Source organism: Chelon labrosus, assembly GCF_963514085.1.
Source record: "Chelon labrosus genome assembly, chromosome: 16".
Classification (NCBI taxonomy): Eukaryota; Metazoa; Chordata; class Actinopteri; order Mugiliformes; family Mugilidae; genus Chelon; species Chelon labrosus.
Window position 1 is genome coordinate 4,019,398 of NC_140349.1, and position 105,063 is coordinate 4,124,460.

The 105,063-nt window shown below is 41.4% G+C and overlaps 4 protein-coding genes across 10 annotated transcripts; 2 read left to right on the forward strand and 2 right to left on the reverse strand.

The window, feature by feature from the left end:
• The first annotated feature begins 2,213 nt into the window (after positions 1-2,213).
• On the forward strand, positions 2,214-21,353 carry rxrba (retinoid x receptor, beta a). 4 transcript variants are annotated; one of them, XM_084563060.1, is made up of 13 exons: positions 2,214-2,278; positions 3,088-3,236; positions 4,466-4,701; positions 4,933-5,086; positions 5,268-5,447; positions 7,429-7,449; positions 9,963-10,123; positions 10,230-10,359; positions 10,880-11,012; positions 12,918-12,953; positions 14,762-14,853; positions 15,010-15,115; positions 15,431-21,353. In XM_084563060.1, exons 2-13 carry the CDS (start codon positions 3,221-3,223, stop codon positions 15,576-15,578), a joined length of 1,413 nt encoding a protein of 470 aa, XP_084419186.1. In that variant the 5' UTR covers positions 2,214-2,278; positions 3,088-3,220; the 3' UTR covers positions 15,579-21,353. The 4 variants fall into 4 exon arrangements, with proteins under 4 accessions (XP_084419186.1, XP_084419188.1, XP_084419187.1 ...); XM_084563062.1 differs by lacking the exon at positions 12,918-12,953; XM_084563061.1 differs by lacking the exon at positions 7,429-7,449.
• A 12,775-nt stretch (positions 21,354-34,128) lies between these two features.
• Positions 34,129-75,981, forward strand: col11a2 (collagen, type XI, alpha 2). Of its 4 annotated transcripts, XM_084563047.1 has the most exons (65): positions 34,129-34,827; positions 45,937-46,098; positions 47,583-47,793; positions 48,331-48,493; positions 48,644-48,766; positions 52,850-54,001; positions 55,358-55,477; positions 56,902-57,117; positions 58,004-58,057; positions 58,437-58,478; positions 58,740-58,802; positions 58,916-58,990; positions 59,106-59,192; positions 59,501-59,557; positions 59,737-59,790; positions 59,930-59,983; positions 60,139-60,192; positions 60,362-60,415; positions 60,559-60,612; positions 60,737-60,781; positions 61,195-61,248; positions 61,876-61,920; positions 62,038-62,091; positions 62,183-62,227; positions 63,011-63,064; positions 63,176-63,220; positions 63,445-63,498; positions 63,673-63,717; positions 63,820-63,873; positions 64,024-64,131; positions 64,628-64,681; positions 64,786-64,839; positions 65,022-65,066; positions 65,339-65,392; positions 65,656-65,700; positions 65,841-65,894; positions 66,092-66,145; positions 66,632-66,685; positions 66,790-66,987; positions 67,151-67,204; positions 67,465-67,572; positions 67,680-67,787; positions 67,877-67,930; positions 68,068-68,121; positions 68,428-68,535; positions 68,669-68,722; positions 68,830-68,883; positions 69,084-69,137; positions 69,226-69,279; positions 69,392-69,499; positions 69,630-69,683; positions 69,820-69,873; positions 69,971-70,024; positions 70,255-70,308; positions 70,490-70,597; positions 70,736-70,789; positions 70,996-71,157; positions 71,252-71,305; positions 71,394-71,429; positions 71,518-71,571; positions 71,680-71,959; positions 72,050-72,159; positions 72,366-72,434; positions 72,617-72,853; positions 73,089-75,981. In XM_084563047.1, exons 1-65 carry the CDS (start codon positions 34,710-34,712, stop codon positions 73,233-73,235), a joined length of 6,465 nt encoding a protein of 2,154 aa, XP_084419173.1. In that variant the 5' UTR covers positions 34,129-34,709; the 3' UTR covers positions 73,236-75,981. The 4 variants fall into 4 exon arrangements, with proteins under 4 accessions (XP_084419173.1, XP_084419174.1, XP_084419175.1 ...); XM_084563048.1 differs by lacking the exon at positions 55,358-55,477; XM_084563049.1 differs by lacking the exon at positions 52,850-54,001 and having other exon boundaries at positions 34,133-34,827.
• A 1,470-nt stretch (positions 75,982-77,451) lies between these two features.
• Positions 77,452-80,670, reverse strand: hsd17b8 (hydroxysteroid (17-beta) dehydrogenase 8). The gene is made up of 9 exons (XM_084563119.1): positions 80,567-80,670; positions 79,637-79,839; positions 79,418-79,534; positions 79,056-79,151; positions 78,629-78,714; positions 78,446-78,530; positions 77,918-77,960; positions 77,708-77,782; positions 77,452-77,593 (listed from the first exon to the last, which is right to left on the reverse strand). Exons 1-9 carry the CDS (start codon positions 80,610-80,612, stop codon positions 77,574-77,576), a joined length of 771 nt encoding a protein of 256 aa, XP_084419245.1. The 5' UTR covers positions 80,613-80,670; the 3' UTR covers positions 77,452-77,573.
• Positions 80,671-82,869: 2,199 nt separating this feature from the next.
• brd2a (bromodomain containing 2a) lies at positions 82,870-92,830 on the reverse strand. Its single transcript, XM_084563051.1, has 12 exons — positions 90,701-92,830; positions 87,865-88,168; positions 87,612-87,749; positions 87,359-87,509; positions 87,046-87,245; positions 86,425-86,946; positions 86,188-86,316; positions 85,902-86,093; positions 85,538-85,800; positions 85,106-85,425; positions 84,864-84,992; positions 82,870-84,724 (listed from the first exon to the last, which is right to left on the reverse strand). The coding sequence occupies exons 1-12, from the start codon at positions 90,730-90,732 to the stop codon at positions 84,597-84,599; spliced, it is 2,508 nt and encodes an 835-aa protein (XP_084419177.1). The 5' UTR covers positions 90,733-92,830; the 3' UTR covers positions 82,870-84,596.
• Between the last annotated feature and the right edge of the window lie 12,233 nt (positions 92,831-105,063).

Sequence of the window (105,063 nt, forward strand, 5' to 3'; positions counted from 1 at the left end):
GAATTTTTCATCTTTCTCTCTAGCCCTTTCAGAACAACAAGAGATTGTGAACTACTGGTACAGAAACAAACCTTTTTTGATACAACCCTGATGTAATTTACAAATAAAATTAAACAGATTATGAAAAATGACATTTTTAGAGAACAAGTAAACAACAGCTGCAAAACCTCTGAGAGATATACGGTTAAATTATATATTGTTATGTATTTATTTTTCTTAAAACAGCTAAACTTTCATACTAAACTTAAACTTTCACATATCAAATCAGCTCCATTGTCATGTATATATATGTTGCTCTCTGCATTTAACTCATCCACTTTGGGTCAGTGTGCAGCCATGTGAGGTGCACATGGAGAAGTCAGGGGACATTTAGGTGTTGCTCAAGGCACTTCTCCATTGACACAGAAGGCATCAAACCAATGACTTCACGGTCCCAAAGCTGCTTCCCCACCCACTACACCACAGCTCCCATCCCTGTCATGAAAATACAGTATAACAAAAGACATTAATTCTTGTATTTGTCACCTGTATCACCCCCAGGGATGCTAAACTAAACTGCTGGCACATGATGGACACAAAGTCTTGTCTGTCCTTTTACAGCAGTTAATGAATGCTGAACTCTTGCAAAACAGGGCTCATTCAGGTTCGTTCTGTAGATATAAGTGTTGAAAGTACCTTTGAAATTAATCATAGTTTAATAACATAGTGTGATTATTCCTGTTACAAAATGTATAGTAATTAAGAGTGTGTTCTGCTTAATATATCTTACTAACCACAGAATATTCCAGGCCGTGCAGGAATAGAAGAATGTCAGGAACAGATAAAGGAAGGGGATGCAGCAGGTCGAGATGACCCAATGCTAGATTAACCGGACGTCCATATCGGGGAGAATAGTGTGTTCTTTGTTAAGGTTGTTGTGTGCAGGCGCTCACTCGAGGAGATGGAGCGAAAATGGAGTCAGATGTTACGGGCGTGAGTGGCAGGTGAAGAGGAGAGACGGAGTCGGATTACGAGCCAACCAGAAGACGACACACCCAAGTTCGCCTGCATCCTACAAAACTTTTTGTAATAGTATATTAAAACTGGGTCAAGGTAGTCAGACTTCATGAACTGACATGACTTTGTTGTTTGTCAGGGACAGGAAGATTGGACCCAGAGCTCTGTAAGCTTATTTCTTTGTGTTGCTTTTAATAAAATACTCAAACTGAGAAACAGAAGCGTGCAGTGTCGTCCATTAAACGAACGCGCGGAGAAGAGGAACGAGGTCAAAAAGGGATCGTACACGGTCTTCTCCAACAATTCTTATGTTTTCAACCTTTATCCTCATCGGTGATGCAGATATTATGTTTTAAACTCACTGATTAACTGTGGTTTTAGAAGAAACAAAAATTCAGTAGCATTAATTATAGCTGTAATAATTTAGATGGAAAACAAAAACACTCATAGGACACTTGATAACAAGATTTTTTGCTTTCAACACAGCTTCTAGGCATGAAATAGTGGACACAAAATAATAGATGAAATTACTGATAAAGAAATATTTTGTGATGACCATGTTTACAGAAAAAAACATTTGCTTGATGTTACCACAAAGAAACATGATGTAACTTTATATAAAACACCAAAAGGACAACAGATACACACTGATTTTTATTAAAACCAGAACGTTGCTTTACAACCTTGCAAAGACTGCGTGATATTTGTTTTGTTTTGGATTGTGTGGCAAACTGGGAACCCTCTGCCACGCCGTTATCTCAACATTGCAGTGATGAATGATCCCTTGTGTCTTCAGTCTGCTCTGCACATGACTGCTCCTCAGGCAATAACAGAAACTATTTGCGTAGTTAATTGATTTGAGGAGATCACATCCACGGAGGTGTCGGCACTGATTTGTTTCCCAGGCGCGGCAGGGACCACCAGCGCTCCAGTGTCCGCCAGTAACCTCTTCAGCCCGCTGGCATACAGAGCTGAACTTGTCTTGACCTCTTGACCTCCTGCACTGGATGTGTCTCCCTGGCTCGGTGACATGTGAGGCACATCATGATCACACGCAGCCCCCTTCTCCAGCCTCAAGAAGGCAGGCTGCACCGCTGTGCACTGATTGAGGGCTAATGTTCAACTGTAACAGAAGCACTAAGCCAAATCCTCCACCATCATCATGTTTTCATCCTTGCAGGGGGAGGGAGGGTTGACTACGAGGCAAAGTGGGGGGAGAGACAGACACACACGGGGCCTAGTCGCCACATCTTTTCATGCGAAGAAGCTGCGCCGCTAAACCGTCAGTAATTTGCATCTATTTTCATGAAACTGTATATTTACAACATTTAGCTAGCGCGTTAAGTGAAGACAGAGGTCTAGAGGGATGCGATAGACTTTTATGTTTGGACTAATCCAGCTGTCCGACGATACATTCGGGCTAACTAGCTTGCTAGCTAAGTTATGTGGCTAAACGTAGTTAGCTTTAGCGCTTAGCTTGTTTTGCCAGCTTAAACTATGCATAGCGTGATTTCTACAACAGGTAACATTAAACCCGTGGTAACGTGTTGCGTTGAGCTATGTGTTAGCTGTTTGTGTTAGCTTTACGACAAGCACGGGCGTTTTAAATGAGCTAGCAGCGCTAGCTAGGTCAGTTTACGAGCTGTGTGATGATGGCTAACGTTAGCTAGCTCGGAGAAGCCGTGGCTTGTTGCCACTTATCTGGGGCTCCATCTATTATATATTGGTGTTTTATTTTCCTGCGCTGACACACGGTAATATTGTCGGTGTTTTGAAGCAGTGTCACATCCGTCTGTTGGATATCAGCGTGTCTTCGTTGTGTCTTGTACCGGGACAAGACATTTCTTGGCATCAGCTGAGCAGCTGGTTGCTTTGCAAGGTCCTGCTCCAACGTTATGTAAAAATACCAAAGGGACACCAGACACGCACTGATTTTTATTTAAATCAGACCGTTGCTTTAAACCTCGCAGAGACTGCGTGTTGTTTGTTTTTGTTTTTGATTGTGTGTCAGACTGTGAGCCCTCTGCCACGCCGTTATCTTACACGGTTCTCTCTCCCTCTCCCTCTTTCTCTCTTGTGTTGGAATTTCAGACCCGTTTTTGGTTTCCCAAAACAGCTCAGGCCCGGGCCTCAGTCCGCGGTCTAGAGTTTGGTAGCAGGCTGTCACAGACGGAAGCATTTCGGCTTATAGCTGCCAGCCTGCCCCTGTGTCCCAGCCACCATCATGGGAGACAGCAGAGGTGAGCAAAGAAAAAATATATATATATCTCTGCAGCACCACAACAAGACAATCTGAAAAATAATGTTAATTATTGCTAAAGTTTTATAAATTAAACTCATTAGATTGAGTACTATGTATGTATTATGTATGGGCTATGATGCAACACAAACCTAAGACTTGGTTGAATATTAAATCTTTTAAAAACAAACGTGTTTACATCTGTCACAGCTGCATTAAATAAGTCAGTCAGGGTCGGTTGTTTAAATTGCAAACTGCACCATTTCTCAAAAGAAAAGTGGGTGTACATGTCATTTAGATTAGTAGGGAATTAAATTTACCAGTTGCCTGAATAATGTGTCTTTTCAGCTTTACAGTCTTGTGATGTTTAGGATGCAACTGATGTAACAACAAATACAAATCCAAGTTTTTCAGTGCCATGTTTAAACATCTGGATGATACTAATGTGTTACTGTGCTCTAAAAAAGCAGCTGACTCTTTGCTCCTGATGTTTATCCTTTATCCGAAAAAGTAGTAGTGAAGGTAGTAGAGAGCTCTGTATCAGAGCTTTGTGCCTTTATTACCAGACCAGGAAAATAATGACAATAACTGTGTCCGTGTTGGGGTGATGCTTAACTTTATTGACTTTATTATAAGGGAAGAAAGTCCTTACATTAAAAATAGTTTCCTCACTATTACTACTTGTTAATATACCACAGACACAGAATATATGGAATAAACAGTTTCACTACAGGGTTTAATAACTGATTTATCAGTCTCAACAGATTATGGCAGATTATTTCTGGAAAGATAACATCATTAGACATCGAACTCCCACACTGAAACTCTTGTGTCAAACGCACTGTCTGACAACTGTTAACAATTTTACATAAACAGCCTTAAAAGCAAAAAAAAAAAAAACAGCATGAGTAAAAGTTTATTCCTGCAGTTCAGTGCAAAACCACCCACAGCCTCCATAAAATCAAGGCTTTGACCAGTTTACTGAAGCCGACAGCTACTTTTGCTCTCTTAGCTAACTAGGGGTGTCCTTCTTGGGGTAATAAACATTTTCCACCCATTAGTTTTGTGATTCCTGCGGTTTAATGTACAAAACAACTCCACATGTTCTCATAAGCTTTTAATTCTTCAGATTAGTTAGTTGTACACCTGCACGCACAGCTCACTGATGAATTCACCCAGAAACCTTCATCGCACAGTTTGGACATCCTTCCTCTGGTTTTCTCTTCTCAGATTCTCGGAGCCCGGACAGTTCGTCTGTCTCCTCCCCACCGTCGGGCCAACGGTCGCCTCCGCTGGTTCCCTCAGCTGCCGCTTCCATGACCTCCCTGCCTCCCATCACCTCTGCCGGGGTCAACAGCCCCATCAGTAGCATCGGTTCGCCGTTTTCTGTTATCAGCTCTTCACTGGGATCCCCCTGCCTACCTGGCACACCTTCAGTTGGTTATGGCCCAATTAGCAGCCCCCAGGTAAGGCAGGGCTTACCTTGTTGTGTTTTCTCCCCACTTGTCTTTCTGTTTGTGCTGTTATTTACTAGTTTATCAGAGAGAGATATCAGAGGAGATGTCAGAGGACAATAAACACTTGCAAAAATGTTTATTGTGAGGTCTTGGTGATGTTTGAATTCTTACAGAAGTAGAAACTGTAACAGTTGAATACTTTTGACATTGCGCTCACTGTTCATTTCGATTTCATTTCAGATCAACTCTACAGTGTCCATGTCAGGGCTCCATGCAGTGAGTAGCTCAGATGATGTGAAACCTCCCCTGGGCTTGAAACAGCTGTCAGCCCACAGCCCAGGACCGATGCTTTCCCAGAAACGCCTTTGTTCCATCTGCGGAGATAGATCCTCTGGTAAGTGCACATCTTAAATACAGCAGATTTCTCTGTGTAGACTTTTAGTTAGGGTACTGTTTTACTATTCAAGAGTTTGTCAGAGGCCCCAAGACACTTAAATTTTAACCGTGGGAAAAATTAGAATCTATTTAGTGTGACTTATTTGGCCCTTTTCTTGCTACCTCCTCCCACCTCCCAGGTAAGCACTATGGCGTCTACAGCTGTGAGGGCTGCAAAGGCTTCTTCAAGCGAACAGTGCGCAAAGACCTGACCTACACTTGTCGGGACAATAAAGACTGTATGGTGGACAAGAGACAGAGGAACCGCTGCCAGTACTGCCGCTACCAGAAGTGCCTGGCCATGGGCATGAAGAGAGAAGGTGAGCACGAAGGAAACAAACCCTGTAGATCACTTGTTCCTCAGCTGATGCTTAAGCTATGTATGAGACCTTCATACGAACCTTTTCATATTTACAGTTTTAAGCTTAAATGCAAAAGCGGTGCGTTTTCTCCCACAAGGTAAATTATATGAAGATGAATATTTAGCTTTAAAATCCATTTCAGAAGTCCCCTGCCTTTTGACAAATTATGTACTTCTTTGGCACAAAATTAGACGACGCAACTTGTGTGATATGTGCAATCACTGGTCTGGAGTCGCTCCGTTGGGAGTTGATTGAGCCCTGGCAAAGATCTGCCGGGCCAGTCAATCATTTGTTTAGCTTTTATGTCTTTATGTCAACAGACGAGCAACAGCGACGTAGTCATTCATGTCATCTGAGCGCAGTTGAGTTAAATTTATGTGCAACAAAATGTCCCTGATTGGTTGCAGGACTATCCAGTTGCATGCAGACGTTTTGTTTCTCTTTATCTGTTGAAACACGCCCCATAGTGACGTCCCAATTGCATGTTACCAGACTCTTATTCTGATAAGAAGGCTAACTCTGCATTATCCTAAAGTCCATTGCACGCCATCCTTTTAGCTAATAAACAATTAGCTAAAGGGTAAATCCCTGTCCTTTTGATTTATACTAAATTCTTTTATTTCCCTCTACTCAAATAACTTGTTATTTTAAATAGGCACAATGGGCGTGGTCACAGTTTTTGTCTAGTCATAAGAAGTATCGCATATATTGTTTTTATCAGGTGTTTGTCTCCAGGTGACCGTCAATCAGTTTAAAATCCATCCCATGATTTGGACCAGCAACAAAATTCAAAGCAGCAACAATATTGGCTCTACAGTTGGCCCTACCATGGAACTGCTTGACCGTAACGCATAAAAATGAGCCCGTCAGAAGCTTTGCTAACTGCTGCTGATCTGCTTCCTGCACTGTGAAGGTGTACACTGTGATCCAGAATCATGCTGGATCCGTTTTAAGCAAATTCATCTGAGATTACGTGCTTGCTGCTTTTAGAGCCGAGCAGAGTAAGAGCCAACTGCACCGAGTGTTTGTCATGTCATACTGTTAGATTAAGGCTGAATTCCACAGCATGTTACTAGGCAAAATGTATTAAGTTAATTTATTAAGTTAACGCAGATGAAAGGAACGTTCGGCACAGCTGCTCTCTTTGGCAGATCCTTTCTGCATAATCTGCTGAGCCTCAACCAATAAATCCTGAGCCCTGAAGCTTTTAGCTCGACCCATCACTTTAAATGATACATTATGCCTTATTATAATTAGTATTAAATATGTCGGCATGCAAATTATAGTATTTAATGTTGATATTTTTCTTATTGTTGTTCATTTTTTAACAAAGAGAGCTTCGGTAAAGCCCCTTTCAGACATACACCCCTTTATCTTAATCAGGTGGCAATTTAACATGTCATACTTAAGACTAAGAACTTTTTTTTTTTTTTTTTACTTTCTACACTACTAATATAAAATAATGCATTTACACTGAGATAGGCGTACACAAAAATCTAATAAATTTACAGCGATCTAATCCCAGGCGTCATTCAGAAGCCGCAGGTTTAGGAATTGTTTTGATCTTTATGCAAAAACGTCTGAGCTCTGACAACGTAGTGGGACCCCTCCATTCTTACTTCCTGCACTATCTCGTCTTGGATGTTACATGCCGAAAGCTTTTCCATAAGCCCTGGCGTGTGTAAATAAAGCCGTTAAGTCACCCGTGTCTGAATGATACAAAGCTATTACCTTAAGAGCTTGACAGAGTCACGCTTTTGACACAGTCCATGTCTGAAAAGGGCTTAAACATGTGTAGAATAGAGGATAGAAAGAACGAGTAGAGAGCGGTAGAGAGGGAGATGGGGGTGGGTAAGCCTTGTAAACACTAACCCCTTTCCCCCTCTCTTCCTCTTTTTGTTTCCTCTCGTTCTCTCTCTCCCCTTCCCTCCTTCTGTAGTGGCCAAGATGAACGACAGATGTAAGGAGAAGAGGGAGGGAGGGGTGTGTGTCTGTGTCTGTATGAGTGAGCAAGAAGCAGAGAGCTATTATATTGCCTATCAATTAGAAGGAGCTAGTTTATAAAATATTTTTTCCATAGTTTCTTGCCAGCACTCAGAGGTGGGCCAGTGCCAGCCTTGAATTACTCGCCCGCGTGTTTTTAACCTTTATGGATACAGGGAAAGTTTGCTGAGCTTGCAGACTTCTTTTAATCATCACCCTGCTTTATTTAAAAGTTAGTTATTGTTTACTCCCTTCTGGTTGCTACCCAGTAAGGTCGTGGTTGCTGCCGTCAGCCGCAGAGCAGTTCCACATCTGTTCAGAAGCATTCATTTTCAAGTTTGAGGATACTGTGATGCTTGTAGCAGAGGGAGGATAGAGGCTCAGTCAAGTTCCCTCACAGGTTTTTCAAGCCAGTCTTGTCATCCAAACTCTGACAGCTGTCTGCTATAAACCCACTTAAAACAATTTATTTTTCTCTGTGAAACACTCAATGACCAATTGAGATTGTTCGTTTAGGATTAAAAACACTTGCTTTGACTCATATTAAATGCTCATATTACAATTAATCTGTGCTCCTTAAATGGTCATTAATTAATTCACCATGAATCACATACAAAATGCCTATTATCCTTTGATAGAAGCTTTGTTTAAACTGTTCATATTTACCATGTCATGGCCCAGTCCATGAGAAATTGGTATTTGAACATTACATTCAATTTCCTACATTGCTGATTTGTTGTCCTGCTGTTGCAGTAATTGCCAAATTCCACTTCAAGAAACTGTTTCTGGAGTCAGGTTTATGAGACTAGGGATGTCCCAATCAGTACTGGGAGATCAATATATTCAAGCATTTTTAAAACCGATCGTATTGGGTTTCGACCAAGCCCAATCTGTTGTAGCTGCCATAAACAGAAGCCACCGAATCCCTGTAGCGTCAAAACCCTCCTTCTTCTGTTGTAATGGAGGTTGACTAACGTCAGAGCTGCCGAGAACCAGTAAAATCATGTGACTAAACGGGTCTGCTGTGTGGAAGTACTTTACTCTGGAAAAATGAAGTCAGTCAGACAGAAAATAATTGCCCAATGTGGATGTTTTTCGTGAGGCGGCAGTAGGAGATTGTCATTCAATGTGACCAGCTTGAATCACCACCTACAGAGAAATTACAAAACAGAATACGCTGAAACGGCAACAAACACTGAATGTGTCAAGCATAAAAGAATATTACACAGAGGGTTACAGAACCCATTTCTGTTGTAGAGAACACAGGTTTTCGCCGTCTGTTGGAGCTTCTATAAGATAGGTGCGAGCTAACCTCTCAACACTTAACTTTGATATCTATAGTTAATGTACACGGTGCCCATGTGATCAAGGAGAATACCAGTAAGATAAAGGCCTTTATGAATCTTCAGGGAAAGAAATCTTGTTTATTTAAGATCAGATTGGAATTCGAATCGGCCGAAACTGAAGGTCAAATGATCGGTATCGGATCGGGGGGCAAAAACACTTGATCGGGACATCCCTAGTTGGGACTGTTTATGCTAAATTAACACCTAGGATGACTGTGAAAAGGCATTCTTATAATTCATGCTCCAATATTAAGTCACTCATCCCAAAGTCAGTGGTAGACTTTAAAAAGTAAAGACAGAACTTTTGACTGCAAATGATTTTAAACTAATTTTTTTTTTTATATATATATATATCTTTTTGAGTTCATTATTATTGTGATGCTGTGTACTAGTGGATGAGATGCTCCCTCCATATCTTGTTATATACTAAAACTTCTCAAAAACCCCCAAAATAGGTAGACGATCATAGTGTGGCTGTATGGAGTTGTAGTCGTTGGATTTGCACGAATGTCTTCTGCAGATTTCTTGAGCTTCATGAATACGAGAGACTCTGTTACTGCAAATTACTCTTAAATGTTAAACTACTATCTAAACCCTCTATCAGAATACCAACGTTGTGCTTTATTACAATTTCTTTCCAAATGTCCCTGTAAATAGTAAATAATGGCCCTGAAAGACGTATGAAAGGCAGTATGAGAGACTTTATTATCATGACCTGCATGTGTCTCTCTTCTTTCCTGCTGTGTTTTTTTTTCTTGTGCGTTTTATCACATTGATTTGGTCCTGCTCTCTCATCTTTCCCTCTTCTTTTTGCTTCTTTCTCTTTGTATACCACCCCCACCCTACACTAATCCTTCTACTTCATTATTCCTCTTCATTCTTTTTTCATCTTCAACTCTACTTCTCTCACGTTTTTTCCTGATGTCCTCTGGCACATCCTTCCTATTTATCCGTCTGCATACCCACACTTGTTGCTACCTTGTCCACTCCTTTGCTCCTGCACATTGACATCCATTCACCAACCCCACCCACCCACATTATTATTATTTTTATTTCAACTCTTTCTCTCTTCCACCTCTTTCTTGTCCTTTATTGTTTTCTCCTGTGTTCTTCTTCCCCCCCTTTAATCCCCCCCGTCCTGCAGCTGTCCAAGAGGAGCGGCAGAGGAACAAGGAGCGAGAGGGCGAGGTGGAGTCGACAAGTGCGGTGAACGAGGAGATGCCAGTAGAGAAGATTTTGGAAGCGGAGATGGCTGTAGAGCAGAAGACAGAGCTCCATGCAGATGGAAGTTCAGGCGGCAGCTCTGTGAGTAGCACGGATGGTGGAAATGACCACAGGCTGTGTTCCTTTGAGGTGCCTTGTATTAGTATAAATAATATGGTAAATGAATGCTCTGCTGTGCCTGTTTCAGCCCAACGATCCTGTCACCAACATCTGTCAGGCAGCAGACAAGCAGCTCTTCACCCTGGTGGAGTGGGCCAAGAGGATCCCTCACTTCTCTGAGCTGCCCCTGGACGATCAGGTCATCTTGCTTCGTGCAGGTAAGTTAGGATGAAGGTTTAGTGGTGATTCTACTGAAAGGTTCAGTTTAATTCTTAGTGCTGTCACGCATTTGTTTTTAGAATTGCTAAAAAGGAAAATAAGTGTTCACACTACGTCAGATTTCAGAAAAATCTTCAATTCTGTATATTAGTGTAACCCCATACTATTCCACAAATAGTTCAATTATGTATGTCAGGTAGGCTGCACAAAGTAGTAGAAACTCTTAGACATTGAATCTTGGACAAACACTGTTATTATAATGATTTTTTTTACACCACCGACAAATTTATTTTTAAATTAGCACAAGAAACGTAACCAACCATAGTTCAGGTAGATTATTAAAATGTATGTTTTCAAATGCTCTGTGTCTAGAAACTACAAATGATCAATAAATGTAGTTCACGTGCTTACCTTAAGCCTGCAGGTAGATTTTAATAAGGGTAAACAACCCAGAAATAATGTCAGCATTTGTTTGATGAGAAGTTAATTATCTAACTTTGAATAAAAACCTTTCGACAGGCTGGAATGAACTCCTGATTGCATCGTTCTCCCATCGCTCCATCTCGGTAAAGGACGGGATTCTACTGGCCACCGGCCTGCATGTCCACAGGAACAGTGCCCACAGTGCAGGTGTTGGAGCCATCTTTGACAGGTAATACAAAGAAGCAAGTACACACAAGCAGTACAACTCTGATAGAGACACAATATTTTACCCAGCATTTTGAAGTTTGGGTGCGGGGTGAGGTTTTATAGGACATGAAACCATAAAATGTTCACTGGGATTTAGCTGCACAGGATCTGCTTCTTCACAGTAGTGAGATCACCTGCTGGTGAAAGAAGCACTTTCTTAAAATCAATTGACCATCATATATTTTTTTTTAGTCTCTGATGGTTTCACACTCACTGTGTTATTTTTTTATAATCCAAACACACAGATGATTCACTCTTAGATGAATTAGTGACTGGGGTTAAACATCTAGTTTCCAGTGTCTTCACCTTTGGTTGGCTGCAGCTGCTGTGTTCTGCATTGGCTGTAATTGGCTGAGAAACTACTTGCTTCTGTAGTGCTGCCTTTAGGATAATGGCGCATGCCAGGGAGGCTGGTGACTAATCCTTATCCATAGGCATGCATGCACACCCACACACAGTGCCATAGCACCCACTGCAGCCTTTGATAATGTGGTAATAATAGCTGGCGAATGGACGATACTAACATGTTCATATATAAAATAGGAATGTCCCTTAAAATATAAATACATAAAGCTGCGTCAGTGTATTAGATGACATTGGATTATTCTGCCGTGCGTTGTGGAGACTGTGTAGGTACAGTAGGCGTGGCCTCGCTAGCTAAACGTTGGAGAGTAAAGATTTGTTTTGGGTTATTGTTAGGAGTCAACTCTTTTCTCTTATTTTGTTAAACTTTGACACTTCTTGTGCTGTGATAAATACCTCACCAGCAGCTTTTAATACATTTTACATGCTTGTAGTGCCTGTTAAATTATAGCCTTAATTAAAAAACATTCTGCGGATCTTAAACAGTTTCATCTAAAACCCCAACTACGTCAAAACGTGTTAATTCACTGTTAATTACACAGTAATTACATTGCTGTAAAGGGTCTGTCTACCACTCTAATGAGATTTAAAGCAAGCTAACAACTCAGTGGCAGTTTCCTTTGATGATTTTCTCATAGCAGTGCTATCTCCTAGCAGGAGGCTTCTGTTTACAGCTTGGCATCAGTATCTGTTTAAAAACTATATTTTATCGAGAAGTACGTAAATAATAAAATATCAGAATGGCTTTTCTTTGTAACACATTGCTTGGTGTAGACTTCTTACTTGATAGACACTGAAGTGCAAAACACAAAAGCCACGAACAAAACAACTGAACAAAGCAAAAAAAAAAAAAAAAACACTTTACAAACAGGAACTGTATGTATTTACTATTTTGACATTAGAAGTTGAGGGTGTTTATTGTCATTTACATACCTGAGCGTAGTCTGATAACACTGCAGGAATTACCCTTGAGTGACATCAAATCAAGCACACGACAAAGATAGTACGTACATGAATTGTTCGATTTGTTGTTTGTTGTGCTTTGCACTTTGTGGCCACAGTTCACTGGGATAGCTACTTCTCCAAATGTATTAACGCCTCAGTGAGAACACCTGTTAAAAGATGAGAGGTCTCAGTGTTTTACGTATGAGCAGTTTCACGTGTACTAATGGTTTCCTGCTCTCATGTATTTGGCTCATAAGATTAATCATAACCTCCTTTTCTGCTTCTTTTAATTCATGTAAATGCAGTTTACGTAAGATTAAAGTTTATGATCGTACAGTGACAGTAACGGTGTTTATGTGGAGGAGCAAGATAAAGCAGACTTTAAGCCCATACATTTAAAAAAATAACTAAATAAAACTTTGCGATGGGTTCTCCACAGATTTTGACCATGTGAAATCATAATGTAAGCATGGACTGATCTGTACAGCTGAAGGGATACTGTAATAACAATGTAACTGTGTAATGACATTGTAATAACACATTGTGATTGAATACACAGGGCGCACAATGCTGAGGTTGGGGCCATATTTGACAGGTAAATACGCCACTACACAAACACCCTTTCTTGAACCCCTCCTCTTTGAGTCGACACTAAAACGAGCACAGCAACAAAACAAAGGTTTGGTGCTTTTAGGCTTTTTCTGCAGCTTCGCAAACAGCTGGCCACGTTGTAAGTCAGAGGGACACTCACTGAGAATCGTTTGACTCAGTCACCCAGTGAACTATAGGGTGGTGGTTTGGCTCATCATTTTGTTTGCTGAACCTTTTGCTCATTGGTAATGAACTTTCTTACCAAGTCAAATGCTCATTGAGAGACTTCACTCTGTTCTGTTCAAAACAAACAGTGTGGACTATCTGTGTGAAGCTAGCGTGCTCAGGGCATTAATGGTCAGACCCAGATGGATGGTAAAGTACTGTATACTTAAATGCTCAATTAGTTTTTAGGTCTCACCAGTAACACGCCTTCAGTGATCGGACATTTTACAGCATTAACAACGTTCGCTCTGGGTGTGAACCAAGAATCGCTCTTTTCCTCAACAAATTTCTCGACTAAATATGAATAAAATAGTTCTCCACTGCGCCGGTGTTGGCAGTGCACTGTGTTGTGGGGCTTGGGCGGTGTCTGTTAAAATCCACATCATTAAAAACAGATGTCTATTTCTGATCACGGATGATGGAATAGCAAATAAGCAGTCCCTAATGGTCATCACTTCATCCCCCCAGTTTCTGGCCCGTGCTCCTCTATTCTTCTAAAGTCATGTCCTTGGCACAGGCACACGTAATGGCTCACGCTAAAATATCTTCATGTATCGTTGCGCAACCACGTCTTAATAAACCGGGACACTTTTGCAACTTCTTTTATTCAGAATGTATTAAAATGCTGGTAAGTTGGGTGAGGTCGTACTCGGTACTTAATATTTTGTTGTTAATTGCATGTGTTGTTCTTGAATGCCTGAACACCTATTTTGGTTTCTCATGTTTTCAGGGTTTGTAAAGCCTTTTTAAGAATGAATGGATGGAATACAAATTCACAGATAGTCCCTCGTTCTAGTTGCTTCTTTAGTCATGTATTAGCACTTTAGATTTCAAGTAAAACAATGAGTTAGAAAAGGATCCTTTTGACCTAATCTGTCACCTAAACTACAATGAACCAGTATAGATTCCCTGAATTATTTTAAATAAAACCTTAAGTCTAATAATTTGTGTGTCATTATTATTTTTGGTGAGCGACAACAAATAGTAGCGTACGTTGGACCTTGGCAAAGAGGACATTCCCATCTCCAGCTCCATTTTTGCGTCTCATGTTCCTAGTAGGACTGTGAACAATAACAGAACACAGACGTCTTGGTCCAGATATTCTTTATCTGTTATCAGGATATCAGTTGGCTCCACCAGAAGCTCCAAAACATTAGCCAAGTCATCATATGATAGACCAAGGTTTCCCAGATTGGGGCTTGAAATGTGAACATCAACATTTGGCAGCTCAAATCTTTACAGAAACAGCCACAACCAGAACCAACTGTGGTCAGTTGTAACCGTGTTTCTTCTTTCTGCAGAACCAGCAGTTCAGCCATGCCATTAGTAGTTGGGAGATAAAGTAATTATATTAAAGGATTAACGATAAACAACAGTGTTGGATTAAGGAGTATGATCTCTCTGTTGTTCTTACTGTCTCCCCCCCGCCCCCTCCCTTTCTTCCTCTTATTTTTTACTGATTTCCTTCTCTTCTTCTTTATCTCTTTCCCTGCTTCTCTCTTCCGTGAACTGCCGTTTTTCTACTGTCTTTAAACGGGACTTTCCTCTGCATATCTTTTCTCCTTTCCTCCCCTCTCCTCTCTTTAGGGTTTTGACAGAGCTTGTAAGCAAGATGAGAGACATGCAAATGGACAAGACAGAACTGGGCTGCCTCCGAGCAATCATCCTCTTCAACCCAGGTATGCAGACGGTTTAAAATGGTGTCAGGATCTCGTTAAAGTGGGCGATTTAACGTCTGGAAACCTGATGAAATTTAAAATGTGTTTCATTCCCGTGTAGACATAATAAAAATGTTCTCTCTCTCTCTTTTTTTTTTTTTTTTATTTTGTCTGAAGATGCCAAGGGTTTGTCCAACCCCAGTGAGGTGGAGCTCCTGAGAGAGAGGGTGTACGCATCTCTGGAGGCTTACTGCAAACAGAAGTACCCTGATCAGCAGGGCAGGTACGCTGTAAAGCCAGCATAGAGGCGAGCCAGACGGGATGCAGTTATTAGCAGCTACACTGCTGCTCAGACATGAGTTACATAATATGAGGTTTAGGAATGACTTTTATTACGTACCCAAACCCACGAGAGTCTACAATCTGTCGTAATTATTTCTGCTGAGGCCAAATTTAATTCCTGCATTTGCCATAATTCCCCTGGGCAGAAATTTAAACAATTTAAAATCGTTGTTCTTTTTCAGTTTCATACAGATTAATAGAGCTTTGGGACATTATTAACGCTACTCCGCTTCCCCTCCTTCCCTCCATCATCCAGGTTTGCGAAGCTCCTCCTCCGGCTCCCAGCACTGCGCTCCATTGGCCTGAAGTGCCTGGAGCACCTGTTCTTCTTTAAACTCATCGGTGACACGCCCATAGACACCTTCCTGATGGAGATGCTGGAGGCGCCGCACCAGCTCACCTAGAGTTAGCCAGGTTCGGTCCGGTCAGGATCCGATGCACACCAGGATTACCAACACGACCGCCCCCTGTGTCGGCTCGTTTGCTCTTCTTACTCGGCCTCACTTAACTGCAGCACCTGCTGGTTTTAATGTACCGGCTGTCACAAAGACACACACACACATAAACACAAACTCCTTGTCACCCTGGTTGATTATCTTCACACACACACACACACACACATGCAGATTCTTGAAACTGCATACACATAACCAATACAGATATATACAAATGATATGGCTCTGAATGAACAGTATGCTAAAACACACACACACACACACACACATTTCCCCATCTTTTCCCATACTCTGTTTAACCATAGGGGTTATGACTCAAGGATTATACCCCCCTCCCTTTCTATCACATATACAGTATGTCTTAATCTTAAGTTAGCCTTCCGTTTTCACATCTTCATCTCGCAGTGGGTTTTTGCTTCTGCATAACTGGTTTACTTCCCCTGTATCTGCTCGGGTAATTACCGTTACTGCTAACTGCACCTCCATATATTGTATCCACCACTAGTTGGATAGTTACTCATGTATGATTTTAGCTTAAAGTCAGGTGCATAGCATTTCAATCAACTGTCCACCGTTAAGACAAATTCACTTCTTATTGTGGGGAGGTGTCCTGTAATGGGACAGGCTAACACGCCCTCCCGGTGACTTCATCCAATCTCGTAAACATTGAAATATTTTATGCTTTTTTGAATTTTCATGCTGAAACTTGTTTTGAGTTTCGATTTTGAAGTACTGTACTCATGAAATGAGAGCTTTTTCCAAGGCATTGAAATCCAGGAAAAGGGGGCTGGGAGCACTTTGTTGAACAGACAAGCTTAGTCCCTCCCACCCTGATGCGCACAGCGGGCTTTGTAAGACAAGAAGAATGACTTGAATTTTTTTTTTTTTTTAATGTTTTGATTTTATCCTTTTCTCTACTTTGGCAGATGGTTGGCATTTTAAACAGCTTGAGGCTCACCGGAAGTATGGCTTCATGCAAGGAAAAACAAAAATAGTATTTGTTTCCCCAAATCCTCCCTTCTCTGGTGGTCATTTATGCACTTTTGTGAGTTGTAACTGTGTAAATGTTCTTGTTTCCTACAAATGACCATCTGTTCTCAAACACCTAAGATTAACTTGAAGGTACTATGTGTAGGGTTTCTCTCATTATTGCAGCATCGTTGACAAATCACATGTAAAGACTTGAAATAGAACTTGTAGCTCAAATCATTGGTCACTTCCTGTACAGATAATCTATCCCACACTAACCAACAGTCCACTGGCTGTAAAAGAGGAGAATAATTTCCTGCGCTCTCTGAACCGTTCTGCAGATAATTGGTCAGCGTGCATCTGACCAATGTGGTGTACTGTGCCTGAGTAAATAGAAAGACTGTTCAGTGTCCTCTTATGTATTAAATATGTTTGAGAGACATTACTGTCAGCACTCTGTCCTCTCTGTAAGACTTCTGTGCAGCCTGCAGGTGACAAGATAAAATGAAGTGTCTAAAATGCGACGTTTAATTTCACCACTGAAGTGAATTAATGCTGTATAATGGAAATCCTACACGTACTACCTGCAGCTTTGGAAGCTTTTATTCAGTATGTATTGGCTCATACTTATGTACAGTAGATGTAAATAATAAACAGAGGAGTCATGCTGAAACAAAGATCTGTTTACACTTGAAAAAGTGGATTATGTGACTCCAGCAAACAAATTTTACAGCAGCTCTTTTTTTCTTTTTTTTTTGCTGTTAAATCAACATTGGACTTGTCTCCCATGTAAATGACAAACACCATGAAACTGTTTTTGAGCCCAGGGCCAAACCACACCTCATTGCTGCTTTTGCACCAACGTCTGCCAATGTTTCCTGTTGTTCTTGGTGATTGATTGGCTGGATTCTGTCGACAATGGCACTTGACGTTAACTGTGATTGAAATTTGTGAGCGACTGAATCCGAGCATTGCAGTGAAAAGTCAAATGCAGCTACCGCAAAAGATCACGAGACATTAACTATGAATTTAAAACGTCTGCACGCTCAGTGGTGAGCAGTACCGGGGTACACGTAAAGATTTACCACGAACTTCTGTTAGTATTTAAAAGTGTTGACTCTCTGAGGTTTGTTTAGCCTTCTTGTTAGTCACCACATTCGATAGAAATTAGAAACACATTTGCAGTATCATTCGACAGGGAAGAGGTGCAGCTGTCCTCTACCAGGTGCTAAATAACTAATACGGTCTTTTAATTTAAGACTTGCACATTCTCATCAATGCAAACACAGTATGCAAGTACGCAGACAAATCAGACGGCCATTCTCCACTCTCGCTTAAAGTGTAGGTTTTCCTTTTTTCTTTTCTGTTATTTTATGATCCCCTACCATCCCTGCAGACTCCCAACTACGGAAAACGAATACCAGCTAAGTGCTTGTACATTTTGGCTGTGGCTGATGAGACTTTTTATTCTACCAGACACGGCCAGAGTCTTTTGTATTTTAGAAAGCAGATGGGCTGCTGTGGTGAAAGCAGCGGCTGGATTTTCGGTCCGTTAGCTGCTTTGACCAGATTGAGCGTTGAGCTTCCTGCCCTGCGGATAGTCCAAATACTTCTTCTCAGAGAGGATCCTTGGCCTACCCCATGTGATGCGGCCGTAGAGGCTGGCAGTTGACCTGTGAGACAGGTATTTTGTTTAACGTGTAAGTTGGTCTAACCTTAGCGTTTTGGTGTGTTTCATTTTTTTCCCCTCTATCCTTGCATACATGTGGTCAAGCCTTTCATTTCCTACATGTCGAGGAACGTCAGCCCCTTATGCACCATTGCTGAATTATTTTGTTGTTTGTCGGCAAAGATTGCTTACTTGGTGGTCGGTAGTAAGCTTACGATTTAGGTGAGAAGCACCAACATCTGCCAGAAATCTTGTACTGTATATGTTAGAGCATAGTCTCAGTGCTTCAGTGGGTTGAGTTGTTTGAGATGAGCTTTTAGAGTTTTCAGGTTTGAGTGAGAATGAATGCGGCCACTGGGCTTGGAGATCCATGATCGTAATTTAAAGTTGAGCTATCCTAAGACAGTTGGGTCGTGGAATGACAAAGAGTTTGTAAGTGTAACCCAAAATGAGCTTGTTTCCCAGGGTCCTTCAGACAGTAAACTGACTTTAGGAACGTGCGCTTGTGTGAATAATCTCTTCTTCTGGTTGGTTGATATCTCAAAAAAGAAACTTTCTCTGCAGGATTTTTAGTTTCGGGGCTTCCTCTGTTTGAATGTGTAAACCTGCTGCTACTGCACCATGTTTATCAGAGGGGATGGGAATGATTACACAGTCAGTCAAAAGCTGGAGCGTCCACTAGTTGACATTAAATCCCGGTCAAACACACGTCTGACTGATCGGATACTAATCTTTGATGATGATTCTTCGGAAAGTCAAAATATGCAACTCGTGTATATTCACATTGTGGTAACGTTGGCAAACAGTTGTTATGCAATATATGCATTGTTAATCTGGCAAATGTTAGCTTAGCCTGTTACATAAGTTAATAATGATTGGCAGAGATCCTGTAGCATTCCCATCCCTCCACATAGCGGCTTATTTAACGTTTGCATTTCTTTACGTTCTGGTATGAGCTGACGGTTTTAGTTAAAGGTAGACAAATACAGCTTTTAATGAGTCAGTGCAGGTTCTGAATACTAAACCACTTCATCTGAATCAGGCTGGATGTTGTAGCCAAAGCTGGTGGTTGTGTATTTCTTTTTTTATTTTATTTTTTTTTTTGCATTTGTTATACAGTATGTGGCCACATGTTTTTATGCACGTTAATGGAACCTGTCTGCAGCTGCGCGTTTGGACTGGCAGACTGTCTGGCTTTGGCTGTGACTTGCTGGGCACTGTTAAATAAAATGGTTGAGTAAAATAGTAAAAAAAGAAAAAAAAAAAAAGTTGCAGGAAAAGGAGCCAGGCTGGAGGGGTGATTATCTGACTTGTCGATCTGATGTTTTATTCCGTGCTTCCTTTGCTTTCGCCCTGTTTCCATTTACTTAACTCTAAACCTAACGTAGCTTAGTCGCTCGTTGAAAATAAGCCTATGATTCTTGGACAGTTTGAAAAAGGATGTGAAGCTTTTCATGGGACAAGCGTTGGAGAGCTGTGGAGAAGGGATTCAGTGCTGTGTGTCCCCCTTCGCTTACTTTACTTGACGGCAGAGCTGCGACGATCTATGGTCACCGCGGGAGACCGCTGAATCGCACCGCACCGCCCACAAATGTTTTTTTGTTTTATTTTGTTTTGTTGCAACTGTGTGCACTCGAGGCAGACGCATGCTGTGACCTTCTGACTGTGTAACAGTATCGTCGTCGCCATCTTTGTTACATTTTGAAATTGCGCGCCTTTTGAAAATAAAGACATTGATTAAATATTTTAAAAGGATGGCAGGCTGTGACTGAAGATAGATCACCGTACATAGATCACCCGCCAGAGTTTTTCGGGCCCTCTGCAGCCGAGGCCCATCCCGTTATGTTCACTGAGGTGCAGTGTGTGCTATGCAGCCTTGAAACCGCCACCGTCACTGGTTTATTTATCACTGCCAAGCTGTTTGCCGCCTTTCTCAATGCAGGGCCACTCAGTGCTTGTGTGTCATGTATGTTGTGGTTACTGTGCAGCGCCGCACTAAAGAGTGTGCGCTAACCTTGGCCTGTGTGATGCATACTAAAGAGGGGCCCTAATAGGAATGAAATGACAGCTCGTGTGGAGAGGGGAGGACCGGTGTGTGTGTGTGTGTGTGCGTGTGTGTGTGCGTGTGTGTGTGTGCGTGCGTGGACTCCTCTGGGTGCTCAAGCTGTGCATTGGTGCTTTCTAAAGGGTCCCACAGCCTGAGAACATCCACTTTGGTTTCTGAGACACAGGCAAATGCGTATATAAGAAGTGAAATTCAAACGAGGAATGATTTGCGAGGCCTAGCCTAGTCCTGAACCTGCTCTTCTTCAGTTGGGTTTGGTCGGATGCTCTGTGCGACCAGTTGTTAACTGTGTCAGAAAGCTGGTGTGGCTGGAGGTGGACGCTACAGAACAGCCTCGAAGAATCTGCTTCAGATTATAAGGGAGTAACTGTGGTTGTGTCCGTGGCGACACAGAGCAGAGGCCTCTGGAATTTACAGGTCTGGTTTGCGAGGGACACCTCTGAGCAGGGACGTCCTTACTTCGAATGAACTTGGCAGGAGGGGTCAACCAGATTTTGAGCGCTCTCCTGAAGGAGGAGGTGGTCGTTGGTGTTTAAGGTCAGAGACGTTGAGAGGGGCAGGGACTTGAAGAACCTAGATCAGGTGTTCGGTTGTTGATCGAGAGAAAAAATACACAGATAATCCTATTTTCCAGTAGATCTAGAATCTTCCTTAATTGTTTACTCTTCACTTTGAGAACTTTCACACACTGTTTCTTTGTCTTGTTTCCTGTCTCCCTCTTCTCCAGCTACGATATCTGTCTTTTGTTTATTACGAAGTATTGAACAAATACAAGAACTGTAAAATCACAATGGAACCTGTCAAACTCTTTGTTTTTAATTTTTCTCTCTTTCTCTCGTGTCTGTTCTTTGTCCTGTTCTTTGTACATGTGGAGCTGATTGACTTATTGTGTGCTTTGGGGATTGAAAGAAGAAGAAGAAGAATATAAAAAAAAAAAAATCTGAATACGTTTTTCAGTCATTAATTCTGAATCTTGTTTCTGTTTGTTGTATCATGTCTGAGTAAAGGTTTTAATACTGTACATGAAGTGTTTTTCGTTTATTTAATGACATTCTCTTATTAACAAAGTTCCTCCTGACCATTTTAAATATTCCCAGATGAAAGGGTAAATATCTAATGACTTAGAATAGCAGCAATATATTGCACTATAACGCTTCCGTAATCATCCCTGCTCGGCTCCCACTGTGTCCTGGAGAAATCATGTCCTCCTCAGTCCAGCAGGACCCCAGGGCCCCTGGTGACCGCTGGCTCTGCACTCCTGTCTCTCAACCTCTAGAGGGAGCACTGACCTTTTTGTCCCGTCAAAAAGTTTAACGGTCCGCTGTGCTCCTCCTCCTCCTCCTCCTCCTCGCTCCTCTTCCCTGGGTGGTGTAATTGCTCCGTAGTGCTTCCCCACCTACTTAACACACGCTGGCCAATAAGGAAGCAGCAGCAGCACCATTAAGATCTGAACAATATATTTTTTAGATAAACTTCTCCTCACACTGGTGGCTGTATTTCCTGCATATTTTAATGTCAAGAAAGAAAGGAATGTGTTTGTGTATCTTCCTTCTCCTCTTCGTCTCCTCTCTCATACAGTTTGTCCAGAGTGTCTCATCTTCCTCCTGAGTTACAGAAGATGCTCCCTCTGCTATCTAAAGTCCCGTGCACTCAGATTTATTTAGAAGTCATTATAAAGGTCTGTCACTGAATGTATCTAAAGTATTTGAACTGTTTAAATGGAATTGGATGCATGTTTCATAGAAAGTAATGCTGAATTATGCAAGTTTCTCTTCTATAATAGCATTTATTTAACCATTTAGTTTTTCGTTATCCTGTATTTAATGCTTTTCCTATGTTGGTACACATAGGAATGCAAAGCAGTAGTTTCCATAACATCTTTTTGTGAGGTTGTCCTGTGTTACAGATCCTCCAGAGTCCTTTCAGAGTCCCCGTGCTTTTCTGAGATGAGTCAAATCAACTTATGTCTTCCATACTCCCACGCAGGCTAGTGGTAAATAATATATAAATAACGAGTTGGGTTACCCTGACAACTTAGGAGGAGGCTAAGCATCACCACTTTCCATGTTCCAGATGCCAGAGCCCAGATGTGTGCCACTGTGTGAGGCGGCGGCTCCTGCAGTACCAGCAGCGGCCGGCAGAGGGCGCAGGTACAATGACTTCTCTGTTTGGGACATTAAAGCCAAGTCAGCAGCGTCATATTTAGAGACACCATTACCTCTCAGCTTGGAGGAGTACACAAGTTGCCCGTTTTAATTGAGGAAAATAGTTGCTAATGTGATAAATTAAATATCTGCCTGCACGAGAAGGATATGTTGTCACCTTTTATTATAGCGTAGCCCCTTTTGTTTGAAACACCTTGTTGTACGTTTGAACTATATTAGTCAGGCTTCTTAACCTTTCCCAGGCTCTTTAGTGTCTTACTGCTTCACAGTTTCCCTATTTTCTCCCGTCAATTTGTATCTCCACATCTTTCCTGCCCTCCTCTCTCCCCAGTCTCCTTCTGGCTCTAATTCTTCACCTCTTTCCCTCCCTCCCTGTTTCCCACCGACCTCCCTCCCCTCCCCTCAACCGTGCGAGGCTGAGCTTCGCAGAAAGACACCTTTATACCCGGGGTCAAATTCCTCTTAATTTCTGCTTCACAAAATGTCAATTTTCACCCGGTGAATGTTATTGCTGCGCGCTGAATAAACGGGGCCGTGTTTGAAGTCACTCGCCAGCAGTGATTTGGTGGATCCTGTGTGGCACAAATACCCCACACACAGCATTTAAGCACACAAACACACGCGTGCACACACACACATGAGGAAGACAGAGCTTCTTTGAGGCTGTGTACTCCACAGTGTAAACAGCGAGGCAGCATGTCAGGTGTGTTTGCTGTTATTTTCTGTTCTCTGGTAGACCTACACAGTAAAATAAACACTAGAATCCCTTTCTAAACTTGGGAGGGATGCAGTTTTTACACATTATCTGCAGCCTGCTTAAACCATAACACCTATTCTTGCCAGTTAAGTTAAAGTTGAAGGTACTAACTGAAGTTTAGCTGATAACTCAACTAAGGAAGATATTTCCATGTTTGCTTCTATGTCAGATCACTGTATTTTCTGTGGTACTTGTACATTTAGCCGTATTTTTGTCCGTCCTATGTTCAGTCACGCCTCTAGTTTGTGTTTTTCGTGCACATAAAAATCTAAATGTACATTTTGGCTACGTTTTACAGCCTTTCTCATCGGTAAGGTCCAGACTGTCGCGATGGAAAGAAACCCTGAAACAACCGGTGACAACGTTTAGCAAAGTTAAATTACTGGTCAGCCGCTGTCCACATGTTCTTTAAGCTGTAATGACATGCTAGGCTTCGGGTATACACAGACCAAATCTGAGCCAGGGTACACTTAGAAGACTGAGAGTGCCTCCTGAACAGAGCTAAATCTGGGTGAAACTGAGAATGGGTCCCACACAGAGTATATAATTCTACATCTGAGGACGGCCGGTACATGATGGATAAAAATATGTCCGACTGAGAGACACGCTGAAAGACAGAACGGTGTCATTTTGGTGCCAACTTGGGATGTAATCTGGAATGAGTTACAAAACATGATATGAAGCTTGGGACTAAAGAAATTAGTGGTAAATTCTGCATTTTACAGACATGATTGAGGCTAAATCATGAGCCAGGATCAGTTTTAATGCTTAAAGCTCATTTTTATTGTCTTTCAGGTTGTATTTAACCATTTATCAGCTATAGCTGGTTTCAAAATATTAAAAAACTAATTTAGGAAAAGGTTCATAGTTTGTGCATGAGCAGAGTTCACACACAGAAGGTGTGAAACATTTGTAATGGAAAGATCGCAGAGCTCCACCTCTTTAATTTGACTGTCATGACCAGAGAGACTGTCCGTCTGTGTGTGGGAGGGTTAATGAGCTCTGTGTGTTTTGCCAGGAGTGAACGTGAGAGGAGAGCGACCAAATGTGTCGGCGAGGGGGAAACTAGCGGACGGGCAGGAAGAGGGGGGCATTGATAGGAAGACAGAAAAAGGAAAAGGGAGGGTGGTATTTTCACAATTACTTACGCCGCCGCCTTGGCATGCGCGTGTTTTGTTCGTACAGTAATGGCCCGGATGGGACTGAACTGAACACAGAGATGAAAAGCTCTTTGATGGCTGTTCAGAAGACGGGCCGACCGGAATGAGCTCATGACCACAACAGCTCAGATTGTTTTTATTGCTGGTTTTCCCTGACCTCATTAACTGGCTGCTGTGTCTGTGTACAAATACTCAGCGTCTATATGTTCAGTCTCTTTGTTTTTGGAAATAATTCATTTGTTTTTCTTTTTTTTTGATCTTTTGTGCCTCCGTCCTGTTTCGCCACCACGCACGGTTCTCATCCCCTCCTTCTTTTGAATCATCCTGTTCCTTTGGAATCTGTTCAGCATAGTCTGCACCATTTTATTTATTTATTAATGCCTTAAGTTATCCATTCATTCATTCATCTTCTGTACCCGCTTATTCCTGTTAAGGGTCGCGGGGGTCTGCTGGAGCCTATCCCAGCTGTCATCGGGCGAGAGGCGGGGTCCACCCTGGACAGGTCGCCAGTCTATCACAGGGCTAACACAGAGAAACAGACAACCATTCACACTCTCATGCACACCGATGGCCAATTTAGAATCACCAGTTAACCTAATGAGCATGTCTTTGGATGGACACAGAAATGTCCAGTCGGCCCATGGATCCGAACCCGGGACCTGTGCCGCCCCTTAAGTTATCCAGTTAAACTCAATTTGTTTGTCATTGAACAGCTCCAGCTGGTTAAGGGCCTTGCTCAGAGACTTTAGGCCTCATAGTACACCTGTTATTAACATGTGCCTTGGTGGATCCAGTCATTTCACTTCAGTTGACTAGTAGGTCTTTCAGTATCGTCCAGGACACAGTTACATTCACACTGCAAGAAGAATGCAGCCATATTTGCCCCAAGTGACCTCTGAATGTGGTCTAAATGATCCAGTCTCTTGGGTGCATTCACACCTGTGCTGTGTAACCAAGAAGCACCTTAATGCCAGATGTGAACGGGGCCTCGGGTGAATTTGTAATGGAATTGATCTGTAAACTTTCAAGCCACATGCTCATTGCTACCATCCGTAGGCCACCAATACTTAAATTAGACAAATTGAAGACTTTAGTCGATCTGTCCCGTCTGAGATTCACTAAAAATAAACGTACATCTGTAATCGCTCCAATATCATTCATTGGGTAGGCAACCTTGGAGATTGGATGTTTATTTATTGATGTCAAGAGGTTAGATACAGAGGTTGACTTTTATTTTAAGGAACAAGAAAATAACTCCTGTATCCTCTATCTTGTATTTTGTTCTGTCAGTCAGATTTCTCTCTACCACCTGTCTTCTGCCGTCCTCTGTTCTCCTTTTTCTCTACAGCCATATCCCTTCCTGGGGAATGCTTCATCTTCATTCCCTCAGTCACATCTTTCTCCCTCGCCATCGTTCTCATATCCCAGGTTTGTCTGTGCTCCACTACTGTACCCAGAGAGAGAGAGCGAGAGAGAGAGGGAGAGGGCCCTGGTCTCGGCAGCTTCCTGTCTCACAAAAGACCCTTCTGTTTCCCCCCTCTGTGTTTCCTCCGCTGCCACCCCACCCCCTTCCTCAACACCCCTATGGTACATTCCCTCCCTCTCCCCTGGTGCATTCCTTATTGACCTCGGGCCGGCTGAGGAGTCCCTCTGTCAGCGGGCTCTGAGAGCGTGGAACTGAGCCTTCACTGGGGCAGTTGTTAGGTCTCTCTGCTCAGGTGGGGTCAGCCCAGAGAGAAGACCTTTAAAGATGGGTGCTCATGGTGACACCGGGCAAAGTTTATGTTCTATGGTAGTTAATAAAATACAAACTAAACTACATAAAGTACCGTATGCAAGTTGCAGTCACTTGGAGCAATTTGTAGATATTGTAGCAGCTGTGTTGTTGCGTTGACATCATTGTGCATTCAACTAAATAGATTATATATCAATGTGGCAATACCTCAGAGGCTTTTCAAGCAATTGAGCAATTTGTTAATTCAGTCAAAGCTTTGATGTTGCATCACGCTGACTACTAACGTCGTCGTCTCAGTCCTGGAGGAGTCCAGTTCAGCAGCTGGTGTGAAAAAAGGCCTTCAAGCCTCCAGCTGCTGCTCTGGCTCCTCCATAGTTCACTGTAATGGTCAGTGGGGCCAGGTAGAGCAAGGTGTCGCTCTAATGCTAAGTTGACCCGCCTGACCTTCACCTCCACCTCCACCTCACAGTGTCCAGCTGACTAGCCTAGGTTACCTCGCTGCCTTCTGTCCCTTCATCGTTCAACCGGACGAATACTTTTAATTCTTGACATTCTTGCTGCTTCTCCTCTTTCATCCTTCCAGATGAAGAAACCCTGCAGGACAAGCTTGTTTTTCATTCATCTCTTTCATCCAGTCACTGAGGAGCTCTTTCTTGACCCGCGTGCTTGTAGAGAAGGAAGCAATCCTCACCAAGTTGTGTCTCTTATCAAGTTCCTCCAGATCCACTTGTGTCGTTATTTCTTCATGGTTTTCACTTTCTGCTCAGTGTTGCTTCCTTTGTTTGGAGTTTTCTTTCTGCGTTTTCTTTAGAGCTCTAAAGTCAGATAAAGTAGAGTCTTTGTGTCCGTTAGGATTAACCTTCTCAGTGTTTTTCAGACGTTCCCTTCATCCTAATGTATGCTGATACACCTGCACCGATATATGAGGATGGAAGAGGTCATTAAAAACCTGCAGGAGCTCAGGTGTGCCGTTCATCCCAAGTGTCTAATCAACCCAAACTAAGGAAGGACACTTCGATCTCGACACCTTTATATGTACGTAGCTGCACAATGATGCAACTGTTTAGACATATTTGCCCAACTATAGACTGAGAAGGCAACACTGTATAACACAGTGCAGAAAATGAGAAGTTTGGATCATTCAGATCAGCCTAAATTTATGATCAGGCTTTGAATATTTGTTGTATCTTGTAAGTTACATGATTCCAGGCATCTGCTGACCTAATGGTTAATACGGCCCCTTTATTTTAATTACAAGATTCTCCTTTTGGAAATAGCGCAGAGAGAGAGAGAGAGAGAGAGAGAGCTGCCCACAGGCACTTGCTGGATCCATCTTCTGCCAAAGCTCCTTCTCCTGATGGATAATGTCCACATAACTGTCCACTGTCTGATTCCTGGACATCCCTGTCATAGCCTCCTTTCTCTACGCTTTCTTTTCTGTCTCAGTCTGTTGTTAAATCTGTTAAAATGCAGATGAAAAGGGAGTGTCATTTAAGAAAAAAACACTATATAGGGATAAAGAGGGTGTTTTTTTTATTTTTAAATCAAAGTAATCTTTGCACAGTAATTCTAAGGTTCTCTTGTAAACTTTACTGTGGGGCAGCTGCTGAGGTGACTTCATTTATGGGAAAACCTGTGTCTTTGTGTGAATGTCACCACGGTTCCACCCTGCATTTTAGTCAGTAGGTCAGTAAGAGATGCATCCATCCTTCCATCCCTCCATCCATCCTTCCATCCACCTCTTCCCTCCACACCTTAGCTTTATTCTGGAATCTCCATGTGTAAATACCTTTTGATCCCTCCTCCCGTCCCCCTTGCTCTCTCCCTCCCCTTACCCTTGTCCGCTCTCCCCTTCTTTATCAATGGCCCTTATTCATTGCCTCTCACCCTCCGCATGCCTGTGTGCCCCCTCCACCACCACCACCAGCTTTCTGCCCTCCCATCCTCCCGTCTCCCTCGCTCTCTATTCATTCCTGTGATTTTTTCCTGCCTGTACCTTTCCACGGCCCTAGCGTCCCCTCCCTATCTCCCTCCACCATCTTTGGCTCTCTTTTCATTTCAGGGATTTCGGCGTTCAGATGCAGATCTAGATGTGGTTTTTTAAGAAGCTTTGGCAATATTCATTGGCATCTGTGAGAAGTAAAAACAAATTGCCTTTGCTTTGAGGTATTTCAGTGTTAGATATCTGTCGTTTATTCTGCTGCCTCTCTACAGAAGTTGAATGTGAATTTATCTTCCTGTTAAAACAATGCTCCGTATATGAAACCTTCTAAAATAATTTAAACTGCAGCTCACAGTGGCTGGTATATTTCACTAGTCCTTCCAATTACCTTTTATTACTGCAGCCATTATACACCATCTGGGCAAATTACCTTCTAACAGTGAGTAATTGTGCTAAATTGAGCAAATCTTGGAGCTCACCTATAGCTATATTTAACGTCTTAGGCGAAGGAACCAAAGATGCCTTCAAACTCTCTCTCAAAAAAAAGAATTGGTACGTGTTGAAAGCCAATAATGAAATAGACGTACAGAAGAGAGACGAGGACACACACATTGAGTTTTTTTACTTCAGTTTATCAGATCTCATCAAGTGACTTGTGTGTAATTTAGCTAAATCTACGGTGAGCTCATATATAAACTCTTCTGTCTTTCTCTTCCACACACACATACCCTCTTATAGCTCAGTTGGCACGCAGACTTCAGACCTCATGAACACTCGCCCCACACAGGGGGAAAAAAAAAAAAAACACCCACTTGTGTGCACCCTTGCTGTACCTCCTCCTCCTCCCTCGCTCTGCCCCGTCGTCACCCCTTGTCTTCCCTCCTCCTCCTCCCCTCGTGCCTATTTCGAGGTATGTGGTTAGCTGGGTGTGTTTGGTGGCCAGATTTAAAATCACTGACCCATTCTGTGTCTAGATTCCCCCTTTTTTTTTAATTTTTGTTTTTACCTGGTTCAGCACACCTCCTGCCGCTTCACCAGGCCAAGAAGAGAGTATTCATTCAGCCCAGATGCACACGCTATTTGACTCGTATCTCTCCCGCTCTGCGTTTCCTCCCAGGCGATCCCCTGCTCTGATCTATTTCGGTGTGTTGTGGCAAGCAGGGTGTGTGTGCGTTTGTGGCCCTGCCCAGTAAAGTACAGACTTTTCAAGGAAGTCAGCAATATAATATGGCTGCTTTATTGTAATTACAAGGTTCTCCTTTTGGAAATAGCACAGAGAGAGAAAGAGAGAGAGCTGCCCACAGGCACTTGGTGAATCCATCTCCTAAAGCTTATGCCATCTCTGCAGACACTCGGGTCTCATCCATCCTTGAAGTCTCCCTCCCTTCTATTGACCCAGATGTTGCCGCAGCATGCGGTTCTATCAGCTGTGCTCTAGTCGCCCTTTGCCTCTGCTTTGCAGCCAGTTAAATTTCCAGCGCCGTCTTATTGGGCGAATTGTGAGAAATTAGTCCAGTGGGTGGCCACATCTGACGGAGCCTACCCTCAGGGAACCCTTGTGGTCGCTGGGCTCTTATAATCCTTAAATTGCTGCCCAAGAAATATATAATATGAGGCTTTATTAATTCAGATTCGGCTGACATTGAAGCTTGATTTTATAATTGGAGGTTTCGCGTTGACCTGCTTCACAGACACAGCCTCCTCTGGACTAGACAAGTGGAAGCACCTGCCTTTTAATGTCAGCTTATTTAGCAGCCTCACCTATTGCTGAAGTGGTCACTGGGATTTGCCATAAGTCTGTTTCAAGGTGGTGAAGTCATGCTGCCCTTGTGCTTTGGAAGTTGTGGTGCTTCCACATGGATGCTTGGCAGATTGCATGGATCATACTGCAGCCAGGGTTGAGTTTGTAAAGGGCTCTGACTCTCTGGATGAAACATGTTGATATAAAAATAGAAGATTGTGGAGGCAACAGAAAAATAATCTTTACATGTTAGCATGTTCAAGTGGCAAAAGGCTGTCTAGCAAAACAACACACTTACTTTTATTTTACCCAACACGCAGGACTTTAACAAGAGTAGGCAACGTACAATATGATGCCACCCAAGAGCTACTTGTGGACTGAACGTCTGGGGTTACTACTTGGCAATTTCATCGTGCAGAACTCTGTGGTTTTGATAAACTGTGTTTGAAAATAGACACTTGTACTTTTTTTTTTGCAGAAAATAAGAAATAGAGTTAATTTAATAATAACGTTGCTGTTTGTCTTTTTGTCCCTGATGTTGACTGTGCTTTCTGTGTCTCCCCCCAGTTTGCTCCTCAGATCCAAAGCTCCTGACTGAATCCACGTCAAGTTACGTCACCTACAGGGACGCACAGCACAGGCACCTGTTAAAGCTCCTGCTGTGAAGCTGCATTTATTCAGAGGTACATGCAACCTTTGATTTGGAAGAGAGATGAGTGGATGAGAAAAATAAAGATTAAAGCCATGCCCATATACTCTACCCATGCAAATTTATTAATATTAAGCTTTCACAGTAATCAGATAATAACATAACAGCGTATCTTTTAAACTGTACTCATTATGGCCGCGTTTTACTACATTTCATTCATTCATTCATTTATTTATTTAAACTCAAAGAAGACTGGATCTGCGTTTAATGCTTCAATAACATTATGAAACCCTTTTCATTCTTGTATGAGACTACAGTGGACGGGCGGTGGCACCATAACTGAAACACATTATTGGTTCTTGACTCTAAAAAGCAGACAAGACCACCGCCTACGAACATGTCCTCGTATGACAAGAGTTTTAAACTTGAATGCTTGAGGTGGAGTGAATAGAGACTCTACAAACACTTACAAGTGAGGCACAAACACATACCGCCGATGTCTCCCGCGGTGTCTCTTTTTATGGCCTGTGGCATCTACTTTCAGAAGCCAGAACCAAACAGCCTATCCTCAAAAAAACACCCGATCCACTGTGTTCAGGAAGCTAAAATAAAATCCCAGAGCTGCCACAATGAGGGAGTGTTTTCCTGGACTAGTGCGGAAACAGTTCAGTAAAGATACCCTGTGTACAAATGGAAAATAATCCCCAGGCATTCAGGTAGATTATAAATTATCTGTGTATGTTTTTTTTCTTGCATTAAATGCACCAGTATTTAGGTTGCAGCTCCACATTCTTGTCTTTTCAGCCTTCCACATGTCCCTTGACCTTTTGTTTTTTTTGCTCCGACACAGAAATCTTTCATGGTTTTCCTTCTATATGTGAGACCGTGACATTCTATATTTTACTTTTGGTTTTAACATAGTAATGTATAGGTATAAAACCCGCCTAGCCAGTTTCTTTATGATTTCTGATGGATAATTGATGGACGCAGCCGCCCTGGTTGATGTTTCGGAGCGATCAAACAGCGTCCGCTCCTTCTCATTTCATATACATCAAAGCTCACTCCTGTAGTTTTTTAGGAGGCGGCCGTACATATTTTTTTTTCTTTTGCTTTTGGCAGCCTTATATGCAAAATCCTAGACAGTACATTACAGCTGGAACATGGCCATTGTACTTGAAGCGAGTCCTTTTTCTGTTCTGGTGGAGTCAGTCGTACGAGCAGGTTATAAATAGGTTGGGAACAAGTTGAGCTTTTAAATATAGATAAAGTGTTAAATGAGTAAAAGTAAAACTAAATGTTTCTCAATTTTTTTACAAACTTTTGATGAAGGATCACCAGCGTCCATCTATAGGAGTGTATCTTACTACCTAAACGGATTTAAGTCACTTTTAGTTTTAGAGTAACGGATACTTCCCTGCGAGTTTCTGTCCTGCCAGACGTTTACTATCACACTCATGGTGCAACTACAGCGGTGATACTACCCTGACACAGATGTTTAGTTTTTGATGTGTACTTAAAGCATGTTCATGTTTAGTCTACCGTCACAGTCTACCTTTTATCTACTCTGCAAGCGACCTCCTGTTCTCCCTCTATTCTCCCTCAAACATAATGGCAGTGATCAGTTTTGACCATGGCCTTGATGCTGTGTTTAAAATGTATTTTATATATAAAACTGCAGATTTGGAGAAGATAAATCACCTTGTGATTATAGGTGAGCCACATAAGAATTCTATTGGGCATAAAAGTCTGTATCTGCAGATAAGAACACTGACTTAACACAGTTTTGTTTTACATTTCAGTTTATTCAAAATAAGATGACTTTAGGACATGTCTTATGTGAGACATAGAGGACTTTATCTGAACATGTGGTTATTTTATTGTTTGTTTCTTTGTTAAAGTGTGTGTTGTTTTTTTATTTTTTGCCATCGGAACTAAGAGATAATACCCTTTGTACCCAGATGTACACAAAGATGTATTTTCTTTTGCTACTAAAACCTTAGAGAGAATTGTAATAAGAGGGAATAATCTTGGAAGTACCACAGAATCCAAGCACACCCCTTTTTTTCCCCCTCAGAGTCTCACACTTAGATGGGGGGAGAAATGAAAGGCAGTGAGAAAGAGTGAGTGGTATAGAGCGTCGAGGATAATTACGGTTGATTACTGCTTTCCCGATGTGAAGTCTGCATTCAAAGAAAGTGACTAAAGAAGCAGAAACATTTACGAGGCAGACAGTTGGCTACGTCGCTTTGAGATAGACACAGAAGATGCAGTTTACGACAGGTACGGATATGAAAGCGACTTTGAAATTATGAGAGGAATGTCTCTTAGAGATTACTACTGAGATGGTTTAAAGTTAATGTTTCAGTGGCTTCATGTCTGCTGCTTGATAAGTATAAGCAAAATACTTGCACATGCACATATAGTTCATATATACAGGAAGCAATATGATAAACTAAACTTATTTAATTAATACTGCAGTGTACAGTACAGTGGATTCATTTTTATTATGCCCCTAATATTGAGTTAGTGCTGAATCCACTCTGGTAATTTTAGAGATAGTACATTGTGGTTTTGTTGAAGTAGAACTCATTATCTTATTAGGCGGAACCATTTTCAGTGCTGGTTTGTTATGATTATTAATTAAGATCAGATATATATCTATAAATATTAGAGTTGGAAAAATCTAATCTTAATTTCTTATTGCCCCACCTAAACCAGGTAAGTGGTCTCTTTTCCTGAGATCAGACCTGGGCTGGGATCTTGCTGAACATTAGATGGTTTACCTTAGTGGCTCTGAGCCAAACACAAGGCCATCGCCATGTGATACCATCCCCTGTGACTTGTTGGGGCAACAGGTGAAGGTGGTGTCTTGGCATGCAGATTCCTGGTTGGAGAGGAAAGGGCAGTCTGAGCTACTGTTGTGCTGTCAGTCGACTGGAAAGAACAATGTAGAGCATCAGTGGACCCTGGATTCCTCAAGTTTCTGTAATTCAGCTAAAGGTTGAAACGTTACTGCAGTATATGTTCTTTAACTCTGTTTATCTCATTAGGAGTTTGCCCTGTTCTCTGTGGCTCAATTGTCATGTGTCAATCTAAACTTTAATCCAGAATATCTGATCCTTCACCACTTGGTTTTGTCAGATTTTTATTTATTTTATTTTTTTACTTCTAAATGTCTAAAATCCGCAGATCATTGTCATGTATGTTCTTTCTAGGAACCTTTGATCTCTCTCTACACCTGACAAGATGCTGCAAAACAAGGCCACGTGGAACTGACCAATCAGAGCGACGAGAGCGCTCCAAGGATTGGTTGACAGGGGCGTGGTTAGCGGCGCGGACAGAGCTCTGATTGGCTGGATCGACGCTCACTCAACTCTGCTGCTCAGCGCGTATCTTGGTCCCGTTTTATCCACATTTTACCTGATCAGTTCTTCATGGTTTATAAAACCAACTATGACATGTCACAGATATGGACTTAGAGCTTATAACATTAGAAGAAAAATGCTTTTGTGGCTCGTCTCAGTAAAGGGGTGTTGAAAGAGACAGAAAAGATTTTCACAGACTATTGTAGGTCCAACAACGCAACATTAAACTCAGTGGAAAAGGAGAGTCCACTGAAATATTTGTGTAGACCTATCACTGAAAACGTTTGGTTTACACTCACAGACACTTCTCCATGCGCGTAGATTCACGTGCGACCAGCGCGCAATTACGCACGCCCTCTCCTCCTTCGCAATTCTCTCTCTCTCTTTCTCTCTCTCTCTCTACCTCTCTCTTACTCCTTCTCTCTCTCTCTCCCACACACACACACCGTCACACACACTCTCACTCTTCGTGGGAGAAAGTAAAGAAGGGGAGAGGGAAAGAGAGAGAAGGGAGGGAGAGCGTGATTCCAGGTCTCTCTCTGCTGCTCTCTCCACTTTGGGTACTCGTACCCACTCTGACTCAATGGGGCTTTAGCACGAAGGGGTTAAACGCTAAAATAAAAGATATTTATTCACCCCAAACCCCTTTTAGTGTTTAGGTTTTGTGCATTAACATCGACATCAGTAACTCAAGGAAAGTCACCGGGAGAGAGGTGCACACGTCTCCAGAGGCGTGCCTTTTTGTCTGTTGCCCCACAGAAGGCTCAGCCGGGTTCCTGTCGTCGGCTGACTTTCTGTGAGAGGATAACATCCCCACATCCTACATCTGCAGCTGAACCAGGCCGACAAACTACTGCAACACTATGGATACTGCCAATTGTCCTTTCCGGAAGAAAAGGAGACCATGGCGCATGGACTTCTCATCCTTCGCCTTGGTAACCGTGGCGCTTGCCATGTGCCAAACGACTGTGGTTCGGGCAGGTAAGAACGTTTCTGTTATAATGATCTTTTTTTATTGTGCTTTTTAAACTAGAAATGTGTCTTTATTTCGCTATTTCTGGAGTTTTTCTGTCTCAAAGGTCTTATCGGATTTATACGCACTAAAAATGCGCCTCATCCATTATCGGACACTTGCGCACCTGACACCCTTCTTTAAGTTTTCCCAGAAATAAAGTGGCGAACAATGCTCCAACAATCTTAAACCTTGAACAAATTCTATAGATCTAGTTGGTAGCTTGTTAGTTGTATAGTAACGTGAATGTTTCGACTTTCTGCTTTTTACACGGCCACATGCATCCCTCGGTGACTTACGGTTTCTCTCTGATCCGTAAAGGCTTTGAGTGAGTGACCCAGGCTAGCGACCGTTTGGTAAAATTTTAATTGGAAGATGTGAAAAGCGATGGAGAAATGTGAGTCTTTGCTAATGGACACAAGAAAAACAAATCCAATGAAAAATAAGAAAATAATGACAGAAATACTATGAACTATCTATTTTTAAAAACCTGGAAACTTAATGCTCGCCTCCTCAACAAACGATGTCCGATAATGGACTCTACAACTACCACTAACCAGTGGTCATGGAGAAAATGCTTCACATGGCATTTTAATCGACTTTTGCCACAGGGCAGTATAGTTGTAGGTTTTTACTTTTTCAATAAAAGCTGACGTTTATTAACTTTCTCTGGGTGGACATAAAGCCTGACAGGTGTCTCACAAAAAGTGACTGTCTGAACGCGTAGCTCAAACTTTTTCGTGAAACCAGTTGATATCTTTCGGCTCTGGTGTTACCGTTTCTACTACAAATATTACTTTTTAATGAGTTTTATTAGTTTTAAGAGTATGTTGTTCATTTAAGGCTCTTTTGAACCCCTCTTATCCGGAGGGGGCCATGGGGTAGGACGGTGCAAAGACCTGCAGTTTCCTTCCAGCTTTGAGGACGTCTGTCACCCAAACGTCCCGTTAATGAATGAGCTCTGCAGGAGTATTTTTTTCTGTATTGCATCTGAATGTTGGTTTGCGTTTCTACTGGGTCACTGAATCAGGCTGCTCGTTGGGACCTTGTGGGGCTGGCAGGGTGTTTACCAGCTCAGCCTGTGCACCAGTCCATCCATCACTGCCTCTGGCTGTCCAGAAGGAGGGGGGACTTCTGAGGGATTTCAATGAGCCAATGTAAAGTTGATTTTGCGTTTTTCTCGGTGTACAACAACAGATGTTTGTGATAATTATACCGTACACTCTTATAACCATCTGGGCAATCTTTTTGACTGATAGTTGTCAGGCCTGTTTAGTTTTAAGGTTTGAAGCCGCGGGCTGCTTTTCTCCACAGTTTTATTCCCCCTCGTCTCACTCTCAGTTACAGACTAGCTGGCCGTGAAGGAATTATCTGTATGCGCTGCAGTTCCCTGACAGACCACTAGTTGTCTTGAGTTATTTTTGACACAGATGATCCATTGATGCACCTGAGTCCAGATCAGTTCAGATCAAACCGGACACCTTTGAACTGGACATTTTCGTCCCACTTCACTGAATCTATTTTTTGGATGTTTGAATATAAATATTTATTGTTGTAGTTTTACAGAGACCGAGGATTCACATTTAAGCAGATTCTGGTAGTCAAAGTTCCACTAGCTAGATAAATAAACGACTATTCTTCTGTTGGATACTTTGTGGGGACACATGTCTGCATTTTACGCACCAGTGGGGGCTTTTGTAACATACATCACCCTCCTCCAGTGTATTCATTGGCCCCGTTTCCAATTTCAGATTGCGAGGGGCCGATTGCACCTTCCCGTCGGCTCCCATGTGTATTTTGGAGGCGGAAGCCTGAGACATTTTTGCGTTTTATGAATAGGCTGTTATGCGGCTGAGCACCTCGGTCGCAGGGGTTTGGGAGTGAAAGCGTTTAGTGTCTCCGTGTCTGTGTGCGCTTTGTACAGTTGTGTTTGTGTATATGCGTCTGTTAGCTATGGATGTTTCCCCCCCCAGTCCAGGGTGTGGAAATGTGTGCTACATCTAGGCCTGATTGAATGTGCGTCTGTGTGCAGCGCCTCAGCCAGGCTGTTTCATCTTGAAGGGTGAATATCTCGTTTGATTGTAGAAAAGGTTTTTTAATCACGCGGTCATGTGATAATGTCGGAGTGACGCAAATAAAACACGCCTGTTACCTGTAGGCGCGCGTCTAGTCATGCGTGTGCATGTGGTGTTCCATCAGACCGAAACATAGGGGGCGCTGCGCGTCAGAATGCGCGTTCCTGTGCGCGTAGTGTGGTGCACCAGCAGATGTGCTTAACAGCGCCCCACCCAGACCGATTTAGAGGAGAGAAAAAAGTGGTCTCTCGTTTATTCTTTCTTCCCTGTGAGAATGGAGACGGGGGGGTGAAGGAGGGATGGATGAGGCACAGCCGTCACCCAGAGAGCAGCGGACCCAGAAATGCATGAAAGCAGAGTTTTGTTTAAAAGGAGAAAATCAGAGGGCAATATTTTCTTGACATGGATGTTCCTCCACCTCATTTCAAAGCAGAGCTCCTCAAAGGGCAGTCTGTCTCCGTTTGGCTAAACACAACATGACCCTGCTCTCTCTCTCTCTCTCTCTCTCCCTTTCTCTGCTGGTGAATAAAGCCACTGTATGGTGCAGCAGTGTAGGATTTTGACAGCTCGTGCCACTGCCTATATGGAAGTGTGTGGTATTTAAGGCCTCCATTTGTCACATGTGACTCAGACTGGTAGCTTTAATCTTGTCCCGATGATTTTCCTCTGCCCTGTCATCAGTTTGGTCCCGGTGCCTCTCCACAGCCATCCTCCTTGCACCCTTCCTTTTAATCGTCTTACTTTGTATATTCTATATATTATATATACCTTGTTGTCCAGGTGTATGTCTCTTTGTTGACCTGTTGGATGCTAATCCCCGTCAAAGTAAGAGCTTATTAAGAACTTAGCAGCAAAAGCTTCCAGAGAACAACATCTTGTTTAAGACCAAACCTCCACCTGGATGTCGGGGCACTGTGTCCTGAGCTGAGCCTTCCACCACATTTTTATTCTCATTCAGTATTAAAATTCCACCTCGGTTGGCAGGATTAACAAACATCCACCACAGCTCATGTAAACCATGTGTAATGTCAAATTACTACACAACCACAGCCTCTGAGAGCAGGCTACCTGGAATAATGGAAATAGACGTTCAGGGCAGAAAATCCCCTTTTTTTATGCCCGTTAATTAATGCTCACCAGTTTATAGACTACTGGTTGAAAAAGAACTTATTTATACTAATGTGGAATTTCCTTTTCATATTTGTCACTCCTCTAAATAACTCACATACGTGGAAAAATGAATGCTTCTTTTCCAGAGGCACAACTCGGGACTACTGACGTTAATCTGCACGTGAGACGACCTTAACTTGACTCCCAGCCTTTCATCGGCCTCAACCACACATGTAAAGTTGCATCACGTGCATGAAAAGATAAGGCCCAGACAGTGGTTGTGAGATTAAAGCATACAGAAGCCATGACATCCCCTCAGACTATGAACTTGTAAAAGCCCTTCTGAGACAAAGCCACATTAGAAGCGTAGGCCTGACGGAAAACAGAGTGTGTCGAGGACAGTTGTTCATTTTTTTCTTGGTTTTATAGGTGATGATTTAGTGGCTCGTGTGTGTGTGTGGATAATCATTCCTCCGAGACATTCTGCTTTAGCTGAAGATGTACAAGGACGGCAGAGGAGTGCGCCAACTTTATAATGACAGAGTGTCTGTATAGGATGCTATTCCTAGCCACTGTTATTTTGCTTCTAGGAAGTCGCTGTAGGAGGGTGTGGAGACCAGCTGTGTGTGTGTTACATGTCGAGTTAATGTACATTTATTTTCCAGACATCAATACGGTCTATCTATTTGAAAATAGCTTCTGTGGAAAGTGTAACTCTGCAGCATGGAGAGTTAAAAGTAGGATAGAATATGTCTTTCTTCCTTCTTCAAACCTGAATGAGTTCGCAGGTGAACTGGAGAGGGAGTGGAGGAAGTTAGTTCCTTACTAGCTTATAGTAGGTCTATAAATGATTAACACTAAATGCAGAATAGATAAATGAATCTGTGTGCACGAACAAAAACTGATACAAAGATCTGTGTTTCTCAGATTTGTATAGCGTTTTCTTCAGACGTTTGATTCTGCAGGATTCCGGAGTGTAATTAGCTGAATGTCTGAAATGTTCCAATCCTAAAGAAGCAATATCTCTGCAGAAATGTATAAGTAGCAACAACACAACACGTCACAACCAGTCCTCCTGCACTCCCTCTCTGCAGCTAAATTACACCCATAAAGAGTCTGGGGTATATCTCTTCATGTGGGGAATTCCAAAGTGAAAAGGTGCCACTGTAATTAGTGATGATGATTATCGTGTAATCTCCTGCTCCGGTGCTTTTATTCCTCTCTTTGTTATGACTCTGACTCCTCAGCTCTTTTACTAGACTCCGGTATAAATGTATACTGAAACAAGGGGTCACTGCATACTGAAAATAACTGCGCTAATCTCTAAATTTTCATTTTTAGTGTTAGTATTATCAGTGAGAAGATTTTATATTAGATGAACGCATGTTAAATGACAGTGATTTAGGGTTTTCAGTCAAATTAAAGGGGGAGCCTGAGGCGGTGAGCTGTAAGGATTTGTAAACTACTGAAGGCTTATCCTTCAGCTCAGACTCAAGATCTGGTTTCTAATTTGCGGCCTCGCTAACTGTCTGGTCCATGTGATGCCATATGATGCCACAGGGAAGCACTGACTGTCTCCTGGTCAGCCCCCTCTGGTCCCATGCAGGCCTTGTGGTGTCAGTATCCACCCTCGGATCCAAACTGAGACTGCGGCCTGCAGCCCTGAAACCACACGAGACTCTGGCATGATACACGCTGGCTGGCATCATCAGTGGAGCACACACAGACTGGCACAGACCACATAATGCTATGATGCTGCACGCGGAACGGCAATACAGTAAATGTTGGCACGGGCCCGCAGTGACTGGCAGACCACATGGACCGTAGGATCCATTAGTAGAAATACTAGAAAATGAGCGCTACTAGAGGCAGGTATTAAAGTTAAAATCAAAGGATAAAGAGCTTAATAAAGCATTGTTGAAATATTTGACTTTATAAGATTAATTGGCATTATAAAGATGAAATTTACTGAGAAAGGAAAGGACCATCATGACAAGTATAATGTTAAAAGACGATAGCTTCAACGCAAATACACAAAAATATAAAAGCCGCTCTGCTCTGCCTCTCTTTAACATTTTAGAGGTCATATTGAAGATGCTTTAGCAGATATGGGGGTGTAGATTCTGAATTATTTGCCTGATTGTGTTTTTTTAATCTGAAAAATTCAAGTTTTCTGTAAATCTCATTTATGTTTTACTGAATGTTGGGCTTTTCTGTTTCTGAGCAGCCTGTCACCTGTCATAAAATCTAGGTGATGATAAACCCAACAACGACCAAACCAAACCCTCAGCTCATACCATATAAATAGTGTCCATTCTTAATGACCCCCTCTTTACAGTATGGCTGCTCATAATGGATATTCTGTCTGTGTACATAAGGAATTATAAATAAATCGTAACTATAGAGCACCACGTTGGAAATTATAACCTGCAGTCAGAATTTCTCCTCATGCTTCTTGCCCTTGCGGTCAGCTGGGTGGATGGAGACACTGATCATTTGGGAGCAACTGGAATTTAGTTCATGGTTTTCATTTTCAAAATGACTTTTCTAGAGACTGTCATGCTTTTTGGAGAAAATTTGATCCGGACGACACAACCTGCCGTCTCAGCTTATTCTTGGAGATGGTTTGTAGGCTCAAATACTGAGACGGAGAACTGGTGTGAAGATGAGGTTGTGCACCAGTGTTTACGTGTGTGTGTGTGTATGTGCTGCTAATCTGTGGTCAATATCACACGTCCCTCTTGCTTTGTGTGTCTAACAATGTGGTCGCTGTGTAAAGGTGAGAGGTGAGGGGTCAGTGTGTCAGCTGGAGTGTGTGTCTGGTATTTGGCACAGCTGTAACAGAAAAAGGAAAGGGCACACATGCACACACACACGCTGTCTCACACAAGTGTGCATGCACATACAAATCCACACACACTGTACCTGTGCACGCACAAAGTCGGTTTCCTTTCCTGCTCAGTGCATGTTGGCACAGGCTCCAGCGGAGCAGAGTGATGGAATAATGCTAATAGTTTACCACTTACATGCTACAGATGTTATTTACACTCAGTGTCTAATCTGTGTGTCCAGCTGCTTTTGTGCTCAGACACGAGGGCTGTGTGTTTTCTGACAGAACAGTTGACAGGACTCACTCTGCTTAATAGTTACTCATTCAGTAAACAACAGCGCTGTTTATCTCTCACTCCTAAGAGCGCGAGTCTATTTGCGTAGCGCGTGTAAACACTTGTGTGTGTGTGTGTGTGTGTGTGTGTGTTGTGGTTGTAGCCCTTTGACAGGCTTTCACTGTGCTCTGTCTGTCAATTAAACCTGTGTCGCCTCCATCTAGTGGCGGCTGTGTGGAGCTACAGTCATCCAAGCGCCACCTGAACGAGTTTCAGCCGCGCACCTCGTCCTACAGTGTGAACGCCACCCTGAGCATCACATGTGTTTTCTATCAGGCTGTAATAACCCGGTGGTCTGCGTGTTTGGTCGGTTGTGGTTCTGAGGAACTCGGGTGGGTTAGAGGGTAACACTGACAGGATTGTTTCACCTGCTGGAAAAAAAAAAAAACACACTCACCCCATAGTGCAGTGCTTCATGTATACCAAACATTTTCTAAATCAGCAGCTTTCAGGCTTGTTGTGCTCAATAGTAAAATGCTGTTAAGTAAATGCATAAAAATAACGTCTAAGAGTCTTCAGAGGGGATAGAACAGGGGAAATATGCAATACTCTCTCCATTTTATGAATGTAATCATGTAATATATGATAGTTTTACTCATCTAGACATTCATATTTATAATAATCTTAATATTTGTATGTCTTTGGACCTCAGCAGTGCAGCTGTCAGTAGGTCTAACTGTACAGGCTACTGTAATCTTGGTTGCAACTGCCCTCACGTGTCTGGGAGCCCTGTTTCCTGTCTTAATGACAGCACTGTAATTGGGCCACGTTTACATCAAAAGACCGCAGCCATCTGTGAACGCTTATGGCAAGAAAAGGCCAAGGGAGCAGGAAGAGGAAGAAGAAAGAAAGTAAAGAAGGAGCGTTCATACCCCTGGGCTGCCTGTTTTCCTACCTCGTCTAGCTCCATATTTGCCACTCCTCGTCTCGTGAGGTGTGTAGGTGCACCTCTCCCGGGCCTGGCCCGCGTGTACCTCTGTGTTATTTTTGTGGGTGTGTTTTTGTCGTGATTGTGGTCCTCCAGGCAGGAAGGGCCCCGGCTGCAGATGTGAGCGGAGCGGGGAACAGAGCGGCACATTGTACTGGGTGTGCTGGGGGAGCCCGGGCTGCAACCTGATCCAGTATCCTGCCATCACAGAACCACGCTGTCTACTGTCACTGCCTGGCCCCCCCTCCCCAAAACACACACAGACCGACACACTCCACCTTTGCCTGAACCTCTGTCCTGACTCCTTCCTCTGGTTGAAGTTAAATTCTTCCTGTGTCACATGCCCAGCATTCCTTACACAGATCCTCAGAAATCTTTTATTTGATTAATGTCCTCAGTTCTAAAAGTTTGGAAAAGCATGGTCCCTTGTGTTTTCTTTGTGCTTTTATGAAGGCTATCATTGATTTAGCATTCTCCTTTCTCTTTATTTCCACTTCCAAGCACCTGTTTTTAAGGAAGGTTTTGTCTGGGATGGTTCACAGCATCCTCCTTACATACACTATATTACCAAAAGTATTCGCTCACCTGCCTTTACTCATTCTATGAACTGAAGTGCCATCCCATTCCTAACTCATAGAATTCAATATGATGTCGGTCCACCTTTTGCAGCTATTACAGCTTCAACTCTTCTGGGAAGACTGTCCACAAGGTTGAGGAGAGTGTTTATAGGAATTTTTGACCATTCTTCCAAAAGCGCATTGGTGAGGTCACACACTGATGTTGGTCGAGAAGGCCTGGCTCTCAGTCTCCGCTCTAATTCATCCCAAAGGTGTTCTATCGGGTTCAGGTCAGGACTCTGTGCAGGCCAGTCAAGTTCATCCACACCAGACTCTGTCATCCACGTCTTTATGGACCTTGCTTTGTGCACTGGTGCACAGTCATGTTGGAAGAGGAAGGGGCCCGCTCCAAACTGTTCCCACAAGGTTGGGAGCATGGAATTGTCCAAAATGTTTTGGTATCCTGAAGCATTCAATGTTCCTTTCACTGGAACTAAGGGGCCAAGCCCAGCTCCTGAAAAACAACCCCATACCATAATTCCTCCTCCACCAAATTTCACAGTTGGCACAATGCAATCTGAAATGTACCGTTCTGCTGGCAACCTCCAAACCCAGACTCGTCCATCAGATTGCCAGATGGTAAAGCGTGATTCATCACTCCAGAGAACGCGTCTCCACTGCTCTAGAGGCCAGTGGCGGCGTGCTTTACACCATTGCATCCGACGCCTTGCATTGCACTTGGTGATGTGTGGCTTGGCTGCAGCTGCTCGGCCATGGAAACCCATTCCATGAAGCTCTCTGCGTACTGTACTTGGGCTAATCTGAAGGTCACATGAAGTTTGTAGCTCTGTAGCAATTGACTGTGCAGAAAGTCGGCGACCTCTTTGCACTATGCGCTTCAGCATCCGCTGACCCCTCTCCGTCACTTTACGTGGCCTACCACTTCGTGGCTGAGTTGCTGTTTTTCCCAAACGCTTCCATTTTGTTATAATAGAGCTGACAGTTGACTGTGGAATATTTAGGAGCGAGGAAATTTCACGACTGGATTTGTTGCACAAGTGGCATCCTATGACAGTTCCACGCTGGAATTCACTGAGCTCCTGAGAGCGGCCCATTCTTTCACAAATGTCTTGTTTCACAGTCTGCATGCCTGAGTGCTTGAATTTATACACCTGGGGCCAGGCCAAGTGATTAGAACACCTGATTCTGATCATTTGAATGGGTGAGCGAATACTTTTGGTAATATAGTGTATGTTTATATACTCTTCCCTCTCTCCATCTCTTTCTTACTCTCCTCCTCTTCCTCTTCCCCTCTGTGCTCTACAGTGACGTTAACAGAGTGTAGTGGTCCAGACACCGAGCAGCATTATTAACACACCATTTGCTCTGTGTGAATAAATATTACCGTCTGTGGGACTTTCTGACTAACTGGTGACTCTGAGACACTGGGTGTCACCTAAACAGTCCCACCACTGACGGGATCACTGTGATTTTAGGACATAGACAAGGAGACTTTAAATTAGATGTTAATACAAAGCACCATAAACGATACATAAACGCGATGAAGTCACTTTATAATGCAGCATTACGGCATTGTTTGATTCACAATATAATAATGTGTGTCAGTTCATGTTTTTATTGTGGCAAGAGCATATTAACTTATTATATACTGTATGTGCCAACTCGTTTTATCTATTGGACATCTGTGCTTCGGGTTAGCAGCAGATTTAGTCAAACATTTCATCACCTGGATGTCAGACAAGAGCTATTTATCCTTTAACCTCTTAAAGCATGTGAAAGCAACCCTTCATTAATGATTATGTCGAATGAAAAATCAGAAGAAGCTCGTCCTACCATAGGCCACATCACAGGAGGGTTTGGATGCATCCGAGCAGTTTTCAACCAGAGCCATGCATCACTGACTCTGCTAGTTTATTATGAGATGTGCCATAGCGGGGCCGTCTGTAAATGGATTTAATCGCCTGTTCACAGCAACGTTGGTGCACCTCAAACACAGAAAAGGCTAGCCAAGGCAGGCCGAGGGAGGAAAAGTGGGTTCAGGAAAATGTTGGAACGTTTGGTAATGGCTGCCTCACTTCAAAGATAAAAGTTATATTTGGTTCATTCTCAGACAACAAACTGTGCCATTTAATTTAAATTTTATACGGCATCACTGGATCTTGGAGCAAGGAATTTCACAACATTATTATCTCAATAAATATGAATTGTACGTGCATAAGATAACACGGAGCGTCCTAACCACTGGTTACTGGAATATTTTTTTTACGATTTAACAGGTTTAAAATAACTGTTTAGGGCTACTTACATTTTTCAGTCTGAATTACACAGCTGCTTTTTGAGCGATGTCAGAAAGCCAACAAGGCTCACCACAGCACAGACTGAAGGTGGAGAAATAGACTGGTTGACCTCAGCGTGTGAAAGCGGAGACAGGATGTGAGACTGGCGCTCCAGTGTTTCTGTACAGTATGTGTTTATTTGTGTACAAGTTGATCTTAAGATGTGTATTGTGGGACATATCTGTAGTGTGTGTGTGTGTGTGTGTGTGCATTCCTGTATTTCTGTGTGTTTGTACATGTCAGGCAAAACTGTGAAACGTCTGTGTGATTTAAAACAAATATTCACTCAGCACTATCACATCCAAAGTGACTTTTGGTGAATATGGGCAGAATTGAAGTCTCTGATTGAAACTGAGCTTTACTGTACCTGCCCTGCTCTGGTGCATATATGTGGCTTGGACCGTTGCCCACTTTGCTCCGGCACAGGGGTTCCTTTCTTACTTTATATCTGCATGTACAGTGGCAGCCATTGTGGACATCTTCTGTACCCGATCCTATATCACATTAGTGCTGCAGGAACATTTTAGATCATGTTCCAGATGAGATGATTGACTCTTATGGGGAACAGCTGCAGAGAATGGCTTCAATGTAAAATAAAACTCCTCTAGATTCAACAACATTGCATTCAGATTAGCTTTAAAAGGTCCTTTACTGTAATGATTAGAAAATGAAATGAAAACATGGGAGTTAACATGTGTAGAGAAAGCAGAAAACAACGTCAGATGTTGTGGTTTTGGTTCACAAGTGTCCCAGACCAGCTGGCTTAAAGATGAACGTGTCTAATGTACTGAACAAGGGGATATAAGTTATACTGCTGTGTCACATGTCAGTTAATCTAATCAGGTATTTGTGATGACGGTTTTCTTCTCTTGCTTCTCTTTTACTAGACCCAGTGGATGTGTTACGGGCTCTGCAGGTTCCCTCTCTCCCCGAGGGTGTGAAGAAAGTCCCGGGCTTCTGCACGTCCCGTCGCTCCAGCAGCCCCGATCATGCTTACCGCATCACCAAGAAGGCTCAGATCTCCGCCCCCACCAAGCAGCTCTTCTCAGGTAGGCCTCCGCTGGACCGGATGTCGGGGTGACTGAGAATCTGGACTCATGCAACTGTTTAATGGTTGTTACTTGTGTTGTATTTAAGAAAGATTGCTTGATTCAGAACAGGTCCTGCCTTTATCAGGGTTATTCTCTCAAACTTTGAACAGCTACAAGTAGACAAAGAAGACTTTTTACAACTTAAATGTCATAATAAATATGGTTTATAAAATAGTGAATTTGATATAAGTTTAGTTAGGTATTACTACAGTCAGTCTGAAATAAGATTTTGTTATGAAACAATTAACTAAAATGAAGGAATGATAGGCTGTGTATATTATAATTAAAATAGAACAAGCTATTAAAAGGAAATCCCAAATACAACCTTAATCTGATCCTGTTTTTATCTGTTTATTCATTTGTATTTTAGGCCTTTTTAAAGAAACTGATCCTTAACTCGAACGTTTCTTAATATTAATTAAAATTATCTGTATCTGACTGAAATATTACGTTATCTTCTTAGCCTGTTAGCAAATATTTTTGGCATAGTTACATTAAGTAATTATTCCTGTTTTCAAATGCAGTGGTACAGTATGTAGTTTTTATATTTATTATGGACATAATTAATCTTAATAGGATATGATGATTTAGTTGCTGTCTCACTTTGCCAATTAAACTATTTTGCTCTGGAAAAAAGGACATATTAATGTGGCATACCTTATTTTAAACCAGTAACACTGCATTGTGTTTAATATTCATGATGCATTCCAGTCTGGTATAAAACCCATACTTGACTTTACAGGTTGCCTTGTTATGTTTGGAAGTATTCTAAACCAAGCTCTCTGGAGTTAAGTGAGGCTGCTGTGCCCTCTGCTAGATTGCTTGTGGATATATAAAGTATATAATTACGTGTTGCAACGCAGGAGCGGAGTGAAACTGGCTGCAAGAGTCACAACAAATTAACTCTAGAAACGAGTCTGACACCCAGGAGTGAGGAAAGAAAGGAAAAAGTGGCACTTATGTGGTTGTGAAGAAATCCCTCAAAGTCAGAGTTGATTTTCAGCTCATTTTCTGAGGTTTAGCTGCTCTAGTGAAGCTGGGCACACCTGTTATTATGTCTTCACATCATATACAGTATGCCAGCTTTACATGGGGACTATGTTATATAGCCTTGACAGATTTCTTACTTTAATCACTTGTCATTACTGTAATTTTCACATGTTCTTTTCCATCTCACGTTCTGCACCATTCCTCTGTTTTTGTAGCTTTGTTCATCTTTCATCACTTGTTCATGAACGTGAAACTTATTTCATCTGCTCTCTCTCTTCCTTCACTTTCTCTTCTCTTTACTATCTGTCTTGGTAGATGAAGATAGATTCTGACACAATATCCCAGCCAGTCTATATACCTTCCTCAACTTTTCCAGACATGCCCAGTAGTATAACACATGTTTATGAGCTTATTGTTCCCTTCTTGTTCTCTCTCTCTTTCTTCATCAATAGGTCGTTTCCCAGAGAACTTTTCCATCATGGCTCTGGTTAAGGCTCAGGCTGGTCTGCAGGCCTTCCTCCTCTCCATCTACAGTGAGCAGGGCATCCAGCAGCTGGGCATTGAACTGGGACGTTCCCCTGTTTTCCTGTACGAGGATCAGAACGGCAAGCCAGCCCCTGAGGACTACCCACTGTTCAGAGGCGTCAACCTGGCTGATGGCAAGTCAGTAACCAGCAACAACCAGTTTGTGACTGGTTGAGATGACATGACTGGGGTCATGTGGGTTTGAGTGGTTGGGAATAGTATGTACACCGATCAGCCACAACATTAAAACCAGGGGAGAGGCCTCTGTGGATCATCCCACAGATACTTGATCAGTTTGAGAGCTAGTGAATTTGGAGGCCAGGTCAACACCTTGTGCTGTACTTCATGATTTTTTTTAGTTGTTCCTGCAAGGAGTGTTATTGCTATGGGGTGGGGGTGCCTGGTCTGGTCTAGGTGGGTGCTACATGTCTAAGTAACATCCACACCAATGAATGCCAGGTCCAGAAGTTTCCCAGCAGAACATTGAACTGTCACAAGATGGTTTAAATGTTATTCACTTCTCCTGTCAGATGTTTTAATGTTGTGGCTGATCGGTGTATGTCAGCGTTGCTCTGAAATGATAAATGATTTGGAGGTCGGACTGATATCTTTTTATTTACAGCTCTAGTCATGTTACACATTTATTTGCCTGCGGTTTGCACTCCTTGTCTCTAGGTGGCATCGCATCGCTTTCTCCGTTTCCAAGAAGAACGTGACCCTGCTGCTGGACTGCAAAAAGAAGATGACACGTCCTCTGCCCCGTGGCAACAACGCAGAGATCGACACCAATGGCATCACGGTGTTCGGAGCTCGTCTGCTTGATGAGGAGGTTTTCCAGGTGAGGACTGTGACAAGCATAATCAGGACGAAGGACAAACTATATTATTAGAGACTAGGAGGCTGATTACTGGTAACATTACATCTATTGGTCATTATTGGTCAATTAACACAACAGTGAGTTTAAGACACATCTGTTTTCTCTCCACAGGGAGACATCCAGCAGCTGCTGATCGCCTCCAACCCCCAGGCTGCCTATGACTTCTGTGAACACTACAGCCCTGACTGTGACTCCCCTCTGCCCAAGACCCAGGCTCAGGACCCCAACACATACGTGAGTAACACCACCAACGACACAAGCTCGTACACAGACGTATAAAATCAACCACCTGACCTTCTTCCTGAATAATTATCTGGAAACCCTCCTGCAGGGTACAATAAATGGCCTTTATACACGTATATATATATCACTCCCACTCTTTCCCCTCTTATAAAGTTTACTGCAGGAGGTGTTCATACAAAGTGAGAACATGGGCACACACAAATCCCATAGAACTCGCAAGACTACTGAATAGCCTACAGAGTGAGAAACCTCAGTCTGTCCCTGCTACTGTACGCTCACAACTCATTTATAAAACTAGGCTCATCCGTAGCTCCAGTACAACAGGCCCAAACAGAATCTGTGGACTTTCTTTCTCCTTTTTTTTTTTTTGGGTGCTTTTAACTATTGACTGAATTTGAATGATCTCAAAATGTGTTCTTTAGTTTAAATCTGTTTTTTTTTTTATAGAATGGGAGATAGCTTGAGATTTGGAAAATACATATATGAAGGCGAAATACTGAAAAATCAGGAAATGCCCACAAGACAGTCAGAGTTTATTGAATTACTATCACAGTTTTCACAGATACTTCTTTTAACTGCTCCTCCTAATGCACCATTTCCTCCCACAACCATCTCATTTGATTGTATGTCATCTATAGAACAGGATTTGTGCAAAGAAAACTGATAGAATATTAGAAAATATGGTCTAGTAGTAAGAAAACCTCTACTCTAAATGCACCAGAGCTCCCGGAAATGAAGTCCTCATGTTCAGTTTGGGTCATCAAAGTGCTTCTCTCCCTTTCTGTCCTTCCTCACGCATCCTCGTCATCAGCAACAGTTTGTATCCATCCGCCTTCCTCTTCACCTCAGTCTGTGTGTCCCCTGAGGTTACTAAAGGCAAATGGTATTGTCATAGTCATACCCTCCTATAGCTACACATTATTTATCATTGTAGACATTTCGATTGTTGCAGCAGATGATTAGCTGTCACTATTTGCTGCTTTACTGCATTGGAACACAGAAAGGTAGGGGTAAGGGGATGAATAATACAAGCAAGCATTCATTTTTCATCCCCCCCTCCTTTTTTTGGTGGACTGAAAGAAAGAGTTATTGTTCAGTACATAAAATATTTAAGCAGTTAAATTCTGATTGGTTTTCTGGTTAAATTGAGACAGAATCTGGCATGAAGATGGCTTAAGGTCGAGCCTTTTTTTTTGTCTTACTGAGACTGGTTGTGCACATTAGATGCATTATAAGCTTTGCAAGCTCTCCCTCATTCTTGGTCTCTTAAAAAACAACTGATATTTGGGAGCTGACACTTCCCCGACACCGGCTGCATTACATAGCTGTAGTAGCAAATGATTTTCATCTGCATTCATCCATCTAAAGTACATGATCTTTTTATTTTATTATTTTTTTATGAGTCTGCATGCCTAATCTTAAATTGGTCTAAATTGTCAGCCGCTGTACAGAGCTACAACACTTTGTGTCCCAAGCCCTGCCATGTTGATGCTGTTGATGTAGATGACTGCTTTTTGAATGAATATAAATCAACGTGGTTTTATTCATTGACGTCAACCGCTGCTTTATTCTTTGCAGTTTTCTCATTCATCAAGGTTACGTGAGTTTAGACGTCTTTTTTATCAAACCTTTCGAGCAGCGACGCAGACTTTGATGAATGAAAAAATGAAAGCTGTGCTTTTTGTCATCATGCCATTTGCTGTTCCTTGCTGTTTCACCAGTATTTTCCACCTTTGCTTTTATTCATCCCTCTGCGACTTTTGCAACCTCTCTTCATTATCCCTTGGAAATCCACTTTCCTTTCTCCCCCTCTTTTTGCATCCATCCCTTTTGCTTTCATCTACCTTTTCACTCGCTGCCTATACCTCTTTCCATTCTTCCCATCCTTCCATCTCTCTCAGTACTTTGATGAGGAGCAGGATGACCATGAATACCCCTATTATTATGAGGAAACAACAGGCATTCCCTCCTCTTCTGCGCCCCCCTCTCCCCCACCTTGGGCCCCCAACCAACAGGTAAAGAGGGAGCAAGAGAGAGGGAAAACACGAGCGGGGTTTGTGGAAGGGAAGGAGAATGAGAGAGAGAAAGACAATAACAGAGGTATAATCCATGCAGTTAGCTCACTAAATATTTGAGTGTCATAGCCGCTTATGTGACAAATTTTCTATTTAAAATGTTTTTCACCTCAATGCCTCTCTCATCCTTCATCACTCCACACCCCCCATTTTATTTACATCTGACTTTTTCTTTAATCCAGATTGACCTCTCACACGTCCACCTTCATCACACAGGATTACCTTGTGATTTTTTTTATTTTTATTTTTTTCCTCATGTCATTTACTCGTTGTCATATGTGTGTATGTGTGTTCACGTGTGGCCAAGTGGGGGCACTGGGTCAGTGCAGTGGGTGCAGCTGTGTTGTCATGCACACATGCAGTTCTCTCCTCCATTCATTCCTCTTTTATTATGTATGTCCTGTCATCTTCTACGTTAAATCTAACCTAAATGCATTTCCCCAAAGATTGTGAAAACCTTTTGAGAATTTAAGGTGGGCAAGATCCATAAAACTTGCTCAGCACATAATGGACTGTAAATAAAAAAAAAAAAATATGGCCGTTATATTTCAAACCAAACAATATTTAACACCCGTTTTGGAAGATTCATTTATTTTTTTGGGAGTTATGTCAGCAATGTCACTGGAGAAAGTTAATTGCCTTACATCATACATTTGCTAATTATATAAATTTGTCTCCTGAAACTGAGCACATGCAAATGCAAGTCAGTAGTCTTGTGTTTACCTGATCTTTCTCAAATAGTCTTATACGACTGTAGGTGGGGTTTGTCACAGAGTGTGTTAAGTGATGATCACATAATTGCATAACTGTTTGATTTCCAAATGCTTTTCTGTGGTTGTTTGAATTTCCTGACACTTAAAAGACAAACCCCAACCACTCAGCTTCACACTTGATCACAAAACAATATGGGTTTGCATACTATTTGACTCTACTGTTCTGTTACTTGCATGTTTTCTGTATCATCTCAGAGAATGTCATTGCATGTACCCACTGTTCTTCTGCATCATCTGTTTCAAGACCAATGTTTTCAGTCAGTTTGGGAATATCAGTGCACATGTCTTTGTGTTGGTTGAAGCATTCAAGGTTGTACATCTGACCTATGACATACACTTATGCCACAACCTGTCTCCCTATAAGTCTTCCTGTGTTCTGTATGGCATATCTTACGAGTATATATTCCCGTTGGTGGCCTTTTTTCCCTTCAAATTATTATACGTATGGATGTATTGTCTGTTTTCAGTTTTAATTTGCATGTATTGTTATTGTAGCAGCATGAGTGGTAAGAATTAGAAAGTTCAGTACTTGTCATTTTACAGTGTGTGACTAACATGCATTTGCATGCCAACCTGGCATCCACCCTACTTCTTTTGCATGGCTAAACAGCAGCAACCTTCTCTGCCTGATGGACTGCTCAGTCCACTGTAGCACTGCAGGTCAGTGCATCAGTGGTGTGTATGATTTTTGTGTGTGTGCCTGTCTCTCCAGTCTTTGTGTGTGTGTGTTCAGCAGCCAGCTTTACCTGACCAGCCACACCCTCAGTGCCTCTGCCAAACCACGGCCTCAAGTTCTTATTAGCACAAAGATGCTGCTTTGTCATTTAATATTGGGAATGGCATTACTGGAGAGATCAGCAAAAAAAACTTTACATTTTTTGGGTCAAAGAGAAGAAATTTCTCAAATGTTTTATGTGAAATTAGTGCTGTCTGTAGTTATAGCCTTGGTTCATTTTTAAATACGTTTTAAATTCTCTGCTGTATCCAGTAATGCCTGTACAGTCTCAGTAAATCATCCGAGCCTTAGCCATCTTTATGTAATTGTTTCTCAAAACATCCACTCTTGTCTTCTCTCTCCTTTTGTCCATCCCTTGTTTTTGCTTTTCATCCCCCTCCCAACCCCTCCATTTGTCTTTGTCATCTTCTACTCTTTTTCCCTGTCTTTGTCTAAATGCACTTTTACATACTAAACAACACTGCAATCAAACAATAATCACGGATATCAGAAGAAGGCACTCAATGGGAAAGCAGTACCCACTAAATCCCCTCTTGTAAAAGCCAGACCCACTCCACCTAAGCCAGCCAAAACTGGATCCAACAAACTTGTCATCAAGCCACCTATGCCCACCAAAGCCTCCAAGTCTTCCACAGCCAAGCCGTCTAAAGCAAAACCTAGCGCAGTAGAAATCCTCATGTCTAAAATCAAACCAACAGCACCAGCTAAATCTAAGCCCACATCTGCCCCAGCCAAGAATGGTAACGGTAAACCAGCTAATGGTGCAGCAAAAGCCAATGGCAATGAAAAAGCATCTGCAGCTAAATCTAATGGCAAAGCCACAGCTGAGGCCAAGCCCACAGCTCAGGTGAAAGTGAATGGCAATGGCAATGGCAAGGTTGTAGCTGACAAGAAAGTCAACGGTAATGGAAATGCAAAAACCTCAGCGGAAAAGAAAGCGAATGGAAATGGAAAAGTCACTGTTGTGTCTAAGGCAAATGGAAACGGCAAATCTACAGTTGAGAAGAAAGCCAACGGAAATGGCAAAACTACCATTGTGGTTAAAGAGGTTAAAATCTTAAACGTTAATGGCAAGGCTGAGAATAAAGTCAATGGTGAGGCTAAGACTAATGGCAAAGTTACTACTGTGCTTGGAAAGAAAGCTGTTAGTAATGGGGCTGCAAATCAGGCAAGAATTGAAACCACTACAAAAACAAAGACTGAGAAAGTTGTAAAAGTAGAAAAGACTGTGGTCGGTGCAGCTAAATCAGCTGTCAAAGTAGAAGCTACTAAGACACCTAAACCCACAAAAGCATCAAAACCAGCACCTACTAAGCTGGCCAAAGCTGTGTCTACCAAAGCTTCAGCAGTAAAAACCCAAGCAAAGGCAGAGGTCAAAGTTAAAACTGTGGTCACCAAAGTCCCCCTGGTCAAATCAACAGTGAGCAAAGTAGACAAGACTGTCATCAAAAAGGTTTCCATGCCGACGAAAGTAGCTCCAACATCTACCAGTGTCCGGCCCACTCCACCCAGGCCCACGAAGTCCAAGGTGCTTGTGGACATTAATGTCAAATCTCAGCACAAACCTTTCCCACCGTTTGGCAAGACTGCGCTGAGTGGAACTGCCGTCCCAGCGAAGAAAATTACCAACGGTTATCAACAGGTACAACAGAAGGGCTCATGTTTGGGTCGGAATGTCCAGAGTCGTATGTACCACCTCTCCCATCTCATTACCAGCTCTTTCCATCATCCAGGATCTGCAGCAAAATTGATGTTAAACTGAATGTTTTTACATTTGAACCCTCAACACAAGTGGAGGTTCAAACGTATGAATAGTTTGATCTTTCAAAATGTCACTGGCTTTGTGCATTTTGATGCAAATCCTTGATGGTGCTTAATCTGGTCTTCAGAATGGATGTTGGTTCATACCAAGCTGGCCGCCTTCTCCTCTGTTCATATATCATATGATCTTCATGATCACTCCAACCTCTCTATATGATATGACACAGCAGTGCGCATTGAAGCATGGCTAATTGTAAAGTTTCATTGTTCTTTACTGCACTTCATACTCCTACCCTCAAGCTGCTGAAACTGGATCTCAGAACCTGAATACACGCCAGCACTCCGTCTCTTTCTTTTCAGGAAAACCGCTATGGTCAAATAAATGAGCATGGATATCTATGGCACAATTTGAAATTGCTAAAACACCAATACTATCACATTTTACACATGTGCAACACAACAAAACTCCCCTGTCAGTCATTTCCTCTCTTTGTTTTTTAAGCACCTGTGTTTTCTCTCTGACGTCTGTCTTCCTGTCTTGTCATATTTTGAATCAAATATGAAAAAAGCAGCTTCACAGAAATTAAGAGTAAGCTTTCATTAGAAGTTCAGTTTAATTATGTAGTCTACCGTGACATCAACATTCTTCATTATTGGGAGACATTCATGGTCAATAGTGGGCTTTTGAGCACTTATAGCGCGGGTTCACAGTTAAATTGAATTCACTAACTCATATTCTGTGAGGCTGTCATTTGGGGTTGTCTATCTGTTTTCTAGTCTTGGGTGAAACTAGACATCCCAAAGCATCAAGTTATGATGTTTTCATCTAGAGGGATGGATAGAGGCTCCAGATAAGAGCTTACTTCACCCTTTCATGAATCTTGGCTTTCTGAGCTTTAAAAAGCAAAAAATGGTTCAACAGATAAGTGAAAAGAAATTTCAGGAAAGTAGTCTCACTGACTCTCTAAATCTTGCTTCTAGCAAAATTTATAGTCACTGAAATTCCTGAAACTTCTTTTCTAAAGTGGATCTTTGCAACTTCAAAAATGTGAGTTGCCAGTAAAAAAAAAAAATATTATTTGCCTCTGGCAATCACAATTTTATGATGTGTTCCATTTTCTTCTTTTAACTCATCATCATCATCATCCAGAAGCAGATTTTGAACTAACCACGCTCTTCCAATCAAATCTGCTTACTTCCTTCCTGCTCCCCATTTCCTGTCAACTTGACCAATCAGGATGTAGACACTGAATATTCTGAGGCTGGCCACACCCCTACAGAGACTGATTATTACTATGAGGAGACGGTCCCACTGCCCGAGGGTGAGGTGATTGGACAAGAAGAGAACTCTGTTCAGGTAAAAAAGAAAATGACACACATGAAGACACGCGCATAACAGTCAAAGAAGACTCAAAGAAAAATCTCCAGATAGATTTGATTTTTGCAGTTAAACATATCAACACACAGTGACAACAACAAGAATCATCATCTTTAAAGTGTAATACCTGTGTGGTGGTGAGCCCAGTCTTTGTAGTTTAACCAAGTAGCTCCGTGTCTCTCTTACACTTTTCTAACCACAGGTCACTGTTTTGTTGGCACTGACGCCACAAGACACAAGAAAACATCCCTTTCAAAAGAGAATGCACCACATTCATTTGCTTGTACCAGCAAACATTTTTATGTGGCTCCCTTTGTTCCCTAACAGCAAGATCCTGGTTTTGTTCTCATCTCAAGGACCTTGGTTGATCTGGTTGTCCTCTTGACATGAGAACAAACATCTTGTGAGAAAGGGATCCACATATGAATATTTGACGTGCACTTTTAGCCACGGCAACAAAAGAAGATGAATATAATGCATTCTTGTTTGAGAGAAACATCTAACTGAAGTAGAGAATACAGTAGTTGCTGTGAGATAGTTTGCAGCCCAGTTGGGGAACAGTCAGAATTGGAGAATGATTCTCTCACACCTGTGATCTGTTTCATTAAATCCCATTGTTTTGACAATAATATATATTGTCATCATTACCATTGTATCTGTGTTAGACTTTGATGAGCGGTTTCTAATGCTGATGTCTTGGAGAGAAATTTTGGATAGATGTATTCATTCATATTTACCCTTTCATATGAGATGACAGTACAGTATAATCACACTGGATTTATATTTGTTTTGCATGGTAAGTAAAAAAAGAAAAGGGTTTGCTTTGCGTAGCGTAGCACATAGCAGCAGTTTGTTTTTACAAAGTGTTTCATATCAGTTCTGTGTGTCCAGGGACCATGCAACCATGACCTTTGGATTAAAAGTGTCCCTTCTCTTCATGCCAAAGTTTGACTATTTGAAGAGATTATTTGGTTGCAGGTCTTCACACAAAAAACCTGATGATGATATACTTTGCTAGAAACGTGTTTATAAGCTAAACCGTAGATGGTTAACAGATTTGTGGTCGCAGGATAAGCTTGCTAATCCATATTTCACCTGAGAAAAATCAGACCACAGCATGAAGGACAGACAGAATCCCCACAGTCTGCCTGATGTCTTTTTGTAATCTGTCCGTATGTCACTGTTTATTTACAAAAGGTAAGACTCACTTCTTTCTATATGCCCCCTCTTTCACTCCCCCTGTTGGTTCATCCTGTGTTTCTCTTTTATTAACATCTTGCACATCTCTCCCTCCTCATCTGATTCTTTCTTCCTTCTCTTGCACCTTTTTTTTTTTCCTTTGCTTACTTCTCTATCTATCCCATTGCTACTCTGTCTGTTCCGTTGTGACGAACCCATCTCAGCCCCACGTGGAAGCTACATTGGTGGGAGAAGAGGTAGATGGCACCAAGGCAGCGGGTGCGGGCGAAGAGGTCTTCACTGAGGAGTATGTGACTGGGGACGTGGGCCTTAAGGAATACGACTATTCCTACAGGGACTACAATGAGCCAATGCCAGAGACTGGAGAGATTGATGCCAATATGGGCCCCGCCCTGTCCGCTGTGACAGACGAGGGAGGCGTAAGTTGCTTTGCTTCAGAGAAAAAAAACTATATGTTTCAACCAACTCTGACTCTTAGTCTTTGTCAAATTGTATTCAGTGTCCTCTCAAATGACTTGCTTGAGTTTGCCATCTGTCACAGGCCATTACGGAAAGAGATTTTGGATCATTTTAACACGTATGGTAGAAATGGGACATAGCCATCACTTTAACAGTGGACCATTGATAGCCGTGAAAATGTATAATCAGTTAGAACTCTTATATTTATAGCAGGCAAACTCAAACAGTCATAGAGAAACATATATTTGAATGCATTTCAAGACTTAGTCCGCATATCTGTGGTTGAAATGGGTTTTATTTTATGTAGTGCATAATGAGCAGCTCAGGACCCTGTGAAGAAAAGCTCTTCTTCCTGGTGGAACCCACTGGGGATCCTAATGAGCAGTAACATGAGCACATCATGTCACAAACGCTGCATATAGAGGCATTTGGAAATGCAACCGTAACACACTGCTGCATTTTTTTAAAATGTATTTAATGCCGTTTATTTCGGTTTATGCCGTCATTTAGTGGTGTTAAACCCAGATGATTTTCTATCTACGGGAAAAGGACCGGCAGTTTGGAGAACCACTCAAATCAATGGTGTTTGGATGAAATCTTATGCTGTTACCACAAGAGAAACTGGTTTTCATCTCATCATGCTATCTGAACAGCACTGGTATAATAATGTGTGGTAATAATGTGGTTGTCTTTCTCAGATATTTTATCTGGATTGGACAGGATTGTCTTTCTCAGTGCATGCAGTCAAAACTCTATGACTGTCTTTTATTTTTTGTTCTTGGTTAATATGTGAGTACCTCTGTGCTGACTGCCTTGTGTTGTTGGCTACATGTGTGTTTTCCTCAGGCTGCCGTTAGAGGCCAGAAAGGAGAGAAGGGAGAGCCAGCTGTCTTGGAGCCTGTGAGTTATTAACTGTCTTTAAACAGCTTTATCTGACCAGATGTATTTAAACTGTATTTAAACTATGAATTTTAGAATACTCCTCTGGCAGAATAGGAAAATATTAACTAAAATAGGAAACAAGAAAGTAGGGATGCACAGTAATTTTGCTGGATATTACAGTACAGTTTTTGCAGGAGCTAGGGATGCCACTCAGCAGCAGAAGTAAGAGGAGAAAATGAATGACCCCAGTCTCAAAAATCATTTACATAGTACATCGTTTCATGTAGGATGTTTTAGTTGGGGAAATTATACTGCAGACTTACTATATATGTCCATTTTTTAAGGTGTTTGGCTTCATGCATTTGTATATTTTACGTAAATATTCTGATATTTTCAGGGTATGTTGATTGAAGGACCTCCAGGACCTGAGGGACCTGCTGTAAGTTAATGATGATAATTCTTGCTTCTTGTTTTCTGAAATGCATTTTACTTAGGCTACTCTTAATATTTACTAACTCTGAAGTTTGTTTAGGTCGATACCTTAATTATTGGACTGTAATTTTCTTGTAGTTAGGCAGAAACCAACTAACCAGCACATTGTATTTCTTTATTTGATGTGTGGTAAAGATTTCATAGGCAACAAACCAAAATTCAGTTTCCACCCAAGAATACTTTTACATTCCCTCTCCTCCTCTCACAGGGCCCTACTGGACCCCCTGGCCCATCTGGACCTCCTGGCTCTGTTGGGGACCCTGGAGAAAGGGTGAGTGTTTTCCATTTTTCTCAAGAAGTGCGGGTTTGTGAAGACGTCCGTCTGAAAGAAGCCCATTTCTTTTCCGGTGTTCCCTCACACCGTTCCATCTCTCCATGCTGCAGGGTGTTCCTGGTAGGGCTGGTTTGCCTGGAGCTGATGGAGTCCCTGGACCTCCTGGAACCTCAGTCATGCTGCCTGTAAGTCATGCTTAACTTTTGATCCTTTATGATAACACACACTATCTGGATGGTCAGAAATATGAGAGGTTTGCCTCATCATCTGAATGCTTTTTCTTGTGTTTTTTTTTTTCAGTTCCGCTTTGGTCAGAGTGGAGGAGATAAAGGTCCTTCCGTTTCTGCACAAGAAGCCCAAGCAGCAGCTATCCTGTCTCAGGCCAGGGTCAGTTATGGCCTTGATTTCACATTTTCCCTATGCATTTAGTTTCTAGAGAATTCATATCAGTGGATTCTTTGCAGTCACTCTGTTTTGTCACATTTTAAGGACCTTGTGTCCATAAATTATAACAAAATGCATGCACATATGATTTGGTAAATATCATTACTTTAAGAACACAAATACAACAGAGGAAATATTGTTGCAGAAGAGAAGTAACTGCATCAACTGCACTTCATGCCCTTTCCTCTACTTCCTCGTCATAAGCAGCCATGTCCCTTCATTATGGTTGATTCATGACCTTTTGTCTCTAGATGGCTCTGAAAGGACCTCCTGGGCCGATGGGATTCACTGGACGCCCTGGACCACTGGTATGTTCAAATCATGAGTTTGTTGTCTCCATTGCTATCGCTGTTTACTTGAATTTTATTCTTTTGATCCTTATCAGTTCCAAAAACAACTGTTATTCTACTTCTCTCTTTATATGACATTATCATTCAAAGGCCTGAGATGATGAAAAGGTTTGTGATGATGTGTGTGTTTGTTTCAGGGAAGTCCAGGAAGTCCTGGTTTTAAAGGAGAGAGTGGAGATCCTGGTCCTCAGGTGAAACACTTACACTTGTACCAAACTTGACCTCTGACCTCACATCATAGTCAGAGTCATTAAAACTATTTGTATGTGAAATACTGTAAGACCACATTTATGCCAAGTATTCATCACAGGCATTTCATTTATTTGTCAGGGCCCTAGGGGACCCCAGGGTTTGATGGGACCTCCAGGCAAATCAGGAAGAAGAGTAAGTACAAACATCTTTTTATTAATGGTTGTTTCTCAAAGAATAATGCTCTTTGAGGGCAAGCTACTATTTTAAAAACTTTTTATTTGTTAAGTGTTGGACTGTCTCCCATGTACAGTGTCACTCTAAAAGTCATCTTCCTCTACTGCTAACAGGGCCGTGCTGGAGCTGATGGTGCCAGGGGAATGCCTGGAGAGTCTGGGTCTAAGGTAACCTCTTTCTAGACATTAAACATGCCTTTTCTGTGCACCTAAAACCTCAGCTGTATGGAAATCAAAACTTTAAATATATTATAATGGTATCAACTCCATTTGTGATGCATTTTTATCTTCTACAATACAGTAATATTCCTCACGTGCCTGTGTGTCTCTCTCGCAGGGTGACCGTGGCTTTGATGGTCTTCCTGGTTTGCCTGGTGACAAAGGACACAGGGTGAGTCAAACAATCCCAGTAGTAGGATAAGAGAAAGAGACTGTCATTAATTATTCATAAATAACGGTTGTTGTTGTTGCTGTTGTAGTGCTAATATTCAGAATATTCTGATTCCTTACTCCTTCGCTCTTTCATCTTGTCAGGGTGACACAGGACCAATGGGACCACCAGGAAGCCAAGGAGAGGACGGAGAGAGGGTATGCATGCAGTAGCTATAAGAATCTGAAATGATTCCAAGACGTGTTGCATTGTCTCAGTGAACATCATCATCATCATCATGTTTTCTTCCTTGACGTCCTTGTTGTCTCTGTGCATTTGTAGGGAGATGATGGAGACGTTGGACCCAGGGGTCTCCCAGGTGAACCAGTGAGTGTTTCCATGACAACCCAACTGATTTTACATATTAATATTTATTTTTATATTTTTATGTAATTCGTGCTTCTAATTTCTGTGTTGTAGATTGTTTTCCAAAATAGGGTAGAGTGTCTTATAGCATTGCCTTTGCTCATGATGTTTTACAATAATCAAACCTGAGATTTTTCACCAAGGTGTGATCCAATGGTGGTTTAAGAGTTGGCACTGTCGTTTTTTTTGTTTTTTGTTTGATTTTTTTTGCATATACTCCACATATCCATGAGGTTTTCTTAGTTTATGCATATTGTTATTCTGGATGTCAAATCCTGCTATCTTCATTTTCATTTACAGGGTAGAACATGTATTTTTATTTCTGCTTGCGTGTGTCTTTGTCTCTGATGTGTCTTTGTCTGTACATCTTCTAGGGACCTCGTGGTTTGCTTGGTCCCAAAGGTCCTCCTGGAATCTCTGGACCTCCTGTGAGTAAAAACAAATTCAAACCACACTCGCCTGCTATTATTTTAGCAGCATTGTTTTATGCTGCTCTGACCACTTAACACCCACAGCACCTCCTGAAACAACACCCCAGATACAGCCGGATATAAAGACGGGGATGTCCAGTAATCTAAAAATGAACATGTAATGTTCCTGCAATTGCCTCAAAATACCACCAAGATAAATCCATATGACAGTCACAGCATTATATTTATATGTTCTAGGGGTGTTGTTCTAAAGTTGTAAAGTATTTCACCAATTTAACAATCTTTTATCTAAAAGATCAAAACCTATGCACTAGAACATGATGCATTTTATTCCATAAATGTGTCGTCCTGGTCAGAACCTGATGCCAGTTGAACTTGGGTGTGTTATGCTCAACATAACAGCTCATTACTCAGCTACTCTAGGCTGCAGTCTTTTCACAAGACTTGTAAATAAATATTATGTCAAACATTATTGGACATATGTTTGTAAAAATGGTGGATGTCCCCTTTAGGCACCAGCATATAAGTGTCAGTTGATTCCAATAAATGTAAAGACAATCTATTATAAGTTGTGATTGACATCTGTGCTTAAACTGTTTTTAATGTTTTCTTTTTCATCCTCAGGGTGTACGTGGAAATGATGGATCCCAAGGTCCCAAGGGAAACTTGGTCAGTAATAGTTACCATGCTGTTATGATATAATCATCATAACTCATTATAGTAACTAGAACATGTCTGCATAGATTGTGGCAATAGTCAGCATCTTCTTCTGTCTGTGTCTCTCAGGGTCCCCAAGGAGAACCAGGACCTCCAGGTCAGCAGGGAACCCCAGGAACTCAGGTGAGAGATATATGACATGTCTTATTTACCACTTTCACTAAATAACTGTGCCCTAACGGGATATTGAGTTGTTTCTTTTTTTTTTTTGCAGGGAATGCCAGGACCTCAGGGAGCCGTTGGCCCCCCAGGAGAGAAGGTAAAGCGACCGTGACTACATAGAAATAAAATAAATATAAATTAACCGTGTATACAATGTGATAGAAAAAGTAACTTCACCAAGGAAATCTGTTCAAAATGCAGTAGTCTCTGGACTAATAGATCGACTATGATTTTTACTTGTGAAACTCTTTGTATTAGTTGTGTCACTCATAATGCACGATAGACATTACAGTTATAAAAATAGAGTATGGAAGTTTTATTTGATGGGACAAATGGAGGGGCCAGTTTCTTTATTTCTACTTTACGTTTTCCCTCAGAGTGAAACTCATGCATGTCTTAAAAGTAATTTTAAAATAGTTTTGCAGTATAAATTGACAAATGAACACTTGAAAAACACATAAATATCATCAAGTTATTGTAAATGTGTGTTGATATTTTTAGTGAGATAGTCTGGGAGCTATGAGCAGATGCAGTATTTAAAATGTTATCTTCATGCAGTGAGCTTTATGTCTGGTTACTCTGTGACTGAACAAATAAACAGAGGAGGATCTCTAGCTCTCTTTTTAATTCAACATCATACAACTTATACTACTCTCACATCTGTCTGTTGAATAAGAATCTGCAGTCAGCATCTTGTTATAGCTTTGTATGAACCCTGGATACAGCTTAGCTCTGTTCACAGGTCAAAACAAAACACGGTCACCACCTGTAAAGCTCTCTGAGTAACACAGACTCTGCCCTTGTGATGTTAACAGCTGAATTATCTTTGATGTTACACAACCTTCTTCTTCCTACTTGATCACTTTTTCTTTCTCCCCAGGGTCCGACCGGAAAACCAGGTCTGCCAGGAATGCCCGGAGCTGATGGTCCTCCTGTATGTTTGTCTTATTTTTCTTTGTCTTTATTATATTAGAGCTGAATTAAGTTGGATCTTCCTTATTGGATGTCCTTCCTAAGGTTTGAGCTCTCTGTCTTGCTTTCTCAGGGTCATCCAGGAAAGGAGGGGCCACCTGGCACCAAAGGAAACCAGGTCGGTGTCAAACAAAACTCAGTCACAACACATCCCTTCTATCTAGCAAACGCCATGTTCGACATATTATTATCACACATAGCAGATATTTGCTATGTCTGAAAGGCACATTTACAGTAAATTTATTGGTGCAACTAGTTTTTCATTTTAAAATAATTCCCAATATATTTACTCATGTGTCCATTGTGCTGTGAACTTATCCTTCTTTCTTTGACCTTCTCCAGGGTCCCAATGGTCCCCAGGGAGCTATTGGCTATCCTGGTCCTCGTGGTATCAAGGTCAGTTTTTTTATTTTTGTTTTTGAATGTGAGGTCTGAAAACGTTTCTTTATTTCTGTGGTGATTTTGTTTCGCATGTGCAGATAAACTGATCCAATTTATGACTTTTTGCTCCCCAAGTATACCTTACACCCAAATTATCAATGTATTGATCATTTAACGCTTTGATTGCAGGGAGCTCAAGGGATCCGTGGACTGAAGGGCCACAAGGGAGAAAAGGTATCACAGTTTAATCCACATAGTATATTCAAAAAAGTGTCCAAAAATTTAAAACTGGGTTGATATTATATCGAACTATGTTCTGCATTTTTTTGTTTCTAGGGAGAAGATGGTTTCCCAGGAATTAAAGGAGATTTTGGTACCAAGGGAGAGAGGGTAAGATGGGATCACAATGAATGAATGAAAAAGATAATCAATATATTCATTCTGCTTCTCATCGTTTTGTCCATTAGTTGCATTTTCTGAGTTTTAACCTGTTATATATATGTTGCATAATTTTGTTCTGATGGTTTTGCTTTGCCTCAGGGCGAGGTTGGGGTACCCGGACCCAGAGGAGAGGATGGCCCAGAGGGGCCCAAGGGTCGTTTTGGACCTCCTGGTGAGATTGGACCAATCGGACTTGTTGGAGAGAAGGTACGAGTCATTCAGTTTACATGATTGGATTTTTGTTCTTCAGGTCATCATTTCCTCCTTTAGTTTTCATTTGAAGAAAATCTTACAGACTTTTCTGATTTTTTTCTGCACTATGCAATTTTTCATTTTTTTTTAACCAATTTTGCATTTTCTTAAACTTAATAATGCATTTGGCAGTGGAGTGTCATAGTGCTGCCCTCTTGTGGTCATAGCTGCACTTGAATGAGATTTTCTCACATAAAATGTATTTTATTATTTTATTCTGTATAGTATCTGAACAAACTACTACTATTTAGTTTCAGAAAGATGTTTTGGCATTCATTTTACTGCAATTACTACAGCGCATGAGTATAGTGTCAGCAGCCTCTTTCTTGCCCTTGATATTACATCATATCCCAAATTTAAACAATCATCACCTGTAGGTTTGTAGCTCGCTTTGTTGTGATGAGGGTAAAAACCGTTACAGCTGATTAATAGTGTTGTTGTGGATTCTCAGGGTAAACTTGGTGTTCCTGGACTTCCTGGATATCCTGGAAGACAAGGACCCAAGGTAAGAGAAATACTGCACATTTACAGCATCTATCATATAAATGGATTTATATCACTATCCCTCTGTATAGTGAGAAACACTGCTCATGATGATTTGCCTTTTAGGGATCTCTTGGATTCCCCGGATTCCCCGGTTCTAACGGCGAGAAGGGAACAAGGGTAAGACTGAAATATACTTTGGAAGAGTTTATATCACAAGTCAAGACTGTCAGCGTGGCTATGAACGATAGGCGATCAGAGCAGTGATTGGCTGAATACTTCCTTACATATATAAGCTAGAGTGATGGATGCTGTACAGTTCATCTCTGTTTGATTTTGTCTGTATCTGTTTCTTTTTTCAGGGTCTTACTGGTAAACCAGGGCCAAGAGGACAAAGAGGACCAACGGTACCATTTTATCTTAATTCAATTAATATTCTACGCAGACTTTTTTCTGCCCTCGGTTTCCAGAGGTTTCACCTCTGACCACATGCAGCATCATTAATCAGTGATGCTGTGTGCACTGTGTGATGTTATAGAGTCCTGCAGCAAGGTTTTGAGGATTTGAGACAGATTTAATATGATATGATTAATGAATAATAGTCACATGTACAATAGCATTGAATGTGCATCATTTGGATGAAGGCTTTTCATTAATTATACGTGTTTGTGATTAATAGGGGCCCAGAGGGCAGAGAGGGCCGAGGGGCTCCACAGGAAAACCAGGAGCAAAGGTTTGTCTAACACTTTGAGAAACTTTGTCCTTATGTATACTTTACTATCAGTGATCATTTTGATGACTATCCTTGTAGATTAGTAGTTTTATGAATGGTATTATTGACATTAGTTTTAAATAACTAATTTCTTTCCATCCCGGCCTTAACATTTTGTAGTGCAGAAAGCAGCATATGTTACTGAATAGTAGTTTGTGATCTAAAAAGTTTTTTGTACTGTTTGTTTATATATTGTGTTTTCATTTTTTCTTGTTGTCTTTTAGGGAACCTCTGGAAGCGACGGTCCTCCTGGTCCTCTTGGAGAGAGGGTGAGCACTTCATTTCAGTACCAGTAAAATATGTCCTGCTGCTTAGCACTTTGTTGAAACTTACATTCAAATCTGCGCCCTAAAAGATTTTTTTGGTCTTGTTCTATGTTCTTACTATGTCATCCTTGTCATTTCACCAGGGACTGCCAGGGCCACAGGGAGCCAATGGTTTCCCCGGACCAAAGGGACCTCCTGTAAGAAAATGTTTTAATACCAATTTGTTATAGACTGATGGTGGATTGTGTATAAATTTAATGTGGTGTAACTTGACTGTTCATAAGTGAACTTAAGTTCCTTGTTCCATCAGCTTTTGATGGTTCTCTCTTTTTTATCTGGTAGACCTCTATAAGTTTGGGGATTTTATTGATATTTGATTAATGTTTTGTTCCAGGGACCACCAGGAAAGGACGGACTGCCAGGACATCCTGGACAGAGAGGAGAAGTTGTAAGTTAGATTGTTTTATTACTCGTACAGATGGTTATTAGCATTTATTTAAACTGACAAAATGCTAATTAAACTGCCTGCAGGTGAGACAGTCTGTTGTCTGTTTTTTTATTTTTATCCACAGTCATTCAGAAATTATAGCAGTGATTTCATACAGTGAAAAATATCTTTGTTTTATTACACAAATTTCTTTTGATTTTTAAATCAGAAAGATTTTTGGTGTCACTTCCACTCACCAGTCATAGTTGATTACCTCCCACTTAATCCCACTTCAGTATTTATTTGATCACACTCTATTAACTTACAAAGCTATGCAATTACAATAATCCTTATAAGGGTGCACACATTTTTATTAATATATTGATCATTTCTGTGGCACTGAAGTAATCTTTATAGTTGATGCTGATTTTCAAATATTCCTTACATACCTCATGATGGATTCTGTATTTTGCAGATTATTTGTTAACTGAGTTCTTCTCCATGCAGGGTTTCCAAGGTAAAATGGGTCCACCCGGACCTCCTGGAGTTGTTGGACCTCAGGTGCGTTTATTCAACATGTTGCAGATTTTTCTCATTACTGATAAAATGAATCACATCACCTTTCATGACAACATAACAACCTTGCTTCATCTTCATCCTCCCAGGGTCCTTCAGGGGAGACTGGCCCCATGGGTGAGCGTGGCCATCCCGGACCCCCAGGTCCTCCTGGAGAGCAGGGACTTTCTGGTCCCTCAGGGAAGGAAGGAACCAAAGGAGACCCCGGACCCCCAGGAGGCCCTGGTAAAGATGGGCCCCCAGGACTAAGAGGATTCCCTGGAGAGAGAGGACTTCCTGGAACTCCTGTGAGTATGACCAAGAGAAATACTGCATGGATCACCAGACAAATAGTTTGAGCATCCTGTTGTTTTCATTAAATGAAACCTCATTTAACCTCATTTTATTTTATATAAAAGTGGTTAACTGCATTGAGATGAAAAATGGTTGATTAGTCCCTTTGTCTTCCAGGGTGGTGGAGGACTGAAGGGAAGTGAAGGACCTGCTGGACCACCTGGACCTGCTGTACGTTCCAAACCATATTAAAATTACATTTATGTTCCATTGCCATGTAAAAAAATTAAACTCTAATCATAATTAACTCACTCAGCCAAGAAACTGTCGGCAAACAATTTAACTTTTTTTAGTTAGGTCAATACCATTATTTGTATTTATTTATTAATTTGCTTTTTTAATTATTAAAATAAGTCATGATGGGGTATTTTCTTATTTTATTCTGTCATAATAATCTTATCATCATATTCTGTATTTATGTACTTTTCTAGGGGTCTCCTGGTGAGAGGGGACAAGCTGGTACTGCTGGACCTGTTGGACCTCCTGGCAGACCTGGCCCTCAGGGGCCACCTGGACCCGCTGGAGAGAAGGGAGTTCCTGTGAGTGTTCTGGAAGTGTTTGTCCACTGTGCAGTAGCACAAATATGACTTGTTTGAAATATCAACTATTGATTCCCTCTTTCTTTTTTTCTTTTTCTCCTGATAAGGGTGAGAAAGGTCCTATTGGGCCAGCAGGTCGCGATGGAGTGCAGGGTCCAGTGGGTCTGCCTGGCCCTGCCGGATCACCTGGAGGCCCTGGGGAGGATGGAGATAAGGCAAGGAACTCACTGGAAACATTATTAATCAAGGTTTAACAAGCCAGTGTACTTCCGTTTATGATAGATGTGTGTCTTTGTCCTTTCAGGGTGAGGTTGGTGAGCATGGCCAGAAGGGTGCCAAGGGCGCAAAAGGAGAGCATGTGAGTGATTGAATCAAGCCCCAATTCTGATTTCTGATAGTAAGGATCAGAAAGTTGTGTCATGAGGCTGTTTCTCTGTTTACTGTCCCTTCTGTTTCGTTGTGTTACTCATGGTTTGTGTGCTTGTTTGTTGGTAGGGTCCTCCAGGTCCACCCGGACCAATGGGTCCTGTCGGTCAGCCAGGTCCTGCCGTAAGTAGAAACTCTCTGGAAAGGAAAACTTTAACAGTTTGAAGTTGGTTGTGCTATTTATTCCAAATAATCCAGGATATAAAGCACATACTTTTACTAGAATACTCATATTATATCATACAAATTATACAAATGTGTGTAAAGGGCCTTAGCAAATGGAAATTTAATTATATGAATACACTAATCATTAACATTGTAAAGTTAGGACACTGAACATTCATTCACTATCAGGATGAAGATAATTGCGATGTTTTCAGCTCACAAAGTCTTATCTCCAGATCTTAATCTTCTTCTTCTGTGGTGCAGGGTGCTGATGGAGAGCTTGGTCCAAGGGGACAGCAGGGACATTTTGGTGCTAAAGGAGATGAAGGGACCCGAGGATTCCCCGGTGCCCCAGGACCCATCGGACTGCAGGTAAAAAATAAATAAACAGAAATAACCAGAAAACTGCCACACTTATTCCAGATCTACAACATTTTGCTAACTTGCTAAGTTAAGTCAGAAACTAAAAACTTTTCTTCTTTTAACTTTTATCTTTGTACTACAGGGATTGCCAGGACCATCTGGTGAGAAGGGAGAGACTGGAGATGTTGGACCTATGGTGAGATTCAGCAACACATGATTACTGTAATAACTAGTTCAGTGACTTCTTTTATCAAAGTAAAATCATAAATGATGATAAATGCACAAGCCTCTTTGTTGTTCCAGGGTCCTCCAGGCCCTCCAGGACCCCGTGGCCCAGCTGGACCCAGTGGAGCTGATGTGAGTGTTTAGAGCTCCTACATGAGTTACATACAGTACATGCAGTAAAACCTCTACTATAAAATATTAGAGGTTTTACTGCATGTTTGAATAATTGGTCGCATGTTGAAAACTCTAAATAGAATAAGAAGTTTAACTAAATTGCAATATCCTTACTCACTTTGTAATTGTCTGGATTGTTTTTATGTGTGTGTTTTTAGGGTCCTCAAGGTCCTCCTGGTGGTTTGGGTAATCCTGGACCTCTCGGAGAGAAGGTGCAGCATTGGAGTATTTCAGTATATCTGTTTGATTTTATCCAAAGAGAGAAAAACTTAACACAAATACATACTGTTTGTTCCACAGGGAGAACCTGGTGAGGCTGGACCACCTGGAATCGTAGGAGAGCCTGGAAAGAAGGTGAGTGTGTGGATCTAACGTCTTGTGAGTTGACATATTAAGGAGTTGTGCCTTCACTGGTTGGATAATAGGATTTACAAGCTGACAAGCAGTGTTGTGTGTCTGTCAACAGGGTCCTCGTGGAGAGCGTGGAGAGAAGGGAGAGGCAGGACAACCTGGTACAGCTGGAGGTACTGGTGGACGAGGCCGACCTGGAGACGACGGACCCAAAGGAAACCCTGTATGACGCTCACAATTAAATACGCAGAATCAGATAAATATACACATACAGCACCACAGGGGTCAATGATTTTAGAGGCTTTGACGCCTTCAATTTATTCTCATAGCTTTGTTTTTGTCTCTAACTTCAGGGTCCTGTTGGTTTCCCTGGTGATCCTGGTCCCCCTGGTGAGGTTGGACCCAGAGTAAGTGTCATCATCCTATTTATTTGTTAGATTTTGAAGCTACGATGTATGTGGCTGCAGAGGAGTCAGTCCAGTTCTGTTTTGAGCTTCTTCCGGAACAAGAAACACTGCTGACCGTGTTCTGATTTACCTTCAGGGTCAAGATGGCGCCAAGGGAGAGAGAGGAGAGGATGGTGAAGCAGGAGAATCTGTAAGTCAGAAAATACAATGAGGCAGACTTAGTAATGAGGTATTATAAAAATGTCTCCTCGGTCTCCTCAATATTCTGGTTTTGACTCCTACTGCAGGGCTCTCCAGGACCTCCTGGTGAGAACGGACCTCCTGGCCCCCCAGGAAAGAGAGTAAGCTCACCTTCATCATTAATGAAGCTACTGACTGCTGCTAAGAAACTCTTATACAGGACTAGTATAGTGGCAGTGTTGAATGCATCTCTCCATTGTGAATTTATTCTGACTATTTTGAGCAACGTCACTTGCTATCACTTTAGAAAATGGTTTTTAACTCAAAGATAATGTTTAATGAAGATCTTGTAAATTTTTGTTAATACACTATTGCATGTTTCATTGTCCAGGGCCCCGCTGGAACAAGAGGACCAGAGGGACGTCAGGGAGAGAAGGGAACCAAGGTGAGTCCAGAGCTTTTTAGTACATTTCTCAACTATATGATGCTCAACATAAGTCATTGATTTGATTTAAACCAATGACAAAGCATGCAATAACAATAATGGTATGAAAATACCAACGTTGACATCTGATCACTGTCTCTTCCACCATGTTACCTTACCTTACCATCATCATCATTTACAGGGAGATCCTGGCGCAGTTGGCCCCCCAGGAAAGACTGGCCCCGTTGGCCCACAGGGCTCGGCAGGAAAACCAGGAACCGAAGGTCTTAGAGGACTCCCAGGATCAGTGGTCAGTTAAGTTTATACATTATGTTTGTATTTATCAATAGAGCAACTAGATAAAACCATATTCAGCATTCTGTGTGCATCTCTTGTTGTGTGCTGTGTTGGGACTGACCTTCTAAATGTGTTTCTGGCTTGGTTTTAGGGTGAGCAAGGATCTCCAGGACCTGCTGGACAAAAAGGACCACCTGGACCTCTTGTAAGTCAAAAATACACTAACAATACACTTTTAGCTTCATTTGTAGCTATATCTCATATACCTTGACTAACGGTACATTTGTGAAAGTTGCAGCGTTCTCCTTCAGTCCTCCACCTTTTATTTTCCTGTCCAACACTTTCTTTCTTCATCTGTTTTTAATTTTATTTACATCCCCTCCTTAATGTCATCCTCCTCTCATCCTGCAGGGTCCTCCTGGTTTGCCTGGCCTACGTGGAGACCCCGGTGCCAAGGGAGAAAAGGGGCACCCAGGTCTTATTGGACTCATTGGACCCCCAGGAGAACAGGGAGAGAAGGGAGACCGAGGTCTGCCTGGCCCTCAGGGATCCACTGGTCCCAAAGGAGAGACTGTAAGTTTGACTTCTGTCACAAAGGTTCACGCTTATTTTAACAATAATGTATGCAAACTACTCTCATGGTGTGTTTTGTTGTGTTTTATTATAGGGAATGTCTGGAGGCACTGGACCTCTCGGCCCCGCTGGTCCTCCTGGTCTGCCTGTGAGTGAAACATGGCTTTTCTCTTTTCTTTTCCCTCTCTGCTGTGTTCCTAAAATTGTCATAAAATTAAAGCCTAATGTCTTTTCAGGGCCCTCAAGGTATCAAAGGAGCTAAGGGTGCTTCAGTGAGTAGACAGTACTTTCAAAATGCTTTTACCACATTGTGAGTGCTTGGACTTTGTGTGATTCTGTCTCAAATCCTGTCATCTTTAGGGAGGAGCTGGTCCGAAGGGAGAGAAGGGTGTGCAAGGACCTGCTGGACCTCCTGTAAGTACTTCATTTTCTTTGTAAAAACTTCAGAAGGAGTAGGCTGGATTATTTCAGTTCTTCTGATCTCACTGATTACCATTCACTGTTGATCCTCTTCTTTCCCAGGGCCCACCGGGTGAGGTCATTCAGCCCCTACCCATCCAGAGGAGTCCCAAGTCCAAGCGCTCTATTGATGCCAGTCAGCTGCTCCCCGAGTCCGACATGCCTGCATCTGATGCCGCTGGCACAGAGTTCCTGATGGGCAGTGAGGGCATGGAGGAGATCTTTGGCTCCCTCAACTCCCTTAGACAAGAGATCGAAACCATGCGTTTCCCTCTGGGCACACAAGAGAGCCCGGCCCGCACCTGCCAAGACCTGCACCTCAGCCAGCCAGACCTCAAGGATGGTATGGAATAAAACATAGAAATCCACCTGACGTATTTTGTCCCTCAGCTTTTGGTCCTGATGTTGATCGTCTCTCTGTCGCTCCCTGCAGGAGAGTACTGGATTGACCCCAACCAGGGCTGCTCCAGAGACTCCATCAAGGTCTTCTGTAATTTCACTAATGGAGAGACGTGCCTGTACCCCAGCAAGGGCATCAACACGGTCAGTGCAACAAATGAGCAACACTGTGAAACTAATACTAATACTAACAAAGCTTCTGTTTTTACACATTTTTGATCAAACTAAGAGGAGTTCAGTACTGTAATGTTTCGGAAAAGTGCAATTCTTACACAAGATGTATTCATTAATGCACAAATATATCAAACTAAAGCTGTCTGACTATGTGATGTGAACGTTTTTGCTGGCAGGTGAAGATGAGCTCTTGGGACACAGAGACTCCAGGATCGTGGTACAGTCGGTTTGCCACTGGAAGTAAGGTTAGTACTTTACTGTAAAACGAAGACCGGCTGCAGATTTACTAGTTTATTTCTCTACTTATTTAACCTCTATTTTGTTCTGATATTCTCTTCTTAATTCACTTTTTTTCTCCTTGTCATCCTCTCGTCCTTCCTCCATATCCCTTTCTCTTACCTCCTATTCAATCCTCTCCTCCTCTCAGTTCTCCTACGTCGACTCCAGCGGCGAGCCAGTTGGTGTGGTCCAGTTGGGCTTCCTGCGTCTCTTGAGCGTTCATGCCCGCCAGAACCTCACTTACCACTGCCACCGCTCAGTGGCCTGGGCTGATCGAAGCGCCAAGAACAGCTACAACAGGGCGCTGCACCTCCAGGGTGCCAACGAGGAAGAGCTCAGCTACGAGACCAACCCTTACATCAAAGCCTTGGTCGATGGCTGCTCTGTGAGTCAAGGCTTTGTGTTACTTAGAGTATGAAATGCTGTCACTTCCTTCTCCTGGAATATCTAAGGAACACTTTTAACTGTATCAGCCAGTATCTAAAGTGCATCAACCCTGTTTACAAATTAAAATGACACATTATTCAAAGTTTACAGCTATAGATGGTTATTGTTCACAACAATATTGAAAATATCTTGATCCTAGTTACTGATACATGTGTCTCTGTCTCTTTCTGCAGTACCGTAAGGGCTTTGACAGGACAGTCCTTGAGATCAACACACCACAGGTGGAGCATCTTCCTCTGCTGGATATCAAGGTGTCAGACTTTGGGGAGAGCAACCAGCAATTTGGATTTGAAGTGGGACCTGTCTGTTTCCAAGGCTAAAAACACACACATGCACACATCATGCAGAGAACAACACATGCAGATACTCACATGCACACACATGCACTTAGAGACACACTTATATATGATAAACATTCATGCCCAGTAATTTGTAAATTAACTTGTAAATGATATAAAGCACACACACGTACCCACAGACACACACAAACACACACACACGTACATACACAGATGCTGTTGTGAGACAAACATGCACTCACACTCAAGTACGTGCCTGGGGAAAGCAACACCCTCCCAACAATTAATGGACGTCAAAAAAAAGCAAAGAGGAGAGAAATAAAATAAAAAACTCGCGGAGAGGAGACCATCGACTGGGTGCACAACTGCGAGAAAGGAAGGAAAAAACAGGAGAGAGTGTTTTTTTGGGAATAAAACAGTGTTTTTCTTTACCAGCAACAAAAAAGGGGCCGGCCTGAGAGAGAGCGAACAAGCCGGCACCTCGAGGCCTGAAGCCCACTGTCTCCGATCCCCTCTCACTCCTCTCCCCTCCCCGCTGTCTCTTTTTTTTTTTCCACTTATCTCACCTGCTCTACCTCCCCCATCCTCATCCAAAAAAAAAAGGGTCACACACGGACATCATTCCAATTTACTTTATCCCACGATCACACTGTGAGCAAATGACTGACAATCACTCTATTAGGATTGAAAAGAGGCTCTTCATCTATGTTTTTAACGGTTAAATTATGTTCCCAGCTTTGGTGCTAGGTGTTTATTCCTTTTGTCATTCATATAAAAAGATGCTAAGTTTTGAATCAACTTTTTGTCCTCTTTGCCTTCCAGCTGGAGCTTCTACTCGTGAACTAATATCAAATCAGAACAGTAGGCCTTTAGCCAGAAAATGACGGACAGTAGCCCCAAATTTTCAGCTGTTAGAGACGTAAACCTTTGGGACATCTGTGTGAGAGTTAAGTTATCTGATCATCTACTTCTGTTGATGTGAATATGAGCGTCCAGTGACTTGTCAGTCATGTTGCTTACAGAGTAAGCTCTTCTCCTGTTACATCTAAAGGAACCAAAGACTTCATGCCACCAGTTTCTATACAGCGTAAAAATGGGGAACTGACCACATGACACCAGCAGGCTCTCGCTTATTTAATGAATCTGTTTCAACTGAATTTTCTACTCTGTAATATTCTCTTCCCCGCCGCCCTACAGTTTCATTAAAACTCTCTAAAAATGTGATTTACAGCTAAAACCGACGATTCTTGTGTCATGCAGTGGGGTTCATGGAGTCCTGTGTGATGCAGGATGTATTCTTCTTTGAACTAGACAACCTTTCCTCAACCCTGAGAGCAGCAGAGGCTGTTGAACTGTTCATTTGTAAACGCTGAACAAGCTGTCGCATGCAGTGAGGCAGGAGAGAAGAAGTGTTGATACCTAGAACGGTGAAATTAAAGCCATTATTTTTGGAAACTGTGCTAAACGTGATGCTGTTGTACTTGCATGTTCCTGGTGTTCTTTTTCAAAGCGTTGACTCTTCTTTTAATCGTGCTACAGGAGGCGCTCTCAGACACTAGTCCAGTATTAACTTAGTCACTTTCCGGGTACTTTGATTATTGTTTTCCATCAAGAACACATTTTCTTATTTAGCATCTGAGTACAGAACATCATCAGGGTTTAAATATGTAAATGAGATTCAAAGCACCCTCCTCCCTCTTTTTTTTTCTGCAACAGTGAATAAAATGCATGCTTTACTGAAAGAAGCTGTGTGGCAAGGTGCTAATTAGTATTTGCTCGAGTCTTTCATTCTCTTTAGTCTCTTTTAACAATTTCATGAAGCTTTATTTTCCGGGGAAGATGTGCATTACATTACATTTGTACAGAAATAGTGATATTCTATTGTATTTATTTAAATCAAACAGGGTGCTTTGAGATTAAAAACAAGAACCAACCAATATTTCAGTCAAATGTGGTGTATTTCATTTGTATTTATTTCATACCGCTGACACTTGAAGGTCAAGGGAAACCATTGACTTGCATGTTAAACTCACTGCCAGCCTGAGTTACGGTGCTTCTGTTCACGCCCTGTCCAAACTCCTTTTGTACGACCAAAGAATCTGTGGCCATATTTTATTGTAATATCCCTTTTTAGTGTTTTCATCAACTGTACTGTGCTGATCAGTTTTGCTTCCACTGTAACGATTAAATGGTGACTCTCCAGTTCTGTCACATTTCCTTGTCGTTGCTACTGTTTTACTTGGAGTGTGTGTGTGTTTCAGGCTCAGGTTATTCCTTTGCTGGCTATGAAATGCATCACAGAAATACAATTCACTGAGTCAGTGGTGTTGATTCAGACGGAGGTGCTCAACTGTTCACACAATCTTCTAATCTTAATTTCAATCTGAGAGCACAGCGGGTGAGAGAAATGTTGTGAGAGGGAGGGGACAACTTTTGTCTGCCACCACAGGATGGAAAGTGAGTAATAAAATAATGGGATGAATTCATACTAGGGTTCTGGTTTGTTTGATTGTTTGTTATTTTTTATTTTTGGTTGTTTTTTTTATATAGCAGGATCTGGGGAGGGATGGCCAAAACCTAAAACCCAAAAAATCTGTCCTTCTCCAGAGAGAACGACCTCAACTATTTGTTTGTTTTTACTGTGTTGAATTAATTTCAACATAAAAAAATATGGTGCTGAAAAGAGAAAAAGGTATTATTTTATAATGTCTGTAAGTAATTTTTAAAAAATTCTTGTTTCTGTAATATATAATCTTTTTAAAAAGAGCTGCTGGACTCTTGTTTTTCTTCCAAACCCTTCTCATCAGTAGTTGCCTTCGCCTTACTGCAAAATAACCACAAGACAAATTAATGTTGATTTTATAGCGTGAAAGTAATTTTTGCTTTGTTTGAGTTTGCATTTACGTGTGACCCCTTGAAAAAAGAGAGGCACGTCCTTGTGTGTGTGGTATATGTCTGCTTTAATTTAATTAGCAATGTGAATGGTTTGGTTTGGGGATTATTTTTATTAGAGATCTAATCTTGATCCGTCCCGTTGTTGTGGTAGTAGGAACTTAAAAAAACATCGGACCGTTGCTGCTACTCCGGTCAGTAAAGAAGGTGCACCAGCCGTTAGCGGCTAATATGCTAGCTTGTTTGTGGAGGTGTTTACGATCTGTTTTTACTGTTTTCTTTGACGTTGGTGTTAAATTAATTAAATTATGTTATATGGCTATAGATAGATAAATACTTATGAACTTTATTTAGATATATTTGACGTCTTTTGGCTAATACATACTTTTAATAGAAGTGTTTTTTCCGTTAGCTAAATTTTATTCTTTGCTAGCATACTGCTAGCAATTTACGTCTTGGAAACATAAAAAAAAATAACTTAACATACGGTGCTTTTGTTGTTATCTCTGTGCTCATTTCATCTTTTTTTATTATTATTGTTTTAAATTACTTGTATGTTTCCAACGGCTCAATTCTACTTATTTTTATTTATTTGTTGTTTTTTTGTACAACACGGTGAAACAGCGCCATCTTGTGGTCAGATTGAAGCTTTGCCTGCGGGTTTCTCCTGGAGCTGATCCTTTTAATTCAGACCATAATGTCTCATTAGCAGCTTCTGACAAACACTCACTTGCCAATTCATTAGGTACACTATATTGTATTCTAATATAACAGTTCTGTGTTAAATGCGCCATTAATTGAATATTTTAGTCAGTGGGCTAGATCTAGACTAAATGACTTCAGTGTATAATTCAGTCCAGTTTAACAGCAACACAAACTACATCCTCCAGAATGATCATCCAGTTTAATCACCACCTTTCAGCTGAACATTAGAAACAGTCATGAAGGAGGATTTAGTACAGAGCTGTTATATCTCATTCCCTTGTACCTAATGAACTGGCAAGTGAGTACATTTTAGAGCGGCTGGTTGTGAATCATTACGTTGTATGAGGCCAGTGTGGACTTTAGAATCTGTCCACAGCATTTCATAAATAACAGGAAGTCCAAACTTCATAAACAGATACGCAAAGACTGCTGAAGGTTTCGTTTTTCATTCTAATTGTGACCTTAAAGTTTTGCAGCCAACATCCACCTAGCTCACTGTGAAAATATTCTGAGGTTACAACTGGGAGAACGAACATGAAAATGACCAGAGAGCACAAAGAACTGCAGTAAAGTGTTTTCTGACGAGATGAGGAGGCGTCTCAGTGAGAGATGTGGAAATTCAAGCTTCATCGAGTTTATATTCAACATTCTGCTCTTTATTGACATTAAAAAGTTAACAACAAGATTTACAAACTATGATTAACAAATGAATTAAAAATAAACTAGTCTCACTGGCAGTCGTCCATGTGATGGACAGATGATTCAGCCAATGAAAAGTCCACCTGACAAAGAAAGACACACAGGTTTTAATCCTTTTAAACATGAGATGTGCTTTTAAAGCCGTATTAATAGACATGTCATCTTTAATGTTTAAACATTACTGAATCTTTCAGTACCTGTCACCTCGATACTGGCTCCTGTGATGTACCGAGAATCATCTGAAGCTAGAAAGGCACAGACGTCAGCGACCTCTGTGGGACAGGAAGAGACAAGTCAGCTGTACGTCTGCAAACGTATTTATTATCATGTAGAACGAACTGAACTTAAAAGTGGAGTTCAGTGCAACTGGACAAAGTCTGGGAAGGTAAACGTGAATCTTAACCGACCTGCAGGTTCTCCCATTCTTCCCAGCGGCACCAAGGACTTCATCTGAGACACAAAACACAACCAGGAAAACATTTTAGGAGCACGTCACTGGAGTCTGACTGAGGAACAGAGATGATGGACTCAAGGTTTTATTAAAGGCTCAGTTTAACCAAATAAATAACACCTGAGCCAAAAATCCTTCTCTACTGGTGAGCCTTGTGATATCAACACTTGCAGGTGGTGCTGGTTTTAGTTAGTTCTCCATCTTCAGGATGTCTGCTGTCAGACGGCCTTTTATTCCTTTAATGTCTAATGAAACAGAACAGGAAATAAACACGTCTGACATAAATGCAGCTGTATTGATTTAAAATGTCTGACTCAATGAAGCACCTTTAAAAAAAAAAAGAAACGTAATGTTCCATCTCAGGAAAGACACTGTAGGAGTGTCTATATAATTCTATCATTTTCCCACCACATGATATTCCTACAACAGTTTGGTTTACACTCGATCTCTCTCCTGACAGATGCCGTGTCACTGTGTGCTGTACCTTGCTGATAACCTTCTCTGGTACTTTATCCGTCATTGGAGTCGATATGAAACCTGGCAACACACAGTTACACCGGATCCCAAACCTGGAGGAAAAGAGACGGAAAAATGATTTTATTTCAAAATAATTTATACTCACCTCCGTGTGCCTCCATGTGCTGCTGGAGCCTCGGTCTCTTCTCACCTGCTGAGCTCTTTAGCAGCGGTCCTGGTCAAACCCTGAACTCCAGCTTTAGAGGCGCTGTAATTTGACTGTCCCAGGTTTCCCACCTACAGACATCAAACAGACAGAGGGATAAAGAGCAGTAGCTGTTGTATCACTGCAGGTGCTTCATGTCATGGCCAAGATAAAACACACGACATGTTTTCAGACCAAGTTTGGTATTTACATTGTGTATAATGTCATTTCTGTAACATGATTTACTTCTTTCACTCCGTCCCTACAAGTCCTAAAACGACAAGCCCGTCTGGACCACTACTAATTGGTTCTTTTTAATTCTACTGAACTAAAACACAGATCTATGGCAACATTTATGTTTTACCCTTTCTGCACAAAAACCTATAATGTTCATCTTTATGTTGTAAATGTTACCTGCCTGATGATAACTCACCTTTCCAACGATGCTGCCTAAAGTGACGATCGATCCTTTAGGAGCTCCACAAGCCACCAGAGCCTGAGCCACCGCCTGAGTGACCAGGAATGAACCCTGGGAGAGACACACTGAATAAATCCCTTCACCTTGATCAGTCATTATATGTTCAGTGTTAACCTTCAGAAGAAATGCAGGTTGGTGCAGGACTCCTCTTGTGTAAGAGGAATACTTGATTTATAAGCTACTGAGACTTTTAGCTTGTTAAAGGAGGGATATAAAGAGGAAAGTCTGGTTTGCTGTGAAGGGCAGACTGTGTCTAACCTCTCTAAGCCTCTGGTCAGTGAGGGAGGTGAAGCTGAGGAGATGCCACAGTGGCCTACCTTCAGGTTGACCTTGATGACCCTGTCAAAGTGTTCCTCCTCCATGCTGAGCAGAAAGTCATCCTGAGTGATGCCTGCTGCGTTCACACACACTGAGGGAGGCTGGAAGTAAAGAGTCTGCAGAGAAACGAACGAGGGCTGTTAAAAGAAAAAGAAAGAAAACATGCAAAACTCTCAGCAGGATTTAAGTCTTTAGTGAGGACAGACCGTTCTTCACACCTGTATATTAGTTATCAGCTTCTTTATGCTCTCTTTTGACGACACGTCCACCTCGGCCGACATGTGAACCTGCCCCCTGCAGTCACTCGTCAGACTCCTCAGCGTCTCATTGGCCGACTCTTCACTGATGTCAGCGACCACAACGGAGGCGCCCTCAGAGGCAAAGCGCTGGCACACCGCCTGTCCAATCCCACTGCCCCCACCTGGGAGGAAAGAGAGGAGGAGAAAGTCTGAATATCACCTGAGAATTAGGAGGGATGTCGACTAAAATACTGGAACTGGTGGCGTGAATGTCTTCAGAGGAAAAACAGAGTCGTGAGCTCTGGATAACAAACAGGAAAGATATCTACAGATATACAGTTTAGAAATATACCATGTGTTTGAATCTACAGAGTATTTACTGATTTTCTCTAATCATTAAGTAAATAAGTCTCTTTGAGGTTTGGACTGTTGGTATTAAGATATTAAGATTTGACCTCATTTGTACACATGCTTCATTTTATAAGCGAAACTATTAATGGAGATAATGACAAACAGTGTCAGAGTTGCAAATCTATTTAATATTAGTCCACACAGAAGCACAGTCGAGGAAACTTTCACTGTTGAAATGATTTAATGTAATCAGGGGATTTTGATTTGTCACACTATTTGGTAGTCCGCAATAATAGTTAAGAATCAAGGATATTTTTTAATCTCCTACAAAGTGTTAATAAAGTTCAGTAGATAGAAGGTTCAACACTTTACCAAACTTTCACAAGGTTACTCAAGAGTTCGCGTTTACAAATCTGTTAACGTGAGCTATAATACAAGGTGTATTAGAGACAATTAACACGTTAAAACATCGTTAAATAAATGATATAACATCCCTAACTACCTTTATATATTTACCTATCCAAACACAGAATAACTTATTGTAAAATATAAACTAACCAGTAACCAGAGTCAACCTTGATACGAGTCTTGCGGCGGCCGCCATGACAGTTTTCTGTGTTGTTGTAGTTTTCCAATTTGTCCGCTAGAGGGCGTTTATCACATGCAAAGGCTTTTATTTTTTTAAATGAATCACCGGAAGCTTAGCTACAAGCATTACCTCTAGCCTGACATTAACAGTGTAGTTCCTGACTTTGGCCACCAGAGGGCGGAAAAAACCCTGATCTGAAAGGAACTAATATACGTTTGATACTTTTGGTTATTTTAATTAAGATGTTACCGTTACATGTAATCCGTTACTCTTCAACCCTGTATAAAAAATAATATCTAAACTATATAATAATATAAACTAAGTAGTGACCAGAGTCAACCTTGATATGAGCCTTGTGGCGGCCGCCATGACAGTTTTCCATGTTGTTGTAATTTGTAGTTTGTCCGCTAGAGGGCGATGAGTAGCTGATTCTCTGTTCTCTAGAAGAGGAGACGAAGCTAAAAAAAATAAAATAAAATAACTGCACTATCCCTTTTTACATACCGTATATATTAAGGAATGTACATAAAGTCGTTAGGTTTAATATATGTATTTATGTATAACTAAATTACCTCCGATGGCTACTCGTTTTCTCCTTACTATTCAGGTAATGTACAAAACGTAACCGGATTTATTTAGTAAAAAACAAATATAAAAATGATCTCACTGCTCCTGAAAGCGTAGGAGAATATCTGAAGCTTTGGTGATCACAAAAAGTCTCGAAACACCGGGAGCTGGTACTCATTTCCGTTACAGACCGTCGCGCAACTGTAAAGGTTTTATTTTGAAATGAATCACCGGAAGCGTAACTACAAGCATTGCGTCTAGCTTGACAATAACCATGTAGTTCCCCACTGTGACCACTAGAGGGCCAAAATGCACCGCGATGTATATACTGTACATTTTTTATACTTCCCATTATTTTTTATACATTTTTATATTCCATATATTTTTATTTTTTATATTTTATATGTACATAGATCCTTGTATGTTGTATATAAACTTTTTCTATACTACTTGTACTGTCTGTTTAATATTTTCAACCGTGACCGCGATGACCATTGATAAAGTCTCTTCAGGGTCATTTCGACCCTTAAGGTTTATTTTGAAATTACCGGAAGTAAGACTGTAAGTAATTATGTCTAGCTTGATAATAGTGCTGTAGTTGCATCTAATGACCACTAGAGGGCGGAAAACCATGTGATTATATTAATAAGCGTAAACTGACTGAATTTTCTATTAATTAATCTAATAAACTCAGGAATTATCTATGTTTACACACCTATGTATTGTTACACATAATAAATAAACACAATTAACTGGTGCTGTGTTTTAAATTATGAGTTTTGAGCCTTTTAATTAGAGTTATTATTTAAACAGATAGATTTTATATTTATTTGTTGTGTGTGGTAGATTCCACATGAACTTTCTGCCAATAAAGACACTTGAAACCACGTTTTGTGCCAGAAACTGATCCTGTTGCTTAGTAACTTCCTTTCCTTCATTTGATTTCCAGTGTCACCTTTGAAGATAGTTTTCCGTGTGACAGAATAAGAAGAGAAGCACCGTATGAAACACGCTGGAGATATGACCATGAGCGGTAAAAGTCTGAACAATGCACAGAGAATATATATATACGTGGCAGTACACATATATCCTAGTAGTGGCAAGACATCTCATGTAGTACAAAATGTACAGATTATATCAGGTTTTATCTGTCAGCAATAAAACTAAATACAACAAAACAAGGGCGGGTAAGACTGTGTTTTAATAACATCCTACTTTATAATATTTAACCTAATATTATACCTAAAACTCAACTTTAAATGTGTTAACAGATTATTAGAGGGCAGTTGTTATGTTTTTTAATCTGCCCAGGTCTTGGTTTTTACCTCTAATAGTCGTCTAACAACAAACAGGAGGATTGTCGAGTTCGTCTGTGCAGGAATTATAAAAAATAATCAGAAGAGAGGGTGCAGCTCAGCAACAACATGGACGGAGGATTCTTGGAGACTTTTCTCTCATATGTTAGAATAAATGAAGCTGAAACAACGATCCAGTCCTCAGAGCTGACAGAAAAGAGTGACAGAGAAATTAGTTAATGCATTCATTGTTGTTTATGATCCTCACAGCTGAGTTGAAGACTCATTTTCTATTTTGACGAAGAAAAAGTGCAGTTTTTTTATCATCAGTGGAAAGTAATGACACAAATGATCTCATGTCGTTAAATCTAATCCTAATTTCAGGTAATAAAATGTCCCCAGAGTCAGTGAAAAGATGAACATGTGTCAGTTTATTTATGTACAGATGTTCAGATGAGCTGATGGAGTCGAGTACAGAGGCTTTTCGATTTCTGACAAACTTCAGAAGAGTAAATCTGACCGTCGGAGTATTCTGCTTTAAAACAGGAGCAAAAAAAGAAATGAAGAAAGAAAAGTTACTGAAGGAAAAACAAAAACATGCTGAAAGACTGAGGCTGTAATATGTAATAACTCTATGTACACTTCTACAATCCTGACAGTTAATCTGTGCATATTTCATAGACATCCACTTAAAACCCTTTTTACTTTTATTCTTCCTGAATAAATATTAACTCGCAGACACTTCTACTAATCTCAAGCCACAGCTGATTTTAAAAAACAAAAACACACACTTACTTAAAAAAATCACAAAGTCTTTTAGTAGTACCACCAGAACAAACAGTGCATCGTTATAACTCACAACATTAAAAGAAAACACCACCTCCTCTCTACTGGATCCGTTGACCTGACGACTGCCGTTAATGTCTTTAATCACACAAATAACTTAAAACACAACTCAGCTGATAGAGAAGATCAAACGTTGAGCTGACGTCGATCTAAAAAAAGGCCAAAGATGTTTTAAACACAGATTTCAGATTTTGTCGTCGACCCAAAATCTTCTTCCTCGATCAAATAAGAAAGTCAGACACGTTCCTGTGACTGAAGTCAAACACCAAAAAGAAATCCAAAGAAACGAGGTGTTATTTGGGCACAGGTGAGTGGACAAGACACGTCCTCACGATTTATTAGCAGATTGGTCACAAGAAGAAGAAGAAAAAAGCAACATGTTTTACAGAGAAACTGAAAACGATGAAGGAGACGCGGGAACAGAAAGATCTACGCGTCAACTGATTTAACTACGTCACATCTCTGTACAGCAGCCGACCTTTCTACCAGGAGCGTGAGGAGGATGCAGGACGGTCGTACGTGAGTATGCAGGTGTCCGTCAGGTGTCCCGTCAGGTGTCCCGTCAGGTGTCCCGTCAGGTGACAGGTGTCCCGTCAGCTCCTCTGTATTGCATGCATTCTGTATTCTACTGAACCAAGGTGCTTCTCTGTGCAGACTGGTTTTCAACGCCTGCGTCAAAACGATGAGGAACTTCACAAGGCTGCACTTAAAAGGTGCCGGATCTCACACATTCATACACGCAGACACACACATTCACACACACACAAACACCTTTCCCCTCTTTATCATTCAAGAAAAAAGAAAAAAAAAAAAAAACTACACAAAAATTAAAACACAACTCGGCCCACACCAGTTCAATCGTTCCCAGAATGAGGGAATAAATTAGCTCCATAAAATGCTTCTTTATAAAAGAAAAATAGATATTTATATAACTGTACGCCTTATCTATACAGCATAAAGACAGGGAGCACGGTGAGAAGGGAAAACATCTCCAGAAGTGACACAGGTTCTGGCTCTAGCACCCTTATCCCTCTAACACATGCGTCGCTCTTCTCCGCTCCGCCCCGACGAGACCAGTTCTTCAGAGTCCAGGACTGGAAGAATGGGCCGAGCGCAGGGAAAGCCCCGTCTCTCCCTCTCTGTCCCTGTCTCTGTCTGTCTCTGACACGTCGGGTCCAGATCCTCTGGTCTCGTCTGATCTGTTCTACAGTTCAGTCCAGTCGGTGGGAGGAGAAAGTCTTTCACACGGGAACAATCCGTCTCTCTCTCTCTCTCTCTGTCTGTCTCTGTCTCAGCCAGAGTCTGAGTCGCTTGTGTCTGAGGATGAGGACGAAGAGGACGACGTCGAGGAGTCCGAGGACGAGCTGCTGGCGCTGAGACGCGACGGCTGGGTGTTGGTCTCGGTCGCTGGTTTCTCGGCTGGAGAAACAAACGAAACATCAACATCGTGAGGTGGATATTTGATCCACGTCTGACTCCACATGATTTAACTTTCACATTTGATTCTTTTGACCTCGTCCAAATGTTAAGAAAGCGTGAAGCGTGAAGCAGGACTTACGTTTGGTCTTGGGGGGTTTCTTTCCAGAGTTGAGCTGACCACTGACGTCCATCAGTCTTCTCTCCAGCTCCATCTGTTTCTCCAGAGCGAGCTCCTCCCGGGACTTGCCAGCACTGTTCTTATTACTCGCTGCATAAAAACACACAAGAAACAACGTTGATATCATACAACATTATATATAAAAGATCTAAAACACTGGGAGGATCAGCTTTGTGAGACTTTAAATGTCGAGTCCTACTAACCATATGGTTTTCGAGGTTTCTTCCTCAGACACGTCATGACGTATCTCTCCAGCTCCCTCAGCGTCGACGGCTTCAGCGTCTCAAAGTCTATCTCGATCTCCTCGGGGTTGGTGTCCCGGAGCGACGGCTCGCGGGACTGGATGATGTAAACGACGCGGCCCAGCTTCTCGCCGGGCAGCTTGTTGATGTCGAGGCTGAGCTGCCGCTTCTCGTCGTACGACATGGGCGACGTCTCCTCCTCCTCGTCCGAGTCGAAGTGGCTCACGATGGGATCGTGGACCGGCTGGGGCACGTTGAACGTCATGGCGCCCTTTTTGGATCTGGCAGGAGACACAATCATGGTCGTTAAATAAAATACACACCCTCCACATGCAGTACACGCCACAAGCTCTCAGTTCCGACGCCGTCCGTCCAGTAGGTGGCTGTACTCACTTGCTCTTGTTGTTTTTCTTGCTCGCCGTCTTCTTGATCGGTATCACTGGAACACCGATCGCTCGGTTGCTCTTGGGTTTTGGAGTCTTGGTGATTTTTGGGGCCTTGGGCGGTTTAACAGGCGGTAGCTCTTCCTCTATCCTCCGATGCTTTTCCTTTTCTACCTTCTTCTTCTTTTTCTTGTCTTTCTTCTCTTTCTTCTTCTTGGGTTTGACGATGGGGCCCTGGGAGAGAGCAGTGAGCTGCTCGTGTACGGCTTTTAGCTGAAGGGAGAGAGGAATCACACGACAAAGCAAAATTAGCTGAACTGAAAATTTTTTTTCTCCGTCGCTGCCATTACGTGCGCAGACACCGAAGTACAAACCTGTTCCTGCAGCTCTGCCAGCCGGTTCGCCCTCTCCTCCTCGGAGTCGGAGCTGGGGCTGCTCTCGCTCTCCTCGCTTTCACTGCTAAGCTCGCTCTCGGAGGAGGATGAGGAGGAGGAGGAGGAAGACGAGGAGCTTGGTGGTGCTGGGGGCTCGTCGGGCATCTTAGCAAAGCAGAACTCAAACACGTCCTGGAAGAGAAACGTCGGTCAGGCGGATTAAAAACGAGAACACTGGGGATTTGAGGGAAACGGGAGAAACTAGCAACTGAACGGCGCCTGTTACCTGGAGTTTTCTGGCCATTGACACCACATCATGATCCGGAGGGTTGTACTTGTAGCAGTTGGAGAACATCAGTCTAACATCAGCAGAAAACTGCTGCGAGTCACGGTACTCTCTGCCGTCCATCTTCCTCTACAGACAGGGACAACGTTTTACAGATTAGACAAATACAACAAGTACTAGCTACTGAACGAGGACAACTTTGTGCTCGTCTGGCCGAATACTTCCTCAAGTAAGTACCTTGATGGTGCTGAGGTCCATGGGCTGCTTGATGATATCATGGTAATCATGAAGGCCAAGCGTCGTGGCGTCGACCGGCTTGTAAAACGGCCAGGCGTACGCCGCGTGCTTCTTCGACAGCAGCTCCTTCAGGACGCCGTTGCAGTAGCGCAGCTGGGGGCTCAGCTTGCTGCGGCGCACCGGCGGCGGCAGAATGGAATCTGGTAAATCTTTCTTCGGGGGTTTGATGGGCCGCCCGCTCACTTTTCTCCTGCTCGCCGACGCCGCTTTGGTTCCCATCATCATTGTCCCACGGCCCATGCCCATCCCCATGCCCATGCCCATCCCCATGCTCTGGCTGAGGCTGAGGCCTTGGGTCATTCCCAAAGCGGAGTCGTGGTCCACCCCCAGAGATGTGAGGGTGAGCGGGGAGTCGTGTCCCCCCAGCCCCAGGCTGATGCCGCTGACGCCCATCGTGCTCATGATGGGCATGGCCATCGTGGTCGGGGTGGTCGTGTCCGCTTTCCGCTTCACGCCTTTTTTCTGCGATTGAAGAGAAGAGGAGCGTTTGCGTCTGCCGCCTTCCATCAATTTTAATCAAAACTTTTAATTAAGCACAAAGAGTGACGCGTCAATCGTTACCTTAGCGGTGGGCTGTGTGGGAGGCAGCCCCGTAATGGTGGGGATGCTCTGCTCAATGGCAAGCGAAGGGGGCAAGCTCTTGGTCAAAAGTGTCTGTGGGGGCGTGGAGAGGATGGAGTCGGGTGTTTCTGGGGTGGGCGGCGAGTACGCCGACTGGGAGACGGCGGGGACTTGGTGAGCTGTTGTCACTCCTCCAGACACTGAGAGAAGAAAGGAGAGAGGCCGGTTTATTTAAAAAAATAAAAGTAAGAAAACAGATTTGTGCTCATATATTCATGCATGGTATTATGACGACGACGCAGCCAGTGCTCACCTGCATTACTTCTGCCTTTTCTGCCAGGTTTCACCGGTTTACTCCGTGGAGGCGGAGGAGGAAGTTCTATCTCATCCTGGGGCATCTGAGCCACTTTCTGCAGAAACGCCTTCTCCAAGGACTGGGCCATCAGGACGATGTCATCTGTCGGCTGGAAGGTTTAGCGCAGTTAAAAAGATTATTAGATTTTACACAAGAAACACTACAAAGCCAGCAGCAACAGAAATAAAGCATCAGACTCACTGTTGCTCACCTTGTTATAAATATAGCAGTTGGTAAACATGGTGTTGAAGTCCTGCATGCATTCACTGGCACTGCGGTAGTAGTTGTTTTCTAATCTCTTCTTGATAGTTCCCATGTCCATAGGGGTCTTAATGATCTTATGATAGTCCTGAGGAGAGAGGATAAGAAAACAAGATTAATGGAAATATTTAAAGACAGACGGAAACCCAGAACAGTGAGTAGTAGTATGAACAAGCACGGCTCTTTATCCGTGTCACACTTACAGGCAGGTTGAGCTTGCCGGCGTCTACGGGTTCGTGGAAGGGCCAGGCAAAGTGGTGCCTCCACAGAGACTTGAGGAGGACTTTCTGCAGGAACTGGAGCTGGTTGGTCATCCTCCCCTGGCGGTTGGGGTCCCTCACGGGAGGCTGCGGCGGGCCCGAGTGCACCGTCTGACTGAGGGGCGGCAACCCGGGACTCTCGAAGCCCTCGTAGAGGAGCGAAGGCTTCCGGATGCGTTTCCCGGCGGTGCCAGAGCCCTGGTCCATCGAGACGCCCAGCATGCCGACCTCAAGCCCAACATGGGAGCTGTGAAGAGGACAATGGGACAAACCCAAAATGAGCTTTTTTGATGAAGATAATTTACGCTTTAAATACGGACAAACTAAAAAAAATGACCGTTAAGATGGTGTTTTGTTGAAATACAACACCAAGACTATTTTTGATTAAAGTCTCTGCCACAACAAAATGAAATAAAATTATCCTTGCGTGTCAACAATTAAGTTAAACAAAGGTTGACATTATTATAAAACAAAATCAACTAATTTCTTACTTAAAGACAGGTGAACTGTCTCTCAGTAATCACAGCAATCCTGGGATTAATATGAAAATAATTATCTAATTTAATCACCTGACATAATAGCGTTCCCTTGTTGGTATACACTGTATGTTATCCCATCAACTCAAATTAATCCGAACTAATCCGAGGCACATTAGTGAACCAGAACCAGTCACATATTCAGTACATTACAGCAGCCACACACACACACACACACACACACACACACACACACACACACACACACTCCCACCACTTCCTGGTTTCTACACCTCTCACTGATCACAGGCTCTAACTCCGCCTCCGTTTCCATGTAAATAAACTCTCCTGAAGGTGTGTGGGTTTGGTTTCAGCCGTCGTGTTACAGTAATGACCAGGCTCCTCTAGGGTACATGAAGGTACAGCTACCAGTCACTCAGTAATCTTCAGCATCTAGTATACTTATTCAATACTATTTAGCAATATTGCTTATTAGCCGTTTTATACTGGACAAGACACTAGCTTTGCAGAATGAGGCTATAACCCTGAATGTAGCGTCGCTAGCTGAAGTCAGCAGGTGGCGGCCCTGACAACCTCCCAGCTACACGGTTTAAGCAGCACATTACCCCATCTACCTGTTATTAAGGATAATTTATAACCAAATATAACTCTCTGTTTTGGTCTGATGCAAAATTTTGTTTGCATTTACGTCCCAATACCTAACCGGTGTCTCACACTGTCACTAGTACTCATATCTATGATGTGCATGGTTGCTCTGGGGATAATCACTTACATCCAGGAGGCATGCAGCTCTGTTAATGTAGTTTATTAATAATAACGTGGCCTCTCTCTCTTGCAGTTATCGTGACCATAAACTCACCGTAACACATCTCTTTCTGACACTGACAATTTTGACTTCTTCCAAAGGCATGGTGTGCTGGAAACATTTCTTAGTAAACAAACTTCTATGTTTGACCCTAAAGTATCTAAAGTATCTAAGTGCAGGTGTTGTTCCCCCACTGGACAGGTGCATGCCATATTGATCATCTTCTACCTCTACACCAGGATTATGTTTGCCGTGACCCACCACCCAATTTAGAAAAGAAAGTTTTAAGATTTAATGTAACTTATATACACAAAATTAAACCAAATATGAAATGTAACCAATATGCTAATTTAAGTTATGCACATCATTTAAGCAAGCCATTTTTAAATGATACAACTTTTGGAAACATATTTGACAGTTAGTATACTTTATTATTAAAAAAAAGGAAAGTAATCATATACATTAACAACACTAAACAGAAATAATATTATAAATGTATAGTATGATTAACAATTGAGAGGTCCATACAAAATAAAAACAAAACTTACAGTAAAGGTAAAGTCTAACTTTTAGCCCAATGACAACGCTGCCTCTGACTGAGTGACACCGAGCTCTGTAACCAGGCAACCGACTGAAACACTCCCAACACACATGGATCACCAGCTCTGCACCGGAGTCTCAGCATGTTCCTCAAAAACTCGAATACAGCTAATTGCGTTTTTAACCGTTTTATTTATTTATTTTTGTTTAGTTTGTTTGTTTAAATTAGCAGCAGGTAACGGCTGCCGTGTTAGCCGCTGTGCTACGACACAATTACCTTTGCCTCACCGGTGATCACAACAACCCCTGACGGTCACATGGTTACAACAACAAACCGGCAAAACAAGCAGAAATCCCGCTGTTGCTGTGATCTTTTGGCATTTCATCGTACATGCTCCAAAACGACTCTAACTGAACTCGAGCTAAACTGATCGTCTCTCCCGCTTTACATGAAGTCCATATAAAACTAAACGCTAGCAGAAGTTAGTTATTACCTACCTACGTTACGCCAGATCAGAACTACAACACGAATACACAAGTTGGTCTAAAACTGTGGCCGTGATACCATCACGCCTGTCATAAGGAAGGCTTTGGTCTGTGGAGCTAACGCTAGCAATGCTAACGCCAACTGCCAGGCAGCGGGAGAGAGCAGCCAACGGCAGAGGCGCTCCGAAGATGGCGCCGGCGGAGCGCGATCAACAGTCGCAGCTTATTACAACCGGGAAAACATTTAAATTCGTGTACCATTAAAGGCTATTCATTACTTAAATTACAGCTACGACAAGCTCATTTCTGTGACACAGTCAGTGGCCATCTCTCTTCTACCGTAGCACCGCAAACACGGGCTGCAATCACCAATATTTTGATAAAAATCATTACAATAGTTTAAAATATTCCCTTTGACGGAAAGCTGAAAGTCAGTTTTACCGGTAGATACCTGTCAAGGGGCGGGTTAACAGCCATATCCATCAGGATGGATCCGGATTCTGTTTTTAGCTAGACTCAAACCAGGATCCGTCTCTGTTCGTCAGGTTTCTCCGCTCCCCGCCACGACGAACTCCTTCTAATCTGCTTCGTTGAAATGGCGACGATGCGACTACACCCGGTTTTTTATAGACCGCCCATTCACCCCATTGGATGAACTACCTCCCAACGTACCCGCCCCCGGTGTTCCTATTCGCCGTTTACGACGTCCATCAAAGTCACCACACCCCTCGACACCGAAACGCCACTGACAATCTTTCGGGCCAACCTATTCGCATGATTATCCTGTCCGTCAAGGACATTGCACAATGCCATTGGTCCAGCCTATTCAGTATTACAGAAAGGCTGCCTGTAACTGGCTCCGCCATATAATCCTACACAAAAAGCGAAGGCAAAGAAGCCACCTAGCTCCTTATCATATTACATTACGTCAACGTGTGCAAAGCGACGACGCTGATTGGCCCAAGCGGCTCAAACGCGGGCTTCCAGGGTAAATACCAAGAAGCCTATTGGTTCTTACACTCGGTCACGCGTGCCCCTGTAGAGCTAAGAGCCTCTCCCCACGAGCTCTGTACTTACCATGATGTCCGCATTTGTGTCTTTCAGAAAGGCGCACGGCCGCCATCTTTAACTGCTGTGTACAGAGTACTAAACTCGAATTATTCAATACAAATAAGACAAAATCTCAAACAAAACGTACAAAATACTAAAGTTATCAAACATACCAACACAATCTGACGTAATAAGCAAACTTCTTAGAAAAAATAACACGATTTGACAATACTGCCAACCAAGCAAGGCCTTCACAACCCATAAACAGCAAAGCAGTTTAAGAACCAAGACTAGGCCTACAACTGAACTGTAAACACAACGAAAAGGCTTAAGTTCCACATTTACTTAAACGAACAGTGTAAATCACCAAACGACCACACCTAAGCAGGGTCACAACACTGAATGACACAGCAGATTTCAAAACCAACAACACTACATTTGCTAAAAAAAAAAGTTAACGCCAGACGCAAGTAATTAGAAAACAACACTAACAATCCAACACAGTTAAAGGCAATTAAAAGACAATAAGTAATTTGTAATTAAAAGGGCAAAATGCCACACCTGACCTTTGAGAGGATACAAAACAAAAAAAAATCCAAGCTATATTCTCTAAAACGGCACACATAAAATACCAGATAAATAAACCTTTAAAAGATTTATCCGAAACTCAACAAAACAAGAGCCACACCAAATGGTTACCTAACTATCTGCGCCCATCCCCCACACCAAGGTTACAAATTCCCTACAATGTCACTCAAATAGATGATGGAAAGTAACATTAAATCCACAGAACAACAAATATTACTAAAGTTTTGTTAACCTGTCGCTGTTAAAACTTAAATTACATTATACCGTTAAGAATGTAAAGTTACATTTTCAAAAAAATAAAAACAAATATTTTCAAAGATTGACATAAAGATCTCGATTTTTAAAATAAGTACAAATGTCGGACTGGTAAATCCCAAAATAATGCGAAAGTATTTCTTCAAATAATCTTCTCGTCTTCCACCTCGATACTTTTAAACCAACACATTTCCCTCAAACATGTCCGCCTTCTTCCCCCATTCCCTGCGCTGGGTGGGGGATGGGGAGTCATGTGATGAAGTAAGCCTGAGCGTAGTGTTCATCAAACTTGAACACGTGGCATTCCACAAAAAAATAAAATAAATAAATCAATAAAACGAATCCACGGCGCGTCCATTGTCACAAAAACACAACATCCTGTGATCTGTTCAAAGTATTAGGCTCAGATTTGAGGATAAAGTTGACGAAATCTCCGAACAAAGGACATACTTTCGGCTGAATTTGGCTCGCTCCGATTGGTCAGACTCGACCACGTGACTAGAAAGCGAATTTCGTGTTACTTATTGTGCTATTTCCAAATGTTCCTCCATAAAAAGTATAATCCTTATATAATCGCAATAATCCTTCACAGCTCGCATGTCTCGGGTTGTCTCAAAAGAAACAGATATGTCTTGTTTTCTCCAGATGACGACTGCGGTCGATCTGTGTCTATGTTGCAACATGAAGTACTGCGCATGCGCCAATCCACTGAGGACGCATTGCCAACAATGCGCTGAGAATTGAGAGGAGGCTGATCCAAGAGCAGATTTTTTTTTTTTTTCATATGATAAACGCTGAGATCCTGCAGTAAGTGAGTGTTCCCTAGACAGGAGGTGGGATTCAGCTGCAGGGGAACAGATGAATGTTGGTTTCTAGATTAAAGCAGAAAAGAAAAGCATAAACAGGTCTCAGTTTTTGTGTTTTTAAAGTAAAGGCCTTTCAGAATATAATTCTGACCCTGAATTACAACTAATCTGTGCGTTCATATTTATCCATATCCATTTATCTTTCTATGGTTTGTGGACACTTAACTTCCGTGAACCATCATTGTAAAGGCTATTAAATTAACTTGTCTTGTCCTGGGATTATATCCCTAATGAATTAATAGCTTAATTAATGGTGATCTCCAACAAAACTGTTATTAATACACAAACAGTCTAGTGGGATTCATAAAGGAGACAAAAACTGCTCAAATGTAAACACAGGTATGACAAAGTCAACCACAATCAAAAATATACCCTTTATAAAATAAGACAATTAAATCTGACTTTCATGGAAACAACTATTTTATTTATTTTTATTTATTTTTTCTGTGATGCCAGATGGGAGTTTAAACTCTGTGGTGGTTTGTTTGTTTGAAAATGTATGTCTGTATTGCTTGATCCATGTATGTAGTATGAACTTCAACTTTAATGTTTTTGTATTTGTTTATTCATGTATTTGTTTGTCTGTTTATTTAAGGTTTTGATGGTTGATGCTAATGTCACCATATTTGCAAGGTTTCTATTCTTTACAATATAACAAATGCAATTTTAATGAATGAATTAGAATGTAAATAGGCTTGAGTGTGTGTTCGATATATTTCTTTCTCATGAGTTCTGTTATGATGAACAAAAACAATCACCCGTATTTCACAATATTGTCTGAGCAAATTCTTTTATCACTCTTTTCAATGAAAAATGAAAGTGAATGAAAATAATCTATGTTATATGAAAGCCATTTTAGCCATTGCCAAGTTTAACTACTCAAAAGGAAATGTATTGCAGTATTTGTTGACAGGTATATTTAATAGATATAGAGTATATATATAATGATTACATTTTAACCAGTACTGTCAAAGTTGTGGACATCCAGTAAATATTTGAAATGGCAGTTGTTGTTTTTTTTTTTTTTGTCTGAAATGACAAGTGTTAGAAATGTTTGTTTGAAGATCAGAATTATGTATGTATCTCCAATGCATATAGCGCCTAAATGTTAAAAAAGACACATAAGGATTATTTAGTATCTGAAGTTTAGTGTTGACTAGTACAATCAAAGTTGCAGATGTCTTGAAATGCAGTTTCTACAAAGACTGTTGTCGTGTTGCGTATATTTTTAATTACTCTTCTGACTAGTGAGAATATAAACTAGAAGAAATGCTATTATGGAGACACGTAATTATAGATACTGTAGGAGTGTGGTACACTTAAATAAAATGGCTGGCCGTGGTGTTCCTGTATTTTGTGGGGAACCAGGCTCTGATTTGAAAATCCAGAATCAGCCGTGTAGGCAGGGGATGCAGAGGGAGGGAGAGAGAGAGAGAGAGAGAGACGGGCTGGAGGATTACATCAGAATCAGCCTCCTCTGACTCATCAACAGTCTCTCTCTCTCTCTCTCTCTCTCTCACACACACACACACACACACACACACACACACACACACACAGTCTCCCCCTCTGTTTTTCCTCAGTGTTTGGCTGCATCATCTTGTCACATGGTGACAATCAGTCCGGAATAGTTGCCAAGCTTTCTGTTTCTCAGCGCCTTAGTACTGAGTCATATTGCCAGAGTTTTACCGTAAACTGATTCAGTGTTGAAAGCCAAACTCCGAGACCTTTTGCGTAACCCTATTATCATGAATGGACTGAAGCAAAACAAATCTGATGTGAGTGTTAGGAATTTTGTGTGTTTGCCGTGTTAGCATAACTCTTTATGCATATACACTATTTTTATTACTCTGCTTCAGTGCATTCACTCGTTCTGGCCTATGGTCTTTCCATAGCAACAATTCCTCTGACAGCTGATGCAAGCAGCAGTGTTTGGATGCAGAAGGACACTGCACATTTTTAATGTATAGTGTCTGTCTATACAGCTGAAACAAAAGCAACTAGTTTCTTAAAGATGTTTTCGTCCAAGTTGCTTCTTCAGTTCTAAAAGATGGAAAGGAATTTTATTACATCTGTGAGTGGTGCACAGCTGAAACTCACGTGACTAGGGTCTGCAAAACTCAAACAGAGAAGTTTGATTTTATGCATATATCATGACCTAGATGACTGAGAACCTTCAGAGATGGACACTGTACATTAAAGGTTTCTGTTCACAGGTGTTTTTTGTGTTGTTATCTGTTGAACATCATTTCTACAAAATGTTCATTGCAAACATGACTTCCAAATCACCTACTTATTACGCTTATTCCATTAAATTGGTGTCACTATGCTGATATTTACATTCAGTGATTCATATTTGCTTCCTTTTGTGTTATTGTTTAATTTGTTCAAATCATACACTCCTACTGTTTTTCTATTGTGTTGCGGTCACATTTTTCATGTCCCAGTTTGAACATAGTAATATTGAGTCTCGTTGGACAGTCACAGACGGACACAAACCTTTTTCATTCATCTTTTTGTTGTTGTTGTTGTTGTTGTTGTTGTTGCTTTTGCAGAAGCTGCATGTATTCTTTCTTTATCTTGTCCAAGCATTACAATAAGATTGCATTTTTAGCATAATCAGCTCTTACAAAACAGGCAGTGCATGTACATATTTCAGTATATCAATATACATGTGTCATATTATTCTGTATTTACACTAATGCCATAAAAAGCACAAGGTCTCTCATATCAGTTTTTGTTTTCAAGAACAGTAACAAATTCTTAGATTCCTTTCACAAAATGTACATTGCTGCATGTTAAGTTACCTGTATTGTATTATAAATCAGAGCTGCAATGGCAAATTTAGTTTTACTGGAATATTATGCAGTCGTGCAAAATAAGATGTAAATGTGTGAACCTGAAATACTTAATTATACTCTCAAAAAAGAGACCAGGGAGGTGAGGGTTTCATCTGAATGGAGGTGAACTTTTCAAGGAAGTTGCCACCTGGCAGTCAAGGGTCCTCATGGGTTTTCTTAAGGGGGCAGCTCTAAATATAGAAGTTAATTCACACAAAGTGATTATTAATGCCAGGGACAAAGAGAACAAATATATAAAATGCATTTGTATATTTAAAACATATATAGTTCTAGACAGAATCTGAGCACACCGCAAAGCAGCAACGGGACAAGAAATTCTGAACAGATAAAAATCAACAAAGATGAATGAGATTAAGATTAACATGCTTCCTAATCCTGTGTGGGCAATCTCTTTTGTAGCATATGTCTGTGTGTCTTTGTAGTGGTCTTTCTGGAAGGGTGGAGCTGTATAGATGGTGTTTACTATTTAAGATCAAATACAAAGTGGCAGTATGAAAAGGACAGAGACACAAGGACAGTGTGCTTAGCAGTCAGACAAACAGCCGGGCTCAGGTGTGAAAGTCTGCCTTCTAATCCCATTGTGTCCCCTCTCTGAACCTGTTTATCTCTTTCACAAAACAATGTGCAAACCAATACAGTCTGCAACCTTTGAAAGTCTCTAACTGCTGTTACTGGTAGATGTTTCACATGTGCCGGCTGATTTATTTATTCTTTCATTAGCTTTACGTATAAATACTTACCTTCATTTTGCTCAAATTTTGAACGGTTCAATACTTTTGATCATTTTTAATAGATGAATTCTGTGCTATTGTATCACTATAAGCCAAAGGAAACTTAACATAATGTCATGACATTTTAAAGTTTCACTCCACTCTGTTCAAACTACAGCATTTTGTGGCACATGACTTCTAAGATCATATGTTACACTTTGGGCTGTGAATAGCCACAAAACTGTAAAAATATATATGTTATAATAAAGTTCTAATGTGTGATTATAAGGATGCCCTGACTTTCAGATTTTAGACACTGACATTTTTAAATTAATTTTTTTTTTTTTATTCTGGGAGGCTATTAATAGAAGAGAGGAAGTACATTATTAAAAAAACAGCATGATACAAGTGGGTTTTTAGGATCCATGGCTTTACGACCAGATATGAGCCAGATGCACCAGCCATGCTGTCACAGCTGTTGATTGGATCAAGGTTTAGCTAACAGTATTAAATAATGCTTCCCAGAAAAAAAAAAAAAGGCCTTGTTCTGGAATTAAGATCTTAATTAAGGATGATCTAGTGACTGTTGATTAGTCTTCATTTGCAAGAGCATGACAAAAAAGTAACACAAAAAACAAAAAACAAAAAACACTGTCTGTATGGTACAGAGAATATATTACATTAGAGTGACCTAGAGTGATCTGAAAACCAAGAAAAACTGAATTCTTTCTGATTCTGATTCTTAGACATCTACAGTAGGAGGCAGTGGTAAAATGCCATCTACTGACCACCTTAGAGTTTCACTTTCCAAACTGTTGACATGTATAGTGTAACGTCGCCATCTGGTGGCCTTTAGATAGAACTTTATAATAAACATACTGATGTTATACATAAAACTGTGTGTGTAGCTTTTTAGTTGCATACAGTTTAATTTAGTAACAACTCATTCAGAGTTATTGTCTGTATTAAGTTGTCATGTCTTTGCTCTAAAAGGTAGAAATACATGGCTAGAATGGTAGCTATCAAAGGTGTCAAGTAACGAAGTACAAATACTTCGTTACTGTACTTAAGTAGATTTTTCAGGTATCTGTACTTTACTTGATTATTTCTTTTTCTGACGACTTTTTACTTTTACTCCCTACATTTCTACACAAATACCTGTACTTTCTACCAGGCTTGTGCACAATTCAAAATTTCAGAATTGGCCGCCATTCAATTCATGAGTTGGAATTTGAATTGAACTGACTCCGCCCCACAGGAAGTTGAATTTGAATTGGAGTTGGAATGACAGGAAGTGGAATTAAATTCATGGCAATTCAAAGAAATTCCACACAGTCATACAACAGAAAGAATGTGTTGAATCTCACATACAATTACATTAATTTTGTAATTTAATAGCATAATGTCATTACACATAACTAGTCACTCCTCAACCCTGCATACATTTTGTTCCAACATTTAGATAATGATCAAATTCTTGAAATAAATTACTCCCTCAATGTTTGATTAGTTTTGTTCAAAATGTTATTTTCATTTCAAAGTAATCAAATAAGTCGTTGTAAATGCAGTTGTCATTTATTCCAATGCAAAACTCATTGAGTTCCCGACCAAGGTACGTTTTAACCGTTTGATATTTTGGTATAAATAACACATTCAAAAACCAGAAACAGGTCGTTTTTTCGTTTTTCTAATTTTGGGCAAAAAACGGAAATCGACAATTCGGCTTGATTTTTCGTTTTTTTGTTTGTACTGACAAAACAAATTTACCACTCAATATTTCGTTTCCATTGGTGGGTGGGCCTTCGGCACCCCATTACCTCTGATTGGCTAGTGTGTTCCATCAATTATATTTGTGCTGTGCTCTTCAAAATAAAGGTCCTCGCGTACGTCTTGGTCTTTAGACAGTGAAATGTTAACACAAATATATTGCGACAGACAGACGAGACTACGTTATGATCACAGACCATACTTATACTGGCGGCTATGACGGCCTTTAGCTTCATTATGCTCTCACTCCAGCGTGTCGAATCAGGCTAAATAAATAAAAACAATAAAGTAATGCAACAGCGTATTGTATTGACTGTTAATGTGCAGTTGATTGACTAAAACGCACCATGTCTTTTTTGAAAATGAAAGTACCATAGTATGTTTTCTGAGGATGTACTGTGAACAGTGATGTAATAATTAGAAATATCACTGGCATAATTATGACATATGGCAAGGGGAAGCACGCCAAAGGTTAGTTGCAAAAAAATGACCAGCAGGTGTCGCACTATGTGAACCTTTTCATCAATAGATTTGTTCTCTCAAAAAATATAAAGAGAAATATAGATATGTTGACAGCCACAACAAACAGAGACAGTGGGAATCATATGGAGCAACTGTTGTGCTGTAAAACTTTCCTTGACATCTCATCCAGATACTTTCAGTTAGAATCAAGCTCCCACTGGACTGTAGCCCCCACAGCTGTGATCACATGGACCCACTTGATAACAGGCAAAACACACTCACTGTAATTCTGCACACTGGTTAGAGATTCATCCTACCAGATATGGTCGAGTAAAAAGAACCTCCTAGTTTTCAGGTCTACTCAAGCAGGGTGACTATATATGTACTTAACCAAATCCCTGAGTAAGAAAAAAAAAAAATGATTTTGCACAATTATGCCTGTAGTTGCTATCCATGATGCTACCTGAAGTGATTATGAAATTCAGAGAGGAAATAAAATTGGTATGTGTAATAGGTATGTGTATCAAATAAAATATTAAATCAAATTTATTTGAGTCCATCTGTATGTTTGCCCGAGTTAAAACATATTTAAATGTACAGCCACTAACTTTGACTGCTGTAAAAATACATCAAATAAATATTTTTTTCAACTTTTTTTGCTCAGATCTGTTAATCAGCTTCAGCCCTGATCAAAACTACTAAATATTAAAAAATAAATCAAAATTTTAACCCTTTTAATGCCAATTTAGAAAATAAAGTCACTGATATGGGGAAAATTACACGCAAAATGACCTACTTTCAACATAAAAAATGATCGGAAACAGGAGATTTTTTTTACCTGTTATCACAGTCTTGGATATGTCAAAGATTAGTAACGTCATTGACTTGGAAGCATATTTAGTTTTTGTGCAGCATCAGATTTTCATTAAAACTTCCTTTCATACTGTTTTTGCCCCATAGACTCCCATTATAACCACATTATTTGAATGCACAGAGATGACACTAAATAACAATGCATTTTACAATCTTGGTGATTCCCCCTGTTCAGAAGGACTCAAATTTAGCAATTTTACAGTTGACCACCAAATTGTGCCATTTACCCATTACATAGGCCTGTTGTATAAAAAGCTTAGTTTCTGTATTTGATATACGGAGTTTATGAGAATATTAGTGTGTGTGTGGGTGTGTGGGCGTGTGGTGGTGGTGGTGGTCGGTGTGGGGGGGGGTTGGAAATGAAAGGGTTAAAGTAGTGACTGCAGGGCTGTCCTCAGGAGCGTGAGTTCAAATTATGTGTGTGACCTTTGTGCCCTGACACTGATATAAGCAAAACAGCTCTCAGAACTACACAAGTCAACAAAAACAAAGTGCAAGTGTTTTTACGCACCTGCTGGCCTGCTGGCCTTTTGATCTTGAGAAGAGTAACCCTGGCATTCAGAAATACAGAGAGTCTACGTAGAGTAAACACAAACAAAGTAAATCTATGTAAGGTCCCAGTGGTCATTCGCTCGTGAGAAGAGCAAGAGGAAACATAAAGAGGCACTTCAGCATCAGAGAAGCTCTCAAAATTATTATGGAGACTGAATCCCCATGCCAGTGAGCTGCAGGATCCATCAGGAATGTCATCCTGCTCAGCACGAGGAACCGGGAGCCAGCAGTGACACAAGGCCAAAAGAAGAAGCCATCGTCGTCGCCTACAACCGCTGCAAAGATGGTGTCAACAATCTGGACAAGGTATGTGCCAGAACACATTTACCACATGGATCCTATTCCTGTACATTTTTACTGAATTTGTGTGCTTGTGCTTGCATTTTGTGTTTTTATAATGTTTGCATGATTATTCTCACTGTTATGTGCAGCTTTAGAAAAACAAAAAAAAATACTTATCGTTAATGAAATCAGTACTTATTGGTTTCTTGTTCTTTAAAGGTTGTCGGCACCTATAATATCAAAAGGAGGGCCAAGCGGTGGCCACCGGTGTTATTTTTTAACATGGTGGACGTCTGAGCATATAATGCTTGTGTTATTTTCATTGCTGTGGATCCCTACTGGAACCAGAGAAAGCACTTCAGGAAGAGGCTTTCCTTGGAAGAGCTGGGAAATTCTTTGGTGTCTCCAGCAATTCTAAGGAGAGTGCCTTCCGTGTGCACCAGTTGCTGGTGAGAGAGATGCGGGTTGCTGCAACTGCCCCGTCAGAGCCAGAGCCAGCAGCAGCCACCAGTAGCTCAGGAGGGAAGAGGGGAACCTGCACGTTGTGCAAAGGACTGAAAAGGAGAACGGTCGCCACTTGCATTTGTAGTGGAGAACACACATGCAAAGTGCACCGGATGACATGCCCCAAGTCTTGCTTTAAAGACTGAACACACACAACCCCCCACACACCCACACACAGACACATGTTCAGTGTCAGTACACACACCCCTAACATGCAGACAAATAAAATAACATGACCTCGCAAGTACAGTATCGTTTCATTCTTTTTTTATCCAGAAGCTAATCTTTTTATACAACAGGCCAATGGGATTTGGTGGTCAACAGTAAAATTGTCAAACACACACACACCCACCCACCCACCCACCCACACACACCCACACACACCCACACACCCCCCACCACCACCACCACACGCCCACACACCCACACACACACTAATATTCTCATAAACTCCGTATATCAAATACAGAAACTAAGCTTTTTATACAACAGGCCTATGTAATGGGTAAATGGCACAATTTGGTGGTCAACTGTAAAATTGCTAAATTTGAGTCCTTCTGAACAGGGGGAATCACCAAGATTGTAAAATGCATTGTTATTTAGTGTCATCTCTGTGCATTCAAATAATGTGGTTATAATGGGAGTCTATGGGGCAAAAACAGTATGAAAGGAAGTTTTAATGAAAATCTGATGCTGCACAAAAACTAAATATGCTTCCAAGTCAATGACGTTACTAATCTTTGACATATCCAAGACTGTGATAACAGGTAAAAAAAATCTCCTGTTTCCGATCATTTTTTATGTTGAAAGTAGGTCATTTTGCGTGTAATTTTCCCCATATCAGTGACTTTATTTTCTAAATTGGCATTAAAAGGGTTAAAATTTTGATTTATTTTTTAATATTTAGTAGTTTTGATCAGGGCTGAAGCTGATTAACAGATCTGAGCAAAAAAAGTTGAAAAAAATATTTATTTGATGTATTTTTACAGCAGTCAAAGTTAGTGGCTGTACATTTAAATATGTTTTAACTCGGGCAAACATACAGATGGACTCAAATAAATTTGATTTAATATTTTATTTGATACACATACCTATTACACATACCAATTTTATTTCCTCTCTGAATTTCATAATCACTTCAGGTAGCATCATGGATAGCAACTACAGGCATAATTGTGCAAAATCATTTTTTTTTTTTCTTACTCAGGGATTTGGTTAAGTACATATATAGTCACCCTGCTTGAGTAGACCTGAAAACTAGGAGGTTCTTTTTACTCGACCATATCTGGTAGGATGAATCTCTAACCAGTGTGCAGAATTACAGTGAGTGTGTTTTGCCTGTTATCAAGTGGGTCCATGTGATCACAGCTGTGGGGGCTACAGTCCAGTGGGAGCTTGATTCTAACTGAAAGTATCTGGATGAGATGTCAAGGAAAGTTTTACAGCACAACAGTTGCTCCATATGATTCCCACTGTCTCTGTTTGTTGTGGCTGTCAACATATCTATATTTCTCTTTATATTTTTTGAGAGAACAAATCTATTGATGAAAAGGTTCACATAGTGCGACACCTGCTGGTCATTTTTTTGCAACTAACCTTTGGCGTGCTTCCCCTTGCCATATGTCATAATTATGCCAGTGATATTTCTAATTATTACATCACTGTTCACAGTACATCCTCAGAAAACATACTATGGTACTTTCATTTTCAAAAAAGACATGGTGCGTTTTAGTCAATCAACTGCACATTAACAGTCAATACAATACGCTGTTGCATTACTTTATTGTTTTTATTTATTTAGCCTGATTCGACACGCTGGAGTGAGAGCATAATGAAGCTAAAGGCCGTCATAGCCGCCAGTATAAGTATGGTCTGTGATCATAACGTAGTCTCGTCTGTCTGTCGCAATATATTTGTGTTAACATTTCACTGTCTAAAGACCAAGACGTACGCGAGGACCTTTATTTTGAAGAGCACAGCACAAATATAATTGATGGAACACACTAGCCAATCAGAGGTAATGGGGTGCCGAAGGCCCACCCACCAATGGAAACGAAATATTGAGTGGTAAATTTGTTTTGTCAGTACAAACAAAAAAACGAAAAATCAAGCCGAATTGTCGATTTCCGTTTTTTGCCCAAAATTAGAAAAACGAAAAAACGACCTGTTTCTGGTTTTTGAATGTGTTATTTATACCAAAATATCAAACGGTTAAAACGTACCTTGGTCCGACCGGGAAACATTTCCTGTTAATGTAATCTGTACAAGTAGTTCAAACTAATATCATTTATAGAATATGTAATGAAATCATATCTGACATATATTGTAAAGCTTCATTATTAAGCACTTCACTTATGTATATGAATTTCTTTGAATTTGTATTGAATTGCAATTCTGCTTCCTTTAATTCAAATTCGAATTGGAATTCCAGATCCTATTTTTGACATCAATTCAAATTCAATTCAAATTCAAGAATTGAATTGGAATTTAGGAGTCATTCTCAATTCAATTCTGAATTGTGCACAAGCCTGCTTTCTACTCTTTACATTTGAAAAACAAGCTCGTTACTTTTTTAACCTCCACGTAAAAGACGTGACATGATCCGACATGACTAGAGCATCGGACTAGATAAGGAAAGTCGACGATGCGCTTCCTGTGTTCTTCTTCTACTATTTTGAACAGGCAGCCTGTTGGTTAGTTTGAGCTCTGCTGCCACCTAGTGACTGGAGGCGTGTTTATCGTTCAAGCGTCAATAAAGACACTACTGAAAGTCCACCTGACCCCACTATTTGAGAACTACTGGTCTAATGTGAAACAAACAAATTCAGGTATGGTGTGGTTTCTGTTGCTATCATTAGCTTTTGAGGATTTTTTGGAAGCTAGTTTACAACATTAGCAATGCTATGGAAACACACCTTTTGATAGTTTATAGCTAACACTAGCTAGCGGTTTAAAAACAACAACCCAGTAACCCTCAATTTATTATTAAAAATGATTCAGATGTTCATGCTGGACATCTGGTCAGTTAAGTCTAGGTTATTCTGCTAGAACTTTTTCATTTTGCAAAATTAACAACGGATGAATTGTTTCATTAATGGCAAAATCATTTTTACTTTTTACTTAAGTACATTTCAGAGCCTGTACTTTCTTACTTTTACTTGAGTAAAGGAGTTGAATCAGTACTTTTACTTTTACCAGAGTATTTTTTTACACAAGTATCCGTACTTTTACTTAAGTACAGAATGTGAATACTTTTGCCACCTCTGGTAGCTATAAGAGCCACAGCTGTTTGTCTGTCCTTCATGGGTTACGTCAGGTCTCCACAGGTGGCAGTATAGCGTTTTCTTTATAAGCACGGGTAATCAAGAGTGGCATGGGGTGGAAGATCATGCGTTTTTTACCGCTCGCATGGCTCACACCTTCTTTTGTTTTCCAGCAGCATCACATCGTCACGCCATCAGTTATTTTTTGTATCAGTATAATCACGTTTTTGATCATTAAATGGAAAAATCACCCAAACGTGGACAAGCGTATGGAGGACACTCATGCACGACTGACTACAGGAGGGCAGGATAGTCACTACAGTAGCTTCTAGTCTGATGATAACTGAGTACTTCTATTATACAAAACACATTATAATGGCACATATACTGTTATGTTTAAATCATGTTTGATAAGTTCAAGATCTTGTTCATTAAATTTACTTCATTATTTCTCATTATATGATTTCCAAAGAACTAATTATTGGTTGAACTGCGACTCAAAATTAGTGAAATGTCACAAACAAAAGCCCATCTGCCCTGTTACTGCCCATCTGCTGCAGCTCAGAGAAAACAATGTCTGTGGAAACACAAAATGTAAAATTCATATCTAACTTTAGAAGATATCCACCTGAGATTGACCTGAGTAGCTCTGACTGCTGACACCTCAAATCAGCTTCAGATTAAGACAATAAGAAAGTCTTTTTATGAAGAGGAGAAGGATTAAAACCAGAAAATCATGTGTCAGTGGTAATTTCGGGAACTGGATGTTAAAACAGACTTG

Bases quoted from the DNA above. Each gene is read 5' to 3' on its own strand.
- hsd17b8 (XM_084563119.1), bottom strand. From the start codon at position 80,612: ATGGCGGCCGCCGCAAGACTCGTATCAAGGTTGACTCTGGTTACTG. The intron at 79,152-79,417 runs GTAGGCCACTGT...TGTCTCTCCCAG, and splicing joins TCATCAAGGTCAACCTGAAG to GGTTCATTCCTGGTCACTCA. The intron at 77,961-78,445 runs GTACAGCACACA...TTTGTGTCTCAG, and splicing joins CAGAGAAGGTTATCAGCAAG to ATGAAGTCCTTGGTGCCGCT.
- brd2a (XM_084563051.1), bottom strand. From the start codon at position 90,732: ATGGATATGGCTGTTAACCCGCCCCTTGACAG. The intron at 87,246-87,358 runs GTGAGCACTGGC...TTCTTCTCTCAG, and splicing joins AAAAGGCAGAAGTAATGCAG to TGTCTGGAGGAGTGACAACA. The intron at 86,094-86,187 runs GTAACAGGCGCC...TTTCTCTTCCAG, and splicing joins CAATGGCCAGAAAACTCCAG to GACGTGTTTGAGTTCTGCTT.
- rxrba (XM_084563060.1), top strand. The intron at 5,448-7,428 runs GTGAGCACGAAG...CTCCTTCTGTAG, and splicing joins CATGGGCATGAAGAGAGAAG to TGGCCAAGATGAACGACAGA. The intron at 7,450-9,962 runs GTAAGGAGAAGA...CCCGTCCTGCAG, and splicing joins GGCCAAGATGAACGACAGAT to CTGTCCAAGAGGAGCGGCAG.
- col11a2 (XM_084563047.1), top strand. From the start codon at position 34,710: ATGGATACTGCCAATTGTCCTTTCCGGAAGAAAAGGAGACCATGGCGC. The intron at 59,984-60,138 runs GTAAGTACAAAC...TACTGCTAACAG, and splicing joins CAGGCAAATCAGGAAGAAGA to GGCCGTGCTGGAGCTGATGG. The intron at 66,988-67,150 runs GTGAGTATGACC...TTTGTCTTCCAG, and splicing joins GAGGACTTCCTGGAACTCCT to GGTGGTGGAGGACTGAAGGG.